This window comes from Sphaeramia orbicularis, chromosome 13 (genome assembly GCF_902148855.1).
Source record: "Sphaeramia orbicularis chromosome 13, fSphaOr1.1, whole genome shotgun sequence".
Taxonomy (NCBI): domain Eukaryota; kingdom Metazoa; phylum Chordata; class Actinopteri; order Kurtiformes; family Apogonidae; genus Sphaeramia; species Sphaeramia orbicularis.
Genome location: NC_043969.1, coordinates 21,490,429 through 21,634,607, shown reverse-complemented (window position 1 = coordinate 21,634,607; position 144,179 = coordinate 21,490,429). Strand labels below are relative to the sequence as shown.

Below are 144,179 nucleotides of genomic sequence, written 5' to 3'. Positions count from 1 at the left end.
TATGGTCGGGACCCACAATGGGTCACCAAGGTGATTTTATTGGGTTCAGTGAGTAAAATACATTGAACATATGTGAAATAATTTTTCCAATCAAGATAGAAATGTGTTTCCTGAAAACTTTATAAATGCTGACCTCATCAAAGTCATGGGAAATGTAAAGAAGAACCCTCATAAAAACACAACAAGAAAGAAACATAAAAAACTTTAGATGAAAATGATGCTTGACAAGACAAAAACATAAACAAGTAATAAATGAAAATGTAAATGATGCAAAAATTATTTATTTAAAAAAACAAACAAATATATATATATATATATATATATATATATATATATATATATATATATATATATATATAAAAAACTTGATTCAAATGTATTTTTGTAAATTTGAGTCCGAAGGAGATACAGTATTTATGCTTAAACGAGTATCCATGGTACTCTAGCTGATACTAGGCTAACAGGAGCCTGGTACCCTTTACCCTCCAGCTCTGTCCAGCCTGAACCAACAGGTGACTGGTATCACTGCTGGTGTTAGTTTCCCATCCTGCCCTGGAGGGGACACAGGAAGCAGACACTTCCGACTCGTCTGTGATATAATAGACACCCGAGCTGAACTGACCATCCATGAATCTGACCACCTGGCCCAGACGCTGGACCTCACTTGACCCCTCCTCACCCGGTGCACACCTGGGGTCAGCGACATGCCAGACTCAGGGTTTGACTTCACTGCACGGAGGGACTTTCTGTTTTTCAGTAACGCATGTCATTGTTTTAAAATGTTGTATAAATGATGTAAATACTGTCAACTTAGAATTGAAATATAAACTGAAACGTAAATGTTTTGTTAAGATTGAATACATCTATGGATAATGGTGTATGAACTGTTCACATGGTATATGACAGTATTATCAATTGGATTTCTTTGTCTTTAGATGAACATTTAAAATCCAACCAAAATTAACAGATATCAAAGAGCAACAGCTGCTCATATTCTGAAGACTCAGTCCACTTTGAGAAGTTGTTAAAGTGTTGGTTGTTACTGTACAAGCGCTGATGTAGAGCCAACAGTGCACCTGTACAGCTACACAACTTTAACATTCCCCATACCTGTATTAAGTCAAATATAGTGTAATATAGTAATAGGTGCCCTGTTTTATCTAATGTGGAGTCGCTCACTTCACTTCCACATTCACAAACGGCACTGAAAAAGAAAAATATATTTGACACATTTTCCCCAATTTCGCCAGTAAACTGAGGGAAATTTTGTTTGTTGCAGGTCAGGGATGTTATTAATTCAATGTCAAAACACATCCTTAGACATAATTCAAGTATTTTGACACTATCATGTCTTACTGTTGTCTTATAGGACTTCAGAACATGACTGCTGCAGCTCAATTGATTTGTGTTGTTTTCAATATGGGAGCATTGCAATAGATGCTGTTCCTCCATTTAAATATTTAACAATAAAAGTTTAATCACTGGAAATATAACTTTTTTGTAAACAAACTATCAGTATCTGCCCTAATAGTGGCTAAGGGCTAATATTTGGCTTCTCATCTGGAATTACTGTCTTTGAGGAAAAATAATAGTTCAGTTTAGTTCCAGATTTCTTGACTTTACTGTTTAGTAATCAACCAGATTTATGTATTTATTCAGGCATTTATAACTTATTTGTTCAGTTCAACAGTTTTTCTGCTTCTAATAAAAACATTGTCTGTTTCACATGTCAAACTACGATTTTTTCCAGTTTAATAATGATCAAAAAAAAAAAAAATAGAATACAGTGATTTCCACAAAAGTTAAATGATTTGGCTCAAGCCTGACGTTCCACAGTCATATGGGATTGTGAGCCTAATATTGTGATAATGTTCACTGAGAGCTCTCTGGAGATTTTCATCGCACCCCAGCTATTCATCGCAGCTTATCCCGGTTCCAAACCCATAATCCCACTCCACACCACTCTCTCTCCACTGCTGAACTCGTCTCTCCCTCTCCTTTTCCAATGAGCCCCTCATTTTCTCCGTCCTGCATCGTTCGCTTTCCCACTTTTCTTCTCCCCCTCCCATCGAGTTACTCGGCCGACAGGTCGGAACGGTCAACAGGCGTTTCAGTCGGCTGAGTGTTCATTGTGCACGTGAAAGCGGTGAGGGAGGGATGGAGGGAGAGAAAGAGAGATGGAGAAGGGTATTATGTGTTAAAGAGTGCAAACATTGGGCAAGGCCCTGCGCCTCCCTGATTTAGCCCCACATCAAAGCTAAGCAAACACACGCCCCCTGATGTCTCACCCTTAATTCTTCCACACACCCCTCGACTCCACCCCTGATTCTCTCCCACAGCCTCACCTCGACCCTGAACTGGACTGGTGGATGCTGCACCAACAAAATGTCTTTCAAAAGAGTGCTTCTGTGATTAGAATCACTTCTGGGCAAGAAAAAAAAATAATGCCACTGTGTGGAAGGTGTAAAATATCAGCAGCGGTGCCATTCTGACAGATGCTACAGGCTAGACCTAATTCAGGAGTGATGTTCTCCGTGTTTTCACTTAACGGCAGCAAATAAAGTTGTATGTGGCTGAGTAATAGGCAGTTGGCTTGTAAGATATTTGGTATAAAGTCCTGCTGTCTGTGTGTGTGTTCATTTGTACATGTGACTCCGGTGTAGATGTTTTGTGAGGGGATAAAAGTGTGTGTGTGTGTTTGTGTGTGTGAGTGATGCGAGTGAGCCGATGTTCTGTCTTCCCTGCAGCAGTGACGGCTCACTGGGGGGTTGGAAGACGGGATTAAACACAGAGGAGTGTCACTGCCTCACTGAGTTATAGCACTCATAACACACACACACACACACACACACAGGACAGTTCAGTGACACACATACTAACACAGTACGGACAGACACAAACAACCTCATTTGTAACCAAAAACACTTGACACCCAAAGCGACACATCCCATTATTAAACCTGACATGACAAACATCAGCATATGATGAACATCCACGCTAAAGTGCCACATAAGATGGACGGCACACGCAGAAGACATACTGCTGCTCAAGACGACAAATAGTCAAAGCGTGTGATCACGTCGTCACTCGCAGTGAGTCACACACCTGACAGTTTGTGAAAGGCTACACTGTTATAATGCTGTTTGTGTAAGACATAGAAGACTAAAAGACTTTGCTTATAAGGTACAAACAGCAAAAACTGCTGAAATGTTTTTTTATGTTTTATGTTAAATCACAAGGGAAAAAAATAGCTATTACTATTAAAACTGTGGCCTATTTGACAGCACTTGTCTAAATAACTACAGTTAAGGCTGTGAAATATATCAAATTATTTCAATTAATCAAGGTTTTGCTTTCTGAATATCATGAAAAAACACAATATTAAGATTTTTGCCTCTGGAGGCCTTTGCTGCTCAACAACAATTGAAAAAGCAACCTGTTGGCTATTTGTATGTTTATTATTAAGATGCTTATCCACTTATATCATATATGACGTATAATTTTAGTAAACAAAGTATTTTTGATGCAAGTTATGTCTTCAGTTCAGGTAGCCATAGAACAATTGATTACAACATCCATAACACTGCACAAAACAAGATTTAATATTTTTGGCCATATCGAACAGTTCTAATTACATGATTTTCTTCGTCAAAACAGTTATTTGATTAAACCGTTGGTTGATACATTGTCATTATATTATGAAACAAATGTCAAAGTATTACTAAAGTGACAAAATTAAATGTATTTCTATTTGTGTGCTCGTGGTATTCTGGACAGTTCATGTTAAAAAAAATGACAATAAATACTTGATATATTTTAGCTTTTTTTAATAAATGCATAAATTTCAACTACCTTCGAAACTCTATGAACGCACAATGGTTAAACCCCTGCATTCAAAGATTTTAAGCTAATTTCACAGTCAAATTCCACATTATGCTTCTCACATACTCATGAGCCCAAGTGACCACAGACTTCTGATGGAGAATCCAAAAAAAAGTCTCAGTAAATTGGATTTGGCCCAGCCTTAACCTCGGCCTCTGTCTGTGTTGCTGTGTGTTCTGGGGGCCAGGAGGCTAATTCAATTTGTTGGACAGAGAGATGGAGGGGGACGGGTAAAGACCGTCTGTCGGCCTGAAAGTCACACTTTGCACTTTTGAAGACCTAGTGTAATGACAAGAGCAAGAACATGTGCGACATATACCCACAAATTATCCCACACAAGCAGCTGCCGAATACTCAAGAGCTACATTAGTACTGTGGTAAATGCAATCAGCACTATAGGAGCCACAACCCCTACTAGCAGGTGAAAAGACATACAAACCTGTGCTGTCGGTTCATGGCCGCCACCATGAGAGCGGTCCAGCCAAGACGGTGTCGGTGATTTGGGTCCACCCCCTCCTTTACCAGCCTGGACAGAAAAACAACAGCGTTATTCTGATTTCAGCATTAACAGGAAGTGTCTGAAACTTTCCCTAGATTTAATGACAGTACTTTGACTTATTTGATATCTAATAACAATATATTCATACTTCAAGTATGAGGTTGAGCTGCACAATATTTGTTGAATTTTCTGTCAACTTGATTATGGATGACTCTTTGCATTCTTCCATACAAACAGGGAATTGTCATGAAAGCAACACAAGAAGAGTGAACATAATGTAGGCAGATGGTGTAACTGGGGCTGGGCCGTGACAGTATAAAAAAAAAAAATCAAAAAAACATTGCAAAATATGTCACAGACCAGTCCACATAACAGAGACAAACACTATGACCTCTGTTACCATCTATCAAAAATTATTTTTAGTTTTTTCATTGTTGTCTTTTAATCTAGCAATGGTACCCACATGCCAAGGAGACTACTGTTTCAACATATGGATAAACTTTGGGTTTTAGTTTAAATGATATAAACAACTTCACTGCGGTGTAGTTTTATGGTAGAAAACATATGGCCTCAACTTTTAACTTAAACAGTAATAGATATGTGAAAAAACTACAATTACTGCAAAAATACCACTGCTGTATCTAAGTGGAATCAGTTCTAGCTGGGCAATATAGAAAATTGTGAAAAAATTCTTGCAAAATTGAGATTATTTACTCTCATATATCTCTTATTTTCAGATTATCTATTCATTCAGTATATAGCATACATCATTTTAGTAGGAAACAAGAATTTTTCAATCATATTTTGTTGTTCAGCACATAATTGGTGTTCAACACATGTAGCCACAAAGCAATTGATTCAAATTGTAAATCATCCTTAACATAAAAAAACAAGATTTTTTTTCAGCCATATTGTCAAGTTCTAATCAAATTCAGAACATTATATTTTAAATAGTTGTTTAAAAATGTGCAATAGAGGGAATTTCAGCACATGTTCATTTTTTTCACATAATGCAAGTCAAAATGTAATGGGAGACAGGCTCACAGTGTGTTCATTTTATATTAAGTATTTATTCACTAAATAGGAAATGTGCTGTACTGTAATATGTGTCCTTACCTTGACATGAAATGATCTATTTCAGGACATGAGATTTTGGTCATATTGAACAGCCCCACTTTAACACAAAGAATGTAGATGGAAAACGATATGTCTGTCCAGCTGTTGATGTTATTGTATCAAAGAGGCCTTGTCTTGTTACAGACTCCAGTATAAAACCAGTCCATGATGTCTTTGTGTTTATGTGCAGCAGCTCAGTACCCAGTCGCTGCGTGCGTGTGTGTGTGTGTGTGTGTGTGTGTGTGTGTGTGTGTGCGTGCGTGAGCCAGGTGTGTGCCAGGCTCTCTGCCTGAGGGCATGACATCAGGCACCTGAGTGACAAAGCCCTTAAACGTGCATGTAAGTGATCTGTCGCTGCCTCTTGTGCTGAACAGGCAGACAGTGTGTGTGTTTACAGTCAACACAGTGGCCTCTGTCTGCTCTGCACTTTACTTTGAGGGTCTTCAGTATGTGGGCTGTGAGCAGCCTCAGCAGCACAGTTATGTTTGGGGGTACAGAACCTCATTTTTGTTGTGTTGAAAAGCTCTTTCTAATTTAATTTTGGTAGAAAACGATTAAAAATCAGAGGTCTCTTTCTTTGCAAGAAACCCTGAAAACACTCTTGGAAAATGTTAATCTTTCATGTTCCATCTTCATAGTAAGAGGAAACATTACATATATACAACAACGAAACAGCAAAACTATCAGCTATCAGCTATAAGATGAAAAACCAACAACCGCTAAATTATAAAAAGTATTTCATGACATTTACAGTAGGAACTGTTTTACACAGTTTGAGTGAAAATGAGACGTCTGTCCTCTTGACTGCCTCTCAGCAGACACACCCTGACACTCTACCACTTGGATAAACCAAACCAAAGCACTTAACACATCTGTGACCTGCTGTCTGACTACACTCTCACCTACACCATCTGCCACATGGGAGCAGGTAACTCAAGCCGACAAGTGGAGACACATACACACAAACTAGCACTTACATGAAAGAATGTACAGCGATATGAATGCCCAACCACATTTAATACAAATTAATCTGTTAAGAGTGCCTGTAAAGGTGATACGTTTGGTTTATCTGGACCCTTAAGTGTAGTGTACAGTATTTCATAGGAGACATTTCACTCAGGTCCATTAAAATCAAAATGTACATGTGACAATGAAGTGCCACAATTTTCAGAGTTATGCACAACATTACAGAGGGGTAAAACAAAGCTTGATAGAGTGTACAAGGATGTAGGTATTTACAGCAGTTGATGTCTGTGTTGAATATGGCCTCAATACACATGAAATTTGTAAAAATACAAGGCTAAAATTGGAGTAAGTAAAATAATCAAGTAAGTAAAATAATCAAGATATACTGAAAAGCCACCTCTGGTTGGTTCTTTCATCCTGTACAAGCCTGAGACAGTCACACATGCAGTCCTCATCTGCCATCTAGTGGCCTAAGATGGAACTACATGTACATCAAACATTGTAACTCTGGATTTTCCCACTGCTCAGGCACCTGCCTACTTCAAACCAAATTTCAATATCTAACACATACTACATATAATAGATTTAAGATCTATGGTTACAGTTGACAAAATTGTGTTCAGTGAATGTGAGAAAGAAATGTTCAATTATGAGCATTATTAAGAGTGTGTGGGTGGTGTACCTGGTCACATCCTGATCATTGTTTGTCCTTGCCGCCTCCAGAAGAGCATCACCTTATAATTGCAAAACAGAGAAACATTATATAAGAGGAAAAGGGAAAATGGAAAGTTCATAGTAGAAAATTAAGGGTGCTATTACTGATTTCTAACTGAAAAAATGCTCATAATGGTCATTGCTCACATTCTAAACATATCAACACTATGATGAAAAGTGGGTGAATACGTTCTTGTATAAAACTTGTCCAAACTGAACTTTATTTAGATACAACCTTCCATTTAAACATGCAACCAGCAGGATTCAGAGAACCAGATGAGTATTGTACAAGGCAAAGGTAAATATAAAAATATATAACGTTGTTGTATAAGGAATGCCATCAAACCTTTTATGGCATCAGCCAAACAACAACAATCAAGTATGCCAAATATTGATATATATGAAAACACTAGACTCTGTATCTAAAATTTTTTACTTTATATATATTATATTAATAGTAGTGTTTTGGTTAGTTGCGCAACTTCTGTTATTTTATTTACATGATTTTTAACATGTGTTTGCATAAACATTTTTAGCTTCTAACCTCCCGTGCACAATAATCTAACTTTTTTACATTTTTATAACCTTTTGTAAATATTCAAATAAATTGAATTCTGTCTCTTCAGCATGAATGCATGCAACTTACACAAATGACCTCTACATGCTTTTTATGTTAACAGATAACACAAACGTTTGTCACGTAAAACTTATTGAGTTTGTTTGTTTTTTACAAATGTAAATGTGAAAGATGAAAAATAAAACTAATGTGTATTGCATTTTATTGATAAATTGGAGACTATGTATAATATATATTAAAAAATAAATTAGGAAGTGGAAGTGAAATCAAGTTATTAGAAATTGGGAGCAATCCTATCAACCTCAAGATTACATAAATAAATAAATAAATAAATAAATAAATAAATAAATATTTTTTTCTTTTTCAAAAGTTCAATTTGATGATTAAAAAAAACAACCCTGTAATATCCACATAAAATTTGGGCAAATTGCAAATTATAAGCACCTTTTTGAAAGGTTATGGGGTAATCTTTTTCTAGACTTGTAAACACAGACATAAAACACTGGTACCTTTAGTGTCTGAGTCTTTCTTCAGGCAGAAGGCCACGGCTGCAGCAGACAGCACACCGGCAGAGGCCACTCCCGCCCGGCTGGCCCCTCCACCTGTTCCCCGGCCCTCCCCTCCCCCCTGCCCGCTCTCCTCCCAGTACTGGTTGTTGTTGCGCCCCCTGCTGGCCAGGGCCGCCCAGGAGCTGCGGCGGTTCTGCAGGTTGGACAGCCATCTAGGGGCGAGGTGGTGGTACTGCACCGAGGGGCTGACACTGCCTCCCGGTGTCTCCTCGGCCAAAATCCCCCTCCTGGACACGCGGGACGTGGACACGATGGGGTTACGGTTGGTCTCGGCCGGTGTCTCGCGGATACCCTGGTATGTGGCACCGCTCGCGCTGGTCTGAAGCACGCGGCTGCACGGTGACAGGCTCCGCGACCTTCGCGCAATCAACCTGGTGGGAACGGATGATAACATGGCGATAAACTCACCCAAATGGAGCGGGGGTGAACCCACGGGTTGACCGTAAAGTCCAGAGGACAACACGTGTCCTCTAAATGTTAAATAGCGCGGTAATCTCGTCGTAACAGCCGATTATAGGCAGCTAATTACAACCAACCGGACGAAAACAACCGTCTCCCCTCATAGTAGCGTGGATGTCACCAGAAGCACCAATGCACGCTGGGAAATGTAGTTTCAAAGGAAACCTCTTCATTCAGGCGCACACACATTGCTTATACTTACCTATATGGTGACCATGATGCTCACAGGGTAGAGACTAGCATGATATATTCAAACTCACTTAAAGGGCAAACACTGACATTGAGTATCCTGCATTTTTTATATACACATGTAGGCTTCTTTATTTCTTTGCAGTCATTATTTTGCACTTTTTTGTCACTCTTCACTTGGAATCAGTATTTTTCATCGTATCTTTAGCCTTTTTGGAGGTTAAATACAATAATATGCAATAATATCCACGAGTAGTCCTACATTTCTGAACTAAACTAGACGTTTTGTTCCTGAGTCATAATCACCTATTCAAACCATCCACTGTGGTTTGAGTAACAATATAGAGGTGTTTTGTTTTTTTGTTTGTTTCTTTGTTTTTTTTTCTAGGCTCTTCTTTTCCATGGGCTCAGGACTATTGTTTATCAGTTGGTCTACCATCTCAAAAGACTAACAATGGCATAAATTTGATGACATTAGCAGTTGCTTTGTCTTATGTATTAACAGTTTTTCTGTATTCTACCGGCAGGTGGCGACAAAGCACCATGCATTCACATTATTGTGGCGCCATAATGACAGGGTTAATGCTGTGCTGTTTCTGGATATTGTTTGGTACTCTGGGCCAAACATTGCCTACACTGATGCCCATAAAAGAACTATAAAGTGACCATAACAGTGCTGACTTTATGCAGTTCTGCTTTCTGCATGTTCACTTTTGCAGGGAGAACTGATGAAGTGAAAACAGCTTCAGTGAAGTGAGTAGTGTTTCTTAGCTTTTTTTGCAGAAGATTCTACATATGAAACAATGACCGGTTAAAAACAACAAAGTGACATATTTAATCCCTCTAAATGATGGATTTCTTTAATATCTGCAAGATATTGATATTTTTTGCTTGCTAAAGTCTTCATACCCCCCCCCCCCCACACACACACACACACACACACACACACACACAAAGACCTGTGCCAAGTTTATAGAGAAAACACTACATGGAGAACAGTGCATCTTTGGGAAATACACAAGAAGGCAAAGAAGAATAAAGAGTCATAAATCATAGAGGTAGAAAAAAGGGTACAGAGACAAAAAGTAAAATGAATGGAAGAAACAAGAACAAAACAAACACCATGCTGCATTAATTGGGAAGCTGGAAGAAAGTAAAAGTAAACAAGTAAAGATATTTTATGTTTACCACACATGTTGTAACAGAAAAATGAGGTTGATGATGCTGCATTTATTCTTCCACCGGTAGACCTGATACTTAGTCAAAATGCTGATGTGTTTGAGAGCTCATTCGTTCATGTATAATCACTTTCTGTCATCTATTTTCACATCAACTTTAACTGTTTCTTTTCCCAGTCATACTCAGTTTTTGTCACCTCAGTTTTTCAAATACCTAGTCTGACTCAGTCTCATTGTTAACATGTCACAGAGACCTGTGTCGTTTGTTCTGAAAAAAAAAAAAAAGAACAAAAGATGATCAGTACATGTCAGTTAAATATCTACAGTACTTTAGTATGATATTGTTGAATTAATTTTGAATTGTACTTATTTATTGTGGTTTGTTACTGTCTGGGTGAATGTTGTGCTGTCTATCTCAACCTTTGTTTATGTTTTGAGAGTTCGGGGGTGTGAAGTCATTTCTACACCTACATTTATTACATTCTCATTCAACCTGTCTATGTAAATCAATCTGTCTATTCAAATATTTGTGGGCAAAACACCTGTTGTACTATGTGTCCATCTATGTGTCTTTCTGAGATTTCTACTATTATTTAACATTAAAGTTTTTTGGGGGGGACTTTCTCACTCATTCAAACTGAGGGTCTAGGGCAGGGGTAGGCAACCTGTGGCTCTGGGGTCTTTAGACACTTTCCAGCGGATTCCTTTGGCTTTGTCCAGAGACTGAAACTACAGATTACAAATAGCCTCCCTACTTTGAGTTATTTTGGCTTTGAATTGACTTAAATCAGAAATCTGAAAATGTATATAGTTACTACATCTAGTGATGCAATGAAATTTATAAGCACTCCCTCTATATATGCAACAAAAACACACAAGCAAGGAGGCATACAATATATAATATACAAAAAAGGGTTAAAAAAAAAAAAATAAAAAATTCTAAAATGTGAAACTGCAACATGAGACATTTGTTATAGAGTTGAGGTCTGTAAAGGTGCTTGAAGGCATTAAAGTGCAGTATAAAAGTGATAAAAATAAGTAAGTAATCTTGAAAGGTCATCATGAAATAATGCCATCTCCTCTGCCAACACAGAGCAGTAAAAACTTACAAATTTCATTCACAAACAGGTTCCACTGAAGCTGAACATGAAGAAGATTGTTTATGGGACTAATTCAACAACAACTTGACTTAAGGTGACAACTTTGGTATGAAATATAAGTTTTATTTCCTCAAGAACATGGAGATATCCTGCAAAGCTCTACAATATTTGCATTTATGTAAAATGTTTTCCTATGCAGTAAAAATGAGTAGTAATTGCTTTTCAATATATTTTGCTTCATTAAGGCCTAAAGTTAATCTTCCACTGTCCAGTTATGAAAAAAGTATAGGCTATATACATTAAAAAAAAAAAAAAAAAAAAAAAAAAGGTGTTTCAACTTGTCAAACTAAAATATGCATCTTAATGTCATCAGTCCCCTACATTTAAAGGGAACATTTTTGTGGCTCCATATTTATTTGTCTTTATGGCCAAATATGGCGTTTTAGATTGTAAAGTTTGCTGACCCCTGATCACAGTGTTGTGTATGGTACTGATTGTAAATCATTGTGTTCGGAAACACTGATCTGTGATATTGGGTTATAAATAAAATGGAAATACTATTTATAATGGCAGTAAATTAGTCGTACCATTGTGCAGTCAGGTGCTGTACAAAAGTGGAGTTCAGCACAATCACTACTTATATTTTATCATTACCATTAATATAAAGATTATTTAGGAAAGTAAAAGTGATTCAAGGTTATTGAAAATGTCTTTGTTCCTGAGGACATACACAATATTGATAGAAATAAAAAGAAAAGAAAAACCTGATGGTGTCATCACTTCTTTACATTTCAAGTATGAAAAGGGTATGAATCATTTGCTATTTCCCTCACAATTGCCAGCTCTAACATCTATAGAATTATTCTTCTCCACCATCATCAAAACACCAAATGAGTGCATATCTTTAGAACGGTGTTCATGCCGCCAGTGGAATTCATAGACTTGTAGAATCAATGCCAAAGTGCACTGAAGCTCTTCTGTCGGCACATGATAGCGACGGCTTTGCTAAGATGCTTTATGTTGCTTTTTCCTTCCATTTGCCACCTGTCTATATTAGAACTGGCTTGTAACAGTGCAACAGAAGTGTAATTTATTTCTGTGCACTGGCAGTGGCTTTCTGTGCTGCACCAGACATGAATCACAGAGAACATCATGCGCTGCCATCATAAATTCACTGGCACCTTTATCAGCCACGTCATCTAAAAATGTACAAGGGTGGCTGTGTGGGACTACCATTGTAAATACCTGAAAAAAACATTTATTCTCACCGGCAAATATAGCTCAAACTAACCCACTGATATGTTATGGACCATTAGTGTTTCTGTATGAATTATATAAGTGTGGTTGATTTTAACAAAAATACAAATTGCATGAATATTACACCAATGAAAAGTATTTATAACCCAAAATGAAGATGTGCCTGTTGAGATCTGTCATGTCATATAATGCAGGTACTTTGACTGATGTCAAGTTATCACCTCCCACACATGGTTTTTATCTAAAGGGTATTTTATGTATTGATTATGGCAAGTTTGATCTAATCATCTTGATGAGGAAAATCTGCCTCAGGATCAGATGTCAGGAAAAATTATTCTCATGTCAGACAATTGATGTGTTGTAGCAGAAAAACCATAGATGAAACCATTTTTTAGTAGGTCAGATCATTTGTTCTAGTGAACCTGGATTATACAGGTGGCCCTAAACAGGAAACAACCATAATTAAGCCTGTGAATTTCCTTCTATGGCGTGTTGACCTTTTGGTCAGTAAAATGGTGTATTGCAGGGGTGTAGTTGTGGTATAAAGCAGCTCAGTAGCAATCGGAAAGAAAAATATTTATAACACAATGCATGTTCCTTTCATTTATTTCTGTTATCTAAATGAATTCACTTTTCCAAACAGAAAAAACACCTGGCTCCTATAGCTGTAATGAAACAGAAACTGAGATTTGTTTTTAACTTTTTAGTTTTAAGTGCTACTTTTGTGGCAGTTCGTAAATTAATTATTCCTCAATATTACCTCATTCTTAAGTGATTTATCGCTGTTTATTGCAATATTATCCTCTTTATTTTGCGTTTCTTCAGTGAAATCTGGTATTTTTCCTATATGTAATTTACTGATCATGTAGACCAGGGGTGTCAAACATGCGGCCTGGGGGCCAAATGTGGCCCCCCAAAGGGTCCAGTTCGGCCCCTGGGATGTTTTTGCCAAGTGCAAAAATTCCACAGTCTTGAATTGTATTAAGCAAAAAAAAAAAAAAAAAAAAAAATTAGCTTGAATTCAGGAAAACCTCTTGAATTAAGCCAAAAAAAAAACCCCAAACAAACCTTCAATTAAGTAAAAAAAAATCGTCAATTAAGCAAAAAAAAAACTTCAATTAAGTAAAAAAAAAAAAATTCTTTATTTCAGTAAAAAAAATCTTCAATTAAGCCAAAAAATGTTTTTAAATTTAGCCAAAAATCTTGAATTAAGCAGAAAAAAATCTTCACTTGAGCAAAAAAAAAAATCTTCTATTAAGTAAAAAAAAAAATCTTGAATTAAGCAAAAAAAAAAAAAAAAAAAAATCCTCAATTCAGTAAAAAAATTTTTGAAGTAAGCCAAAAAAATTAAAAAATCTTCAATTAAGTAAAAAGAATATTTAATTAAGTAAAAAAAAATGAAAAAAAAAAAAAACCCTAGAATTAACAACCTAAATTTTTTTCTTTGTTTTAGTGCAAAAAATAACATTAAATTATGAAAATATTTCCATTTCCAAACTATCCTGTAACACTAAAATGTGAATAACCTGAACAAATATGAACAACCTGAAATGTCTAAAGAAAATTAAGCACAGTTTTAACATTTTTTCTTCCTGTTCCTCAGTGTTTAGTGTCTTTGTAGATCTGATCCATAATGCACATGGAGAAATGATAAGTTTAGGAATAATACTGTTAAAATCGCACTAAATTTTCTTACGTTTTTTAATTTAAATTCCAGTTTTTTTTTTTTTTTTTTTTTTTTTATAGTTTATAAAAGTAAGTATTTTCATAATTTAATGGGGTTTTTTTTACACTAAAACAAAGACAAAAATTTGGAGTTGTCATTATTTATATGTTATTATGTTATTATTTTACTGGTCTGGCCCACTGCAGATCAAATTTAGCTGAATATGGCCCCTGAACTAAAATGAGTTTGACACCCCTGATGTAGATGTTCATTGAAGCTCAGAGTAAATTCTAAGGTTTTTATATCAGAAAGAGAGAAGACTAAAGAAAAAGTGACTTTTTCAGCAAAATATATCATTAATTGAACATAAATCAGGTGTCTCTATTCACTGTAATTTATCAGACTCCATGGGTTTTACTGGTGAATCAGTGTTCCAGAAGATGATGGTGTTTCCACGTTTACTATGGAGCCTCTGAACATCCAAATGGGTCATATGTGATGACCATGAAAAGATGACAAACTGTATTTTACACCAATTATTGACATGGGTTGATAGAATTAGTGGATCAGCAGGTATTAAACAGTTTATGTCAGGAGATGGTTTTGGATGATAGTGGATGTTTGGGTCTTTATGGGTTAATGTAGCTGCAGCAGGTGCATAATCCAGTGCGATGAACCCCCCAAAGCAAACCAGGTAAGTGAAACAGATACTTGGAGTAACAGGTAAGACCCAAATAACAAACTGATGACGGGTGAACAGTGACTTAAGTGCAGTGTGCCCTATATGTGTGGTCTATACACATACTGTATGTGCTTATGTAACCTGGGATACAGCCAACAGCACTCTGAGCCCCATGGTTAAATTATGATGGGCTTCCAGATCTGAAGATGAAAGCAGAGGCAGAAAAGTGACAGAGTGGAAAAACTGGTGGGGGCAATCTAACACACCAAAGGATGGACAATTATAGATTTCTTTTTTTTTTTTTTCTTTTTTGCTGTGACTTTAAAACTGATCTGGTCTAATGTTGATAACGTGCAGTCTGTGTACAACTGATGTGATTATTTAAGATAAGAAATAGTCGGAAGGAAGCATGGCAGTCAGATAAACAACTCAAATTTTCAACACGTCAGCAAAGTGTGAAGCGTGTTCGTGGTGCTAAAGACCTGACTACTTCACCAAAAGGTGCGTGGAAGGTTGCATTCAGGGACCGTCTGGAAAATAAAGATGTTGAAAAAAAATTGGGTCATGGAGTCAACAGAACACTCCACAGACCCCACCCACCATTGTTTCCCTTCACAGTTCTTTACTTTTTAACCAGGAACTTGACTGACATGAAAAATTTGAGAAGAGGTAGCAGCCTTACAAAGTCACAGTCAGTAAAAGGTCACCTAGACTGCAACTTTCACCAGATACCTGTACACACATCAGTATACGTATCAGATATAAATGTCTCTAATTCAGAAGGTTCCATTCCCATCTTTTGGAATATTTCCCCCAGATCAGTCAAAACCCAGGGTACATAAAAACCAATCATATGACAGTAGAAAAAGCTTTATTTTTCTGCTTTTTAATTATTTAACCTACATACATGTAACAATAGAGATGTAGGTTGTTAAATTACTTAAAAGCTGTGAATTATTCCAGTATTTATGTTAAATCTACTGCTTGTGGTGGGTGTAATTGTTCTCTTGTAAGAGCTGCATTGGGAACACTGTACAATAGACATGTGTAAAAAGGTGTAAAGCTCTAAAATGATAGATTCTACCCACCTTTATCTAAATTACACACAAGAAGCTGTGCATTTCACATTCAATAAATATGGACAAATATACTGTTGCACATGAAGTTGGAATAAAATATTTTTACCTCTTCTCATGCAATGATTGTGACATAGTGATTCATTCTTGATAAAATGTAACCGGGACTCCGTGTGTGTAGTCATTGCACTTGGTCTAAAGCAAATACTGATGTGTATAAAAAGACATAAAAAGTGGAATGTTTCTGAATATAATATGGGGAACAAAGTAGACTGTAGGCTATGCAATTGAGAAAGTCTGAGAAAGTCTGTACTATGGATTCATTGTATATATTAATAAAGTATTCTGAATCTGAATCAAGTGGAATGATCAGCATATAACTTTTTTTTTTTTTTTTTTTTGTAATTTGTCTTTATTTTTTCATTTTGCTCTTGTGTGCTTTCTTGCTTTGCTGCTGTAAATCTGGAATTTCCCCTTGTGGGACTAATAAAGGCATAGCTTATCTTATCTTATCTCATCTTAACAGAAGGCTTTGATTGGGTAGTTTGCCATTTCTTTCCGATTAACTTGCAAAAGCATTTTACTGCCTTTAAAACACATTTTAACCCTTTCCTGCATACTGATCACTACAGTGGGCATCTATTCTACAGCTATTCTCTTGTATATTCATGGATTTTGTTGTTTAACTTCCATATCAACCAACACAGTGGACACTTATGCATCATCCCATACACTGCAATCCATACCATTACTGTAACTTTACATTATTGTTCTTGATAAACCTGATCTGCAGTAACATATTTGAGTGTAAATCAATTGCTAATTGTTATTAAACTGTAAAGAACAGTTTCTTTTAAAACAAAAAGTTGTTGGGTTTTTTTGCATATTATCTGAGTAATAGCTAGTATAATAATATGTTAAAATGTGAGAAAACATCTGATTAGCAGCATTAAAAAAAAGTATTTCATAGTTTTCACACAATATGGCAATAAATGCATGTTTCTTTGCTTCAAAAATTAAATGAATGGTGTCCAGCTGAGTGGATGTTTTTGTAACTCCATGAAAAATAGGTTCACGAAAACATTTCAGTCACATTGTTTTTTTCATGCCTAAAGAGGAATAAAAACACTCAGGAAAAAAAAAAAATCTTGATCAAGGTTTTCATAATTCATGCATGAAAGGGTTAAAACACATTTTCACGGTAAAAAACATTTATATCAACTTCTGCCATGGCTGGAATGGTCAGGTGCACAAGTATGCAGGTCATAGTCAATATCAATACATGTAAATAATTTACTATTGAGCAATCACATAAGCACACAAGCCTGGAGTTGAAATATCATTTAGTTACGCCATTTCAGTATTACAAAGCAGCTTCTTACTTTTAGAAATAAACCAGCAGACGGTTGGAGGTGTGCTATGTCTGTTTAACCCTTTCATGCATGAATTATGAGAACCTTAGTCAAGTTTTTTTTTTTTTTAGTGTTTTTATTCCTCCTTAGGCATGAAAACAAACAAACAAAAAAAACAATGAGATTGAGTTTGTTTTTGTTTTTTTCATAGATTTACAAAACTGTCCACTCAGCTACACCATGAATTTCATTCTTGAAGCAAAGAAACATGTATTTAAAACTCAGTATCATAAAATGATATGAAAACAATGAAATAAAAACATGTTTAATGCTGCTAATCTGATGTTTTCTCACATTTTAACATATTCTAATACTACTTCTTACTCCCTTCATGGAGATTATATGCAAAAAAAAAAAAAAAGTTTAAAAAAAACAACAACTGTTATTTACAGTGTAACAATTAACAATTGATTTACACTCAAACATGTTAGTGCAGATCAGGTTTATCAAGAACAGCAAAGTTACAGTAATGATATGAATTGCAGTGTTTGGGATGATGCATAAGTCTCTACTGTGTTGGCTGATATGAAACTAAAACAACAAAATATAAAAATATAATATGCATATAAAATGTACAAGAGAACAGCTGTAGAACAGCTGTCCACTGGAGTAACCATTATGCATGAAAGGGTTCAAATAAGTTAAATGAACAAAATGTCCTAAGGTGATGACAGCTCGAACTTTTTACGAGTGTCACCTGAAGGCATCGCATGGAGGCGTTTCCATTGTAGCGTCTATGCGTCGCCTGCCTGTTCGCCTGTTCGGCCTGCTTTCCCCTCCTCTCCCGCTGCTTCTCCACCTCCTCTTCCTCCTATTTCTCCCCGCATCTCCTCCACCACCTGCCACAGCCGCGACGCAGCGATGGAGAGCCGCTGCGAATTATTCTAAGCCCACGAAAAAAACCCACAATTGAAAGGGACATTGAAGGACGCACGGGAAGAGAGAGAGAGGAGGCTTAGAGAAGGAGTCAGAGGAGAGAAGGAGAAGAAGAAACGGAGTGAAAGGAGCGGAAAATCAGAAACATATGGTTTGTCTGAGCAGAAGAGTGTCTGTTTGGGAGCTCTGCAGCACCAGCTTCAAACTTATCCAGCCGCTGTGATCTGCCGATTTGATTTCATTCATTAGTTTTCCGTGACTTCTTCTATTTCCGTGCTATTTTTTGCACAAACTCACCTGTGTGATCCTCCACCTACACATCTGTTTGAATAGTTTTTTTAATTTTTTTTTTTGCGGGTGGATTGCGGTTTTGCGCCTCCTTGAACGCGCACACACACAAGATCACAAGACGCCAGCCTAGAACAGCTTCTAAGGAGGAAATTGAATTAGATAAGTTATTCTTTCACAGCAGCAGGACTCCTCCTCTGGTCCCCCCCTTCTCACCGTGTCTCCTCCAGGGGCCCACCAGGAGTCTCCTCTTCCCCCCTTTCCTCCTCCCTTCATCCCTCCTCATCCTCTCTCCTTTTTCCGTGTCATGTCTGGGCAATCTGTGACCATCCCGGACGACCGGGCGTTTGCCAGCTTCAAGGCGGAGTGTCTGTGCGAAGAGGGCTGGCTCCTGACCCACAACAAGGGGGGCATCACGGTGTGGACCCAAGGTCTGGAGGAGGGCAAATCCGTGCACAAAATGAAGGTGAGAGTCAGTAAAAATTCAAAAAGTGTGCATTTAACCCTTTCATGCATGAATTATGGGAACCTTAGTCAAGATTTTTCCCCCCTAGTGTTTTTATTCCTATTTAGGCATGAAAAAAAAATGTGATTGAAATTTTCTTCCATTAACTTATTTTTCATGGAGATACAAAAATGTCCACTCAGCTGGACACCATGCGTTTAGTTTTTGAAGCAAAGAATGTAATATCAAAAAGTGATATTCTGTGAGAAAACTATGAAATAAAAACATTTTTAATGCTCCTAATCTGATGTTTTGTGTAGTTTTAACATACTCTAATACAAGTTATTACTCTTTTCATGGAGATAATATGCCCAAAAAAAACCCTCAAACATGTTACTGCAGATCAGGTTTATCAAGAACAGTAAAGTTACTGTAATGGTGTGAATTGCAGTGTGTGGGATGATGCTTAAGTGTCCACTGTATTGGCTGATATGGAACTAAAACAACAAAACTCATGAATATACAAGAAAACAGGTGTCGAACAACTGTCCACTGTAGTGACCACTATACATGAAAGGGTTAATACACTATTTAATGCAGTGGTTCCCAACCTTTTTTGGCTTGTGACCCCATTTTGACATCACAAATTTCTGGTGACCCCAGACATTCAAAACAAACACATTTCTTTTGCTAAAATTAATTTATTTTTGATCATGTAATAGTTTGCGATACTATGTTGCAAATAAATGTTAATGTTAGATGACATTTAATCTATATAATGTATATTATTATGGATGGAGGCAGAAAAGCCAGGTGTAGATTACTGCACAAAGTGAGAATTTTATTTTCCTTGGTCAGGATATGTACAGTCAGTCCAGCTTGGCTTTACAAGGCTGACAATTAATACTGAACAAACAAGAACTCAAACTATGAATTGTGAAAGAGCTGCAGCATCTGAAACTGACCACAATGAACATTTGAAAGATAAACAGTACCACAGTGCTTCAGTTTCAGCTTCACAGTTTGTCATGTCTTTTATGAATTGGGATTGTCTCTGTCAACTCAACATATATTTTTATTAGTAAGTTTTTATTTTTATGAATTACTAAAAATTTCAGGCGACCCCATTTGAATTCCAGGCGACCCTACGTAGGGTCTCGACCCCAAGGTTGAAAAACACCGATTTAATGCCTGCACATTGGCTTCCACAGACATTTATGCTGAAAATAGGAAGTTGTGAAGCTGTAGACATGTGCAGAAGAGGATAAACACAAAACATTAATGGGCATGTGAGGAAAAAAAAGCAACCCTGCACATAATCCATATGACAGGAAAAGATCCATAGTGCTGACTCGTTTTTACCGGTGCTCTTTGCTGCATGGCACCATATTAGTATAGCTGGTTTTTCCAACCTCTCTAAAACCACACAATGGATTAAATATTATAGTCTGTTACACTCACAATCTTACAGTCTGCATAATCTGTCTTTGTTAAGTGTAGACAAATGAGGTTAAAATGTCTAAATATGTAGAGAAAAACTTTTTACAATACTTAAGCCCAGTAAATATGATGGTGTCCATTACAAGAAAGCAGGATGAGTGTGGCCTTTTTTTGCTCTGAAGTACAGTTAAGCATAACAGTTCACAGTAGTTGCTTGCGCCAGAAGTGGTTTTGCGTAGTTTGTCATCAATTTAACACACAGGGAAGTGACAAAAGCTGAAACTGAATTGTGTACAATAGAGAAAAGAACTGTGTAAGAGTGAAAGAAAACAAAAAAGTACCTGTTAAGTGATAAAACAGGGTGTATTCATAGGTTACAGGTTGGTCTTTTTAGCTGTTTAATTATCATTTTCATATGTGAAAAACTGCTGCTTATCTCAGTTTAATGTCGCTTTAATTTGAATACCTTCCAGTCGCTTGTAGTTTTATTGTTCAGACAAAATGAAGAGTCTGGAGATGGTGTTTTGGAGTTGTTTCTACACCTTTTAGTTCTTGAATAATAAATCAGGTGCAAAAAAAAATAAAAAATAAAAAAAACATGGTAGTAAGAGGACCAGGAAGGGGAATATATAGTTGTTTCAGATCATTGTTTAGGTAAGATAACGTGCGAGCCTTGTGAAAACGCTTAATGAGTAAACTTTGTTATCTAGCCAAATAGCAGTCGTGGCACTTTGTCTAAAGTGTGAATGTTTGTCTTGGGAGTCACAGTGGAGGCGTCATCAGGAGAGCAGTGTCACTTTAAGCCACTGAGATACTGCTGTGTAACATCTAACACGTTTAATAAGAGAGATTTATTATGCTTTGCTGGGGCTCTGGGACTGAGAAAAAGCACACACGGTTCATTGTGAACAGGATTAAATGGTGTGAACATGTGTCACGATACAGAGTGAACACGTAATACTTCACTTCCCCTTTTGAATTATGTTAATAGTTTCATTTATGTGTAGTTTCAGCCTAGAAACCTGCCTGTATCAACACTTACAGTCACGGAAAAAATTATTAGACCATCAGAAGTCCTTAAAAACAATATGTATCCAGTCAAGTACTAACTCCTGTCTGTATCATGTGACTAAAACAGACAGAAAAGAAAACATGGAATGCCTAGAAGCACTGTTTTTGGCAGTACAATGTCATGTAAGAACTGAAGTGATTTTGGTTATTATCAAGAAAACCATGGAAAATGACTAGATATCAGCTCTGAAATTAAACTCTTATGAGCTATTTTTGTTGTTACCATTATATTTGTTCAAAGAAATGTACCTTTAGTTGTACCAGGTATTAAAATGAACAAGAAATTGAAGAAAACAAGGGGTAGTCTAATAATTTTTGCCATGACTGTATATACACATTTTTCTGTGCACATTAACCTGATGAATGACGGAATGATCGGTCTTGAACACCTCATATGCTGTAGAATCTGACTTAGGATTTTAAAAACACGGGAATAGCAAAACACATAAGCTGGAAACGCTGTCAGGAAACTTAACTGACCAGCAAATTAATCCTTAACAGACTCAAAACCTGTAATTCTGTTCCTCTCACTTTAAGGCAGCTTTGGCTTCACGGCTGACGGCTTTGAGATGATTAAAAAGACAAACCGTACAGGCCTTTATCATGGAAAACATTTTGACATGTTAGAGTAGAAAAAGCACTTATTATTTCTGCTTTACTTCTCTATATTACTCTCTCACTATATTTAGGTGAAATTAGATCAATAATTAGTAAAACCTGTGCTGTGCTTGATCTGTCAAAGCAAAGAAAAAGGAGCCTTGTGTGATTAAGTCCTCTCATATGAAGAGGGAAAAAGGTCCTGTTTGTGTGTCCGGGTCAGGCGAGTGTGGGCAGGCCTTCAGGTGTTTACTGTGTTAAATATAATGGGTGTGTGCGTATGTGCATACAGGTTTAATCTCCACAACACAAGACGGCTTCTCCCAGCTGTATGTTTGTTTGTTTCTGCGGTTTAGTCAACACACCAACCAGGATTGTGCAAATTGGCCACATTTATAGGTCTACATCCTGCGTATGTTCAAGGAGAGGTTACTCGTGTCTGCATCAGGTTTTGCTTATTCATCCTTTTCCACGTAGGACAGGTGTGTTTCCTCATGACAGCTCTGCAAACACAAGTAGAAAGTGCACACGGATACACGCACTTGGAGCATGGGTGGGGCCTATATCTACAGTAACGACAGCACTTTATATGTAAATATCGCAGGTGCACGGTTCACATCTGCATGTTATAACTTTCTTTTTATGTCAGTCTCACTCGCTTTCACAAAGGCTAGCACTTTTCATCCGAATACTGACACACCACATCTGTGCCTACTACTTCTTTCTATTTTCAGTCTTTATCTGCAATTGTGCACAAGGTTGTGAAATTAGATTTACTGTGGGTGAGTAGTAATCGGTTTGCATGCTTTATGTCTATAGGTGTACTCGTGCAAGGGTAAGGGCATGAAGCGTTGCCGCAGATACTGCTAGTCTATTTATAGATGAAATAAAAGCATGTGTCTTTGCTGATGTATGTCGAGTGATTAATGTTGTTGGGACACAACGCTTTATACCGTCTCTGTTCCCTTTAGAATTATTAGCATCTATGACCAAAATGTCATATCCTAATAGAGTTCACTTCATATCCAGAAATCCATACTAGGATATAACACATGTAACATATATGAAGCCTGTTTTTTTTTTTTTAATTTGTTTTTTTATTTTGATGGACATTTTGGATTCTTACTCATCAAATAGACATGGTAGTCATGTATAATTCTTTTTCTAATATATAATGTACAGTTCTGTTGTACAGTTCTCATCTGTGTTAAAGTTTTCAAACCCAAATTATGTCCATGCGATAAAAGTAGATGCTCTTTTTTGGTGAATGGCAAATCTTTTCCTTGTTTTACATTATTTGAGTTGAAACCAAGTGAAATGTCCCAATAAATTAACACTTATAATTATTGTGATAATTGTCAAGTCAATATTTTCTTCAACTTTCATTCAGGACCAAAAATGTACCTTTAAGCTTGAGGAAACTGAATTTGTGGTGTTAAATAATTTTTAAAAGACATGAAAAGGACATTATTGATGCATTTCCCCATTGTCGGATCAATAAAATCAAATCGAATCGAATCTCTGAAGTAGGAATAATGTAAAATGCAAAACAACATGTACCAAGACTAAAACGTTCTGTTGTTGAAGATGAAGATACTTTACAGACATATTTCATCATTCATGGGATTTTTTTGCTGCAATACTTAGTCTTGTCACTGTTATGCAGTCATCAAATGACAATCATGTAATTTATATAATCATGATACTTGCCTCCATTCCTCTGTATAAAAACTTGTGAGGAAACGAACAGAATTAACAGATTTTATCATTAGTTCAACATTGTTTACCACCATGTGATATGAATTCAATACAAAAATAGCAGTGGCTTATTTTCATTTTGTGCTTTTGTTCACTATTTCAGTAATGGGAATTGTGCGCTTTGATTGACAGGTCCATACGACAGTTTGCTCACGTGCTGAGTCAAACTTTCAGAGTTCCTGTTTATGTAATAACACACTTTTTTTGCTGACACCTCAAAAGTGTTAATAGGTTTGAGCAACAATACTGTAATTATATTTTGTTGCACAGTTTTCACTGAAGTTCATCATTTTACAGTCAGAAATTTAGCGTTTAACATTAGCTCATGTCTGACCCCTCAGGTTTCCATTGCTCCTCCCCCTTTGTCCAAATATGGTAATTTCCAGCTCTGAAAAGATGACATGGAGATTAAATCACAATTTACTGGTTTCAACACAGCAGTTCAGAAACTAATGGGTGCCATCATGATTCCTCCGTCCACTGTTTATATATATACAGTATATGGTTTAATGTACCAAACTTAAAAAAAAGGCAAACAGAAGAATAATTACATGTCTTCAACAATTATTAGACTTAGTGGTGGTGGCATAAAGTTAAGACTATAGATAATAATATAGATGATTGCAATTTTGTGTGACAATTTAGGGACAGGCCTTGTAGTACCATAGGTGGCCACTAGAGTGATATATCCACTTCTCCTCATGCAGTACATCTTTAGCCTACATCTGCTCTGCTGTGGAAAACTACAATACATCATCCATAAGACTGAAACTAATGTGGGGAAGGGTGAGATTTGCAACATGATGAACAAAACACTACAGATCTATAAACAGCAACGAATCACCGATGTCCCTACATCAGAAATCGTGTGAAAACAGACGAGTAATCATCATAATCATCATTATCATTAGGAGGCTAATTGTCATCAGTGTCATTATCACCACTACTGGTGCCATATTCACTGCTGTAATCACTCACACCAGCAGCACCAACTGCTTTGTATACTGTATGTGTTATTGTGTAGGTGGTTGGGTTTACTTTAAATCCTCTTGCATCACTGCTGCACACATACATAGATGTAAAGTGTGGGGACTCCTGGGTTTACCATCTCCCCCGCAAACACAGAGGGAAGCCCAGCGATGAATCACACGAACCCTCCAGTTTTTTGTTTTGTTTTTTTTTCTTTCCCTCATCGTGTCTCAGACCCCAGAGGAGCAAATGATTAAAGCTGACAGGTTAGAGGTGGTGGAAGGAAACATGGCAGGGAGAGAACAAGAGTGGGTGACAGGAGGAGGTGAATGGAGTAGGCGAGTGGTGGGATGTTGGGATCAGAGCCAGGTCATGGGTGTTATGAGTGGGCAGTGGGCACAGTGTGGACAAGAACTGAGGAAAGATGGCGTATAAGACCAAATACATGTAATTTATGCGCTTATTTGTCTGCCTGTTTATCTTCATCTTTTGTTCCATCTCTCTGAACTCTACCTCACCCGCCTTCCTCCATCTCCGTCTCCTTGTTTTATCTGTTTAGTTTACTAAATTACTGTGTAATAGAATTATGCACACGTGTACTTAGCTGGCTGTACGTCTTTATTCTGTACTGGATGGCTTTCGCTCCCCACCGTTCTCATCTTTCACCTTTTTATCTGGGTTTTCCTTCTTCCTGCTACTCCTGTATCAGTTCACCCAGGGATACAACAGATCCCTTTATTCTTTGTGATCTGTGATTAGCAAGTCTTCTGGCCACAATCACAGATATCAGATATGAGGCTTTAGTCAGTTTGTTTCAGTCAAATAAATGTAAAAAAAACAACAACCCATCAAATACTTTGGAATCAAAGGGGCGTGAAATGGAAGCACTTGAATAAAGCGCAAGCACAGAAATATCATTCAAGAGCAGCAATCAATTCCTGACTTAATCGACATCTTTTTAAATGGTGGTAAGCTGAACACCTTCTGTGTTGTAGGCTGAACAAAAAGTTTTGGAATGTCATGTTGGGTTGTGTCTATCTAATTACACACACACATCTGAGGTGGTGCAGTCTTAATTAATTACCTACACTGCGGTGGATTAGTTTATCTAAAATTTTATAATGAATCAGTGCAGATTAACATAAATCTAAAGGGTCCTTGTAAAGTCCAGGGGCCAGACCTGCAGCTGATAGATTCGACTATTAAAAAGTATGTCTTTTGCAACAGCAAAACATCACTTTACTCTAATACCACACGATAAACGAATTAAAACCAAACACTGAAGTGTCACCAGATAGTCAAGTTTTGCTGTATATGGACTGAAATAAACTTGCCTAGCTAGCTGTGACAACAACATTAATGCTCCATTAATTAGATCTGAGGTCTAATAGAAGCTTTTACTGCCTTGTCAGGCTTTGACAGGTCTGTGTGACTTGGCTGCTGAGTCTGACTTTCTGAGTTTTGGATTATTTAATAAAAAAAAATTTCGGGACAGACAGTTTCTTATTTGTGTCCAAATATGATCACTTCAGGCTCCAAAGATCTGGCCTAATGACAAATCACCACTGGCTTCAAAAGAGCAGTTCACCAGTGGGTGACTTCATGTTTCCTCTGTCCACTAATTATGTACACTGTGCTAATTACACTGATAAATGGCCATCATATGACAAATCAAGACCGATGACAATCCGAGCTTATGGCCTAGTACATTGTGAGTTACTGCCACCCCTACTGGCTCATGGGAACATACTGTACATGGATTGCTGTAGTTTGTCCTCAAATCTCTTCGACTCTGCTTACATTCTTGACTGCTGTCCAAGCTACCTGATCATCTGATACTCGAGCATGAATGAATGGAATTCTCTCCATACTATGGACTTTCCTTATCAGGGCCAAAATCAGTTCATACTCCAGCTTTTACAGTCGATCACGTTGAACCAGATGTCACTGATATTTCACTATTATGTTTCAGTAGTTATTGTGCCTGATGCACATTTTGGTTTCTGTTCACCTGCTCGCACCTTTCATTCTACATTTTCTTTTTTTCATCTTTGCTTTGTGCTTGTCGTTTTAATTTAGTTTTTCCATTTTCCTTCCTTTCACAGGTTAGATGTTGTGAAGCCCTGTGAGACTACAACTGTCAGGAGCCATATAAACAAAGCTGATTTACAAAGCAGTGGCTTGGCAACAAGTGAGCATAGCTGTCATGTACAGTGGTACACAGACCACTATTGTTGTTTAAATTTTATATGACAGCGGTAATAAAATAACACTTTTTCAAGAAATAGGGTGGAAACTAAAGGCGGTAATTGAGAGATATAATGATATGGTCCCAAGACAATTAACTTTGCTCAATTTAGGTCTTTGCCTCAAAAACATAACTGTCTTTACTTGTACTCTCCAGTGTTTTCATCACGGTTAAAAACAAGTATAGTTAACATTTCATAGGCTGTGTTTTTGAAGTGCTTCATTATTAATTCAGTGAAATTCTTTGTTTTAAGGCTTGTGTGTGTAAAGATACAATTTCTGCTATATTTTTATTATACTCTCATCTGTCAGTAACTCTGTAGTAATAGATCTATTGATCAGCTTCTGTAGAGGGACATCAGATAATAATATCCAGTACCGACTTGGTGCTCAAGGCAAGATTAAAGTAAAATGTTGTACAGCCAAATGGAGAGTGAAGTCAGTGATCATTTTCCTAAATGAGACCCTCAGGGAACAAGGAAAGGAAGACTGTGCTTTAAACCTACTGCACTGGTTCGTAGTGAGAGCAAAAAAGAATATCATCTGGGACAGACAACCGGCCTCGGTGCACTTTTTCTGTTTCGTTCTTGTTCTGTTGTCTCTGTCCTCTCTGTCACTCTCAGCCTCCTTGTCTCACTTGTTCGGTTTTGTCTTTACATGATTCTCCCTGTGCTCCTTGTTGTTGTTATTATTGTGAGTAATTCCCCCTGGCAGTTGTAACTGCAGTAACAGCTTCACCCAGGGGCTGCAGACCTTTTCATACGACTGTACATGGGTGTATTTTTACTGCAGTCATCTGATTCAAATCAGACATAGGCAGGAGTAGCAATGATGCATTTATTAGGCTGCAATGCAAGAATTTAGCAAATGGACATACGATACTATGCAAAAATCTTAGGCAGCCTTTAGTTTTGTTGTTTGACCATGACTATGACTACACATAAACAGTTTTTAGTCAGTAACAAATGTACAACTGTAATATACAGCAAATATGTAAACTGTATTAAAACATAAATTGGCATTTCAGAAAAAATATGAATATTGTGGAAGCTACATGAGATCATCTTGACAGAAAAAAATAAGAGACTGACACTTCTGGGACATTCTGAAGGTGTGTAATAAAACACAAGAAGAGCATTCATTCATACAATCGACCCTAGAGGGTTAAAGATTTACTGAATCCAAAAGGAGGTCACACTAAATACTGAGTTTACTTGCAGAAGCTGGTCGGTCAGATTTTTTTTTTTTTTTTTTTTTTGTGTAATGTTTTTACATAGATTTTGGCATCAAATAGTCCTGGTTTATTTCTCTTATAACCTCACATTTTCAGGATGCTTTATTGAATCCTGGTCATAGGGAAAGACAAGTCCGTTTCATTCCTAGATGTCATGACACGTGAGGGACATGTGGATGTGCCTGGCATCTAAAAATCTCAAAGACACTGTAACCTTTTGACCCCTATTGTTTCACTGTCTGTCTCTGTGCTGTATCAAACATATTGTTTTCCATTAAGACCTCAGGCCTTATAATGAGTCATCTGTGGTCAGTGGTGTGTCGCTTGATCACATAGATACTGCGTCTTTCTGCTTTCACACTCTCTGGCCATCTCATGTCTAATCATTTACACACTGGTCACCACATTTGTCTCTCTGGTTGTGTGTCAGAGCATGTGTAGGATCCATTAACACATAAATCCTTTTGATTTATCTGTTCTGTTTGTGTGGATGAATAGTACAGACAAGGATTTTTATACTTCAAAACATATATTTGAAATAAAGCTATGGAATATGACATTGCATGATTATTGCAATAGCACGAGTTACACAAGATGAATACAAATTTTCCCCATGGATCCATGCAAAAAATTTTTTAATCATAAAAGGTCTGAAGTTGGAGGAGAGACATTAATTTTGACATTAATGTGTCTAGTTTCATTCAGTTTTTATGTTTCATTTTACTGATGTTAAATAATGAGCATTTCCATTTGTTTGTCAGTAATATTATACATATACATTTACAGATCAACATTATTTGTCCTCAGGGGGAAATAATGCATGCTGAAGTGTAGTAGTTTGTCAATTTCTTGTGCTGCAGCAATGGTATGGAATGGTATTACTTTTCTGTTTTAAAGCTATTAAAACTGACTTAAAAGTCAGTCAGTTTATACTTATTTTAGTCCCCAATTCACTTATTGCTTTATTTTCTGTTCCTCCAAATTGATATCTGTCTTTCTTTCCTTGTGTATTCTGCTTTCAGTGTCGGATGGTGTGTAAGGATGCGTCAGCTGAGACCATGTACGATGTTCTCCATGACATCGATTACAGAAAAAAATGGGATACAAATGTCATCGAGACCTTTGATATCGGGAAACTTACAGTCAACGCGGATGTTGGTTACTACTCTTGTATGTTACACATCTATGTATCAATTAATTCTGTGCATATAAGTCTGATTTAATTCACCACTAACATGAAAGGAGGCAAAACACACATACTATACAGGGCACTAGAATCCACAGTGACGTTTTCACCTAACTTTTCCTGTTTGTCATCAGGGAGTTGTCCAAACCCTCTTCGGAACCGTGACGTGATCACCCTTCGCTCCTGGCTGCAGATAGGAAAAGACTATATCATCATGAACTACTCTGTCAAACACCCTGTGAGTATATAATGCACACACTTTTCCAGTTTTTTGCTCATTCATCCGACTTTAACCCTGTTCATGTGTACTCAAAATGTTCACTGGAATGCTAATGCAGCTCTGTGGAACTAAACAGCCTGCTTTGTAATGAGCAGTGATCCAGTTTAGTGAGCTTATAGCCTCAGCAGACAGAAATACTCCAGAAATAAAAGTATTCACTCTTCTCCATAAAGTAAAAGGATCAACAATGCAGTTCTTTTTTTTATTCTGCTACAGCACAGTGAAGCAAAACTGTCACAGTTAGGGGAGCTGCCATGTTGCTTCTGGGGATATTTATGGCTCAGTAGAGGTGGTATTTACTAAAGAGTAAATATGCATACAGGAAATTCAAACAAGTTTTTTTTGTATAAAGTCTGTTGTGGCAAACATTAAACTCACATGGTTGATCAGCTGACTCTAGCTGTTTACTGTAATCAGGTAGAACAGGTAGGGTGGACAGATAAAGACCAAATTATTCCTCTATATCTTCTGTGAAAAAGACCTCACAGCCAATTCAGATGCAAAACAACCAGATGAGGTGCTTTTTCTAATCTGTTAATTAGTCAAGTGTAACATACCCTGCTGGCAACACACTGCAGGCTAAATTATTGACTCCAAACCAGTTTAAGGAAACACATAATTGTGTTTTAGTCTTTGAGTCTTTTCAAAGTTTGCCTCTTGTTCACTTGACATTTTACAGAAACACAGTTGGTGACTGGTCTTTGCAGCTGTCAATCACCTCTGAAAAGGCCTGTAATTGGTTAGAGTCTTCTGGGGGGTGGGGGGGTGTCAAGAGGAGATGCAGAAGTCTAGTTTCTGCTCAGACCACTTGAGTTACAGCATGCAGTAAGTTATTATCTATTTTAGCTCAGCGACTGCACAACTAATCCTATGCAGTCCACCTTTTAAAGTGACAATATTTGTGCAGTGTGGTCAACTGAATACCCCACAGCTCAAAAAGCGGAATGCCCTCATTAGAGCTGCAGTTGGATTTGGTTATTTTGGGGCTTTTTAGTCTTGGGATATTCACTCTGTTTCACGCTGCTACCCAGCAGATGAGTAGCGTACCTAAACACTGGATACCACTGACTATAAAATGGAAAATAGGATAGGAAATGAAGAAGTCAATTCTGAGCTACTATAAAAACACAGCGCTCTTCTGTGGATCTGAACAGTTCATTCTGAGGTGACGAAAACACAATGACTCCAGTGATGTGATTATACACAAATGAAAATGTAGTCATGAATATGATAGTTAATTTCTATAGTTGGATCTTCCTGAATTCCCCAAACACTGAACCGAACCTTTAAACACACTGTATGGAAAGAAATGCGTAAATATATAGCTGTGGATGTATCTGTGTCTCAGTTAAAAGTCTACTCATCTCATGAACCTTCCAGGAAGTAATGAATGTTTGGCACTTTTCCAAAAACAAGCCACTCCCTGATGCCCTGTCCTTGATGCTTTTACCTGACAGACAATAAATGTACCTTGTGCTAGTGGTGCTTTTCTTTTATAGTAGTATAGTGGGTTTTTAGTTTGTTTTTAGCTTACCAGCCGACAGGCCGTAAGCTATTGTCATCATGCAGCGTCCGTTGTCGTCGTCTGTCGTCGTCTGTCATCATCTGTCGTCGTCTGTCATCGTCTGTCGTCGTCTGTCATCCGTTGTCCGTTACAAAAATTTCAATCGTCTTCTTCTCCGAAACTACAATTCCGATTGACTTCAAACTTGGTATACAGCTTCTTTATGATGATGTCAACAAAAGTTAGTGAAATTATTTGGATCCGGATCTGATTCTGGATTTGGTGCCACTTTGAAAAATTTCCCCATTATAAGAGATAGGAAGTGGATCGATGCAATAACTCAGTAAATATAAATGATATCCAGTGTAAATTTCTACAGTCCAGCCCTGATGGGGAGATGACCAAAACATAATGACCACATGCTGATCAGGATCTTCTTCTGGATCCGGGAACTTACGGAAAATTTAACATGGGCTCTTATGGGGAAAAAATTTCAATCGTCTTTTTCTCCCAAACTACAGTTCTGATTGACTTCAAACTTGGTATACAGCTTCTGTATGATAATGATGTCAACACAAGGTATTGAAATTATTTCGATCCAGATCTGATTCTGGATTTGGTGTGACTTTGACAAATTTTCCCATTATAAGAGATAGGAAGTGGATTGATACAATAAATCAGTATCAATGATATCAAGTTGGAATTTGAATTTTTTACAGATCTGATTGGAATATGACCAAAACATGGGCTATTTCTGTAATATAATAAATACACATAACTGGGTGATAATAAATGGCATCTGGATACATTTCCCAAAGTTTTTAATTTGGCCGGTAAGCTACAGGGTCATTGGTCCGATTTTTTTGATTGTGGTCTTGTTTTTGAGACTTGTGTAATTTGTGTGTCAAAGGCCAGTAAAACAAGCAGACTGATTAGAGAGTGGCGAGACCTTGTGATTGGCTGTCTGTTTGGAAATGAGCCTGAAATCTGTAGTTTGGCTGAATATCTGCATTTCTTGTCCAAGTGGAAGATGAACAAATGAATGATCTTGTGCTAATGCTTGTATTCATCATCTCTCTTGTGTTGTCATAAACAACTTTGTTGATTACCTATTATTTTTTCAATTATTTTCTACTTTTTTGGGGGGGGGGGCTTTGGAATCGTGAGAAAAATGCAAAAAGTGTGTTACAACTTTATTTGACCAAGCACATTGTAAAACAGAAAGGAGATCAGGCTGCAGTCACATAAAAGAATTTGATCCTTACAGTTTAGAGGCTGAAACCAGATAAGATTTGAGTGATAAACTGCATCGTTCTGTCACTTTGGTTAACTAGTCAGTTGTTGAGCTCTTTTTGTCTGTTCCTTCTTTCTCTTTTGGCTCAGTCTCATTTTTTTTCACCCTATCCTCCAGTCTCTTTTCCTGTCTGTTTTCCTTGGGTTCTTATTTTCTCTTTCACTCACTAATGTAATGTTTACAAAAGGATAAGGTCTCTCATGTGACTGGTAGCTGTTGACTTCCACCTCGCCTTCCGCATTCCTACATCAATAAGTGGTGGCCAACTTAATAGACAGAATGTGTGCATGGCTTTGTGTGTGATTCTCCAAGGTCACTGTTGTTAATCAGAAGAATTTGACAGTTTGACTGTCAGAGGTGAATTCACTTGTAATGTTTGATCTGCTTATTTTCCTCTCTTTCAGTCCTGTGCATAAAGAAAGGCCAAAGGTTGCTTGACATTTCATGTTATGTTGCTGAAGAGTATGTAATGACACATAACTGATTAGAAAATAAATGCAACAGACATCCTGTCATCTCCCACGCATTAAAACGATCCACAACTTTTACAGCTTAGAGCATCATAATGTTGTACTTGATTCCCCAGGAACCTGGAGATATGATTCACACTAACTGTCATTTTAATGTAATCAGAGTTTCCTACAATGGATCTTATTAATGACATGCACTCTCAAAATATATCCACCAAATCACAGGAGAAGATGAATGGTTTCTCTGGTGAAGGTTCTTAAGCTGACTGCTGCTCTGTATGCTTCTTAAACACTCTGCAGTGTGGTGCTCCAGTTATTGCAGGCTAACTGTAACTGTACATTAACATCATGAATAATAACCCGAGGTAGCCAAAGGAGTCCGCAGTCAAGTATGTTTCTCGATCTTGCAATTTCTTGCATCAGAAATACTGGATGACTAAGAAGCAGAAAATCAAATCACTGGTCACCAGAAAAAAACACAGCACAAACATTCTTACCAGCCAGGAATTAAGAAGTTCATATATACTTTATGTATGAGGAAAAACTATCTGCTTTGATTATGACATGTATCACCAGGGCACATGTCAAGACTTGCATCAATGTTTTTTTTTGTTTGTTTTTTGCCCAAGATATTGTGTTGATGGTGGGAGAGTTTGACCACTGCTGAAAGTCTTCTCCACACCCCACACACTCTCAGTAGAGTTCAACTCTGGCCAATTTATGTGTGAAAATGATTATCTCATGCTCCCTGAATCAGTCTCACTATTTAATCCTGATGAATCCTGTCATTGTCATTTTGGAATATCCCTGTGTCATCAGTGAAGAAAAGTCCACTGATGTTCAGACCTATTCATTTAGTAGATTCAGGTTCAGCTGGCCTAAATTTGGACACACAATGCTGCTGAACCTAGACCTGACCAACTGAAGTAACCCCAGACCATAACAGTGCCCCCAGAGGCTTGCACAGTAGGTGCTCAGCATGACGGGTAATCACTTCATCCACCTCTCTTCTCACCCTGATGCACCCATCACTCTGGAACAGGGTCAATGTGGACTCATCAGACCACATGACATTTTTCCATTGAAACACAGTCCAATTTTTATGCTCCCTACCAACTTTAAGCCTTTTTATTGATTATCTTCACTTATAAGTAGTTTTCGTAAGGCCACACATTGGGGCACATTGACACATTGTGTGGCCTTAATGTGAATGTGGAATGTGATATATAGATATACCAGACATTCCATGCATCCGAGATTTTTTTCCATCCCATTTCTCAGACACTATTCACCTGATGCTTTTCAAATTTCACTCACATGTTCTTGTTTTTTACATTTTTTAGAAAAGATTGAAAATTAAGACTCAAAATTAATGCCTGGGTAAGCAGGGTATCGGTGAGCAGGAGGGGCAAAGTGTAAGCTCTGCCTACTTTTTCACTTTTTCATTTTTTTAATGATGTGATTTCAAATGTTTAAATAATCATCAACCACAATTCTTCCTCAAAGATGATGGTTCGTCATTGTTCTTCCAGGTTTTAATAATGCACTGAGCAGTTTTTCATCCAGTTTTAGTAGTTTTAGCATCTCTTTACTCGTTTTCTTTGCTTGATGCAGGCCAATAATTTGACCCCTCTGGAAGAGAGCGTCTTTTCCATGACCATGGAATATGTCTTCTGACATGGCTGTTAAAGAAATGAGAACCTACTCATGTCATCAGTTAGGATTAAGTAACTTGTGTCAGTTGAAACTTATCCCTTAACTTTAACTTAATCCCTGCAGTAATGATCCAATGGGAGGCTCTTACCTATTTGCTCAGATAAATGCAACCTGGCAGTGTAGGTAGAAGAAAAACATTTGATGAATAGAGATGATTTCCGACAATCTTTGTGTGTGTGTTAATTTGTGTGCAATTTACATTTAGTGATAATCGCAAGTTATGTAGTTAAATTGAATTTTTTAGCTGACATTGTCATGTTTAACATCTTACAGTGAGTGAAAACATTGGGGAGTTCCCTGTCCTACTCAAGGACAGATTTGAAGCTGCTGCATGCTGAGAATACAAATCAAACAAAGTGTGTTAACTACGTATTTGTATGTGTTACTTTTACAGAAATACCCTCCTAAAAAGGACTTTGTGCGAGCTGTATCCATTCAGACTGGCTACATGGTTCAGAGCCAGGGACCCAGCCACTGTACCCTCACGTACATGGCACAGGTAGATCCACGAGGTAACCACTGCAAACTCACTCACAAACAGCAGAAACACACGTGGACAAAGTCATTCACAAATGAATGCATATACATATGCACACTCACCCAGGTGCTAAACACATGTTCATAGTTCTAATTGAATGATTCATTCCCCTGCCTTTATGTCAAAATGTGTTTCCATAGTAACCATATGAAGGACAGGGTCTGTTTTATTCTCCCACCTCTCACTGAGGAGCCCTTTTACTTCTGCTCAGTAATCGTTTTCTCACATTTCACTTAATTTCCCTTCTTTATGACTACTCTTATTCGCGAGGCCTGATTGAACAAATCTGTTTAATCCCCTGTTTGTAATGTGTGTTTGTGTGTGAGCGACCCATCTGGTTTCATTGAAGTGAAAAGCTTCACTTTGATCCTGGTTGACATGACATGTAATAAAGCTAACTCTAAATCCTTCTTTTCCAGTGTGTGCTCTCCATTGTCCTCCTCTTCTTCTCACCTTCTCGTTCCCTTTATTTTTCTCAGGCTCACATATTTTGCTCCCCTGTTTGTTTCTTGTGCTCACTCCCTTTTTCTTGTCTCTCTTTGTGCAGGTTCATTACCCAAGTGGGTTGTCAACAAGTCTTCCCACTTCCTTGCTCCTCGTGTAAGTAATTTGCAGATTCTGTGTCTGTGTTCAACACAAGTGGATATCTATAGACCTCTTGTAGTAAACTGTAGGCACTTCACAATGCTCTCCAACTCAAGTAATATAATATTTATTCAAATGTATATTCCAGACATACTGTGTCACTCCATGTGACAGTGAGTTGCATATCTGTTAAAATAGGGCAGAGATTCTCTAGAGAGCACCCTGGGAGAGAGGAATCCCTTGATAATGGAGTCAAAAAATAGCATCTTTGGAGAGATGCTCAAATGCTCAAATCCCACTGAAAAAAAACATGTTGAGGAAGAAAACATCTAGTATAAATACAGGATTTTTTTCTCTTTGAATATTTAAAGAATTTAAATTTTTAATTCATAATTCCGCAATAGTGCTATATATAAATCCAGTATCTTTTGGTATATCTTTTCAGAGCCATTTACATACCCTCTTGCAGGTCTGATACTTTGATTCATCCATGACTATCCATGGATACAGGTATTTTTCTAAACGGATAATTTGGTTAACTCTGGTTGTCCACACAACCATTGTTGTATAAAATGTCTCTGCACACACAAGAAGACAAACCTGACTACAAACTCTGAGACAAACACCTCTTTCTGGTGAGCTTTAAGTGCAGGGTTTTTCCAGGTTTAACTGGCTCAAGCTTCATAGAAGCAATGTATTGAAATGAATGCAATGAAAAAGGCTGTCTCATAGGTTAGACAGTGTTTTCCTTCACAACCTCTATTTGAGTGTTATCCAGATATGATGGTGGCATTGAATTTGATGGAGGTGGCCAGTGCTTAAATATCTACGCAGGGAAAGACCCTGAACCCACAAATGTGGAGGATCAAATTATATAAACAGGTGCAGAGGTTGCACTCTGTCATAGAGGTTGAGCAGTACTACTAAGTTATAGTTATAAAAGTTCAGTTTAACTAGTGGTTGAGGTGTTTTTAAGTATATTTTTTTGATATGATATAGTTTTCCCAACATAATGGTTCATGTTGTGCATCTCCAAAATGTGAGTTGCCTGCACTCTACTGTACTATATTGACTGAAAGGAAAAGAGTTCATCAGCTCAAAAAAAAAAAAAAAAAAAAGAGGTAATCTGTGAATTATTTATAGAATATTCAGTTAATCTTCAGTTGAATCACCAGTCTGTCTGGATACATCTGGATGTTTTCATTATTGTTCTTCATTCAACATTACAGTCATCAAATCCTTATTTGAAGTGTTCTAATGTGTGACATAATTAAATATACTTTAGTAGCTGCAAAGAACCAAGAGGAATTGTGTCCACTTGAACAAACATAATATATCTTTAGGACAGGCAATAAATGTTCCATAAAATTAAACTTTTAAGGAGTATAAAATCCAAATTGTTTCACGTCTTCTTGGATGCGTTTCTCCACCTAATTTTGTCTCTGAATGCAAACATACCTCTTCCTGTGTTGTGTTAATATAAAACAAATCGACATTCCTGTAAATACATCATAGAAGTGACGTGTATAAAACCATTAAAATAATGACATGAATGATATTCATTGCAGTTAAATAAATGATTATAATGTCCTTCTTGTGCGGTTTCCCCGTTCCACCCATTGTAGGCGATGAAGAAGATCTACAAAGCCTGTCTGAAGTACTCAGAGTGGAAGCAAAAAAACAAGCCTGGCTTAAAGCCCTGGCTCTACCCTGAACAGACTACATTACCCAGCATCCCACTCTCTGAGCTCAGCATCCAGCATGCTGACAGCCTGGAGAATATTGATGAGAGCTCCTTGGCTGAGGCTCAGGAGAGAGAAGACAGCGACTAGCGTGTCTACACACACACACACACACACACACACACACACACACACACACACACACACACACACACAGTCTTGTATTCATACACACTCATACAGTAAAGCAGGGATACATGGATGCCCGACACACACACACTAAATTTGGAGATATGTATATGTGGTTCTACATTAAAGTATGTGTGTAAGCATCCATGCACACAGACAAAAGCGCACTTGACCTACTCAGTCTTTTTCCTGCATACATAATGTATGAACGCATATACACATCTGCAACACTGATGCACTCACAGATACCTATCCTCCCTCTCACAACAGGCTGCAGGAATACTTATTTTTACAAGTCAAAAAAGTTATCAACATAAACATGATTTTTGTCATACCTGTTTGAGGAATATTAAAGTTTCTAATTGGAGCCTATGCAGATTAATATATCAAAGTATATTTTCATCAGCAGGATTCACTTTTCATGTAAATGTTTACAGATGTACCTGATATGCGAGTTGGAGAAGTACACAATCATGTTTGATAGTTGAGGGTAATATCTTAATAAGTCTAGTGTGACAGCCTCCTATTTTAACTCCTGATGCCAGTGTATATGGTGCACCAAGGTAAACATGTCTGCCTGTGTGTACACATAAAGACACACAACTAATATATAATAAATGATTATTTATTCATGTATACAGACGTGTATATGCTTTGACAGTTTGCATCCTTCTGCCTATGATGTCCCTTTATGTCTCCATCACATTTTGTAATCCCATTATAAATATGCAGATGTGCAGAAGGCAGCTGGAATTCCCCCCACGACACATTCACACAAACACACATACAGATTTTACACTCACATGCACTGTCTGCTTCTCTATTTGAGAGATGTATGAATGTATGTAGTTTAAAAATTAAATACAGATTCCTATAAAGGTTTTCAAGTTTCATCAGTGACTGGAGTCTTTTTTCTGTATGTACCTTGTGTGTGTTTATATATGTATATTTTAGTGTGCTTAGATGTATATCTGACTATGCCTGCGGGGCTGTGCTGATGTTAAAATAGGTATTAAGAATCATTGACCTGATTAACAGGATGATCTGCTCTCACTCACATTCTTTCAGTGCTAAATGAACACACACACCATTATTGATTATTAGATTGAACTGCCATGATTAGAAAAGGTAGACACCATGAAATACATCCTATTGATAAACAGTTTTTCACTCACTGGCATGTTTGCACGTGTGTTGAATTGCATCCATCCATGTATTTGCATGTGTGAAGCCTGTTTGTGCGTGCAGTGGCCTAGATCAGAATTAGGAATCCCCCAATCTGTCGGCATGGCAACTCTGAGATCGAGTCGGCACCAGAGACAGGCACAGAGAGATGTGAGCATGCATGTCACAGAGGAAGTGACTTATTGCAGGATGTCCACCCCTTATTCATTTGCCTGATTAGCCATGCACATAATCTGTACAGTGTAAGGGCAACAGCTCCTTCTTCTGTGGTGCTTTCAGTGACTGACTTGCCTTGTGTGACACAGGCCACATTATACATGTATGAGCCTCATAAGCTTAGAAAATTGCAATAAATCCCATTAATTATCTTTTTACGCCTTCATATGGCACAGTAGGAGGGAGATGATATTTTAAAAGTGCTTGTGTTTGTCATCTACTGTCCCTTTATTCAACATCTGCTTCTGCATATGCACTGCCTAATGAAGCATGAATGATGAAGACAAGGAAAGAGTATGCGGGCGATATAAAAAAAGACCTACTACAATCCTTGTGTCCTGCCCCTTTTCCCCACAGCTGTATTGACTACTACTCCCTCTACCCTTGTACATAACCGCCCATCCATCCTCAGAGCCTTAATGAGGCCTTTCGGTCAGCCATCATCATTATGTTTGCGGGGGAGGGCTGAACATGCATGAGTGTGTGAACTGTGTGTCCCAGTGGCATCTCTGTATTGTCTTCCACCCGCCTCTTCCCCAAAGCAGGAGGAGACATATAAGCAGCGTGACGGCCAGCATCCCACCGTGTGTGTGTTTCTGCATATGTGTCACACTGCCACCCCCACAGATACCCGGCCCACCAGCGCTGATAGACTGGTGATGACTCATCACCGCCCCACCTCCTCCTCTCTCCTGCTCCCTCTCCCTCCATCTTTTGTTTAGTTTTTTTTTTTTTTTTTTTTTTTAACCCTGCTCTATTTTGCTTGTATTTCACCTGCTGCGTGTCCTTTTCTCTGCACTATTTTGATCTTCTTCATACCATCTTTTCACCATTTTATCCATCCTCTTCTTTCACACTGGTCTTCACTAGTCTCATCCTTCATCACGTTTGTCTTTTTCTTTGCCCCTTATTTGTTCATCTCCATTTGTCCCTGATTTATTAGTTTCTCCTCTAGTCTCCTACTCTTCTGGATTCATTGTTGCTTCTTCTCTCTTCAAAAATTATGTTTTTTTTTCTCTCTACCACTCACTACCTTCTTCTTCCTTTTCCTTTTCATCTGATCCCTCAGTCTTTGCCCCAGGTTAGTGGTATAATGACTAACACAGTGCCAAGTCATTGGCTTGTCATAGAGCCTGTTGTTTACTCAGGCTCCTGGGTCTTTGAAACAAACCCCCGAATGCAGTGCAACACATCAACACACACAAGCACATATCACACCCCCACACATACACACAACATTAAATGGCTGACAGAGCACAATAATAAATGCGATCCTTTTATCTGTGTCAGCTCACAAGTGGGATGCTCTCCTGGTTTACCACAACCTATGGCATGATTGTGGTAGTTACAAATACACACACAATCACAATTTTAGTCTTTGCGATTATATTTAGCAAAAAATCTTCAGTTTTACCATCAGGTGTGCATGTTGATATTCAGTATGAGATCAGGTTTGTTTGGTTGAATTAAAATAAAAGGATATATCATCAATGACAAAAAAAATGACTCATGTCTATATTATCTCTAATAATCACAGTATCTTCTACTAAATAATGCAACTCCACAACTTTTAATGCATGACAGCCTCCACCACCTTACTCACCTTATTTTTCATGTAACTAACCTCCTTAAAATGCTGAAATGCCATCTATGTATTTATTCATAAAGATTAATTCAGACAGATTAAAGCATTCCTGACCTTATTTTGTCGTTACTGATATATATTTTTTTGGATTCTTCTCTCTGTCAGTCTGTTAGTCTTGGTGTCTTTACAGTGAGTGGTTGCCCTCTTCTGGCTCTTCTGTGATCTTACAAGTGTCAGATTTGTTGGTTTTAACTCTCATTTGAATGCCACATCAGCACCAACCTCCATAAATAAACAAATAAGAATATGTTTGATGATCATACTGCTGAATTATTTTAATACATGATGAGGTTATAAGGTAAACAAAGGAACAGAGTAAATATATTCCATATTGTAATACTTAAAGTCAGTGAATGGTGATTAGTAAATGCCATGGATTTTATTCATTTATTTATCTATTTTTTGCTAAGCATTATAAATATAGAGGATTAAAGAAAAAGCTAGAGGGATAATATTTGCTTAGGGACATTTGCATTAAAATAGCCTGGGCTGTCCAGTCTCTTTTTGGGGTCACATGACGGACTTACGGAAGTTTTTGCAATTACCGTAGCGTCAAGTTAGCAATAGTTAGCAAAGAGGGCACAAGCGTTGCGTTGTTTTTACCAAAAAGTAAAACGTAACAAGAACTTTGCGACAGTTTACTCCTTATTGTGAAAGGTGTGTATCCGGTAGCAAAGTGTGTGTTTTTCTATAGCTTGCCTCCGGGTTGTTGCTGCTGGTTTTCATACGTGAGAAAAATGTTATCCGCTATTTGCCGTCGCAGTCCTGGACTCTTCTATTAACTTCACATACACCTACATTACATTTCACCGAATTGGACCCTTGCACACAACGGAAAAGGTAAGGGGACTGTGAACATGTGAAACTTTTTAACAGAAACGTAGTAAATATGTGCCATGAAAAGACAAACTTTACATTGTTTTTAAGCCCATAAAGGGACATAGTGGTTCGGACGTAAAATGTAACTGTGTTGTCTTGGTAACGTTCATTCACTGTTAGCTCGTTAGCTAAAGAACACTAAGTCATGTAAATTCACCAAAGAACACAAAGTAAGACATCCATTTGAATGCAGCCAAGTCAAGTGATAACTTCAGTTCTGCTTTTACCAGCTTACTAATTAATGAAGAAAAGGAAATAGTCTTGCCTATCAAATGGTGATCTATTATTAGATGTTTTATTCGGGCTTTAAAACCTAAGAGGAAACGGACTGACTGAATTCCTGGCTGTTTATCCCCTGTGGAATTCATTACTCTTAAGCCGCCTGGGTGTTTTAGCCATCAATCAAGATTTTGTAATTAATTTAAAGATTTCGGAAGAGAATTGATCCTTGGCTGAATTTTTCCCATACTTTCTGGACTGTCTGTGTGCAGGTGGGTATGTGACAGGTGGTAACACTTTTCAGGAGGACATGTAGATGCTTTACCTAAGTTAAAGTACTGGTAACACACTGCGGAATTAGTCACTGCATTTTACTAGTTCTCCATTCCAAATCCTCTTTCAGTCTTTAAGTATTATGAGAAAAAATGTAGGTTCTCAATGTACTTTAGAATGTGCAGTGAAATGGTGCCATTCAGTGTTTTATTATTATATATCATGTTTTTGGATTTATTTGACTGCTGCTATTATGATGTACATGTCGCATTTTACTATTTTAGATATTTAAGTGTGAGTCATTACTTTCTATAGTTACTGTTTGGTAGTTTAATCTGCAGAAATGTGTCATATTCTGTAATATTCTAATCTGGACGGCTTTTAAAGAAGTTAACAAGCATAAGAAGGATGACAATACAGTATCCTCAACTCATAAAGTAACGCTCAATCCTTCAGTTTATCACAAATGTTTGAAGATACGTGGATTCAACTGGAAAAGAAGGGTAAGAAGATTGTGATCTGAAAAGCCTGTCAAGCAAATTAAGCAAGTAAAACATACTATATTTGCCCCTAAGATGAGGTGTAGAAGTATAAATTTAGAAAAATTAAAAATGAAAAATGTTAAAGTACCCAAGGCTTGTAACTGCAGTAAATATACTGCTGCTTAAATTTCACAGCCTGTAGCTGCTCACATCTTTCACAAATCTTAGAAAATAAATGTTTCTCCATTATTTTTGATTTTTTTTACACTGAGGGTGGGGTTCATTTACATGTTTATACCTAAAACGTCTGATCAAGAGTGAAACTCTTTAAATATGCTATCAGATCAGCTCTGTGGAAATTATGAAAGTCTTTATATTTCCTGTGTTTGCAATTATTTCCTTTTGAATACAAATGTACTCCGTATGTTGGCACTGAAAGACTTTTTTGCTTGTGGGTTAAATGTCTAAAAATAGGACGCTGTTTGGTATGATTATTAGATCCTTCACATTGGCTTATGCTGTATTTAGTCAATGGTAGTGTACCCCTAAACCATGAAAACTCAGTTGCTGACTAAACACAGTATTGTGCTGGATAGGACAAAGATTCTGCAGTGTTCTACAAGGCATCTAAAGGTACTCAGATCAATGAATAAATAACCTTATATAAATATATAACTTATAAATTCTTTATTTCCTATAAATCCTATATAATTATCCCATAATAATATATAAAAATCCTACAATTCCTATATAATCCTATAAATTCTTATTTATAAAGGTTCCAGTTTATCACTTCAGAGAGTAACACAAAGACAAATAATGCTGTCCTGTGAGAAACTGTGAAGTTCAGTTACACACTGCACATCATTATGCATTGTAGTTTATCAAGACACAGACTTAGTTGTACTCATCGACCTGTGTTTTTATCTCTGCATCCACAGTTGAGTTGAATTAGTTCAAACTTATGTTTTTTATGTATGGTTCAATTGTCCTTGTGTGTCTATCTGTTTTTTTGTCCACCAAATTTCAGTCTGTTTTTCTCACATTGTCGTCCTCCTTCTCAACCATCACATGATTTCTTGGTTTTGAGTCACTCCATAATGAGTTTAGAAGAGAAGCATCTCATTAGTTCAGAAGACACATCAAGCATTCTGACAGCAAATGATTTCTGCGTGCCAAACCAGACCATCAGAGATCATAGATCCACCAAGATCATATTCACCATACGGAATAATTCCAATTTGTTTTAAATACACAAATAGAAACATGTTATTAGTAATTTCTTGGAATCTTAAAATATACTCCCATTTGCATGCTTAATGTTTCTGGTGTAGTTGTGATTAATCAATTTGGCTACTTGTTGACTACTACAGTAAATTAATTGGCAACTGTTTTGATAACTGATAATCAGTTTGAGTAATTTAAAGATAAAAATGGTTAAAGTTCTGAGATTCCATCTTCTTAAATGTGAATATTTTGTGGTTACTTTCCCCATTTGTGACAGTCAAGTGATTATTTTTCGGTTGTGACAAAATAAGACGTTTGAGGACATTATGTTCCCCATTTTCTGACCTGTTATAAGTGAAATGATTGTGTGATTAATCAAGCATTTTTGAAACGGAAAAAAGTGTTAGGTGCATCCCTAGTGTAGTTATTTTGTGTTTGGTTAGATCTTCCATGTGTGACATGCAGGCTGCATCATTGGGCATAGTTAACTTTCACTTCATTATAATTTATCCAGTGCAAGACTTCAGCTGTTTTGCATGTTTTCAGGGAGGAAGGATAGTTAAATTTGTGATTAACAGCTTTATGCACTTATCACTGATTCTGTCAGACATGATGTTACTTCTCTGTTTTGGCAACATTGCAGCTCCCTTAAGTAATATGTCGGCATTACGCTTCCTAAGAGGCATCAAATGGCATCGTTTCATCTATCTTTATATTTAGTCTTTTCATGTGCACAAAGAAAAGAACTGCAGAGGTGTAGTGTGTCTTTTCACATTCTGTCTTTTTCCACCACTGATTTCCACCTCCTGCTGCTTTAAGAGGGGTTGTTACTATTTTATCAAACTCATTTGTGGCTATGAGGATCGACTAATTATTTGAAAACCTTTGTAACACAATTAAATGCAATTAAAACTAGAACAAGATTAGGAAGCAGATATAGACCAACCTGTAATAGCATGTATCGGTAATTTTTAATACTATACTATTAACAGATATCGGAAGGTCTTTATGGTTGAGGATTTAAATTGAATCTGCTAGAAGTCGTGTATAATGTGGTCAGTCACTGAGGTGAAATCTCCATTGACCCATTTATGCTATAGGCTACATATGAGTCAACAAGGTAGAGGGAGGCCAGAGCCTACTTCTTCATGAGTTTGTGGTATGCACAGTTTGTACAGATTATATCAACTGACATAAGTACAATGGGAACGCACACGAGAAAAATATGACACCCACGCCTCGATATTCACTCAAGTCAAACATTGCTTGTCACAGATTGATGAATTTATTGGATGAATAATGGACTTTGCTACATGTTGTGCTCTAGGTCACACATTGTTGATGGTTTAGTAGTGGGCTGCCATGGGAAACATAAAGAAATCCTCGTGTGAAATGCTAGAGGACATGGTTCAGATGTGTTTCTTTACTGGTAGGACTGAGTCACTATCCAGCTCTAATTGAAAGCGGGCTGAAAGCAGCAGTGTGTCTAGTGCTGGCCGCATGAGTCATGTTCCCTTTGTGTGTATGTGTATGTGTGATTTTCAGATATCTTTATAAGAACACACCCTGCTGGAAGGGTCTTGAGGGTCTGAAAATCTCTCTCTAGTGTCCACCCGAACTCTTGTTAGATAGCAGAGAGCATTTCTTATCTGATCTCTTTTGATATTTAATCACAATGTATAATTTCATCTTCAGTGTAAGAAAGGGGTCTTGCAGTGAGAAGCATACAGAAATTATCAGCGTGTTCTTTCTTTGAATCTTTATCATCTATTTCTAATTCAAAAATCTTGATTAGGGACCTCAAATTGTGGTTTTTCATAGATTTTTTTTTTTTTTATGACAAGTCTAGTTTCATTGCCTAGTACCAGGACCACTTGCCCAGTTTCAAAGTCCAAAGAAAAGTAAACAAAAGTAGTTTTCCCTTCGTGATTTCAATGCTTATCAAGTCTCTGATATAGGTTAATATTTTAATCAACAATATTAGTAATATGTGCTGTTGGTTACTAGTAGTGGAGGCAGAGGCTCATCAGTGTCCGAGTCCCACAGTGACTATGTAGTTCAGTTTAAAGCTTCACACTGCAGAGCTGCTGTTTTCTGTGTGCAAATGGTAAATTATGCTGTTCCCTCCACTTTTCCAAAACAGCTGAAGTGCAGCTTTAGTAATTTGGGTGAAGCCTTTGCACCCCAGCCTTCATGTTCACACTACATCGCATTTTATAATGCAGCACTTCCCTTTTGGATCTACACTCAAACCAACATTATGACTCATATGCTCTCTTTACCTCTATGATCAGTGAATGATCTACAACAAGGTTTTACAACCCATAAAAGTTGGGACATTATTTACAAATAATTTAATGAATTCTGAATGTGTATGGACTATGGAAGTCTCATAACTTTTATAATGTTTATGTATTTATTAAGGTAGAGGCTTTAAAACAAGCCATATTAGGCTTTCTGCCTCTCCCTGCACCTTTACTGTTTTATTATGTCTTTGATTAATATTATGTTGCAAAAAATAAATAAATAAATAAATAAATAGATAATAACTAAAATTTGTGAAATATTTATTCATATGAACCCTCATTTAACTGACAAAAATATGACAAAAAGATTGTCAGACTTTTCATTGACCCTGTACAAGTAAATATGCTAGTAACACTGTTCTGATAGAATGCACAATTAGCAGTAAATTGGTAACAGAAGAGAATGGGTATAAAAGGAACATCTTTGCAGTCTTTATAAGTTTGGGTTGTGTGGATCACCAATTTGTGCTAAACTTTTTGAAAGAATTGTCAGCCAGTTTAAAAATACAATTTCTCAATATAAAATTGTAAAGGATTTAGTTCATCTACTTTACATTGTATTGTAAGGAGATTCAGGGAATTTATATCGACATCATGAAGACAAGAATCAGATAATAGCCACCCTGGCCTATTGAGCAGCTCAAGTCTTGTAAACAACAAGAAGTCACTGGAATTCCAGCAGAAGAAATGCAACAAATATCCTCAGCTCCCCCTAAAATCACATACATTTACATGTATGTGCTTTTATTTATATGGAAATGGGTAAATGTGAAGCGCTTTGACTACTATCTTGGTTGAAATGCATTGTAAAGATGCAAGTCCATTTACCTTTTTAAAGGTTAGATAAGCGTTCAAATTAACAAATCACAGGAGAAGAGAGAAATGGGGGGATAGATACCCATACCTATACCTATTGGTAATCAAGACAGGTGATTGTTATTGTGAATCCATATAGATTTGCATTAAGATTAAAAAGTTGTGTGTGTCATTCTTCAGAGTGTAAAATGAAACAAAAAACATGCATTTGAATAATATTTCAACAATATTTTGTGTCTGTTTTCATGTGAAACTGGAGGGATTACTAGTAAAAGGCTGAATTAACTAAATATTATTTTCTTATTTCAGTATCAATAGCCAATTACTTGTAATGTGTACTTAATTATATCAGAATGTTGGCAGGATATTGCTTGTTGTGACTACATATAGAGGGAGGCGTCTGCATTAGAGTAAAAGTAACATCACATTTAAACGTGAACACTGGATGAGATTATCAGACATTGCTGTAAGTTCTGACTTATTCCTTTTCCAGCCTTGACTCGTAAAAAGTAGTTTGTTTGGGTTTTTTTGTTTGTTTGTTTTTTAGCTCAGTGCAATATATGGTAAAATTGTGTCAGGTGTAGGTTGTGGTTTAGTGTTATTTAATGGTCCTTTTTCTTAGAATTTACTTTGTTATAGTCAGACTATGGTAGAGACACACATGCAGAATAGAGGAGTTCAACCTGATGTCAGCCACCGCTGATCAACCACAGCGAGAAAATCCAACACCCTGAGTGTGTGTGTGTATGTGTTAAATATGAAGGCTGAAACACCAACATATGAGACATCCACAACAACTACACAAACAAAATAATTAGGTGAGCACTTGTTGGAGAGTGTGTGACTAGACTCGAGCAGTGGGCCCCCACCATGCGTTTCCTTCCTTCTTGTCTGTGTGTGTGTACTTGCTTAGGCAACAGAATGCTCCATTGTGAAGGCAGCACAGAGACCCTGTTATTGGCAGATTTCTGAGTGGGAGGGAGGGAGAGATGAACAGAGTTTGAGAGAGTAGAGACAGAAATGAATTGAAATGTCCAGGGAGCAAAATGCCGGCCAGAGGCTGCAGAAAATGAAGTAAAAGCCTTGAGGAAAACAAGAAGCTGACAAGTTCCACTGACTACACACAATTTGAAATGTAACTGCTATTTTTTTTTTTTGTTTGTTTGTTCCTTAATTTCAGTCCAGTTGAAAACTTTGTGGTGATTTAAGCAGCTGCAGAAATGCATTTTAGGAAATACACTTGCTTGCTGTTTTACTGGCAATCACATGAAAAGATCAATATCAATTTTATCTCTGTGCATCTAGAAAACCTTATATGTGTTGTGTTTAGCTCACCGTTGCAAAAAGACAAGAAGCACACAGACTCAAAAGAGATGAAGTGGGCCAAGTATTACGATAAGTACAAATATGTTGTGTTCACATTGACATTGTTGAGTAAATATCTAGTTGTGTGTAACAAAAGGCAGCTTTGTTTTACTCTGAGTGGTAGGGTGTACTCTTTCAGGAATGAGGAAAAAAAGACAGGGTTGTCCATTTAAGGTTCATTTTGTGTTATTTAGTGACATCTGGTGGTGAGGTTACACTGCCTTGATCTTGTGTCTGACCTCACAAGATCTAGGTGGCCACTAAAAATACACACCACCACTGTTTGTGTCAGTGTTCAGCTTGTCTATTCTAGCCTTTTTGGTTAAGAGGACATTATTCAAATAACATTCACCAACTAATGGAAAAATGAATGGAGGAAGGTCCTTCCCAGGAGCTTTAGAAACATGGCAGAGTCCATGGAGGTGACCCACTCCTTTTGTAGATATATACAGCTCAAGATAAGGTAATAAAGACACAACAGTTCTTATTTTATGGTGATAATGATGACAGTAATATGAAAATTATATTCCATGTCTGTAATTGCTTCCCTTAAATCCCCCTAAATTTTAAGGATGAAGGTCATAATGCCAAGCCAAACCTCTATTTGTTCTTTCAAATGCGACAGTGTGTAGCCTCACAGACTAAATTAAAGGTGCTGCCTGCTCATAAAGTGTGAAATATTTGACATAATGTTAATAGAACCTCAAGGGTCCTGGTTTCAGTCATATTTGTCATGTAGGAAGGTCTGTGTCTATATTCATAACTCTTCCTGACTCCTGTTAATGGTTCTACAGAGCACTACTTTGACTCTGTTAGATTAATCACACTAAACCTGCTCCTCATCCTTTGTGTCTATATTATAAAAGCCAAGTGACCTCTGTGTGCATGCGTGCGTGAATGTGTGTCTGGGGATTCACACAAAATCCAGAAAGAGCTGACTAATGCAGTTTGGCATTCTTATGTATTTTTGGTCAAGGAACAGACTAGCAAAAACGACAAGTTGATAGGACCAATATTTAGGGAGATATTAGTAATTTTGGAATACAATAGCCTTACATTCACATTGCTATACCCAGAATGCTTTGGCGGTGACTGGTGGACAAATGTGGTACAGCATGCACGAATACACAACAGCATAAACACTACCACATCTAGAACCTGTGAATCCCCACAGGTCAATGCACTTGTTATGATTTAATAGCTAATACTAGTGCTTCATTATTCATAGAAACTTTGCAAATGCGTACATATCTTTGTTTCCATCACCTACTTCATCAGCTCAAGTCTTTAGAACTTGTCCACACAGAGATGACTCTCCCACAAATACAGAAAAACACACATGCACATACACATACACACACACACACACACACACACACACACACATTAGCGCACACTCAGAGATTTAAATAGCAGGTTCAGCATCTTTGACTGGGCAATATTTATAAATTCAGCAGTTTGGTCCAGAAAAGCCCTTAATCAGCTTTATCCTTGTCTGTGTCTGCTTATGTGTGTGTATTAATGTGTGTATAGACACTCCGCAACACATGAACACAACTGAAGAGTAATCAGACTCTTATGTGAACTACGTTTAAGTTCCTCAATTTAAAAATAGGAACTCAGATTCACACTGTCCCTTGCACTAGCTATATGGTCTTTGCCCTGTTAGAGGAAATTTTTGACAGGAAATGAATTGCACTCATTTTAGCACACTGAGTCACTGGCCAATAGAATGTCTCAGTTTGAAAAGTGTGGCTTAGTGTGTGTTCACACACTCGGCCTCCACAGCCATCACTTCCAGTCACCCACTGAAGTCAGGGTCATGTGATATATTAATACTATTCAATCATTTGTCATCTGGCAGCTGATGGGTCTTTGATGGGCTACAAGTTTACATAAAAAAATTATATGTTACACCAATGAGAATACAGTCTGAATGCAATTTGGTTGGTATAGGTTGTTTATAGCAATCCCAGTACTATATAACTGTATAACTTGCTTTTGTTTGTAAACAAAACTAGTCAAACTTCACCTCTCCTCTGTGAGAATTCATGTGAATGGATAGAGCAAGGGGCTTTAGTGAGGATAAAAAAAAAACCCAAAAGTATTATCTCAGTGTTTCAAAGCAGTTATAAGCATACATAAATGAGCAAAAAAAGGAACATCATTGCAAAATGTTGGAATGTTTAAGAGGAAGATATATATCTATCTATATATATATATATATATATATATATAGAAGATATAACCACAGCACATTTCCTCCTGTCTCTCTCTCCTACTCTCTGCAATCTGTTTCCAAAACAAGAGAAAAATAGTAAATGTGGACAGAAGATGAGGCAGATACACCATCAGACTGAGGGTCAGAAGTGATCACTGATAAGGATGATTATTTTTACCTCCGCTAAGGAGGTTATGTTTTTGCCAGGGTTTGTTTGTTTGTTTGTTTGTCTGTCTGTTTGTCTGTCCGTTAGTGTGCAACATAACTCAAGAAGTTATGGACAGATTTTGATGAAATTTTCAGGGTTTGTTGGAAATGGGATAAGGAAGAAATCATTGAATTTTGGTGGTGATCGGGGGTGGGGGGGCCCACGGGGGGGCCCATTTCCAACAAACCCTGAAAATTTCATCAAAATCTGTCCATAACTTTTTGAGTTATGTTGCACACTAACGGACAGACAAACAAACAGACAGACAAACAAACAAACAAACCCTGGCAAAAACATAACCTCCTTGGCGTGGGGGGGGCCCACGGGGGGGGGCCACTGATCAGCCTTGACGGAGGTCTGCGCTCTCCGAGTGCTTCTAGTTTTTGTTCTTTTGTTTTATTGGATACATTTTCTAGGAACATGATCTGTATTTTGCTGTTAACATATGGGCCTGATTTACTAAAGGTTTGTGCATGTAAAAACGTGCGCAAACTTGACTGCACACGCAAAAACACATTGAAGCTTATCTACTAACAGGGTGCACTGAGGTTTGCGCCTCTCAAATGGGCAAAATAGCTCGTGCAACCCATTTAGTGTGTTTGCCCTGATGAATATGCAATATGGGCATTTCTGCCAGAATGCGCAAAATTATTGGGGGGAGTAAATGCAAATATTTATTTAGCGTGTGCATTGTGATTTACCAAACCTGAAACTGACTGTGGTGGCTGATTTTGCGTCTATATTTAGCACGTCTGAAAGGCAGGTTTTAACTGGCACAGCTTCGCGCAAAACTGGCAGCAGGCGCAGAGGCACAACCAAAGGCAATGCAGAGAACCAATCTGTTCTTTTCACATCAACATTTTTGGAATGACGAGAGAAAAAAATAATAATTTGAGACATTTGGCCCCCCACTTCATGGGCCTGCCCCCATGCCCACTTCCACCAGTGGCACATCACCATTAGACAGGACCCGACTCCTGAGAAATGTCTCTCCCTCTCTTTCTCTCTCTCTCTCTCTCTCTCTCTCTCCCTCCCTCATTTAATTAGGGTGATCTCCAAGACTTTGCGCCTGTTGTCATTTGCGCAGGCAATTTTAGTTGATCACCCGTGACACGCAAATAAATAGCACACTCATTTTTTAGTGCGAGGAAGCACATTTGCACCTGTTATTTACAATCTTAGTAAATCAGGCCCTGTGTGTGAAGATGGATTATACAGCAGCTTCCTAAAGTGAGTCCAACATTTTTCTTTAATTTTTTTCTTTCTTTAGATGTTTAGCCCTGCTTCTCCAATATGGCTTGAACCAAAAACAAAAACTCAAAGCTAGTTTTGTAATAAAGTCCAGTCTAAGATGTAAGTATATAACCAGACTGAGGGTGTATTCACACCAGGAAAGTCCGATAGTTCACTTGCTTTGGTCCAGACCAAATTTTTTTTTTTTTTTTTTTAATTTGGTGCGGTTCGTATTCACACTGTACATTTTTGTAAGTGGACCAAAATCTGTAAACAAAACCACGTGTGCTGAGGTCGTTCATCCATTGGACAGAAATGAGCAGTGTCCATTAAAGCGCTCAGTCCAAAGTGAAAGGACAGAATCACGGAAATTTTGCGTGCTGTTTTTGTTATCGTCATAGTGGTTTTTACAGATGCAGACGTCTGCACAAGTGTTTGAGCAGCAAGAGCGTTTGATGCAACGTCAGGTTTACAGTATTGTAGAATTCATTTCTCAACTAGAAGCACTCGGAGAGGGCAGACCTCCGCCAAGGCTGATCAGTGCCCCCCCCCACCCCCGATCACCACCAAAATTTAATAATTTCTTCCTTATCCCATTTCCAAGAAACCCTGAAAATTTCATCCAAATCTGTCCATAACTTTTTGAGTTATGTTGCACACTAACGGACAGACAAACAAACAAACAAACAGACAAACAAACCAACCCTGGCAAAAACATAACCTCCTTGGCGGAGGTAATGACGAAGACACAGGGCAAGACAGCTATGGAGGACAGCGCTCATGTGTGCACATCATGTTGTGACTGTTGGTCTGATTCACGCAAGACAGAACAGGTCTGAAGTGTGAATTCTACTAGTATATGAAAAGACTGTTCTCCAAAAGCATTAGTGCTCCGTACTGCTTACCTATGCGTATTTATCCTATATCACCGTTGAGTTTAGCCAGGGACAGAATTCCTTAACGCAGGTAAAGTTTGCTGGGGGTGATGAAGTCGTTTATTATTTTTTATTTCAAGCACAACAGACAAATCTAACCGTCATCCTAATCATTCTCTCGCTGAACAAGCTGAAAACGTCGGAGTTTTTCTGTGTCCTTTCTAGCAGCTGTGTTATATGCACATCTGCCCAGATGTCCAAAAGGCAGCGTGTCCCTTCCGAGCTCCAAGTTTGACCACGGCTCATTTTCAGCTCCGTAGTCTATCCTCACTCTGAGCGCTTCTCTGGTAAAACTCTGTTGTCCATAATGCTCGACGCACGACGGGAGCTCGTTAGGTACAAAAAACCCAACTGTGTCGGATCGGGTCCGGCCTGCTTTCACACCTCAAACGAACCGCACCAGGGTTCGTATGGAACCGCACCGAGACCACCTCTTCAACTGGGTCTCGGTTCGCTTGTTTGGTCCGGAACAGAGTTCGGTGGTTTTTATTCACACCAGCCCAAAAGGTCCGAACCAAGGGAGCAAATGAACTCTGGTCCGTTTTAAACGGACCAAACAAGGCAGGTGTGAATACACCCTGAGATGAGACCAAGATAAAGACCAGACCAGATATACTACAAGGATATTTTATCTGTGTAACTTTACTATGTGATATGGTTAAATGTTAACTTCAGTTGAATGCCTGTGCACGGCTTTATGGCAAACAACAGGCAAGCAGATGAAACTATATCATGTCTTTATCAGTATATATCTGTGGATAATACAGTATGTACAGTGAGGCTGGTGGTAGGCATGGGCAGGGGTGGGCTCAGCCCACCCAAATGTCCGTCTTGCCCACCCAATCAAAAGTTAAGGAAAACGTTTATCCAATAGAAAAATATAACAGACTACACTATTATTGGGTCTTATTTGTGATTGGATGGGCAGCCTGCAGCCCGCCCTATGCCTGCTTAAGCCCGCCCAGTGATTGGTTGTCATTATTGTTTTGCATCTCCTGAGAGCTTCATTCACTCATACAGCAGTTCACTGTCTGTCATCCGTTTCTGAGTTGCGGGGAAATAAACGGCCCTCCTTGGTCACTGCTGTACCTGTCGAGGTTTCTGTTTAATACCGTGATTCTCACAACTGGAGTTTCACTGTATCTGTGCTTTTTGACATGCTCAGTCTCTCGGCTCCTGCAGAGCAGCTGGCCTAGTGTGTATACACTGACTAAAGCAACGCCAGTAAAACACACACATTGGGCAACACAACACCAGGAAAACACATACACACAGTCTCTCAGTCGTCACCCAAGGAAGGTACAAAAAGTGAGGGGCAAACGATCTCTGTCACTAAATTATATTAATTATTATAATCATTTAGTCCTGTTGGTTTATATGCATGTAGTTCTACTGAGATTTGAGTCTAAAGTTCAGGGTTTTAGATGGAGAAAGAAAGATTTGTTTTTTTTTTGTCATTTGTCACTTTTCAGATTGAATTTAAATAAGACTTTTTTGTTTGTGAAATATAAAAAAATAGAATTTAGTTATTTTATTTTCACTTTTGGCCCAGTTTCAGTTGTTTGTGCGGTTGTTCTGTTGTGCCACGTTTTAGTCTGAGTTTGAACAAAAGTAGACTGCCTTCTTTTTGTGTTCATTTTTTTTTTTTTGTCAAGCTCATCCAATGAAAAGAAATATGCATTAAGGACTTTTAAAATCATTTTTATTTTATATTAAAGAGTAAATGAACACAGATGAGCTGCCTGACAATTGAATTTCTCATTGGGGATCAATGAAGTGATTCTTATTCTTAAATAAACCGCCAAACCACTTCTTTTCAGTGCTGTCAGGACTGCTGTTCAAATTGTCAGCCTTCAGGACACTATTCAGCTTCGCTATCATCAGTACATACAAACCAAGTTGCCCACCTGTTATTTCAACTAGCCCACCCTAATATGACCAGCTAGAACCGGCCCTGACGCACAGTATTAGATATTTATACCTGAATCTCAGGGTGACAGTTCACATGGAGATTTGTAAAAGTTACTGGTTAGCTTTGCTAGAATCACATGGATTATCTTGTTTTATGATTCTGAAGTAAGGATAAAAGTTTCATATGGCCCCACAGAAAAATTCAGACCCTGCTGTGTGTTTGTTGTTGTTGTTACAAATGTGGCACATGTTTAACACTGTCATCTCACAGCAAGAAGGTTGTGGGTTTGATTCTCTGTGTGGAGTTTGCATGTTCTCCCCTTGTACGTGAGTTGGTTCTAGCAGGGTACTCTGACATCCCACCAACAGCCCTCTGGGGTCATGTCCAGGGTGTACCCTGTCCTCCCCAACTGGGAGCTGGGATAGGCTCCAGCACCCCCACGACCCTCTTTAAGATTATGTGGTTCATAAAATGAATGAATAATTCAGAATCCTAAATGACTCAGTGTATTGGTTACACTGCAGTAAATTTCAGAGTAAAAATACCGATGATTCTGGCACAAGGCTGTTCTTGATCAATACTGAGTACCACACCACAACCACTGACAAAACTGTCAGATATGTGGGAGGAAACAAATCACGTGGTTGGCAGTAAATGTATTTTGTTGTTAAACTGAAATGTTCTCTGGGCTCTGGTTTTTAAAAAAAAAGGAAAAAAAAGAAAATGAAAAACAATGCCAACTTCCACCCCTTTTTATTGATCTCCTCCAAAATTGAAGAGGTTTGATCTTGACCCATGTGCTACAAAGAGTATTGAAAATTACTGCTGTAGTTTTTTCTATTGGATGCAATACTCAAAAAAGAATGTGCATTGAACTTACAGTTACCACTGGATTTAGATAAAATGTAGCAATAGATACCAAGACCTGAAACCTTTTTGTAAGGAAGACTATAAGGGAGGGAGAAAGGGATATTGAAGTATACTAGTGCACCTTCTTCTGAGATGAAAATTACTTCAGATATAATACATGCACTTTAACTTTTTCAATGAGACGTTGGTGCATCAGACACCCTGATCCAGATCAGGCGGTCTGTTGAGGAAAGACTGTTTTGGGCTCTGTGTGAGAAACCCACGGCTTCCTTTGTGGGTAACTGAATTTATTTCTTTTGTCAACATTAATTTTACAAATAGTTTTGTCAGTTGTAAAGAGCACACATCAGAGTGTTTGTACAGACTGTACAGCATGTTGGTATTGCCTGTTGTGTGATAATTAAGGCCTGAAATACTAACCCATATGTACAAGACTACCTTAAGAAATAAAGGTGGGTTTTGTTGCCATATTGTGCATTCTTCATAAAATGTATATTAAGAAAAACAAAAGAAAAAAAACTGTGCACAACATACATCAAGAGGAAAGTAAGAGATGAAATTATTTTAAAGCAACATCTAGTGGTGTATTTTCAAGGGATACAGAGATGCTAAAGTTAATGTTACTGAACAAACTGTGTGCCAATGGAGATTGTATCAATAACACTTCCTCACTCCTTGGTCAGTAGTGTGATAGTGCTACATTAGTGGCTGTTGTGCATGTATATTTCTACCCTGAGATAACAGTCAGATATGCTTGTAAAACTGAAGTCCTTACACATGTGGCACACATTAGAATGGGAATTAAAAAAGTTTTGATGACCAGATTTGACCTGAGTTGTTCTGAATACTAATAAATATCGATTAGAATTTATCATGTGAGTCAGTCTGAGTATAGATATAGGAGAACAAGCTAGAATTGTCAGCAGCGCTGGTCAAAATGGCTATAGTACATAGGGATCTTGTTATCAACTTCCTCTTTCACAGAGTGGCTGACCTCAAGGTGACACAATGGATCATGCATCGACCCAACCATAAATATGTCATCTTCTTGATTCACACAGTTTGGCCCACACAATTATCCGTTTTTCTTTCAGGAAGCTACATTTCCCAAGGCAGGCTTCTCCATAGTTGTATTGTAGGTAGGATGTGTTTCCGTAATCTGAACTAAAATTTAAAAAAAATTACACAGTGATAATTTTTTAGGAACTAGAAAACAGCATCCCAAAAAAGGGCTACACAATGATTCAAGTATGGTATTTTGAAAGTATGTTAGTTCTGCATGATGCAAGAGTGTAGGTTTGGTCTCAACACCACTAACTCCAAATAAGACTAAAACATATTAACAAATAGTTCATAAGACTCCATTTTTTTTTGAGGGAAGCTCTAAATAATCTTATTCTGATGAATATCTTGACCAAATTTTTTGAGGGTTTTTTTTTTTTTTTTTTTTTAGTTTATTGAACATCCTGACTACACGTCTCTGTAATCAATCAAGTAGGCTATAATTCATAATAATAACCTCAACTGAAACCAAGAAAATGTTTCCTCATCAGCCTGTTGTACTTCTCTAGTTCTGTGTTTCTTACATACCATACCCATTAATTCTTTTAGTCTTGACATTATCATGGGATTAACAGATTGAAATTCAGCTCATAACTTTATATATTCACCCCATAAGTCAGTAAGGCCATTCTGTAAATTTCCCAGCCTGGAATAAATAAAGTATCTCTAAATCTGAATAGATGTTTTCTCCTGCTGATAACCTTGCTGTTAGCCTTCAGGTGACATGATCTGTATTTTAATATGTATGTCTTGTATTTTAATTGTATTTTGCACTGTAAAGCACTTTGTGACTATGTCTATGAAAAGTGCTCTATAAATAAATTTACTTAATTACTTATGATCCAACGTTGTTGGCCTAGGGCTGGTGACATTAAGTAGGAAACACAATTTCATTTTAACACGTTGCTTTATAGTCCATAAAGAATTACTGCTGTAGGTGATGAAAAAGCTCCTGATATCCATACTCTTTTTCGCTGGTATGACAAAGTAAACACATGTTAACGTCAAGGATTTCACAATAATGAAGTTTAGTTGACAGTTATTTGTCATACAAATACCTTAGATTGGATTTCTCTGTTACTGATTCCTTGTATTCCAATCATTTAAGCATAGCAATAGTTTAGATATTACATACACATCCACCTAATGAAGAATATGACAGAAGGTAGATTTTCATCAATAACTTAAATATACAAAGTCTATTAGTAAATAGACAAGTACTGAGAAGTACCAAAAGAAGTGAAGTGCCTTGAAATGAATGGTGTACAATTACTCAAATCTTAAATGGTGGAAATTAGGTGACAACTGTGATAGAAACAGGCCTTTTAGGTTCATGTTGGTTCAGTTGCTGTTATATATGTGAATGGAGAGGATTATCACAATTGTTACAATGTATCTGTCACAATTATGGGTCATTATCTGTCTGTCAGATGATATGTTCGTCTGTCACCATTATGTTTATTGGTGACAGGCATAGTTGGCTTGGTCATCTATGTACTATGTAACTAATGTGTGCTATGCAGCACACACAAAGGAAGAAGATTCTGGTCACTGGCTGTAACTTCAGTTCTGTGAGCATAGCCCTGGAACAGACTTAAGATAATCCACATGACTTCTTTGAAATATTGTGTGGATAGTTCTGTCCATCCAAAATAGTGTTCTCTACCATTCTTGAATAAATCTACTCCACTAGCATGAATTTTCAGTTAATTTTACATTCTGTCTTAAAATGTTGCTCTTTATCATCTTGTGGCTGATATTTATTCTCCTCCACAGGTTGTGGAAGCCATGATCTGACCTGTTTGCATCGTCTGTGTGGACGTGGATTTGAATTCACACATATTCATCATGTCTCAGTCTGAGGCCTCTATGACTGTGTTGGACTGGTTAGGTGTGCTGCGTCTAGAGCAGTATACAGAAGCTTTTCAAACTGCGGGACTGACGACGTTAGGAGAATGTCGCAGTCTCACACAGGATCAGCTAGAACAGATGGGTATCAGCCTGCCAGGCCACCAGAGACGCATCCTAGCCAGTCTGAATAAACCCCATGTTCATACCACAGGACAATCTGATACACATTCTCACCCCGTCCAGTCAGATGGTCCGGAGGAAACAACTCTCCTGAAGGAACAGGAGAAAAGAGACGAGAAGACATTAAAACCTCCACCCAGGGAAGGGGAGAAACCAGTCCCCAGGGAGAGGCAAGTGTCCAAGACAAAGGAGGACAGTGGAGACAGAGGTGAGAGGAGGCCAGTTCCTGAACAAAGACAGACGGTACCGAGACGACAGAAACAAGAAGAGGGAGATAGGGAGAGGGAGAGGCCTGTTCCTAAAGAGAGGACTAAGTTTCGCTCTAGTGCTCCACTAGAGTCGTCCTCTAGTTCCCTAACCTCTTTAACTTCTGATGCCCCTTTACCCCCAGTCCCCCCTCGGAGCACACCTAATTGTCCTCCACAGCGCTTCACCGCAGCCCTGAGCCCCTCGCCTCCTCCTCGAACTCCTGTTTCACCTAAACTGGACAGAAATGCGATTCAAACCCCAACTGTACAGAACAGATCTGTGTCCCAGAGTTCCACCTCCACCTCCACCAGCAGCACCAGCACCTCCACACAGGCACCTCTCCACCCTCCAGACCCTTCGCCGTCTCAATGTCGGCCCCAGTCATTAGCTTTTTTGCCCCCTGCCCTACATTCAGGTAGTAATGGGGGACGAAAAAACTCACCCGTCTCCCCTATTCCTTCCCCCACTGAAAGCCAAAGTGCTCCACCTCTCCCTCCCAAAACAGGGGCAGCACCTAAAGGCCCTCCACCTGTCCCACAGCGACTTCCTGTACAGTCTCCTAGAACTCACAGGTAAGGCTTTTATGTGAATGTTGTTGCAGGCTGACAAACAGTCATATTTTACAAATGCTCTCTACTGTTGGTCAACCAAAATTACTTACCATTTATTTTTCTTTTTTTCATGTGTCATTTCACTACATTTAAGTTACAGACAGCAATGAAATGACTGACACGAGTGCTGTATGCATATTTCTATTTGGCGTGTGAGCCATACCAAGGCTTTCAAGGTGCTTATTTTCTCCGTTTTTACTTTCTGTATGATTTAGTTTCTGTTTTCAAATGTGAGGAAAATGGGTTTTAAATCGGAAATCCAATCACTATTCTGTTCAACATCACTTTTCTTCAGTTTTGTTTTCAAGTGGTTAGTATTGAGAAAGTCTTCTTTTGACATTGAGGTGAAGTGTGAGATACTGCGCTGCCGTGTTTCAATGGTGATGGTAAGAACTGCTTGCCCATCTTTATTAAAGTGAATTAATAATGAATCATACTCATGCATGAGTCATACATTAGTAATAACTTAATTTTGGACATTTTTCACACAGTTTTGCACATGATCTATGATGGTAAGGGAAAGAATAAAAGGTTCCTGGCAGAAATAGAATATTCTCAATATTTTAGAGACCGTTAAAAATTCCACAAGTCATATAGTCAGGGCAGCTCATTTCTAATTAAGAGGAAGCAAACTGTTTCCATCTCTGGGTACAGATCAGTTGATTGTAGGAGAAGTGATAAAGATTCTCTTATCACTACTGCCATCTGTTGGACAAAATGGTAAAATGCATCTTCAGTCAACTGACATTTAAGAAAGTTAAGACCAAAAAAAAAAGAGTTGTTGCTGACACTTCCTGAAAAGTAGACAGTTGACCATAGCAGTTGGTGAGCCAGACCATGGACTGTCCAATACAGGACACTTATGAGCCTTACGGGCTTCTCTGGGTCTGCTTTGTGGTTGTTGTACCTGACCACTAGTATGGCCGTGTGCATATTTACTCTTGTGTGATGATCTTTGTTCATCACAAGTTCCTTAAATTGTATATACTATCTGTTTTTGCTCTTTCAAAGACTTTTCACATTTAGTACTTTTTGGCATTTGTGGTTGTGCAAACATTTGCTAAGTGTAGATATATTTTCCATCTGAATAGTATAGTGTTGACTTTGACAGATGAGACACACTTGAGTTAAAATGTAGACATTCTTTATTATGTTTGTGTGCGCCAACTGATAAGGAGGTGTTAGTCTCTGTGGGTTTCCTCACAGTTAAAGGAAAAGAAACTGAAACCTTGCCTCAGGCATTATAGGAGGTATATGTGCATTGTAGTGTCTTCATTTTAAAGGGAAACTAACTGTAGCGACAGAGAGGAAGTTACATTGGAGAACAACTGAAAGGTAGAAGAAAAAAATTCATCCACAGTCTTGGTCAATGACAGGAAAAAAGAAAGTGACAAAGAAAATGGAGACAAAGACTAAACTAATTGGTTAAAAGGAGCTAGCTGGTCACGTTTATCCTCTGCTGACATAGGTTCACACGCTGTCTTCTTGCCTTTCTGTGTCCCTGTCAGTACTTTGTGTTACCTCACCCCAGCCTCTGGTTAACTCATTTCCTCCTCATGTTTTTTCCTCCCCTCTGACGCGTTGCCTTGTGTGTATGTAAAAGATTGTTGTATCACTATGGAAGAGGACTCCTGAGCATGCTGAGGCAGGTAACGCTGATACAAGTCATATTTCTACACACTGTCAGTCTCTACCAGACCTGTCTTTTATGTTCGCTCTTCCTCCTTGTCCTCCCTTCTTTTCATTTTGTTTGTTGTCACTGTGTTAAACAAGGAAGCCTGTTTTTCTTTCTTTGCTGCAGCGGTGTTGGAGCCATTTGTGCCTGTACTTATTTACACAAAATAAAAAACAAGCTCCACTCAGTATGAGTTGTTGCTTGTTTAAATGTGTGTTTTTGTGTAATACTACTTCAAAGGGGGTATGTTAATAATTCCATGATGCTTTGTAAGTTTAGATATCCTGCCTGGTCTTTAAGCTGTACAACTGAAGGGACTGTTTGTATTAATGTGTTTACCCGAATGACTGTGAACATTCAATACCAGTAAATTGGGAGTTTACAGATGAAGTAACAGAGATTTTAGCTTTTGTGTCAGTAGTTCCCTTTAGCACCGACAGATTTATGAATTATGGACATAGGCTGTGTGTTACAGTACTGAAAGGCTTGTGGCGGATTTCTTTTGTTGTGCCCAACTGTTTTATTTGTTGTGTCTAACATTAGAAAAGAATGTTAATGAAGGATGTTGTAGCTTAATTTTTTTTCAATTGGCTAAAGGGTTCCTCAGGTGTTTTAGGTCATTCTTGTGTTCAAGTGTACAAATTTAGGCAAATGTAAGTTAAAAAATGTGCTTTGTTTAAAAAATGAATGGGTATTGTTTCTTAAAACCTACTTTTGTGTAAAAGTTAGTTTAAGAGCATGTTAAATATAGCATCTAGCTAGAAGCCCTCCTTCCCAGCACTCTTCCTCTGAGAGAAAGGAGGAACACGTCAGTTTCCCGTCATTGTGGGACTTGTGTGTGTGTTATTTTTGGGTTTAATATCATATTGTAAGAATGAATGGTCATTATATTTAAACTCTTTTTATTTTATTTTATTTTGTAATTTTGTTTTACTTTTGAGCTTATCATGCATGTCTTTCTCATACTGAAATCGTAGTGGATGAAAAGGTCATTTGCTACTGTGCGTCTCTTGGCATACTGTATTATGCAATATAAACATTGGTATACTGTATGTTGTCATAATAACTAATGAAAACACCATGTTACCCCTATAAATGGCCTTTTTAAGTTGAAGCTGCACAATAATAGTAGCAGCCAATGTGTGAGGCCATTAATCAGACTATTTGGAGTATCTTGTACTTGTGCCCTGCAGTTAAATGCCAGTGCGTAGCTTACATTTTTGTACCATAATCATTGTAGGCTGTCTTAAATGCATTCAACTGAAATACCAGTATCTTGTTTTGTTTTTGCAAAGTGCTTATAATTAATCTGATATATATATATATATATATATATATATATATATATATATATATATATATATATATATATATATATATGTATATATGTACAGGGTGGGGAAGCAAAATTTACAATGAACATTTAGTTGTTTTTTCTCAGCAGGTACTACGTCAATTGTTTTGAAACCAAACATATATTGATGTCATAATCATACCTAACACTATTATCCATACCTTTTCAGAAACTTTTGCCCATATGAGTAATCAGGAAAGCAAACGTCAAAGAGTGTGTGATTTGCTGAATGCACTCGTCACACCAAAGGAGATTTCAAAAATAGTTGGAGTGTCCATAAAGACTGTTTATAATGGAAAGAAGAGAATGACTATGAGCAAAACTATTATGAGAAAGTCTGAAAGATACTATTAAAGAAGAATGGGAGAAGTTGTCACCTGAATATTTAAGGAACACTTGTGCAAGTTTCAGGAAGCGTGTGAAGGCAGTTATTGAGAAAGAAGGAGGACACATAGAATAAAAACATTTTCTATTATGTAAATTTTCTTGTGGCAAATAAATTCTCATGACTTTCAACAAACTAATTGGTCATACACTGTCTTTCAATCCCTGCCTCAAAATATTGTAAATTTTGGTTCCCCACCCTGTAAACAAAAAAAAAACAAAAAAAAACAAACAAACAAAAAAAAAAAAAAAAAAAAAAAAAATATATATATATATATATATATATATATAAATAGATATATATAGATATATATAGATATATAGATATGTACGAAAAAAAAAATTATAGTACTGATATTGCACAGGCACTGCATACACAATCATAGTGACTGTGAAAAAAAAAAGGAAATTCACAAATGAGGAGGAATAAAGCGGAACTTTCACAATACTGGATGGACAGAAAACAGGCCTGTGTACTCATTCTTGACTTTCCCAGCAGCTAGGTTATTCTTTTTGTAGATTCTTGAGCTCTGCATGAGTCAGTTGCACAGTTTTTAGTAATTAGGCCCGAGCCGAGTAAAGCCGGCGCAGGGCCTATTGAGTCTGGGCGCATGGGGACGAAATCACCAGTGACGCGGTTGCCTTTTGCCACTGTCGCCACTCTCACACGTTCACAGCACTGAGACCTTTCCGAAGATGTACATGACATGTGCACAAATCGCATATTTACACCTGCTCAGAATGGATGGGAGTCAATGGGCCACGCCCACTCGGGGTCAGTCATGTAGGTGTAAGTGCACGACACATGACATCTGACCCCACAGACATGTGGGGGAGCTCGAGAGCTTTCAAATAGGGCCAGTTATGTGGTTGCCATAGAAACGGCTATATTGTTCTTGCTCAGATTCTTATTCTTATTTTTTTTTTTTTTTTTTTTTTTTTTTAGGGACTGAGCCAAGAGGGCAGGTCCACTCACACAGTGAGTGGACTTGCCCGAAGGCAAGGCCCCTATTGTTTTTCATTCGTTTTTTATTATTTTCCCGACGCCACTTTGAACTGGATTTTGACCCCCTAAACATGCTCAAAAACTCACCAAATTTGGCACGTATGTCAGGTCCGGTGAAAAATTGGATAAAATGCAAAAATTTACCCCATAGGTGCCAAAATGGGCTCTCTAGCGCCACCTATGTCAAAAAACACAAAAACCGCCATAGCGGCCAGCAGGAATGTCCAAGAGACATGAAACCAATGTCAAAACGTTCGTTCAGCACTACAAAAATTATAGGAGGACGCTATGAGCTCTCTCCAAGAGGAAGACAGAAAATTGCCTTTCAAAGTAAAACCCTCAGTTATATACAGGGTGGGGAAGCAAAATTTACAATGAACATTTAGTTGTTTTTTCTCAGCAGGCACTACGTCAATTGTTTTGAAACCAAACATATATTGATGTCATAATCATACCCAACACTATTATCCATACCTTTTCAGAAACTTTTGCCCATATGAGTAATCAGGAAAACAAACGTCAAAGAGTGTGTGATTTGCTGAATGCACTCGTCACACCAAAGGAGATTTCAAAAATAGTTGGAGTGTCCATAAAGACTGTTTATAATGTAAAGAAGAGAATGACTATGAGCAAAACTATTACAAGGAAGTCTGGAAGATACTATTAAAGAAGAATGGGAGAAGTTGTCACCTGAATATTTGAGGAACACTTGCACAAGTTTCAGGAAGCGTGTGAAGGCAGTTATTAAGAAAGAAGGAGGACACATAGAATAAAAAACCTTTTCTGTTATGTAAAATCTTCCTGTGGCAAATAAATTCTCATGACTTTCAATAAACTAATTGGTCGTACACTGTCTTTCAATCCCTGCCGCAAAATATTGTAAATTTTGCTTCCCCACCCTGTGTATCTTAACTGTCCTCACACTAAAGACTTGTCACCCAGAAATCTTAACACTGTTTTTTGCTCATCCTGTGTTGTTTCTATCTAAACAGAATCTAACCTGATCAAACAAAGAATTAAAGACAAACTGACAGTGTTCCTCCCCAGTGCCAGATGAAACTGTCCTTTATTGTCATCTGCAGAACAACAACTAAACTAAATAATTAGTGCTGGGCAGCGATTAAAAATTTTAATCGCAATTAATCGTGTGGATTTCTGCGATTAATCACGATTAATCACATAGTTATATGGGAGGGGGGTGCTGGCATCAACAGTGTGTATTGCCTTTAAGTGATATTTCAGACTTGAAGTACTCCGGGGATAAAAATAATTCCACATTGCAGTGCTTCCAAACAACTTTGTCCTTCTCAACCCCACCATCTGAAAACATTTAAAATGAAAATGTCCATGGAAAACACCGGTACTTTTCTCCATGTTTATGTCCCCACCAGTTTATTTCCGCTTGTGAGTGATTGACAGGAGTCTTAAGCCCACTAATAAGTACTAATACTAATAAGCCCAATAATATGTGATGTTCAGTTGTTCAAAGCAAGCAAATGTATATATTTGAATAAAAATGAGGACATGATAAAAATGTGAATGGTACACAGACACACACACAATAAAGTTTTACAAAATCAAAGCATTATTAAAAATGGTAAAGTATAAGTTTTATGCTCACCTGTTTGTACAATTTCAAGTCACTCAAACAGATTCTGTCTGTCACACACACACTTGCATACACACACAGTAGGCTTTTCAAAATAAAAGCCTCATTAAAAGGTGATGGTGGTTTCAGCAGAGGGGCGCAAGTGTTCTGTAGGGATGAAAGGAGGATGGATGCAAAAGGGAGGAGGCTGGCGTCTGTACGGAGAGGTGTGAGTGGAGCTGAGGTGTCAATGGCCACGGAGGCGGAACTCACGGGAGGCGGAATGTAGGGAAGACGGAACGTATAGAAGGTGGAACACATGGGAGGCGGAATGTATGGGAGGCAGAACTAACGGGAGGTGGAATTCATGGGAGGTGGAACGCACGGGAGGCGGAACATATGGGAGGCGGAACACACGGGAGGCGGAATGTATGGGAGGCGGAATGTATGGGAGGCGGAACGCATGGGAAGCAGAACGCACGGGGGATGGAATGCACAAGAGCCGGAATTCATAGGAGGCGGAATGTACAGAAGACGGAATGTAGGGGAGGTGGAACGCATAGGAGGCGGAACGTATGGGAGGCAGAACGCATGGGAGGCGGAACGTATGGGAGGCGGATCGCCCAGTATGAGGTCCTGCCCAATGCTGCTTGCAGCTTTAATTTTTCTTTTTTTCTGTTTTTCTATGTGTTTGTGTGGTACTCCGACGAACAAATCAACTTTCATAGACTTTTATTAGCAAACAAATAACATTTATGCAAAAAGTCCGTTTTTGTCATCGCCAAAACTTGACCGTACATTCACTAAGTTCACAGTGATGTCTATAGAGTTCAGAAAAAAACAGAAGTGAAGAATATGAAGAATATTGATATTGTATAACAGGAGCGGTTTGCCTGTAAATGTAAATATTCTCAGTAAAGTCGAACAAAAAGCTGTGAGAATGAAGCTGTATGTATGATTACTAACAGGATTTGTTAATCCTGTGGGGGCAGAGTAGGACACAAAGATGTTGTTTGTCCTGGAAAATGTTTGGAGATAAAACCTCAGCAGTCCAGAACAGGTTTTGTTTCATTCTGTCACTAGAATATTTAGACAAAAAAACACTGATCGAGGAAATGAACCTGCACCAATCAGCTGCTGCTGAAGGTGGAGCTGCACCGCAGAAACGCACCTGAGCTTCAGGTTGGAAAAAGAAGTTAAAGCCACATCACACTGACGCAGTTACAGGCAGATGATCCAACCTTGTACTCTGAAATTCAACTACATTCATCACTTCTTTATCGTCCTGAAGCTCAAACAGCAGAGCTGCTTCTATTTACTGCTTCAGCTGAGGTGAGTGAAACTTTCTGCTCTTTTTTAGGGACCGAGCCAGAAGGCAAGGCCCCTATTGTTTTTCGTTCGTTTTTTATTATTTTCTGTCCGTCACTTTGAACTGGATTTTGACCCCCTAAACATGCTTGAAAACTCACCAAATTTGGCAGGTATGTCAGGTCCGGCGAAAAATTTGATAAAATGCAAAAATTAACCCCGTAGGTGCCAAAATGGGCTCTCTAGCACCACCTATGTCAAAAAACACGGAAACTGCCATAGCGGCCAGCAGGAATGTCCAAGAGACATGAAACCAATGCCAAAATGTTCCTTACATCAAGCACTACAAATGTTCCAGTGGGCGCCGAGCGCTAACTCCAACAGGAAGTCAGAAAATTGCCTTTCAAAGTAAAACCCTCAACTTAAAACTAGTATGAGCCAGTTTGTCATATTGGCTTCTAAATAGCACCAAAAGATAGAGTGAACCCTTCTCAAAAAACTGTCTTCGCAAATTTCTAATTAATGACTCAGTTATTTTTTTATAAGTTCGAAAAAATGCGATGTTTAGGACAAATTTTTCAATTCCGACTTTTCCCCACATGTTATATATCCATACATTCAGAAAAATCACCCCAACTCTCCCGTGCAAAAATTTTTGAGATAGGATGTACATTTGTGGATTTATAAAATATTGTTAGTTTTTATGCTTTTTTGGCTTTAACCTACCATTTGACCCCCTCAACATGCTCAGAAACTCACCAAACTTGTCACATATGTCATGTCTGGTGAATACTTTCATACAATATCAAAATTAACCCCTTAGGTGCCAAAATGGACTCTGTAGCGCCACCTAAGCATACAAAATTGCCCCTTGTGGCCAGTAGGAATGTCGTACAGACATGAAACCAGCGCCAAAATGTTGGTCTCATCGAGCCGGAAAAATCTTACACTCACACTCATTAGCTAAATCCAACAGGAAGTTGGCAATCTGCCTCGGCATGTATTCTATTTTCCAGGAATTACAAAGACCAGGTGTTTTCCACCCTCACTGCTTATTCAGTTCAGTCTCTTATGACTAATATTATTCATTAAATAAGCTCAGGAGTCTGTGTGCTTGCCTCTAGTCCAAGAATTTTTGAGATTGGATGTACCGTTATGGATAAATCGCAGTTTGTTTCTGCAAATTCTAGCAGACTCCTTCTGCCACAGACTCTGAGTTTTGTCTCTGTTTCGTAATTCGACACCGATGAGGAGACTGACAGGGAAACAAAAGGTGAAAGCTGATTGGCTGAATCTTTTCCTGTGGAATGCATACAGTGAAACCACCAGGTGGTGCTGTAAGACCATGAACAGACAGTCAGATTCCTAGTGTGACTAAAAACATGACAAGAAACTTCACTGACAAACTGTCTACACACAAGAACATTTGAACAATATAGAAAAAATATGAAAACTGCATAAGAAATATATGTATGTATGTAAAAAATTATATATGAACAAAAGTTGAATAAAAATGAAGACATGATAAAAATGTGAATGGTACACACACACACAAAAACACACACACAAACAGACACACACACACACACAAACAGACAGACACACACACACAATCAGACACACACACACACATAAAAACACCCACAAGCGCGCGCACGCACACACACACACACACACACACACACACACACACACACACACACACACACACACACAATAAAGTTTTAGTCAGAAGGCAAGGCCCCTATTGTTTTTTGTTCGTTTTTTATTATTTTCTGTCCGCCACTTTGAACTGGATTTTGACCCCCTAAACATGCTCGAAAACTCACCAATTTGGCAGATATGTCAGGTCCGGCGAAAATTTGATAAAATACAAAAATTAACCCCGTAGGTGCCAAAATGCGCTCTCTAGTGCCACCTATGTCAAAAAACACAGAAACCGCCATAGCGGCCAGCAGGAATGTCCGAGAGACATGAAACCAATGTCAAAACGTTCGTTACATCAGCACTACAAAAATTATAGGAGGACGCTATGAGGTCTCTCTAAGAGGAAGTCAGAAAATTGCCTTTCAAAGTAAAACCCTCAGTTATATATATATACATATATATATATATTTATAGTGATGGCCCTAGGGCCTCTGTGCTGCCTGTCTGTATCTCTGTGGATGTGCTACCTTTCCTTGCAGTAGCTGCATTGCGTCAGTGTTAGTGAGGCGGACCCTGGGAATCAGAAACACCCGCGGCCGTGGTTCCCAGTCTATAAAGGATGGCTGTCCAGACCGCGCTCTCTCTCTCTCTCTCTCTCTCTGCCACCAGCTGGATGCTCAGCCCGAGCCACCTTTTGTTTTATTGTATTTTGTGTTCTGGTTATGGTTTAGTTGGCACTTATTCATTTTTGTAAAATAAATCACGTTTAGCATTGGTCCTCCGTCCTCCGTTTGATATTTTTGTTGTGGTCCCTGAGCCAGACCATAACAATTGGGGGCTCGTCCAACTGTAGAACTTGACGGTTCTGTAATGTTGGTTTTGTGGAGACTGTTCTGTCTTTCTCTTTGTCCAGGAAGCTCTTTGTTTGATGTTCACGCCTAAATGGTTGTGACGTCATTCTAGGGATTCGCGGCGGGATTCCCCGTGGGAACGCTCGTAGGCAAGGATTGTAGGAGGAGAGGAATTGTTCCTGGGCTGGTTAAGTAGCCGTGATAGATGTGCGAATGTGGAATTTTTGTGTAGAAGGAAGCAGGAGAAGTTGCGTGTTGGCCTCAGCTCTGTAATCAGTGGGATGACTCCCCGGCAGGTTAAGAGCGCTTCCCCTTTGGGATTCACTGAATCACTGTAGTGTGGGGTGAAAGTGGTTGGAAGCAGTTGTCTTGGGAGCACGTCCATAGTGCTGACGGGTTGCCAGTTTTCTGGTCGCTTTGTCACACTAGTGGTAGAACAGTGCGTAAGTACCCACCATCAGTATCCCCTGAAGACTAGGGTTGAGTTTAGTCAGACATGGTCAGGCAGTTAGCGGGGGTGTCCATCCACTGAGATCTTGGTGACCATACTATCTGGTATGGTCTGAGGCCATAATCGTGTCTTCTTTTTGTTTTCCTGGTGTGTTATTTTTTGCGCATCTAATGGCAGGAGTAGAGGATTTTGTGAGGGCTCCCTCAGAGGAGTTTGTGGAGCAGTGCACAAAAGAGCAATTGCTGAAACTGGCAGAGCATTATAATATATATGTCTCTGATAAAAGGTTGAAAGAAAATGTGAAAGCAATTGTTGTGGCAAATTTGTGTGACATGGGAGTGTTGAAGGCCACGACTGTGTCACCTGTTGAGGGAAAGGCTGCAGCGAGTGTCGGTGTGCAGGACGCAGGCTCTGCTTTAACTTTCGAACAGCAGAAGGAGTTGCTGATGTTACAGTTTCGGTTAGAGAAAGAAAAAACAACTCGAATTGGAGCAGTTGAGGCAAAAAGCTGATTTGGAAAAAACTGTGGCACTGTAAAAAATTAAGGCAGCAGACTGAGTTGGCTAAACTGGATTTGGAGACCCAGAGACTGACTCTCATTAGTGAGGGCGGATTGCCTGGTGGTCGGACTGGTGACTCTGGTGATGTTTTAAGTAATCTAAGATTAGTCCCGAAGATCAATGAAAGAGATGTAGACACATTTTTTGTCCTGTTTGAGCGTGTAGCCGACACAAGAGCGTGGACTGACGCAGACAAGGTAGTGTTGTTGCAGTGTGTGCTGACAGGGCGTGCACAGGAAGCTTTTTCCTCACTTACTGCACCTGACAGTGGTAGCTACTTAAAGGTTAAAGCGGCAGTGTTGAAAAGTTATGAACTCATTCCTGAGGCATATAGACAGCGGTTCCGGAGCTGGAAAAAAGGAGATAAATCTTATCTGGAGTTTGCGCGTGAGTTGGGGACGCATTTTCACCACTGGTGTGCAGCTGCAGGGGTAACAGACTTTGAAGGGTTGTGTGATTTAATCATACTTGAGCAGTTTAAAAACTCAGTCCCGGAAAAATTGGCAATGTACATCAGTGAAAAGAAAGTACACACGGCGGCGGAAGCAGCCGCGCTTGCTGATGATTATTTGTTGACCCACAAGAGAGGCAGAGGGGATTTCCCTGCCTGCGCTGATGGTCTGGTTGGGGGCATGTCCCCCTGGGACAGGCCTGGAGCTGGGTTTGTACCCGCTCAGAAAGGTGATCGACTCCGTGAGTATGATGATTTTTGTCATTTCTGTCACAAAAAAGGACACTGGAAAAAAGACTGCCCCGTGCGTAAAGCACGCACTAAGTCTGGTGGGGGGCCTGTGAAGCCAGCTGCCATGACTGCGCCAGTTTCTGATGCTGTGAAGTAGAGTGGGGACGTTCCATCGTCCATCCTGTTAAATCCACATTTAAAATCGTTTCTGCCATTTATCTCAAAGGGTTATGTGTCGCTGGTGGGCAGCCAGGATAAAGTCACGGTAATAATGTTGCGGGATACGGCGGCATTTGATTCATTCATTTTGGGGTCTGTTCCGATGAGACGGATACGGGTTCTTTTGTTCCCATAAGGGGTATGAGAATGTCAGTTTTCCCTGTGCCATTACACAAACTGGTCCTGCATTCAAATTTGTTCAGTGGGGTTGTGAAAATGGGTGTGCGTCCTGCTCTGCCTGTAGAAGGTATCCAGGTTATTTTTGGGAATGATGTTGCTGGAGGCCGGGTCTGGCCTGATCAGCCAGCCCGCCCGCTGGTTGCCCTGATACCACTTGGCACTCGTGGGCCGGATGAAAATGAAAGACGTTTCCCTGATGTGTTTAAGGCATGTGCTGTGACACGGGCGATGACGAGAGCTGGTCCGGACGCCGGTGGCGCAGATCAGGCAGAACAGAAAGTCTTTATTGCTGATTCGTTGATTTCACATTTGTCTAACTGTCCATTTTCTGTGTCCCACAGTGAGTTGGTGAAAGAACAAAAGTCCGACTCCACATTGGCAGATCTGTTCCAGTCTGTGCGTCCTGTGGGTGAGGTGAAAGATTTGGGACAGGGATATTTCAGTGAGAAAGATGTGTTGTTGAAGAAATGGGTGCCACAAGGAGAGGGTTTCGTGGGGGAGCCCGTGTATCAGGTTGTGATACCTACAAAATTTCGTGATGTGGTTCTCCGTGTTGCTCATGATGAGTCTGGTCACATGGGTGTTGCTAAAACATATGACAGGATTCTGCGGCATTTCTTTTGGCCACGGGTTAAGAAAAGTGTCTCAGCATACATAAAAACATGTCACACCTGTCAAGTGACAGGAAAACCAAACCAAGTTATTAAAGTGGCTCCATTGTGTCCGATTCCTGCTGTAAGTGAACCATTTGATCATTTGATAATCGATTGTGTTGGTCCTCTTCCCCCCTCTAAATCTGGCTCAGTGTATTTGTTGACCGTCATGTGTCAGAGTACTAGGTACCCTGCTGCATATCCGTTGCGCACGCTGTCAGCCAAGGCAGTGGTACGTGCGCTTAGCCAATTTATTTCCATCTTCGGCACACCTAAGGTTATTCAAAGTGACCAAGGTTCTAACTTTTCCTCACATTTATTTGCACAAGTCTTAAAACAGCTACATGTTACGCACAACAAGTCCTCTGCATATCACGCACAGAGCCAAGGAGCGCTGGAGCGGTTTCATCAAACATTAAAATCTTTGTTGCGGGCTTATTGTGTGCAGATGAATGCTGACTGGGAGGAAGGTTTGCCATGGTTATTGCTGGCAGCGAGGGAGGTTACGCAGGAGAGTACAGGGTTCAGTCCTAATGAGTTGGTTTTTGGCCACACAGTGAGGGGTCCACTGACTGCTCTAAAGAGTGGTTGGGAGGAGGCAGAACCTCCTCAGAATATCATAGATTATGTTAATGGTTTCAGACATCGTCTTTATGCTGCAACTCAACTGGCAAAAGAAAAATTGGCCTCAGCTCAAAAGAAAATGAAGCGCATTTATGACCAGCGAGCTGAGCGTCACAGTTTTTCTGCAGGTGATCAGGTTTTGACACTGTTACCTTTAGTGACATCACCGTTTCAGGCCAGGTTCATGGGTCCGTATATAGTGGTTAAGCAGCTGTCAGAACAAAACTATTTAATTTCCACACCTGATCGACGAAGGAAAACTCAACTTTGTCATGTTAACTTATTAAAACCGTACCATGCTCGGGAGAGTCCGACACAGGATGAGTTAGGTGATGATGCGCCAGCTGTGGGTGCGCACGCTGTTTGTGTTGGTAACACGCTGACAGGTTCTGATGACACACTGTGTGAAGATGGTTTACCTCAGCCTGACTCTGCTGTGTTGACTGGTCGGCTAAAGAATTCCCAGATGCTGTCGAACTTAGATTGTGTTTTGGGCATCTGTCTGCGGTGCAGCACACAGAGTTGGTTGACCTCATTCATAAACTCCCCAGTCTGTTTGGTGACACGCCGACCTGTACACATGTGTTAGAACATGACATTGAGTTGGGTGAAGCCAAGCCAATTAAACAACGCTTTTACAGGGTTAATGCAGAGAAGCGTGTGGTGATGGATGCTGAGATTGATTATATGTTGGTGAATGATATTGCAGAACCATCGTCCTCCGCTTGGGCATCACCGTGTGTGCTTGTCCCAAAGACAGATAGTACACCACGGTTTTGTACAGATTATAGAAAAGTTAACAGCATCGCCAAAGCAGATTCCTATCCTTTGCCCCATATGGATGACTGTGTGGATCAGGTGGGTTCTGCCATGTTTATTAGTAAGTTCGATCTCCTGAAAGGATACTGGCAGGTCCCACTGTCCCAGAGAGCGCGTGAGATCTCTGCTTTTGTCACTCCGTCTGGGTTGTATTCCTACAGAGTAATGCCGTTCGGTTTGAGGAATGCACCTGCCACCTTCCAGCGTTTAATGAATAAAGTGGTTGGTGATCTGGAAGGTTGTGCGGTGTATTTGGATGACGTTGTTTTTTCAGATTCATGGTCTGTCCACATTGAACGCATCAAGGCACTGTTTGTCCGCTTGGCTGAGGCGCATCTTACTGTGAACCTGGCAAAGTGTGAGTTTGCTCAGGCCACAGTGACTTACCTTGGTAAACAGGTTGGGCGGGGCCAGGTGCGCCCTCTGCTGGCGAAGGTGCAGGCTGTTTCTGACTATCCTCCACCGCTGACAAAAAAGGAGTTGATGAGATTTTTGGGTTTGGTTGGTTATTACAGGTGTTTTTGTCGCAATTCTTCCACCGTTGCGCCATTGACTGACTTGCTGAAGGCAAAAGCAAAGTTCATCTGGTCTCCTTTGTGTCAGTAGGCATTTGAGAATGTCAAGGCGATTTTGTGCGACTCCTCTGTTCTGGCTGCACCTCATTTTGATAAACCATTTAAGTTGCAGGTTGATGCCAGTTTTGTTGGTGCTGGGGCAGTACTCTTACAAGAAGATGATGTTGCTGTCGACAGACCTGTGTGTTTCTTTTCCAGGAAGTTTAATAAACATCAGTTGAACTATTCTGTGGTGGAAAAAGAGACCCTGGCTCTCATATGGGCATTACAGCACTTTGAAGTGTATGTTGGTTCAGGACCAGTGGTGATCTACACAGATCATAACCCTCTCACATTCTTAAACTCATTGCGGTGTGCAAATCAGAGGCTTACTCGGATATAAGGCATATTAAAGGGAAGGACAACCTGGTGGCTGACGCCCTGTCTCGTGCTCCTGTTTGAATTTTTTTCTCCACTGCTGTCCTCTTTTCTCTCTCTTAATTTGCTTCCAGGTACCAGTTGCTGGGAGGGATGAGAGTCATGCAGGTGATGTAGAAAAATAAGAGATGATGGTGTTTTTCCTCACATTTGTTAAATAGTGGGTAGTGGGTAATGTAATCTCGACAGTTTTCATTCTTGGTAATTTACTGTGGCTGGTTGATCCACAGGGTTCCTAGTCGGACCCTGTTTTGATGTGGGGGGGGTGTGATGGCCCTAGAGCCTCTGTGCTGCCTGTCTGTATCTCTGTGGATGTGCTACCTTTCCTTGCAGTAGCTGCATTGCGTCAGTGTGCGTGAGGCGGAGCCTGGGAATCGGAAACACCTGTGGCCGTGGTTCCCAGTCTATAAAGGATGGCTGTCCAGACCGCGCTCTCTCTCGCTCTCTCTCTCTGCCACCAGCTGGATGCTCAGCCCGAGCCACCTTTTGTTTTATTGTATTTTGTGTTCTGGTTATAGTTTAGTTGGCACTTATTCATTACTTTGTAAAATAAATCACGTTTAGCATTGGTCCTCCGTCCTCCGTTTGATATTTTTGTTGTGATCCCCGAGCCAGACCATAACTCTCTCTCTCTCTCTCTCTCTCTCTCTCTCTCTCTCTCTCTCTCTCTCTATATATATATATATATATATATATATATATATATATATATATATATATATATATATATACACACCACGGTTTTGTACAGATTATAGAAAAGTTAACAGCATCACCAAAGCAGATTCCTATCCTTTGCGGAACGCATGGGAAGCAGAACGCATGGGGGGTGGAATGCACAAGAGGCGGAATTCACAGGAGGCGGAATGTATAGAAGACGGAACGTAGGGGAGGCAGAACGCAAAGGAGGCAGAACGTATGGGAGGCAGAACGCATGGGAGGTGGAACGTATGGGAGGCGGATCGCCCAGTGCGAGGTCCCACCCAATGCTGCTTGCAGCTTTAATTTTATTTATTTTTCTTCTCCTGCTCTTTGAGCTCAAATTTGACCCCCTGAACATTTATGAAAACTCGCCAAATTTTGCCCAAAATTCAGAAGTGCGAGAAATTGAATTTACATATAGGTTTCGTAGATGTCGGTAAAGAAATGTTTCAGCAGCGCCCCCTTGAAAAGTGGAAATGCATTACGCCAATGGGAGCGCGTCCAACATAAAGTTTGTCGTAGAGCCATGAAAATCGGTACACAGATTCATCATGAGGAGACAAACAAAAAATATTATTATGGCTACACCCCAAAACCAACCCTTAGTCGGCCATATTGGATTGAAATTTCCAAAATGCTGAGTCAGCGTTTTCGCTGACATCGTATTTTAACTCTCTCCTCCTTGGGCATTTGGCCGAATGAGCTCAAAATTGGTGTACAGTATCTAGAGAAGTGGGGCATCAAAATTTAGCCAAATTTTTTGAATTGGTGTCACCGTTTTTGTGCGACGAGGTTGCAAACTTTGTGAAGTTTTTTCGAAAATTTACCATCGCAAAAATTGCTTCAGCTCAGACATACAAACACCGATTTGGCTTAAATTTCAATCAGATGTCTATCTCCCAGGCCTACACCCATTTATTAAAAGAAATTGAAATTTCGCCCTATAGCGCCCCCTACAAATGTACATTTACAAAAATGACATCAGTTCGGACATACAAACGCCGATTTGGCTCAAATTTGACTCAGACATCTGTCTCCCCGGCCTACACCTATTTGTCAAAAGAAACTGAAATTTTGCAGCGCCCCCTACAAAATTTTTAAATTTTTTTAATTAAAATTGCTTCAGTTCGGACATACGAACACCGATTTGGCTCAAATTTGACTCAGACGTCTATCGCCCAGACCTACACCCATTTATCAGAAAAATTTTACATTTGGTGCTATAGCGCCCCCTACAACTTTACCTTTACGATAATTGCTTCAGTTTGGACATACGAACACCAATTTGACTCAAATTTGAATCAGTTGTCAATCTCCCAGGCCTACACCCATTCATCAAAAGAAAATGACATTTCACTCAATAGCGCCCCCTACAAATTTACCTTCACGAAAATTGCATTAATTCAGACATACGAACACCGATTTGGCTCAAATTTGACTCAGTGGTACATCTCGCAGGCCTACACCCATTCAAAGAAAGAAATTTAATTTTAGCTGCATAGTGCCCCTTACAGATTTACTTATACAAAAATGTGTTTAGTTTGGACATAAAAACAAAGATCTGCCTCAAATTTGAATCAGTTGTCAATCTCCCAGGCCTACACCCATTCATCAGAAGACATTGAAATTTGGTGCTAGAGTGCCACCTGCTGAACGATGGACATACTTCTACTGGACGTGCCCGTGGCGAGGGCCTTTAGATGCCGCTTGCGGCTTTAATTTGTCTTTGTTCTTTTTAACAAGAGAGAGATTAACCAACATAATCAGTGCAGTATATAGTCTTTGTAATGCACTTTCTGTATTATTTTTGTATCTCTATATACTAAGTTATTACATTTTTAGTGTATAAAGGTGAAATAGTGTTAGGATTGTAAAAATGCCCAAATATATTAAATAGAGATGCAGGTTTTATGCTTAGATTCATGTGGAGAATTGGAAAGTGCCATTGAAATGACAAAATATGTTGCTGTGAACAGTATGTTTTCCTTCAAAGCAAAGGAGCATAATATTGAAAATATAGATGCCCCCAACCCTCACCTGTCATGAGCTCTTAATAGAGACACTAAAGTTCTGGATACATTTTCGATAACTTAGCATTAGCACTGTGTCTGTTTTGGTCTTTTGGGGCAGAAAAAGAAGAGGTTTGGAGGGAATTAAAGGTGACTTGGTCATCATATTTTGACATGTCTTGTGCAGTATGTTGTAAAAGATATAAGGTGCTGTGCTGTGAAGGACACTAGAGGAATTTATATTATCTTATTATATTTTATCTGCCCTTGAAATGCTGGGTTAAGTGTCTACTCGGAAGAAGGGAATGCAGATCGGTCAATAGATGGGTATGAAATGAATGTGTCACTGTGTGAACATCAGGCACATAACTCTTGTTTATCTGCATGCAGAGGGGATTCAGAGGTATGCTGTATTTACTTGGAGACTGTATCTTGCAGTTTGAGACAGGTTCAGACTTGTTGGTGAAACCAGGCATAGGGAGAGTCAGTCAGGAGGAGAGCAGCGTTACAAACAGTTCGCCACACTCCCACATCCAATTCTCAAACCACCAAAGAAAGGCGAGTAGCTGTAGAGCAGGCAGGGATGTGAACTGAAGCAAAGAAAGTAGAGAGGGCATGAAGGGATGAAGGGGGGATAAAAAGGGGGGAGGATGTATAGAATTAGTCGTCTCTGTGGAATTTTCACCAGGCCTCATTTGAACATGCAGCCTGAGGACTTTTCTCCTGATCCAGAATCCCCTCCTGATCTGACCTGTACATCTTTGTCCCACAGCCCACCTTCAACCAAGACACCCACTGATGAGATGCAGAAGGACCAAACTCCACAGGTCCCAATTCGTATCAGGACATCTCAACCACAAGAGAATATACAACAGCCCTCTCAGTCTAACACCCAGCCGGCTCTTCCAGCCAGGAGGGTCCCCCCACCCCCCCGAGAAACTAGTAAGTATAATAGCCATACAGCTCTAATTTAGTATTTACATTTCCTTTTAATTTACGTTTGAATTAATTATATTAAATAAAGTACTCTATATGGAGTAGGGGAATTAATGCAACAGTGAATGGAAGAGAAATCATGTCATTATTCAAATAAAATGTTTTTTAAGTTGTACTCTAGCCATGGAATTCAAGTTGTCTGACATCTGGTACACCTCTGTTTTTTTTTGTTACAATTTACTTGACGCCATCATCAGAAATTACCAACCTCTGTATCTGACAGAAAGGAGTATCATCTCCAGGGAGTGATAGCAATAGAGCATTTTATTTTTGTCACAACTTTCATTGCAGAAATGCGTTACAAAAGAAATGACATGCTCCAAATACTTCACATGAAAAATGAACATAAAACAGGGATAATGAGTAATGACTGTAACAAAATACCGAAAGTTAAATGCACTTAAGACACAATCAACATGAAAGTAACAACATGAAAAGCTACACATACTGAATGAGACAAAGTAAGAGAAACAGATTACATAGACTGCATCAAGACTCAGAGGATTTAGCATTGTATACTCTTAAGTTTCTACCCAACACACATCTTGATTCTATCAAGACAAACATTTTCTCTGAACATTTTCCCATGGGGCAACCTTATGGTGGATGTTATCTGTGTCGAGCACAACTGAAGACTATCAGTGGTGCTTCTCTTCCTACATGAGACAAAATAATGACATATTCCTGTGTAGAAGTTATATATTATTAACCTTGGTAAAACAAAAACAAAATTATCCGATAATTCAATACGTTTACAGCCTTATAATCAATCATGGTTAAGTTTTGTCAGTCAGTAAGACAGTCTCCTCCTGTCTTCACATATTATGTTGACTGGAAGAACAGGCTTTTGCTACAGTGTTTTCAGTGTTACTTAGAGTCACCTCTTATTTGCCTGGAGCAAATGGATTTACTCTATCTTGGCTAAAGTTTAAAGTGACAGTTTGTTCATAGATTAAAGAAGTATTTCTTTCAGCACTGCCCTGGCAAACAAGTCAGAAGTTCATGACAGACCATTTGTTTCACATGCAGCTGATTTAAGACTAGCCCATTTTGATCTTTGGTTTTAATATGTTAGTCAGCAGAGCCTGAGTTAAGACAATAAGTGCGAAAAACCCAGTGATCTCTTCTTACAGTTTTTATGACGCTGACAAGTCAATAAATCGAAGTTTATTTATATAGCGCCAAATCATAACAAAAGTTATCTCATGACACTTTACATGTAGAGCTGGTTGAAACCAGACTCTCAAGCCAATTTACAGAACCCAGCAGAATCCTCCAGGAGCAAACAAAGTCTGGATTATTTCATCTATTTGCAAAACTTTGAGCTTTTGTACTTAACAGAAACTGCTCTTGTACAGGTAGTAGAGAAGCTGACTTGTTTGTATGTGTATGTGTACACTTTGACTGTTTCAACATAACATTGATTAACCTATTCTGTTTGATTGAAAGGAATATTTGTAATACAAATAAACCTGAGTAACTGGTTCCTGAAGAAGAAGCTCACAACACTAGTATCTAGAAAATGCCAAACAAAACTATGCTCAGGTTTTCTTGGCTCATGTAGATGAACAGTTGATTAGCAGTGCCCTCATTTGTTTTTTATCATACCCAATATCCTCCTTCTTGTTTTCCTGACTTGTTTTTCCCGCAAGTGATGATCTACATTCCTCTAAATGAATTCCAGTAACCCTTTGAAAGAAGGCAACAGGGTTGATTTTTATCTTATTGTTTCATTTAGCTAAAGAAATGTTATGCTCAAAAAGAACATGAAACATTGCACCTCATGTAGGTTAAATTCTCTATGTATGTGTCTGATCCAGTGCTATATGAGTCTTATCTAATCTGTTCTTTCAGGGTTAGGATCAGTTGACCATAATTCTGATGACTACGAGGATCCAGATTTATTTTACTCCTGTGTTCATCCTGTGAACACACCATACAGGGTAAGATTGTGCAAAGTGATCAACACCATTTCCTTTTCACTTATGGTACAGTATGAGTGACAGTTGTCTCCTCCAATAGGATATGTCCCTGCAAGTGCCTGTTCAGGTAAAGGTTCAGTACAGCTCTTTGTGCAGTGATGATGAGCTGCTGGATGACGACGAGTGAGTCACACTAAAACATGCAAACAACACAAACACACAAGAAACACATCCAATTGATCCTCAGTAGGTACAAACCAACAAGAGTTATGTAGACTGATTTGACCTTTTTGTTTAGTGCAGGGCTGACCTTGGAGTCAGCTTTTGGCAGGGTTTGTTAAGTACTCACCAGTGATTAGATGTCTTTGTTTGCTCAGTGGCTGTATTCCCAGGCTTGATTGTATGTTGAACTGTTTTAGCATCTTTGTGAAAGCTGATTTAAAACAGGCTTTTGCATTTACTTTGTGTTTTGCATTTCTGTAAGCTAAGTATTATGTACTTTGGCAATGTTGTACAAATGTCCAGTACAGGATGTGATTATAAAAGCATGAGAGGATTAAAAGGTGAACTGAGACAGCCTCACCTGATATACAGAGTGGTTAGTGAGCTGATTTTCTCACAAGTATACAGAGTTGTTTTATTATTATTATTATTTATTATTTTGAATTACCCACTCACGGTATATTTTGACTGTAAATTATTTCTAAATGTTTACATGTGAGTGAGAGCAAACTCTTTACAGTTGCAGATTGTAGATTTGGTGAGCAGCTACTCATGAAAGTCAACACAGGCCCCTCTTCAAGATGAATACTGCAACTAAAAACAAACACTAATAGTTATTGTTGTCCTGCTTGAAAGCTTGAGGCAAGAGCTATGGTTTCTGTAGTGACACCAAAAGTATGCTCATTGGTTTCCTGGCTGATGAAGACTAGTAAATGTAAAGTGACTGTTTGAAATGTGTCCTATAACTATTAATAATGCACATTTATCAACTTTATGTTGTTAGTTTATGTGTATTAGTGTATAAGTTTATTTATCAAGTATTTACTGTTGTTCTTTTTTTTTGTGTTTAAGTACAACTCTCTGGTCAGACAGTCCCATCAGCAGTCAGCAAGGCAGTCTGTGCCTGCCAAGTATTGGAAGACTGTCTCCAGCCACTAAAGATGACAGCCCCCAGCTGTCTGCTGTCATTAAAATGGGCTGGCTGGATAAGAATCCACCACAGGGGTAAGAAAGATAACACATTCTAACTGTGTGAATAAACATACATTATGCCAAAATACACTGTAGTATGATAACTGCAAAACATCTGTATGCTGTTGTAGTAAAAATATAATCTGTTTCCAGAGTTTTGAATGTGAGTACACAGTATTTTTGTTTGTGTGTGTCCTCATTGACAGGGCATTGTATTACCAGAGGCGATGGGTGAAGCTAGATGTTGACTATCTAAGATATTTTGACAACGACAAGGTAAAACTAAGTCTACAGGAAATACACAGTAAAGTTGTCACATCAACTATTGGAACATCAACTGATGCATTCAGACTCACCCACACACGTTTTAACCACAGGTACTGAACTGGGTGAAAGAGTGGTTGTGTGTATGTATGTTGTAGGAAGTTTATTCTAAGGGGATCATCTCGACTGCCTTCATCACTAATGTGTCCAGTGTGGGAGAACTCAAGTTTGAGGTCGTCACAAGTAACCGAACTTTTATCTTCAGGGCTGAGAGTGAAGGTCAGCCAATGTTTATACTTCTTTAAAACACTCTGACTATCATGTGTGTGTCTATACTATTATATAAATGCTCCTTGATTTACATTAATACAGTGCACTTTTATACATGCATATTTTACTTGGTGATTGTCATTTTTGTTATGTTGTATTCCAAATGGTTTCAGCCGAGAGGAACGATTGGGTGACTGTGCTGCAAGATTGCACTGGAGGGCGCTCACGTCACAGTACCATGAATCCTAATTCACCTTTGAGCTCAGACTTTCAGGGTTATTTGGAACTTAGAGGGTTACGCTCTAAACTTTATACTGTTGTTGCCTCAGATAAGGTCTTCCTCTACAAAAACATGGAGGTAAGGATGCCTCTGTTCTCTGTGCATGCATGTAGAAGTGGAAATGTTAACATATTTCAAATAGTTATGTTTTTGTTTATTTTTCACATTAAATTCTGTTTAAAAAATGTAGACTGAGAATATCTGCAATTATATTAACAAGTTGAGAATTACCTATTCAGCAATATTCATCACCTACTGTATATCATCATTTACAGTTTTTGTATTTTGTTGTTAATTAAGAACAATCAAGTGGTCATTATAAAGAAAAACTTGCACAGAGCCACCAATGACTCGATGTTCCTTTTTACTTTTTATAAACGATATAAATCCAGCATCATTGTCAGTAACTGTTTATACTCACAGAGGGTTTATTGGCAGCATCGATGAATATTAACATGTTTGTATACAGTCTAGTAAGTACTCTTAAGTAGAAGGAATGAATGAATGAATATATAAATATAAATAAAGAGACCAGGTGGGGTTTTCCTTAAATTTTAAGGTTTCAAGTTTTCAAGTGGGTAGAAAAAACACAATCACAGTTCAACTCACTCTATAACAGCCGAGGACCTGTTCATTTATTTTCAACATAATACTTAGGAAAGCCTTTCATTTGTAGGGGGGGAAACAAAAACAAAGCTATTAACTATATTATCTATCTATTACTAGGAACTATTGGTATTGGTATTACTATTACTATTATTAGGAACCATTTATATTTATTCTTGCCATATGCCATGCTGAATTAGCTTTTCCTGTCATGTAGAGCAGCTGACTTTACAACGAGGAAATGTTGATATTGTAATTAATGCACAAATGTAAATGTAATATAAATTAAATTCAACTGGTGCACAGTGGATAGCACTGCTCACATAACTACATCTATGATATCTCATTAATGTTTTTTTTTTCCTTTTCTCCAGGACTACCGTATAGGAGTGGGTATCACATCGATCGATATGAATGTAGGAAATGTAAAAGTCACAGATCGTCGTTCATTTGATCTTACCACACCTTATCGCATATTCAGGTATTGTTTTTACACACAGACACTAAAAGGAAACTCTTGACCTAAATGTTTGCTTTTTGTCAGTATTTAATATGGGCAAAATAAAGGAGTTGAAAGATTTTTGTCATCTCAGTGATGGGTCAGTATTTTCCCAGAGGGCTTTAAGAGCAAAGTTGTGTTTTATTTTAAGGCCATAGCTGAGTTGGTCTTTAGAGTGAGATACTCAAGGGAATTTAGATCATGTTGTTTTACGAAGAACTCTCATCATGCAGATATCCTCAGCCTGCTCTGCTGGACATCTTTTGAAAATTTTGAAAAGGCCTTTGTATGTGTGTGTACAAGTGTGAGGAAGAGTGAGGGAGATGAGTGTGCACAAATGTCGGCATTGGTGTGGTGTGTGTGGTCTTTTGGCTCAATGTGCACAGCCTGCAGTGCAAGGGCTCAGCATGACAGGATGGGAAAATTTCAAGTTTGTGTAAAGTTTGTCTATTTATATAAGGCCATGTACGTGTGTGTTTTTTGGTTTTGGCATTTTCTTTAAGTGCTGCTCCAGTACTTTACTTGAAGAAGAGAAAAAGCAGACAAAGAGTGTGTGTTTGGGCTCATGACAGTGTGTGCTTATATATAGAAAAGTCTGAGACATTGTAGTCATTTGAGAAGTGTGTGTGTGTGTGTGTATTTTTGGGAGAGAAGCGAGAGAACCAAAATGTTGCCAGTTGGATGAGAAGAGGAAGATTTGAGCCATGTGTCAAGCAACAAATCTGTCTGTGTGTGAACGGGCTTGAATGTGTGTGTGTTTGTTCTGTTCGTGTGGTTTCCAGACTCTGATTTGAGTATATTTTGCAGAACAAGAGCAGGCAGTCAGTTCTTAGTGTGCTTATGAGCAGAAGAATATACAAACAGATAGGAAGGACTAACACTGCTTTTCTCATCTTTGTCACTTTGGTGTTAACAACATGTCAGCATTAACTCTTGGACGTCTACTTGTCTCTGTCCGCAGTTTCATGGCAGAGTCAGAACAACTGAAAGAGCAGTGGGTGGATGCCATGCACAATGCCATAGGTGAGGCATTGTCTAACAGTGAGGTGGCAGATCAGATCTGGATGGAGCGCAGTAACAGCCTGTGTGCTGACTGTGGGGCTCCCAAGCCGGAATGGGCAGCCATCAACTTGTGTGTGGTGGTCTGCAAACGATGTGCAGGTTTGTGGGTTTTAGATTATATCTATTGTGTGTGTGTGTGTATTTGTGGTGTGTATATCTCTATCTCTCATAGCCTCTCATGAATGTACTGCAGTGCAATAAATTTAGCCTGTGACCTTAACGACTTGAAAGCACTTTTTATGTGGTGATGACAGTTCTACAAAGTTGTACAGTTGTTCAGTTAATAGATGTATCACATTGCAGACATCATAATCAAGCAGGCTTGTGAATGTTTACACCTGTAGTGTTGATATACAGTAGATGGAGTTATGTTTTGTCTAATATGTCACAAATACTGACGTTGGAATAATTCAGCTTTTATATTCTATGCTGCAGTTGTCTGATGTTGACTTAACAAATGAAGAGTTGTATTAATCAATGAAACCGTAGCCATGTGCAGTAATATGGTAAATTAAACGTGCAGTAGATTGGGAGACTCAAAAATAGCTGAAGTGAATCAAGCCTGAATTTAATTATGAGGCCAGTGAAGTTTCACACTTCTAGTGTTACGAAGAACAAAAAGTGGTGTAAAGCAAACATCAGTTGTCACTGTGGTTTTGGCCAGCTTGTTGTTGAATTTCACAGTGGAGTTAGATGTCAGGGTTTCATTTGACATCAAATTGTGTGTGTGTAAATTGACATTGCCTGTGTGTGCATGGTTTTCAGGACAGCACAGAGGACTGGGTCCTAGCATTTCAAAGGTTCGTAGTCTGAAGATGGACAGGAAAGTCTGGACAGAGGAACTCATACAGGTATACAGAAAACACTTGTAAAGAATTATTTTAAATAATCCAACTAAAAACATTAGTTTAAATCTTCACTACATTTGAAATATTTAACCAAATAAATAATTTTCACCACTTTAGTTTGCATCAGAGGACTGAAACCATTAAACATTAAACAATATATGTCATATGTTGTAACCAAATTTTACCCTCAAAGGAACTTGGACTAGTGTTAGCAACACAAAACATTTGTTGATTTACACACATGAAGAGAATGATGATAAATAGCTTGTCACAGGATTAGTGCAGAGTAAGAGTACTAATAATCCAGAGGCTTGCCCAATTAACTGCACTGTGTATTGTCACCCATGTTGACATCCTTATAACCACTATGCACATGGATCCTATGTTTCCTAATACTGAAATACTTCTAATCCTACCTACGTTGCAGGTGTTCCTGTCGCTAGGCAATGAGAGGGTCAACAGTTTCTGGGCAGCTAACGTTCCTCCAAGTGAGGCTCTGACACCATCCAGCTGCAGCGAAGAGAGACGGCGCTTCATCACCAACAAATACCGCCAGGGCAAATACAGGAAGTACCACCCCCTGTATGGAAACCAGAAAGAGCTTGACAACGTAAGTCTCTTCATTTGTGCTTTCTTCCATGTTACCCTCAACTTCGGATATTAAGCTACAGCTTGAAAAACATATTAAATGACTTCCATGTTAGAAATGGCCATGTTACAGATAAAATCTCTTGTGGAAAAAAAGGCTTTTGTACACAGGAGAGTTGGCAACTGAGATGGCCAGTTATGCAATACACTGTGGTTATATTATCCCCCCAGCCCATTACAGTGACTTAATTTATTTACCCATTGCTGCTGATGTTGATTTGACTCAGTGCACACAGGGGTTACAGGCTTAGTTGTGAGTGGAGGCAGCCATATTAAATATACACACAGTACACTGCACATTTGCTCATTTTATACACAGACCCTGACAGACATGGCATACCATACCGTACATATTTTCTTAATCCTTTCACTGGATTAATAACTTTATACTGCTCTTAAAGACAACATTTAAAGGTGTAGTATGTGATTCAAATCCATAACCCTTCAGTTTATATCTGTTCATGGTGCATTCACTCTGCTGTTTGTACGTAGCTTGGACTGCTACACACAATGGTTTTCCATTCAGTTGGTGCTTTATGTTATTACGCTTTGTGCCAAAGGTGAGAGCATGCACACTGGAGTATTTTTTCATGTCTTTGACACATTCAGATGTGGTCTTGACCATGAAACTGAAGTGAAAGTTGTCAGTGAAATATTGCTGGCATGTCAATTTCACATCAAAGGGGAATATTTTACATTTAACAGAGCTTTTTACTGTCTATTTTTGCCATGGTCATATCTTCTTTTTCTACATAAAATGCTGCAGTGACACTTGACATGCTCTTCAAACTCACCTCTCATGCATTCTATGTGGTTGCACAAACCTGTTAACATAGGCACAGACTGTTCCAGAATTTTTTTTCAGCATGTATGCTAGGCATGCTGTCAAATGCAGTTTTACTAGTTTTATGTTTGCAACAACATGCAACTTCAGTGTATATCCGTGAATGTGGGGCTCAACTTTGCTCACCTGTTAGGTTTAAATAGTAACAGTCCTTCTCTGGAGCTGCTTACTCCACCTTTAAGTGAGGATCTGTATTAAGTGTGCAAGAAAGATTACCATCAACACGTTACATAAAAGTTAGAAGTAGGACCTTTGGGAAAGCTTGGCCATCGTAAGAGTTTTATACTGTGCCCTTGCTGTGCTCCACTGTGTGTGGTGAATGTCTTAGTGTCTCAGACCCAGCTGGGTCACTCATTAGCTGCTTAACCCACTTACTGCAAACAATGTGGACTGGTCACAGACGCACTGGGTATGCGTGTGAGTCACATTTAGCACCTGACTGAGATCTATTTTTTTTCCTCTAGCATTTCAGCTTGTGTGTGTGTGTGAGTCACTGTGTTTGGGATGTGCAGAAAGGAGATAAAGGAAGTCTCTTTTTTCATGGCTACTCATACACTCCCACACACACAGATGGACATTAGCTACTGCTCATTTTGGTAATTTTTTTTTTTTTGGCTTAGTGACTCCTCTATGTCCCATCATTCTTTCTCAGAATGGAAGGTCATCTTTTAAACTTTTTAACTCTTTAATAATTTCCAATCCATAACCAATGTGCATGTCAATCATCGATAATTAAAACGTTCTTAAGCTCTGTTTTGTTACTGTCTCTTGGGTGTGTCTTAGTGTACTGTCTGAGCTATGCAGAATGTTTTCATTAACTTTGTAAAAAGTCATGGGATAAGTCATTGTGTTTATGTGAAAAGGAGAGAGAGAAGCTTTAATTTGTCCATGATTGGAGGACAAGATTGTGTTGGGCTACTTTCAGGTTTGTTGACCTACTCTTGGCTTTTTATCCCCACCCCTATCCCTCCTTGCTTCTTTGTTTTTCCATTTTTTTTCTGAATGTGACATCATTACTCACTGCTAGGAATGTGCTGTGACTCCGCCTCTCCCTCTCGTCTCCTCCTCTCCTGCTCCTCCTGTCCTTCTCATTGTTTGGCTGCCACTGTTAAAGAAAGTTGATCTCCTAACTCCAGACTCTTTCTGCTTCGTAAGTGCTTGGCATTTGTTTACTAAACTATCAGACTAAAGTGTCATAAAACTGTGTTCTTTCAGGCATTTATAACTTTTAGCTTGTGTTTCGACTGACATTCAAAGTGAGGTGTGATTGAAAGGAACTGAAAACTTACAGGTGAAGAGGTATATACTTCTGAGCTATTGGACAGGGTAATGAAAGTATATTGTGTAGCCACATCTTTATGTCGCACTGTAAGGAATACGTGTGTGATTGTGTATTTTAATGAGTACATTTTAGCAATTATAGAGGAATGTGTGTCGGTGGACTTTAGATCTTTAACTGTACGTGATCTCAGTGCAGAGGAAATCAGATTTATATGTATCATGTGAGGCAACTGTAAAGACTGCTTTGCTGTAGTTCTGTATTAATGTGTGCACATAGATATATTCTGTGTATGTGTGTATATTGTCCAGTGGAGTGGGCTGAGATATGTTAACATGCATATTAATGTGTGTGTAGGAATGCTAGTGCCCTTTTTGCATATCTGGACTGTGTTGTGCTCTTTCTTCTTGTGTTTACTTGCGTGTGTGTGTGTGTGTGTGTGTGTGTGTGTGTGTGTCCATGTGTTCTCTGTGCATTCAACAGGGATCACCTCTGTCAATGGACATTATTGTCTTACTCCCGCTCTGTTAGCCTTGTAGTCTCTTCTCTTCCTGAGTGTTAGATAGCCAACTCTTGACGCTTTCGACTACATTTTAAACTACAGTGACAATGTAGTTCTTTAGGAAATATGTTGAAATGTCTTCTGAAATGTCTGCTGTTTGAAGGGTAATGCTCTTGTTATTGGCTTGTTCAGAATAAAAATGACTACCACAAATCAGCTTCACTGCCTTCATCCAGGGTGACTGATATTTTAATCTACTTTTATAGCATCTTAATGGGCAAGTCATAATGCTTTGTTTATGAGTGGTTTTCTTTGTGTTTGTCAGATAGTGAAGATACCAAATATAGCTGGGTGGATCAAGTTAGATCAGATCTGTCAGTAAAATGCGTGGCTATGACTTATCAGCACTAAGAGAAGTGTTGAAGTGCCAGGTATTTAGTTATCACACCCAGCAGTACTCAGTTTATTCTGAAGTATATTACAGCTATCTTTTTTTGTTTGCTGTAGATTCAACTCGTATCTTTTTGCTCTAGAACACTACTTCCCCCGCCAGCACAAAGAACTGCCCCCAGTGTTTGTTGTCAGCTTGTGGCCTTCTGCATGGTATTTCAGTGATTATAACATGTTGACATAGCCGAGAAACTTTTTATGGGCTTGTTTTTGTGCTTTTATAGTTTTGTAGCATTACTTCTATAGCAGAATAGCTTGGTTTCAGTGTTTTGGACAATTTCCTCCTCTCTCTCTAAGTTACCTCTTCAGTTTCTCTCCATCTCCCTCATCCCTTCTTTCAATCCCTTCTCCACTGTTGCTTACCCTTTTGTCTCATATATGCTGTCAGATTTTGTGCCGTAAATCCTATTCATTTGTACATGGAGATGAAATGGTCTCTGTTGTTTCACTTTGCTTTTTGTTTTCAGTTTTTCCTTCATCTCATATTTGTTCTTCTTTTCCTTATCCTTCCATTCTGTCTGGAGTTTCACCTCCACCTCTTTCTCAGTGTAAACTGTCCATGGTGAGGTAATGACGGAACATATGTGGATAACTGCTTTTTTTTTTCCTCATCTGGATTTAATATATGGAAGTTGGTTCACATAAACGTGGGTGGGGATTTGGCTGGACGTCCAGTATATGGTAAAATGGACCAAAACAGAACAGTCTATTTGTGCTGTTGCCTCACATACAGTAGGAAGTCTGAGTGTTTAGTCCATGGCAGTAAATCTCTGCTTAATGTCTTTCTGAAACGCTTTCATCCTCTTCTCCAAGTATTTTCTTTCTTGTGTTTGTCTTTACTCCTTCTTTTCCTGTCATTCTGTCCCATATAACTGCAGAGGCCAGATGGAGGCCTCTGATTTTGGCCACACCCAGATAAAATCTTTCTCTCTCACTCTCTCAGGGGAAATTGGGTAAGATTCTTGAATTCCCTTCTCTTCTGCCTCTCTGTGTGTGTCTATGTTATTACATTACTCCCCATTTCACAGGCAGCAGATGTTAGAGGGCGTGAGGTCTTCGAACGCTCAAACAACCCATTTCCTTATTCCTTGTTTGTTCTGATTGGTCCAGTTCTCTTGATAAAAAGCCCCATGCTTGAACGCTGATATGCCAAACTCTATCATCCTTCTTTCTTCGTGTATCCTTCATATTTATTGTCATGAAATAGATTTCTGGTTTCTTTCAGTATCTACCACACCACATTAATTCACCTCAAATATCAGTATAGATTGCACAAATGTAGGCTTGTATTAGCTAAGAAAATATTAGCTGCCTGACATTAGACTTGTGGTATTTTAGTGGTTTTTCAGATTTGACTAGTGGAATTAAATGACAGCCCAGGCAGAATTATGCAAGAGACATTTCGGAGTAAAGGGAAAAAGTCAGAGAACTCTCTCAGAAAAGAAGATAAAAGAATAAAAAGCCTCAATCAAATTCACATTAGGATTCAGTAGTGTGTCAAACTCACGGCCTCTTAAGGATCCATTTTTAAGACAATACTGCACACACATTGATTCAAGTACTTTTCCTATTTTTATTCTAGGTTGTATGTATTAAGCCTTTGAAACAAATCCTTTTTAAACCTTCTTACCTCAGGGTTTTTTTTTTTTTTTTTTTTTTAATATTTCTACTTTAATGGTATTGGATTTCTCCCTTCATTACTTTAGCGGCTTTACTCTTGTTCCAAGTTTCATGTTTTACATCTATACTTATATGTGATCCATATGATCAGACTGATGTTCATGTACACATACATGCTCTCTACTTTTATTTGTTTTATTTGATGGTGTCTATATGTGTATTTATGAAAGAGATGCAGTTTGTCTGTGTGCCTTTTGGGTGTGTGTTGGGGGTGTCTTGTGCAATTGTAATCTTTCTAAATTGGCTTGTTTGTCAGTATGTGTGTGTAGAGGCTCAGTAGTGATTAAGTAGAGGAGGGGTTCTGTCTGTATGTGTGACAGAGTGCTGTGGAATTTCTCAATCAGATTCAAAAGAGCTTATTGGTTTTAATCAAAGACAGACTGCTGTGTGTGTATGTTTGTATGAGTCTAAGTGGAGTTCCTCAGCTGTAAAAACACTGCATCCTTCTTCCATATTTCCTGTTCTTCCTCCTCCTCTCTTCCTCTTTTTCTAAATACTACTTTATAGTATTTGAACGTCTCATCTAGCCCCTCACATCAATTATTCGGTGGTTCATTTATTCTTTAATGGGAACAGCGTTTGTAAATATGAAACAGAATCTGTGATACAAGCTCAGGTTCTGCATTCTGTGTTGCAGTCCACTGCATGTCAAATAATGAAGAATGACATTTTTTCCTTCTGTAAAAAGCATAAATCGACAATTTATCATTTCTGACCTAGAACATTCTTAACTCCACTATATAAAGCTTTTTACTGTTACTATTGTAGTTATGTGTTCATGTTCCTACTTGTAACTTTACTACTTTAAAATTCAGAGAAAATAGGCAACATATGAATTCTATCCTTGACTTTGTTGTCAGGTACACAAATCTATATTTGTTTGTCAGCATCTGGCTTACATCTAAATGATTTCCCAAATGGGTACTAATCCATTTCTGAGAATATAAATTGTGGTTTTATGTAGAGAATGTGGGAATATTTTCTGTTTTAATGTCCAGATGTTTGTATCCATCTGTTTTCAGCCACATGAAAATTATTATGTATCTGCTTTGTCAACAATGGTCTACATAAACATTTAGTGTTTCTTCCCATGTAAAATGATGTGCATCTCCATTGTGACTTGATGTTTTTGGTAACTTGGCTTCAAACTGCCACTCTGCTTTAAAAGAAACACTGGATGAGTTACCGTAGGGACACTAATACAACAGCAATCAGCTAATGATTGGATGTGAGCAAGTAGCAAACTGTCATAAATTTACCCATGTTTGATTTTTCTAAATGTGCAAGCAATGGATTTAGAAAGTGTTCAAAGTACGTAATGTAATTGAAACATTGCATTAGGTTCCACTATAAGTACAGTGGTACTGGCAAGTTCTGGCTCAAGTACATCTTCCTCTGACGTTTGCAGGTAGTGAGGTCTGAGAAAAACAGAAACGACCCTTCCTGCCTGTATTGTCTCATTTTAGTTTTCCCTCAGATATGAAAAGCTGACAGAGCATCATGTGACATGATTATGGTCCAGTCAGCAGCTGCAGGAACATAGTACAAAAGTCACCAGAATGTAATTCAGTAGCATTATATTTTTCTTTATCTCACTCTGTCTCACTGTCATTGCCTTCCTCCTGAGGTTACTCTCTTACTCTTTCCGTTTTCCTTTAATTCATTTTTATTTTCGCTCCTGTCTCCTTTCAGTATCTCACTTTCATTTCCACTCCCTCAGCTCCCTTTCCCCCACTCCATTTTTATTCTGTTAGGTTAGTTCAGATTTTGATCTCTTAATGTGTCAGTTATTGTTAATGTGTATGCTGATCTAAGTCGCAAAGACATTTTCTTTAATGTTTTTGCTCTTCATCTGTCAAAATATCTACATTTAAACTAAGATAACCAGAATAGTAAATTTATGCAAAATTCAAATGTTCTACTGTTGCTCTCTCCTTTTCTTTAGGCGTTGTGTATAAATGTGCAGAGCAGTGATGTGCTGGAGACGTTAAGCCTGATTTTCTGCGGTGCAGATGTCAATTGTTCAACTGGTATGCCCAGTTGCCCATCCCCTCTTTCCCTGGCCAAAGCACACTCACAACTTCTACAGGCTGAGTTAATCAAAAATAATCTCAACACAGGTACAGTCACTGCACAGCATTGAATAAACTCTTCTGTTTCTTCATCTTTTTCCTCTTCTTCTTAATAATAATACTAATAGTACTGTCAAATTATTAAAATTTTTTATCAGATTAATCACATGGTTGGTATGGATTAATTTAGTTTAATCCGGATAAGATATCATTCATCTGTAATCTATATTAATCATTAATCATTAATCATTTTGCGTGAGCAAACAGACTCAAGAAAGAAGGGAGTATATATGCACTTAACGTGTTTATTTAACACCTTCAGCAGTTTCAGCAAAAAAAAAAAACTTGAAACAGCTGTTCCATCCTTTTTTTTTTTTACTCAAATTTCCCATCGAGAGGGCCAACATGCTGTTTAGCGTCTTCCATCTTTATCGGTTGGTTCTGCTGCCTGTCACTACTGGATCAGCTGTCCATTTACGCATGTGTGACGGTAACTCTACTTGGACAAAGTGCCCGAACTGCGTTGCCAGAGTTGTTCACATTCATTCTGCACTGCAGATGGGTTAATTGCATTAAAATTTCCAATCAGATTAATTATGATGATGGATTAATTTGCGTTAACATGTTAATTTTGACAGCCCTAAATACTACTACTAATAATCTGAATTAATTCATCTTGATTTTATCTATTCTGTGTAAAAGCTCTGAAACCAGTCATTTTTAAAGTCTGACTTCTCTTCTGTTACACCTGACAACTTTCTTTCTATTTTAATGATGTTAGAAAACCTGAACAGACAGGTTTTAACAATATTTTTAATTCTGCAGAACTGCCACGGTTGGAAGTAGGCTTAGCCATGGATGTGAACCCATATTCTCCACCACTGTGTGTGTCTCATAATGGCTTCTTGTATAAGACAGCATCAATGGCTCGAGCTATCACAGAGCGGAAGGCCCGAGAGGGTAATGGGGGACACCATGTGGCACTAACACACACATACACATGAAAAGGAGTAATGATGGGAATTATGTATACTGTTTATTTGTGCATAAAATCAGGAAGGCAGAGCCAATTCACATTAGTATGATTACTAATATTTCATACATAATGTGATGTATGTCTGTTTGTTTTTCCATGCAGAGTTCAGTCGTCGCTGGTGCACACTGAATGATGGCACCTTCAGCTACTATGAAAGTGACAAGAACTCAAACCCAAATGGAGCTCTAAAGGCCTCAGAGATAGTCTGTTTGGCTGTGGATGCATCTGACAGACATGGGTACACACACACACACACACACACGCACACACACACACACACACACACACACACACACACACACACACACACACACAGAGCCTTGTTTCATTGCATAGTTGCACCCTAATTCTTATATTTTTAGATGCTTCCACACCTTTCTGTGAGCATTGCCAAGTGATCAGCCTGGCTGCTGTATCTACATTTTTATATCTAAATCTTAAGGGTACTGTGACTTCACAAACATGAGAGATCAACAGATTGTAATGTAACAATAGTGGAAATATTGAAGCTCAACTTTTTGAGCAGTTTCTATGATTCAGAAATGGCTGTCCTTCAGTAATGCATGTCTAGACTTATAAAGGGTTTCTGTGGAATATTATAAAGACTTAAAACATCTTAAATGTAGTTTTTGATATTCAAACCCTGCCTGCAGCTGTAGAATATGGTACATTAATTTGCTGTGAGGTAGAATGAAAGAACATGTCTATGTTTTATTTATATATATATATATATATATATATATATATATATATATATATATATATATATAGGGTGGGGAAGCAAAATTTACAACGAACATTTAGTTGTTTTTTCTCAGCAGGCACTACGTCAATTGTTTTGAAACCAAACATATATTGATGTCATAATCATACCTAACACTATTATCCATACCTTTTCAGAAACTTTTGCCCATATGAGTAATCAGGAAAGCAAACGTCAAAGAGTGTGTGATTTGCTGAATGCACTCGTCACACCAAAGGAGATTTCAAAAATAGTTGGAGTGTCCATAAAGACTGTTTATAATGGAAAGAAGAGAATGACTATGAGCAAAACTATTACGAAAAAAGTCTGGAAGATACTATTAAAGAAGAATGGGAGAAGTTGTCACCCAAATATTTGAGGAACACTTGCGCAAGTTTCAGGAAGCGTGTGAAGGCAGTTATTGAGAAAGAAGGAGGACACATAGAATAAAAACATTTTCTATTATGTAAATTTTCTTGTGGCAAATAAATTCTCATGATTTTCAATAAACTAATTGGTCATACACTGTCTTTCAATCCCTACCTCCAAATATTGTAAATTTTGCTTCCCCACCCTGTGTGTGTGTGTGTGTGTGTGTGTGTGTGTGTATATATATACATATATATATATATATATATATATATATATATATATATATATTTTTTTTTTTTTTTTTTTTTTTTTTTTTTTTTTAATTTATTTATTTATTTTTTTTTCAGTAGTATTTTATGTAGCACTATAATGAGAAATTCTGTTTACATATTAGAGATGATTAGTCTACTACACATAATGTATTTCTGAGCTGGTGGAGCCTTCAGGACCTGCTGTCGATCATCAGTCAGCATTCAGCAATTTTTCCTCAGTCAGGTCCATGGCAGAAGACCTGTGGGTTTTGTGGACAGGTTAATAATGGTTTGATGTTGTCTTTTTAGACATACGAAAAATCTCCTAAAAGTCATAGTGCACAAAAAATGTGCAGAGACCCTGGCTTCTTTCTGTTCCTTTGCCACCTGTTTGGTCTTTCTCTCCCTCAGTTTTTCTGATCACCTCTTTCCAACTCTCAGGTATGATCACACCTTTGAACTCTACTCTGAGTCTGAACGCCTCTATCTGTTTGGCACTGATGATGCTGACAGCCACAAGGAATGGGTCAAGTCCATTGCAAAGGTAATTTCTGCATTTAGAAGCATAATTACAACTCCTCCAGCATCAGAGAGCCCTCACAGGAAGTTAAGAATGATGTTTTTTTTGTGGTGAAATGGTAAAACTGTCAAACATTAAGCAGGCAGCATGTCCTTCTGTCACTATACAGGACAGAGCTGCCTGGTCATAGATCTGCTGGTGGTGAAGCTAGTTTTTGATGGTGTTGACTTGTTTCTTGTGGCACCATCACTGTAAAAATCAAAATCTTACCATGTATTTTCTCATTTCTAGTCAAAATATCTCATCACACTTTAAACTAGAAGCACTCGGAGAGCGCAGACCTCCGCCAAGGCTGATCAGTGGCCCCCCCTGTGGGCCCCCCCCACGCCAAGGAGGTTATGTTTTTGCCAGGGTTTGTTTGTTTGTTTGTCTGTCTGTCTGTTTGTCTGTCCGTTAGTGTGCAACATAACTCAAAAAGTTATGGACAGATTTTGATGAAATTTTCAGGGTTTGTTGGAAATGGGCCCCCCCGTGGGCCCCCCCACCCCCGATCACCACCAAAATTTAATCATTTCTTCCTTATCCCATTTCCAACAAACCCTGAAAATTTCATCAAAATCTGTCCATAACTTTTTGAGTTATGTTGCACACTAACGGACAGACAAACAGACAGACAAACAAACAAACAAACAAACAAACAAACCCTGGCAAAAACATAACCTCCTTGGCGGAGGTAATAAGACATAATTGCCTAAGGAGTAACTTTTCAGTGAGATGTAAGAGCTTATTTTTCGGCAGTAGATCTTGAAAATCTTAATTCAAGAAATCTTACGGAGGTAATTTTTACTTGTTCCATTGGCAGATTTTTTTTGCTTAATTCAAGATTTATTTTTTTTTTGCTTAATTCAAGCAAAAAATCTGCCAATGGAACAAGTAAAATTATCTTGGTAAGATTTCTTAAAATCAGATTTTCAGGATTTATTGTCTGAAAATAAGATCTTATATCTCACTGAAAAGTTACTCTTTAGGTGATTATGTCTTATTTAAAGTGTGATGAGATATTTCGACTAGAAATGAGAAAAATACACTTGGTAAGATTTAGATTTTTTCAGTGCATTTTCCTTCAGAGCAGTGCTCTTTTTGGCTGAGATAATTGGCAGCTGTATGGAATTTAGGAGCAGTGTTTTTGCCCTCCTCTATTCTGCTGAATGCCACATGTCAGACCAGACAAAACAAAGTGATGTAATTTCTGTCAGAACAATTAGACGTAGGAGAGACGAGCCAGCAAGGCCATATAGCCAAAGGTCAGTTTCTGGAGCAGACTGCTAGTGGTTTTACTGTAGTAACATCATCCAAATACAAGGGAGACTGTGAGTAATGTTCAATATGTTACAAAGCCACCGTGTCTGTGTTTTATTTATAGAGCTTTATTCCAGCCAGCGCGGAGCCTTTACTGCGGTTGGGTTTTGAGCGGATTGGACGGCTAAAATGTAAAGACGGCTTGAATCTACAAACTTCTAAGGTTGGTTGGTTTGCTTTGGTGGGTTCCACGCTTCACGCCTACCTAGAGGACAGCCGGGGAGAGGAAATTCATCTCCGAAAGCTGAATGAACTCTGTGAGTGAGAAACACAAATACCTGGAGACATATATACTGTATACATACTGAATCCTTTACACGTAGTTACAGGTTTCAATGATTGACAGAATAGTCGTGTAAGAATAAAGTGGATATATATGGACTTCAGTCAGTTTGAAACTATGGATATCTGGAGTAATATTATGTTTTTGTGTTTCACAGCAATCCAGCAAGACAATGAGGTGCTGGTTCTGGTGGAGAGAGGCAGGTAAGAGAATGAGAGATAGTGTTAGATTACTTGTAATATTTTCCTGTCTGTATGACCCAACAAAACTGTCCTGCAAAGTCACTTCACTCTCATAACTACCTTGCTTATCAGTCTCTCCATATTTTACTTGTTGAATTCTCTTTTTTTATATTCCCTCAAGTAATAACTAAGGCCTTAAGTTATCTTTGCTAGAGAAAAAAGCATGTGTTACAAGCCGGCCTTAATTTCTAATTCCCTTTGTTTTATACATTGGAGATACATTTGGTCATATTTTAGCGTGAAGTGTTGTTTTTATCTGCTTCTGTTTTGCTCTTAATACAAACACTTTCGAATTAAAACCCCTCTAGCATTTCAGTGAAAGAAATTCTTCAATTAATCACAGAGCTGCTATTATCAAACATTTGCAGTGACTTCCAAGGTTCCCATGAAACTCCTGAAACTGTGAATCTTTAGTATGCTGAAACATTAAAACATATATGCCTACAGTGAGTAAAGTTGAGCGCTTAAGATGACAAATCCAGAACAACATGCACTGACAATAGCACATTTATATTGTTGAATTTATTAGATGAAAGTGGTAGGAATGTACATTGTGCTTAATGTAATTTATACAGCCTCATTTTTTCCAGGCTTGTACTTGGAGTCCGGCCTTGGTTTGATTGTGTTGAGTGTACCCTGCTGGGCCTTTATTGGAAACCTTTTTCTCCTAGTTTTTATTGGAGGAAATATTATATTATATTATTTTACATTTTGTCAGATAGAGCAAAGACAGCAAACAAGGACAAAAATGCTTGGAATGAACGCAGTCAGTGTTTGTCAAGTTTTAACTGTCTCCCCTCCACCACACTCTCTTTTTTATTTCTCAGGACTCTGTACATTGAAGGAGAGAGGAAGTTGGATTTTTCAGGCTGGTGTGGAGCAATCCAGATAGCAGCAGGCAGTGGAGGAGACACACTGAGCCAACAGCAACTCACAGAGACAGACATACCGATCATAGTACACAGCTGCATTGGATACATCACACAATGCGGTGAGACACAGTGACACAGCTGCATCAGAAGAGTCATGGTGACAGAGCATGCACTGAAGTCTGCTTCCTTTCTGCCACCACATTTGTGTCTACATACACAAATAATGTAATGTACACACACATATTATATTATTATATATCATGCTCCTTTTCTGCTTCACATTTTGACTGCATTTACCTTTAAGAAATAGTTTTATGCTGCCTACATTGCAGTGTGTGATTTTCTTGTCGCTGCGTGTGCATATTTTTCACTTTTTTGTGTGTCCTCATGTGACTATAATTGCTGGAGTTCTGGCTCTGAAACAGACCAACGGACCGCAAGATAACAAAACAACTCTGTTCTACCTCCACTCCTGCCTTTCCTCTTTCTTTGGTGCTTTTCTCTCCCTCTTTCGTATTCCATACTCGTCATTCTTGATGGATTGTTCTTTTCTTCCTGCCACTTCTTTGCTGTTTTCCCCCTAGAACCTTCCCCATCTTTTTCCTCCTTGTACTTCTTCATCTTCATTCACTGACTGTTCACTGGTTTCATATATTCACTAGTGTGTGTCTGTGTGGGAGGCTTTATCATGCTGATATCGTCTACCTCCTCATGAATGTTACTCCCTCTTGACAGCTTTCTGGGAAAGTAGAGCAGCACTTCCCTCTATCACCCTGAAGACTGTGGAGGTCATTTTCTGTACTAAGACATCTGAAATCATCATCCTTTATGATCTTCGAAAGTCTTTTCAGACCTTCCGTGACCTGTTTCAGTAATGTGGTCTCATCCTCTTCTAAAGTTCCCACATACTCTTTCCTTAATGCTTGTTAAACCTGAAACTGAAACAGAACAAATCATGAGAATGTCACGCATCATCTAGAAAAATATTTTGCAAATATGCAAATGTAATCTTTTTTGTGGGGTCTTTTGTGTCTATAAAAGACCATGAATGTTTTCACTTCAGGTTACAAGGTAGAGAAACAACAGTATTGAAGTATTTTCTCTCCTGTCATATTTAAATCCTATTTGTTTCTCTTATATTGTGTGCTTGTACATCTGTGCTTGTATAGGTTTGACATCTGAAGGGATCTATCGTAAGAGTGGCGTGAACTCCCGTGTGGCAGCGCTGTGTGAGAGGTTCCGACGTGACGCTCGGAGTCTTTGTCTGAGAGAAGGAGAGCATCAGGTGGACGATGTGTCCACTACACTCAAGCGCTTCTTCAGGGAGTTAGAGGAAGGGCTGTTCACCTCAGAAGATGCCAAAACATGGCTGAGTACAGCATGTAAGGGCCAGATATTTCCTTGTATATTGTCATGCATATGAAATGTACTGCCCTTACTGGTTCAACCAACACCAAAAATGTTGTTGACATTTAAGTGGCTTGTAAAATCAGTTTCCTTGGTGACATAAACTAAACTACTGTGTTCTTTCACAGGCCCTATTTAGAAAAAAGGATTCTCATTCTGATACACACTGCAAAAATCCAAATCTTACCAAGTGTATTTTTCTCATTTCTAGACAAAATATCTCATCACACTTAAAATAAGACATAATCACCTAAAGAGTAACTTGTGAGATATAAAGAACTTATTTTTAGACAACAGATCTTCATATTTTAAGAAATCTTACCAAGATAATTTTCACTTGTTCCACTGGCAGATTTTTTTTTGCTTAATTCAAGGCTTTTTTTTGCATAAGTCAAGCAAAAAAAAAATCTGCCAGTGGAACAAGTGAAAATTATCTTGGTAAGATTTCTTGAAATAACATTTTCAAGATCTATTGTCTAAAAATAAGTTCTTATATCTCATTTACAAGTTACTCTTAGGTTTATGTCTTATTTTAAGTGTGATGAGATATTTTGTATAGAAATGAGAAAAATACACTCGGTAAGATTTGGATTTTTGCAGTGGCAACAAAGAGGAATAAGCGTAATAGATGCTGTGTAGTAGAATCAAGGGTTAACTATTGTCTTGCACCAATTTGACAAGGTAAAAAGTAGCAGTAGTGTCTATTCCAACTGGGAAGTTTACATCTGTTGTATTAGGTGTGCTGATGTATGGTGTTTGTATCTTTATTTGCACTTTAATCCATTGGAAGAGAATCACAGAGGCCTTTGCTTTATGGAAATACACTTGATTTTCAATGTTGATTAAAGGGATAAGAATTGTTTAGTGGTATTTTAAGTCAGTCAAACAACACTAAAATGGAGCTTTGCCAGACACGCTGCAGTGTGCGGTATCTGACAAACACCACATTTTCTTTTGTTGAGGGCTCTACAGTATTCAGGAGCTTGTCTGTGTAGACTCAGGTTTTAATCTCACTTTATATTGCTGTCTGTCTCTTCTGTTGTCGCCCACTCCTTTATCCTTTCTCTGAATCTTTTGATTCTCTTTTCCTTATCTTTTCCTCCCTGCCCCATGCTGTGATTCTAATCTCTTCATTTTTGCTCTGTGTTCATTATTTTCTCTCTTCCTTTCATTTTTCTCCCACTCTGTTTTGTATCCCAGCCATTCAGGATGAAAGCATGAAAATCTCCCAGTATCAGATGTTGTTAAACAGACTTCCTCATGTCAACAAGGCTACTCTACAAGCCCTTATCAACCACCTCTACTGGTACGAAACACACATATTTCACATTCAATTTTTTGTCAGTGTTTGTTGCTGTGTATGTTCATGTCTGTTTGTGATTTTTTTTCCAGTGTACAGCGAGTCTCTGATCTGAACCAGATGAACCTCCATAACTTGGCCATAGTTTTTGGTCCCACATTGTTCCAGACAGATGGGAAGGACTATACCGCTGGCCGAGCCATAGAAGACCTCATACAGCACTACATACACATCTTTGAGGTCAGAGTCAGAGCTCATGCAAGGGCATGTTCTTGAAGCTGAATTATTCATCTTACCTGATGACATCAACCCTGAATACTGAAATGTCAACAAATATTTCATCATATATTATTCGCAAGATCAAGCATCAAAACATGCTAGGATTGTGCCCTCACACCAGTCACATTTGATTTCCCCTGACATCCAAAAATGTACCAACTGATCTGAAGTTATTGTGTTTTTGTGCAAATTAATCAGATAATGTTCTCAAAGCATTTTTGTTGGTTTCCAGCGGAATTCCTTAGAAAGCGACAGGAATGAGAGGGGAATTTGACAAAGGAGATGGTAACATAATGATGGGCTTTGCTTGTTATGAGCTTGGAATCAAATCCCCCTAATAACTCTCAAAATGTAGTTCTTATGAAGGACCACCCAACAACAGAGAGCATCATTGTGTACCTCTCTTGCAGGTAGTAATACTCTGTGTTGGTGACATTAAAATTCAGAGTAATACTAGTGGCATTAACTCCCAACAGCAGATCGACTTTCATGCTGGTTTATGACAACAGCGAGTTAGTAAAATGTTTTGAAACGCGGATGGGAAATTCAGACACAGATGAGCTTTCCACTGACAGGAAAGTATAATTACAGTATTATGGTGACGATTGATTCATTGTTTGTGTGTGTTCATACTTGCAGGTGGATGAGCAGCAACTAAAGAAGCAGTTAGCAGAGATTGATGTCATCATTAAACTCAGAACTCAGAATAAAAATTTTCCTGTGAGTCACATACAACATACTGTTATAAAATCAAACAATAAAAGTGTGAATGGCACACACTGCTTTTCTTTTACATAACTGTAGTTTAACTTATGTCATAAGCATATATTATGCTTTGTATTGTTATTAATCATTTCTATAACCTGTGTGTCTGTTGATCACATCAGAGTACTACACCAGGGGGGCATATCATCTGTACAGTTTACCTGGAAGAAAAGAAGGAAACAGCAACAGCAGAGTACCATGTGCAGGTAACACGGAGTTCCACACAATGTAACACACAATAACTTAAAGGGGTCGTATTTTGCTAAACTCACTTTTATTAGTCTTTGGTACATTTACTTGTGTATTTGGACCCTAATAGTTCAAAAAGTTTGAATTTGAACCCTCCAGGTGCTGCAAAGATGTCTTTATATTCATTTTGGCAAAAATCAAGTGGATTTTTACAAGCCATTTTAATGTCTTCTTAATTTATTACATCTAGTTATGTCACGACATTTGCACATATAAGGTCAAGACTTCCAACAAACATTTCTCTGGAATTTCACGTAGCCGCATTATGGCCGCAGCGGTAACAAACATGGAAATGGCTTCGTTGCCTCTTGCTACTGCGGCTGCGTGGAATTTTGTACAAACCCTAGTGGTAGTTTCCTTTAGGTTTGGGTTTGGTATGTAAACAAATGGATTGATTGTGGTGGAATACACTTTGAAGTTGTTCACCGTGAGGGGAGTGATTCAGGTGCGTAATCATGGAAAGACTAACGGATTTGAGATACTTATGCTATCACATGCGTTTTGCAGATTTGTTGAAAAATTGGAGACGAAAGTCATATGACGCTATAAGCTACAGCTGAAAGTACAAAAATAATAGCAATGGATTCATCTGAAGCATACGTTGTATTTATTTTTAACTGCCAAAGTCAATGTCAGCATAGGTTGTGGTAAGAATGGACATTTTTAGTGTTTTCTGCCATTTAACAAAATAATGAGTGAGGACAATAATCACCATATTAGTCAAAGATGGGTGGAGAAATGCAAATAGGATACAAATGTTTTCATAGTGTATCCAAAAATGCATATCACACATGGCAAATACTGAGGGCTGAAAGTATCCTCAATAATCTAACAAGAAAAACAGGCAACACAGGGTGACAGAGATGCACAGATAAGGAAACAAGATGTTTTGAGCTGTTGTCAACAGAGAAACTAGATTTACACATTGAGACAAACTAAATTAATGTTCAGTATATATGGTTGTGAATGGTTTAACAGTCTTCACTTTATGTTAAGATAATGTAAGGTAATGCCTGTACTATTGTACAGAATTTTTTACTTTTAATCCTTGAGCACTTATCAGTTTCTGTACTGTATTACTTTTTCACTTTTGCAGGAATAAAGAATTTTTTTTTTAATTTACTTTTTATTTTGTTTTTGAGAAAAAACATAATACAAATACTTAAACTAACAAAACAATACAGAACAAACAACAGGAGAGGAGAGTCCAACTTTAGAGCAGCATCTAGTCCACATATACCTACATCACACACATGCATCAATATACTCATATAACCATATTATTTTTTTTTTTTTTTTCCCTTTACAGTAAAGTTTGAGGATCCTTTGAAATTATACAAAGTCTGGTCTCACAGTTACAGTATAAGTGAGCCACTTTGACCAATTTTCAGTAAAAATATCAGTTTTACATCTTAAATTAAATGTCATTCTCTCCATGACATATACATTGTACACTACATCAATCCAGTCATTTATAGTGGGTATGTCTCTTTTCAGCCATTTTCTAGTCAGTCTTCTTACCTGCCACGAAGAGTAATATCAATAACCATTTATCAGGAATAAAGAATTTTTAATCAGTTCTTCTTCTTCTTTTTTTTTTTTTTTTTTTTTTTTTTTTTACCAGAGATTACTTTTAAGTGTCTTCCCCTCTGTTTGAACAAGGGGTGTGTGTACTTTTGGCACCTGCCTGATTATTCAGTAATTAAAAAAATAACTATTTGTTGTCCCCTTACATTACATTTTTTTACATTTGAGGCTCACGCCTGCTCTCTTTTCTAATAAAAAAATAAATGCCTGAGAGGATAAGGTCAAACTAGTTGTGTATTGTACTTATAGGAGCTAAACTGTGCAGTAATTGTTATTACTTGTTTGCTGAATGATCAGATCCCCGGTTCTATGACGGCAGCAGAACTGACATGTGAGGTTCTTGACCGACGCAACATCCCTGTTAAAGATAAAGAGTACTGGAGCTGCTGGGAAGTCTGCAACAAGGAGGAAATGGGTGAGAAAGATGCGTTGTATCTGACAAACACTGGCGTACATTTTATTTTAAAGGGCCTACACAGATCACATTTGCTTTCTTTTTGTACATGAGGATTTTTACAAAGATGTCTTTATAAGATATATCCTCTTTAGTGTTCCAATCAAAAAAGAATATGGCTTCAAACTATTTTTTACAAACTGTTTAAAATCAACTAATAAAATAACCCAATATCCTTAAAAACACTCCCAGTGAAATAAACAACTAAGGCGTAAAGCTTGTTAAGTTCTCTCCACTCAACCTGCATTCTGATCTACACTGACTGAATTCAGAGGTGAAACGATCACTATTAGCCCTGAGGCCATGTGTCATTTTTTTCTGGGCATGGTATGTGGGGCATCTGGTTTCCTACCAGGAAGCCTGTAGGTAAGTTGGCAATTTCCGATATTAAACTGATTAGGCTGATTTCTCAGCAGGAGTCAGGAAATCTGGTGAAATGGGGAAATTACAACTAAGGGAGTGAGAGAAAGTGTCGCATGTCGGGAAAGAGCTGTCAGCCATTTGTTTACCACAGGCATTCAAACAATAATAAGAGTTATTTTTGGTTGTGTGTGTATGCACTTAAGCATAAAATATCTGAAGGGGATAAAGTATCATTGTTAACCAAGTCTGCATTCCAGGCTTAGCCAAAATAGACAAACAGGCGTTTTATACCTACTAAAAATATTTTGCACAGTCACAGTGTCAAGTCCTCATAGTCGTTCTATAAGAATGGCTGATGATGTTCTGTTTAACTCCTCCTCAGTAATGCTTGTGTGTTCTTTTGTCAGAACGCCCTCTGCACTATCAGGAGCGTGTTTTACCCATCCTTCACTCCTTTGGCACCGAGTCCCATCTGCTCATCAAGAAATACCACTCCATGGAGGCAATGATCTGCTACCTCGGTAAATGCAATAAAACAATTTCACACATTTTATTTTCTAGCTATAAGAATTACTCTGCCTCATCATATCTCTCTATCAATTGACCATTCTGCTCTCCAGGCAATAAAGTGGATGTCTCCAAACATGGGTTGATGAAATTCAGAGAGGAGAGAAGCATTCTGGGACTTGGACGGACCACTGGAAGCTTTAATGATAGATACTTCATCCTCACCTCCAACTCTCTCAGAATGTACAAAGAAGTCAGAGTAAGACTAACTGAAGCATGCACACAAAATCTTCCTCTTCCTCTGTCACTTACTACTGTCTGTCACAGACTTAATAGTTGAATTTCCATCTAGTTGTTTTTTAATTTGCATTTTCAGTTTAGATATGTAAAACTTGTGTGGAAATGCTAAGAATCCTCAAAATGTCAAAAGTCTGTGTCAAATAAATATGAATAAATGCAATGAAAACAGATTTAGTGATCTGTTTGAACCAATAAGGAGACTGCAGCATTGACTCTTAATGTATGAAATGTAGATAAACTCCATATTATATGGAAAATGGTAACGAAAACAATTATAAAAATCTACAAAAACAAATTTTACACAAAATTTTTGCCTTTTTTTTGTATGATTGTGTAATTCAGAACAGGCAGCAAAACTAAAGCCAGCTTCATGTTTTCTGACAAATAAAGTCTCCTTCTCAATTAGTAGCTCAGGCATCTAAACCATGATGAAGCGCCAACTCTTAATATTTGCAAAATACTAGTGGATGAATATGCGCATATATTCACATTTTACTTAGTTAACTTTTTAACAGTTTTTCAAAATACAAATTTGGTCTGTGTGTGCCTTTCAGAGTAACCGTCCAGAACGTGAGTGGCCAGTGAAAAACCTAAAGGTCTATTTGGGAATCAAGAAGAGACTCCGCCCTCCGACCTGGTGAGCACCTGCTGTTTAGACACAGAGGCTATCGCAGTATCTGACGGTTTATTGCTCTTGCTGAGAATGATGGCAATTATGCTGTACTGTTGTGTGTGTATATAGGCTGCACTCAAATCTTCACAATGACAGAGTATGCCCGCTTCCCTGAATGCAGTATAATTGTGTAGAGAGATTCACATAGTGGCCACAAGGGGGCAGGCTGCAACCAAAAGTCAACATTGTCATATCTGGAATAGTGCTGCTGTTCAACTCAGTGTTTCTTCTCTGTCTCTTTTTAGTTGGGGACTCACAGTAGTGTATGAGAGTAAGAAACAAGAGAAGCCAGAGAAACAACAGTGGTGAGTAACAGTCCAATGATTTCGTACAGCATGTAAACGGTTTTTCACAGGGAGAGAGCGAAGGGGAATGACTTTATACATAAAGCTGCTACAAACAAATTGTCCCTGTGGGATTACTCAAGATGTTTGTGCCTCATATTTCATGGCCGTTCATGGGGCCCATAGATGCCGGTACAAGCTAATGCACAATGTAAACGTTTTGTTTTGTTGCAGCAGGCATACGTGTTTCATTCTAGTGTCTTCTCTTCTCAAACAGTCATTTTTTTGTCATTCTGCTGATACACTGGCTATGTTTATGTGTCTAGTGTTGGAGCCACTGTAGAATTAAGTAATTTAATGAGTCTGTCATATAATAATGTAAGAAAGGGTTTATCATTTCAGCTGTCAAAGGGTGAAAAGTTTACAGACACTAAGTTCAGTGTGTCTTTAAACAGCCTGGAAGCTCTAGAAATTAATGTCATGGCTTTACAAAATTAAGAGTGATTAATTATTACTGCCAGGAGTCAGAGTCATTATTGGGTTTCCCTTCAGACCCGCTGTCTTTTTGCTTGTCCTCGTGGGAAAATGTAAGATATTCAGCCAAGACCTTCTTAAAAGTTCTGCAGTGGCACTAATTATTAACAAAGCATGCATATATTTTGGACCCTCAGAGTCAGAAAATAAACAAAAAAATTCTGTCTAATAATATTCAGAAATGTTGTATCATCAAATTGAAGAAGCTGAGTGAAACTGAATTGACAAGATTATAATAGAATATGATGACCTCAAATAAATCTTGTTTTTTCCCCAGATAAACTGTGTTTTCCTCCAAATAAATAAATTCTGGAATTTCAACACAGCCAAAGCATGATACTACACTACTGCAGCTTTTTATGTATGCAGCCTTCAGCGTAGACTCATTCAGTTTTTCAAAGAGAGCCGCTGTCCTTATGTTGTGCAACTACTCCCATTTCCCTTTAGTGGCAGTTTGGTCACGTTTTTGATGTGCATGTAAACACGATGAATGTTGGAGAAAGCTACTGATTTCTCTGTAGGCGGCAAAAACAGGTCAGATCCCTGCGTGAGAGTTTAGAAAAAGAAGCATATGAAAGGTCGGCTCCACCCAGGAGGGAAGCACACATGAGTACACCTGTAATGACGTCTCAATTCAGATCCAGTTCACATATACATCCCACTCACTGTTCGTGCTTCAGGTGTGTATGTGCATACATATAAGTGTCTATGTGTTCATGTTACAGCATATGAACACACTGGTTACACTGTCAACAGCACAGCACATCAGCACTGTTGTAACGAGAGCGCTGTTCTCGTCACGCTGCAGGCAGTATCATCTGTTGGTTACGCTCCATCACAACGTCCCTCACAGCAAAAAACACACCTGACAGGAAGAAACAGAGTGACGGACTGAGATAGTGTGTAAGAAGGATAAAGGAGGAAGAGGGACAAAGTGGAAAGAAGAGAGGCTAAGTGTCATGCTTAAGGGAAAGTACTAATGTACTAAGGATGAAGTTTTGCGTTTATTGCAGGTTAAAAAAAGTGAGGGAGGAGCAGAATGGTTAGAGAGAAGACAGACTGAAAAGATGAAAAAAATAAAGGACGAGAACATGCCAATGTGGCTGATGTTCCTATAATTGCCCACATTACCCACATGCACTTAATGGCGCTACACTTTATCCAATTATTGCTTTTATCACCTCAAAACTCTCTGAACACCTAATAACTTTTATTTCTTATCTGCATATTCTTGCATTCCCAGTGTTTTAACTCACAGAGACACCAATGAATTCTGAATGCTATGGAAGTTTTACTCTGTGGAAACTATTAATGATAAATGGGCAGCGTTTATTCTTCTGCTGGTGATAATGTTGTAGATTAGCAACCGAGGTAATTAAAAGTCAAATGTACTGTATTGCAGAATACTGTATAATATAGGTATATATATGCTAAAAATGATTGACAGCCCTCTTTGGATTGCGGCAAGCTCTAATGAGCTCTGTTGGCCGTAATGATGAAAACCTGTGAGAGAGGTGGTGTGTGTGTGTGTGTGTGTGTGTGCGTGTGTGTGTGTGTGTGTGTGTGTGTGTGTGCGCGCACGCGCGTGTGTGTGTGTCTGTATGTGTGTTATAATGTGGGCCAATTCTCTTGACTGTAGCTAGTTTTATATTTGTGTGTATATGCTGTATTGTATACAGTTTAGCTTTGTTGATTTGTTGTGTGTATGTATCAGTGTGTTGTGTCTAAGGAGAGTACTTGAGTAATTGTTTAGTCTAAATCTGTGTTCACACCAATAATAATTGTATAAATATAGCATATTTATTCAGCACCACAGCATTGCTGATGACTCAGAGGGCTGTGATGGCAACCTGAGTGGCATAAAATATGCATATACACACCCAGACAGCACAGAGACACAAACACAGCCTCCATGGACACAGGCATACGCAAAAGTGCTGAAGGTCCTAATCAGATTTTCTCTTTGTTTGGAGTTTAAATTAAGAATCACACTCAGTGTTTATGCTTGTGGCGCTACCACTGGTGTTATAATAAAGCACATGTCAATTTTATTCTGCGTCTGGCTTCTTCTGCAGAAAATCTGTAATTTTTTTTTTTATCTGTTTGCACACAGCCTTCAGTTTTTTTCACTTTTATCACCCACAATTTATTTGCAGGTATCTCTGCTGTGACACTCAGCCAGAAATGAGGGAGTGGTTTGCTACTTTTCTCAGTATCCAGGTGTGTTTTTTTTCTCTCTTTCTCACACATTTAAACACACAATGTAAATAATACTTCATTGTAGTAATTCAGTATGTATGAGTGTTAACCGTTGTGGTGTGTTTTTGCTTACCCCAATGCTAAGCGACCATCGGTTATTCAGTTGTTTTGGTTGAAGAGTGTATAAACAGTACCATGTAAATGACATTTTAATCCATGACAGATGAGTGCTGTGTGTGTGTAAACCTGCTAATACCATTCCTATCTGTCATAGTGCTGTATGACCAGTCTATGATTTCTCTACCTCTCTGTGTTCTCTCTCTATTAAAGTATGATGGCGACGTGTGGCCTCAGGATGGACTCCAGCAGACACGGGTGAGCCGTGCCTTGCCGGACACTCGTCATGGTAACGTGTCGCTGATTCCACTGCGTGGTTCTGAGAATGAAATGCGGAACAGCGTTGCAGCTTTCAGCCAAGACCCACTTGCTGTGAGTCAACCTACGAATCACTGGGACTAATCTAGGAAAAACCAGTCAGCTCAAAGCAAAGCTGCTGGCTCATCAGAGAAGCTGAACAGGAGGCCCACACCCCCAACACTGATCCTCACCAAAGAGCAGAACGCATTTGAGCTGATTTGTGACAGTTGCATAACATTGAACGTCCTTTATCATAAGCTGCACTATGCATGTTGGATTTATCTCCAGTCAGAATACTATTAAGACACACAGGTGCATTAAAACAGCATCAGTCTTGTAAAAACGCTCACATCCATTATTTATTTATCCTTCCATGAGGACAGGCATTGGGGGTTGCACCTGTGCAGGATCTCTGTTGTGTGATTCATCTTTAATTCAACATGATGACAGGATTTGGATTCTTAAACTCTGGCTGTAGACCAAAAGCAGACATCAGGGTGCAAAACACTAGTTCGTCTTTGTTTACAAGTTTAAGTCTAGGCCTAAAAATGTTTAAGAATCCAACCAAAACGTGGAAGAGGAGACAGCAGCGTCTTCATGTTGCAGTATCTTTGGAGCAGGAGTTATTCTAATAAGGCTCTACATCAGACCACCAAGGAAACAGTAGAAGAAAAATATAAGTGAACTCATACCAGGTGACAAACCAGCCCTTGCCACCGCCGCTTCCATATCGGCCCACAGAGTTGTATGCAATCATCAAAGATTTGTTAGACTACATTTCAAGTGGGCTGACACTGAATCAAACCTACGAAACAATATCACCATCTCCATCTATTTTCTTATTCTCATAGAAAAACATGTGCAGCCATCCAGAATGATTTGCTCTGAGCTCAGTCTTGGAGCTATGGGACCAAACACCTATAACATGATGATGCAGTTGTCTCCTCCTGCCGTTTGTAGCAATCACACACCTCTCACTACATTTCTGGTGAATGCAGCAGCGCTAAGAATTCCCCTCAGTCTACAGTTCCTTCCATTGGCAATAACATGAAATCAGGGCCGCTTTGTTGTTGCCTTCCAGATAGTTTCTATTGATTCATGCTGTATATAGACTTTATAGCATTTTTGAGTGGGAGAGGAGGTGTGATTGCTTTGGTGGTGGGGAAGCAGCAGGAGCAGGATTTGATGCCAAGGGGTTTGTGTCTGTGGGGGTGGGAGTGAGAGGTTCACTGTGTATTTGTCCAATTTTCAATGCGAAGTGAAAGAAGCAATATGGAAGAGCGGCTAAGTGTGTCAAGGTGTGTATGCTTGTTTGTTTGAGACTGGCTGACAGCTCATATACAGCCGAGACTTGTGTGAGTACGTGTGTGTGAGACACAGAGGCGATGGTTGACTGCCTCTGTTTATGACTCTCAAGGTGAATCCAATGATGTTTGGCATGTCTTCTGAATGTTAACAACACAGATCTGACTATATCTCTCTTTTTTTCCAAGCCCACTTCTTCCACACAGTGTTTTGTAGACGCACTCATTTCTTTCACCTTCTACTCTGGTGCCTCCTGTCCTCAGTCCATCACTATTCCCTCCCTAGTTTCTCCATCTGTTCTACCGCCGCTGTGTTCTAACCCCACTATTGTTTGTCTTTCAGCCCTTTAGAGATGTTCGATAATGATCTCTGAAATGAAGGTAAGACAACTTAAAGGAATGATATTTTGCTTTTTTTTAAAAAATGGAATTATGTATTTTAAAACATTTCCCTGTGGTCTACATAAACTGTAAATGCTATGCTTGGGTCTGAATTCTTCATTAATTCAACTCCACAGGCCCATCTTCAACCCTATTTCTGAGTAATGACACCAGAAAGGTCGTTTTGAGCGCTGGCCCTTTAAATGCATGAGCCACTTCACGCCCCTTGGAAGTCATGACCTTATATGTGCAAATGTCATGACCTAACTAGTTATAAAACGTAACAAATTAAGAACAAATTATTACGGGTTGTAGAAATCCACTTGATTTTTGCCAAAATGAATATAAAGATAGCTTTGCAGCACCTGGAGGGTTCAAATTCAAACTTTTTGAACTATTAGGGTCCAAATACACAAATAAATGAACCAAACACTAATAAAAGTGGGTCTAACAAAATATGACCCCTTTAACACTCAGATTAGTTTTACTTAAATATTTTAGATACTATGACCAGTTACTTAGATAACTTTAAAATAACATACTTGTTCATTTTCACCATTAACTAGTTCCTTACCATCACATATATTAGTAGCATATTGGCTTTTTGTCATTATATTATGTTTATAATCTGCAAATACCATGCCAGTTTTACCCCGATAACCTGTAATTACTCCTTATGGACTGTGAGGAAGAGGTTGTTGTTGCTAATGAATTAACCCATAAAGACCCAAACAACCACTGGCAACCAAAAGCATCTACTGATCTAAAATGTTTAATGACTTCTGAACCACTAATCTGATCAATACATGTAAATAACTGGGTAAAATACAGTTTGTCATCTTTTCATGGTCATCAGATATGACACATTTGGATGTTCAGAAGCTCTGTAGTGAACGTGGAAACACCGTCATATTCTACAACACAGGTGTCAAACATGCAGCCCGGGGGTCAAATCCGGCCCGCCAAAGGGTCCAGTCCGGCCCTTGGGATGAATTTGTGAAATGCAAAAATTACACTGAAGATATTAACAGTCCTTTTAGTTCAGGTTCCACATTCAGACTAATTCAATCTCAAGTGGGCAGGATTCAGTAAAATACTATCATAAGAACATATAAATAATGACAAATCCAATTTTTTCTGTTTGTAAATGTAAATATTTTCATGTATTTACACTAAAACAAAGTATAATTTCGCAAATGTGAATAACCTGAACAAATATGAACAACCTGAAATGTCTTAAGAGAAGTAAGTACAATTTTAACTATATTCTGCCTGTTTCTAAATATTTTGTGTATTTGTAGTTCCACTGTGATCTGTAAGTTATAATGCACATGTGTAAATGATAAACTGAGGCAGAATATTGTTAAAATTACACTTATTTTTTTCAGTTTGTTCATGTTTTTCACATCTTTTGAAAGGATAGTCTGTAGATGTAAACCTTTTCATAATGTAAATTTACTTTTTTCACTCTTAAACATAGAGAAAAGTTTGGAGTTGACATTATTTATATATTATTATGTTATTATTTTACTGGTCCGGCCCACTTCAGATCAAATTTAGCTGAATGTGGCCCCTGAACTAAAATGAGTTTGACACCCCTGATCTACAACATTGAGTCACCAGTAAAACATATGTAGTTTGACAAATGACAGTGGATAGAGAAACTTGTTTTTCTTTTCAGTTATTGATATCTTTGCTGAAAAAGTCACTTTTTCTTCAATTTTCTCTGTTTCACATATAATAACCTTCAACTTTAACCTGAGGTTTTATGAACATCTACACGATCAGTAAATGGAATATAGGAAAATACTTGATTTTAACTGATAAAATGCAAAATACAGAAGATAATATTATAATAAATGGTGATCATTCAAAAAATAAATAAAAAATCAAAACTGCAATAAAAGTAGCACTGGGTCTTTATGGGTTAAGATCATAAAAATAGTGATTCTTCCCTATAGTGAAGCAGAACAAGGTATTTTCTTATGTTACAAAACAAAACTGTAAATATTAATAGTGTCAAACTGACTCTAATTTAAGTCTGTCTTTTTAAATAATATTTCTTAGGCATTTTTGCTTCTATTACTGACAGAGATAGACAGGAAAGGTAGGAGAAAGAGACGGGGATGATGTCCTCAGGCTTGTGGTTTGCTATCTACCAGGTGAACAACCAGGGCACCCCAAGTCTGTCTAACTTTAGAAAAGGTTTGCTGTTCTATTCTTGGCACAAATGCACCATACTTAAAGACAAAGTATGTGGGGAAAGACTACTTGTGTGATACTAGAGACTGAAAAGAGAAGACTGAAAGGGGAAAAACACACACACATATCCTAGTATCCAATATACTGTGTCCTGCTGAATCAAAAGGCATCAAGTACCATAGAAGAAATACCCACGCACCAGTCTAGCTCCATTTTAAAGCAGCAGGAGCCAATATCAGGTGGTTGGAATAAAGCCAGACTATGGAGACACCTTCCTCCTGTAGCTCTCTTCTCCTGGTCCAAATCAAAAGGTAAAATATAAATATAGATGACCTGACACCGCCCAAATGAAAAGAGATACCATCACAGGGAATATTAGGGAATATATTTTTTGTGGATTTTATGCTCTAGTGGTATTACAACCTAGTAATGTCCCTACAGTGCAAAAAATTATGTTTACAATTCATGCACAACTACATTATTACTGAGTATCAATAAGCACAAATAAGATCATTGAGGGAAACTGTCAGTAGTTGTAGAATTTGGTAAAATAAGGCATGACTAAGTACTTTGTGATTCTAATGTGAATGGTAATAAGCAACTAGATAATGGTAAATATCTGTAGGTTTAATATAAAGTGTTACTTCTGTCAGAATCGTTTCAATACGTAGCGATAAAACCAGTCCTCATGCATAGATTAATGTTTCTGTGATGAAACAGCGTATTAATCATTTGGTCGATCGCAAGCTACTTTCATAAATGACTACATAATTAACAGGTAACGACTGGTCCCAAACAACATCCACAAATCGATCCGGGGTGAAAGTAATCACCAGATGCAGCCCCGGTAGTATTTCAGACTTATTTTAAGGTCACGTCTAAATTGACACCTCATAAAGTTTGAGTGAGAGATAAAGCCTTATTGCTCAGTTTAATCTCATCTCTTGATGCTGCCAGGCTACAAATCTGAGTTTATCTGTTCTCTTGACCACTGCTTATTGAGTCCACATCTTTTCAGCAGCCTCATATGGTTGCCATGGCTCCGAGACAGCCGTAGTCTGGATGAAAATTTAAAGCGTGACCTCTCAGGGGACTTTGAAAATGCTGTGAAACCAGCATTAGAGTTGGGGATAAAGGAGGCACAGCAGCTTCACTATCGCCAACCAGTGTCCTGTAAAACATCTAAAGGAATATATGGGATGTGAATTTACAAATGTGACAACTTTGTGTGTTCTTTAAAGGGCAGATGGTCGGCCTCACCGGGTGATCTCAGAACAATATTATCCCACAGATGTAAGGCCTGGTACGATGGACACTGAGAAAACATGGACAATTAATGTGGATACTGGCCTTACTCTGTCATCTGACCTTTTGAATATGAACTGGACCAAAAACTGAACCGCCAACAGGATCACTTAGAAAATCTCACCTGACTTTTACTTGACTGTATGTACAACGGGGACATCTGAAATCACCTATGGCATTGGAGAAAAAAAAAAAAAGTGTTTGATGGACTGTAATAAATCTAATGCCTTCAGCTCAGTCTCCATCGTTCCACTGAGGCATGTAGTTAAATCCATGCTGCATCATTCGACAGAAGCATGAAGGACACACTGAGAGGAACCTTTATTTCTTTTTTGTTTGCAGAAAAGACAGACAGGCTGCTCTAGTGCTCAGCGAGTCTATGTATAGAAAATAAAGTTTATTAACATGCAATTGTAGTGGTTTCACATGTTTTTTTTTTGTTTTTTTTTCTTTAAATGATGTGATGTTTCAGTCTGTTTGTGTATTATAGCTCATAAAACTGTGGGGAAACTCCTGCCGTTCACGCTTAGACAAAATGCTATTGTAAGCAGAGCTGATGTCAGAGGACACTGTGACCTGATTGTGTCCAACAGTTGTTCTACAGGGACCAAAACTGGGACTGAGTGAAATGACAAGTGAAGGATAGGTGTCTGTTACTCTTGCCAATAGAGTCGTAAAACTGGTCAAAGTTTATACTGTGTGTGTGTGTGTGTGTGTGTGTGTGTGTGTGTGTGTGTGTGGAGGAAGGAGTATGTGGTAACAAATAGAAGACATTCTATAATTTGTACAAAAATATGTGACATATTTGGACAAGCTTTTGATTTATTTCCGCCTGTAGACTCAGATAAACCCAGTATAACTAGTTTTCTGTGATTTGTGCCTTCTTCTGATCCGTCGTTTTCCTAGGCTGTAGAGTCCGTGCAGTCCTTCCCACAGGCTGTTTCTAAAGCCGCTAAACATAGGTGATAATATGACTCATTATACAGTATATGCAGTATTTACAGGTTTTAAATAACCCAATTTCTCTTTATAGTTCACAGTAACAACAGTATAAAACCCCAAACTGGGCATTTCCTCTGAAAACTTTCTGCATTTTGGCTGTATATATTTTGTCAATAGGAGGACCTTGAACTAATCTGTGGTTCGTGTATTATCCCATCAACAAGTGCCTTACCAGCACTGAATGTTGCCCATCCGCTCTGTCTTTTGTTGCCTCTGTGCTCATTTTAGGTTTTCACTCTTGTAAAAACTTGTTATTTATTTGGTCAGAAGAGGCTAGACGTGTGTTGCTGTACAATACAACATGTTTGCTTCACCTCTACTGGTGAGACGTCATGAAGTTTACGTTAATGTTACTTTAAAGCATGTTATATGTTAGAAATGTGTATATAATAAGCTCTAATCTCAGCAAGATTCCACTCTGTATAGTCATGTAATTAGCCTGTCTATAGAAAGTAATTATCCCCCTGTCTAGCTTTATATGACTTTATTTTTGATTTACAACTTTGAATCACCAGGGGTGTACGGTTGATTTGACACCCCCCCACCCCCCACCCTGCTTTTCAGTCTCTAATTTCTAATGTCTATAGATTCCTCACAGTTCCATGCATATATTAATCATAAGATGATGCTTGGAAGTACTCAACCACCTCCAGGAGGCCTTAATGTGATCACTGCAGTTTTCAGTTTTCATTTGACCATCTACATTTATAATACGTCAGTTGCATAATTTACCATCAGCTTCAAACTGGAGTGAAATGACATTACACTTATTCATGTTAAATCTCAACTCCAGTCACGTCAACTCCTCAGAACTTTTTTCCATGTGTCTGACTTGCATTTATGCCGTTTTCTGCCTTTTCATGTTTTTTTTCATCAATGGACCTTAATGCATTACTTGGGCACATGTAGTTTCCGTTTTTCACTGTTTATGCAACTTGACTAACAAGCGGTCAGACTTTGCAGATACAAGTGTATTTGACTTTGCACACTGTAACGTGGATTCCATCTAACTTATGCAGCTTTTCAAAACCATTGCTTATAGTTGTAATGAAGTGTATTATGCACACTTGTATTTGTTGTGATTCGGATTCATTGAGTTTTGTTGTTTTTTTTTGGATCATTGTAAAAGACTTCCTGATTATGTCCACTTTGATATAGTGATGAAAAATAAAGTAAAATAGGAGAGGTAAACATGTAATGTGAGCAGGATATGTTCTCTTCTGTCTTGTGTTTCTTAGCATTTTACAGTGTTTTGCATCTCTGAAACTCTAATAAACACATTCCTCTAATCTGTGATGTTGCATTTGTGCTTCTCTGTTCCTGTAGTTCTTTTTTTTCTTTTTTTTTAGTCCACAAAAGTGCTTTTCCAAAAGGTTGATGCCCTCCAGCTCTGTGTTGGCCTCTTGGTAATCCTTTTTTTTTTTTTCCATCGCTTTTATGAAATGAATGTACAAACACAAGTCAGTCTAATCTGCCCTAAAGGGAAACTGAAGAAATAAGCAGTGTCACACTTTACACATGTAAACACATATAGGAAGAGAAACTTTGGCGAGGCCTGCAGGTTTTATGGCAATGCCATGCCGTACTATAAAATGTAAGCCTATAGATGTGCTTTGAGGAAAAATGTCAGAAGTGTGTTCATGGGGTACAGTGATCATAGAGAGAGCCCTGAGGAGGTTGTCTCTATGTGTGTGTATGTGTGTGCGTACGTGAGTCATGGTGGTCCACCAGCTCTCAGTTCATTCTTCTAAACAGAGTTGACACATCAGGGTCACTCTATACCTCGAGACACACACCGGAGAGCCCTGCGAGGGATGCACACAGGAGACCTTCACTATACCATGTCCACTCACGCACAGGAGAGCCACCAGGGAAGAACACACACAGGAGGATACTTAAATACACACACACTAAAATGGCCTTTACTATATAGGCCGTAGTAACAGTTGCATAAAGCCAGGAGATGGAGACGAATGTGGTTCAGAGAAGGGACAGGAATGGAAGATGGTGATAAAGTCAAAAGGAGATGAGCTTCCAAAGCAGAGCTGCAGAATGGCAGTGTGAGCCAGCTGCATCAACCTGCCGACCCACCTGCCAACTCCCAAAAATAAAATGTAAATTTTCACTGAGCATGGTGTGACACATCTCCTGAAATAGGAAAACAATAGGAGGGACAACCACAGCTACCGGCATCCCACAGAAACCTGGATATCCACCTGTGTGAGCCAATTTTCTTCATTTCCACTCAGAGCACACAACAACAGCATGAGTGAGCGACACTTAAATTGGCTCTCGCTGCTTGCTGAGCTGTAGTTGCAGACATTTTTTTATTTATTTATTTTTATTTTATTTTTTTTTTTTTTTCCAAATCTGAAACTCTGAACCAGAGTCAGTTGGCAGTAAATTACCTGTGGGGATATGAGAGTTGATGGCAATGTTAGCTTCAAGTTGTACTCTTAAACTTTGTTTTGATGCAGAGCAAAGCTGAGTTTGGTGTTGTATTTATTCAGAAAATGTGTTGAACACAGTGAAACCTGTGAGGTATCAGTAAACTTGGAGCTTTAAAGCATGGCTCATTTACCTCAACAATAATTGCAAATCCATTCACTGTACTTTATAAAGTAGAGGCATTAGTTGCCCATATTTAAAAGACAATGAATTACAATAAATGGCTCTGATGGTTATTGTTTGAGCTAATGTATCGATGCAGTTCTACATAACAACAAACATCAATTATTCTTCTCCTGACTGTTTTCTGGAGCTGGTGCATTACTTTGGCTCCACTCATTTTGTGTAATGTAGTGTCGGTGGCAATTTTATTTTTGTGGAAGATGTTCTTTGAAGCTAAATACAGACATTTATAGATGCAAACCATTAAACGGACAGACTGTCAGACTGACAGGCCCCAGCTCATCAACACCACTCGATAGGAATGACATAGAGCTCCTTTAGGGAGGTTTCCCCGCAGAAATGTCGCTGTAAATCATCAGTTGTTTTGTTTAAGGGAGAATGGTCTGTGGTAACCACAGTTACAATTTAAGACATGGCTGTGGAGTACATTTTGTTAACCACTGGTGGTCATTTAATGACCTTGGACTCCAAACAATGCCTCTGCTTTGCCCTGTCACCATAGACTGCATATAATTAATAGGAGGGACCCAGTAGTTTTTGAAGAACTGCTTTGAAGCCAGGAATTTGTGTTTTTTTTTTTTTGTCACCAACGTGCTTTTTTGAGCTGACCGTATTTGGACAAAAAGGTGGAGCTGAGGGGGATCTGCAGTGGGTGAGCTAATGCTAAACACTAGCTAACAGACACAGTACAACTAAAGATCCACTATATGCAATGATGGTGTAACACAGGGTTCTTCAGTAACAAGAAATAGTTCATGATCATGTTCATGTCAGCTGAGGAGATACTAAAAGATTTTTTTTGGGCAAATTTTACCCATGACTCCCAACTGAGCAAAGTCTTCACCAGTTTTCATTAGTTGGGGATAGTAAATCGAGTTGGCACAAAAATCTGCAAGTGTTGACCGGAACACACCCAACCTGACCTCAGTCGTAGTCAAACAAACAACATGTACTGAGTCTAAACTGGACGCAGTTAAAGGTGTAATACCACTGATGACCACTGGGGTTGGCTCAAAAAGGCCTTGCTCCATTAGACTTATGTAAGGTGAACTTCAAAACCCATTTGTCTGAATAAAGTCATTTTATGGTGTTGTATGTGAACCATCTTAACCACAGCAGAACAGTGTGTCAGGCAAAGATATACATTTCTTTTAACCTCCCCAGAGTCCAGAGTTGCACTAAACATAAATACTGTTGAAATGGTATTAAATTATAGCTGTGTGTGTCGCTGACTTTGCACAGTGTAGATGTTGATAAAATGACAAATGTAACTTTTATATACACACACACACACACACACACAAAAAAAATAAAAATTAAAAAAAAAAAAAAAAAAAAAAAATATATATATATATATATATATATATATATATATATATATATATATATATATATATATATATATATATATATATATATATATATATATACCAGTTATCCAGTGGATGGCAGGTGATCAACTTCATGCTATCTAATTAAAAAGACTAAGGTCAGAATGTCAGAGTCTCTTGGAGGTTTATGGGAGCCAGGACATTTTTGGAGCCAACATCTAGTGGCTGTCAGTGGTATTACACTTTAAGACATATCTACATTAGTTTCATTGTAAAACTGCACTCCTTGCTTCATTTGTCAGATGTTATGCCTCTGTAGAGAATGCGTCAATGCTCTGATTGTCTCCATTGCTTATTAATCATGTTCTCCATCTATCTGTGACACATATTTGATCCTACAAATCAAGTTATCCATCAAACTTTATGCCCTTCACTGAACCTTCTTTATTCACCTGCAGAGTGTAGCAGCATGTGGCGTCAGTCCAAATGTGGGTAATTACACTGAGCCCTGTGCTCACTCACTATGACCAAACCTCCTGCCGGCATGAGAAAAACTTTATAAATCCACCACTAATGAGCTTTCGATGACGACTGCAGATAGAATCAAATGGACGCTTCGAGTTCATTACATTTTGTTTCTTTTGTCCCCAACAAAATCATTTCAGCCTCTGAAACTCTTTTCTGCTTCCGTTGTTATGGCAACCACCAAGCAAGCGCTGATCAGATCAGAGGTGTTGATCCTCGCAGTATTTTAACTATAAAAAGTAGGGCTGTCAGAGGTCATGGTGTATTTTACTATTATACCTCAGAACAAAAGGTAGTGCTGGTGGTGTCGAGATGCATTATGAAGTTTACATGTTTCCTGAGAAGACTGATCAACCTCTTTGCAGACTTTGTCATCTCAGAGGCGCACACTGATGTGAGCATCTGAGAGAATGAAGAGGTGTGGGGAGACAGGTACAGGTGACAGGCAGGTATGTCAACTTTCTGTCAAACTCATTCTTTTTTGTCATATCCAGAGTCTTTCAGTATGTCATGTAGCCTAAGATAATGAGACACCAGAAATTAAAATGTCTTATTTTTGTGACTCACATATGAAAAAGTACAAGACCTCACATTTCAGATGATTCTGTCATCAGTTATGATGTTCCTGCATGTGTTTTCTTCATTATGTTTCTCACTGACTACTGTATCTGTCTGGTGTGGATGCTCTTTTTGTGACCTGTCATGCATACTGTCTATCAGCAGGCTTGAAATTAAAATAGTCTCCACCTCAATTAAATGCTTTAGAGATTTTAAAGAACGCCAGACAGTCATCACTGTCATCCCTAAAGAGAATTTCTTAAGGCACTGATGAGAAGTAATAACTTCAGCTCGGGTGACGAGAGAGAAGGGAGTTCATCCCAGGAGCCTTGTAGCTACTCAGGAAATTACTGATGTAAAATTGTGCTAAATAATGTTTACATAAGAGCTTAATGAATGCAGTAGATCATTTATCAACTCCTACAAGTTAGTTGTCTAAAATAAAATATTGATTTGAACTTGACATGTTTACCCACAACACATTCAGGCCTGCAGTGTGTCTAGACAATACAGTTAATGCATGAATCTATAGTCATTATGAGGCAATTAAAGAGGCAAAATTGTGGATGATTTAATGGCTGTCGGTCTAAAGCTATCAATTACTCTGTGTTGAATTATATGATCGCAGCTAACACTTGTATACTTTGCCTAATTGGATAGTTTGCAATAGAAATTTGAGACAGGAAAACATGCAGTGTCCCTGTTTGTAATTTAACCAGCGACACTGCAGCTAAATGAAGTGTGTCTGAGACAACCTGTCATTAGTTTAAGAGGTTTCTTAAATCTGAACCCATGTATCTAGACCCAGTCAGAGGTTAAATGAAGAGTGTTCGGAATGCCTGAGGGATGCACAGCCTCACACAACAAGCTCAAATTTAAAAAGTGCGTGTATGGTAATTTCCCCAAAGCACCTGGACTTGACGTAAATGAAAGTGGAGTCTGAGTGAACTTATGTGATCCTAAGATGCATTTGGCAGTGCCTCATGGAGCTACTCTCCGCTGGATGCAGTTCAGTTTCATTAACACCTTGTCTTCAGTCACCTCCAGATGACTGCAAGACACAGACTATTATACAGTGCACACAAAAAGACACACACACATATACACACACACTTCTCGAGTCCTGCAGCACTTCTTGAGTTCTGCTCTAGCCGTTGTGCTTCACTGCATCTGATCTCCACCCTCCAGTCCCTCCCTTCAAGTTTATCATCAATTACTGGTCCTCAGAAATACAAAAGAGAAAAAGCCCTTTTCCCCATATCCCCATAGCAACCGTTTCCTCTTCTCCATACTACGCAATCCATCAAACAACCGCCGTCTCGCTGTCCTGCCCCACCCGAGCAACAGGGGAGAGGTACAGGATGGAACCAAATATCCCTTTCAGTGGTTTGGTTTAGGGGCTATTTTCGATCATTTTAACTCTCTGCACGTCTGCATGTCCTCTGTCTTTTCTGTCACTGCTTGTTCTGCAGACTCTTAAACAAGACAACACATTTGGGTGATGGTACAGAACAGACAAACAACTTAAGCTGAGAAAAAAAAAGGCTGCTTAGTACTACTGATACATGAATATTCAGTGATACTTTTGTCTGGCGGCTTTTCACTATTAACAATTTAAACTCTGCTGCTGTTGTAGTCATTTACAAGCATCTCCGAGACTAATGGCTTAAGGTATGAAATATAAATATCTCCCTATCTCATTCCTTCGTATGGTTGTTTCTTATCTGTCACTCCACCTGCCTATTTTTTCTCTGTTTTCCTACTTTCCTCCCTCTACTTCCTGTCTTAGACTTCTTACCGTCTGCCCTTTCTCTCCAGCAGGAGATGCAGAGAAATTGGAGAACATTTTACGTCTGACACCCAGCTTATCTCACAGATGTAATCACCACAGAGGGACTCGAAGAAGGACGGGGGAGGGCTGGATGGAGAAAGAGGAAGACGTGAGAAAACAACATGGAGCATAGGCATAAAAAAAGGATGGTATCCAGTAGAGGAAGGAGAGGAGAAGTGAAAAAGACATGCCAGGGCGGAAAATACGGGAATGTGGGAGGGGTCAGAGGAGGATGAGGAGGGTGTGAATGAATTAAATGAATAAAGAAATGATGAATGTGGATGAAGGAGATAAAGTGAAGGGAATCAGATTAAGAAATAAATGCTGCAACAATGCATGCAAATTTTGTCATTTTCAAAACACCCTTTTATGTTGTTTTCCAAAGATGACAAACACCCAAATATTCAGGAAACCCCTTGAGCCAAAATTGATGGAGAAGGAGCAGAGGAGGAAGGAAGGGAGTGGTAGGAAAGATGGAGAGGAGGAGGGGGAGGAGGAGGAAGGGAGGGCCTGGGAGACAAGTGCTAATAGTAGATTAGTCACTCTAAAGATGCTGTGGGCCAGTGCACCACTAGTCAGAGGATGCTGCATGTGTGTGTGCAAATTTACAACTAAGGATTCAAACTGGAAGTGCACAAGCTGACATACTGAGGAATCTGCCCCTTAATGACTGGATAGTTTATTAATCCTGATTGACGTTATGGCATGGACACTCACAGTGCTGCCGGGCAGATGATGTCACTGCATTATGCTGTAAGAGGATGCTATAGCAGTAGTGGCGTCATCTGTATATACAGCAAACACATCTCTCTCCTGACACAATAGCATAAATAAAATGTATCTCTTTAAACATTTTGACAGTGAAGTTTATTTGTTTTCTCATCTATTTTTATCTCCCTCTTATTTTTTCTTTTGTGACACCCTGTGGCTCACAGGCAGCACATTATGCTGTTACGTTTGCGTATTTCAGTGACGTCTTAATCCGGTCTTTAGCCCTCCATGCTCCACAAGTGTCATTATGAGCACATGTTGCGTTCACAAACCATATTTAATTAAATTTTCAACATTTACACTCCACTGATCAGAGGTTGCCCACCAGTGGTATTTTCAAGCTCTTAAATACATAATATAAACTGCTTTTAAGAGGAAATGTGTTCAGAGTGAACCTAAAAACATTTAGAATATGTTGAAAACATGCCACATCTGGTTCAACTATGAAACATATCATAGTGCATCTTGTAAATAAATGAAGTTCTTTCCTCATCTCTACAGAAAGAGAGAGCAGTAGTGGTCAAGTGAGCTAGAGGTTGAATGAAGAGAAGAGGCAGCACTGGAGAAAACAAAATGTTACTTTTTGATTGCTTCACAGTGTTCTAATAAATCACAAGTCAATATGCCTATGCCATTGCACAACCATGAGGGAAGATTCTGAGTGAATACAGAACACACGCTTCAGGGTAGATCTTCGTATATCTGTGTGCAGCTGGAGAAGGTCTTGTAACCAGTGACTATGATTTCATCGAGACAGTGTATGAAATTCCATTCTAATTTAGTTGGCTAAAATACTACAAGACTTTTTACAATGTCCAAAACCACAGTGTGTATTATGTCCTGGACAGTGGTGATTTCTCACAGACTGCAAGGGAAGCTTGGCTTCCCCTAAAATTACGAAAATTAAATGGTTAAATATGTTCGGCTGTGTTGACAATTCATTGACTACAAATGTGTTAGAACATGTTCATCTCACAGACGAGTTTGTTCAGAATCAGCTTTATCACAAACCAACGGGCTCGATGTTGTTCACTTCTCATACATTCCCGTTGCGCTGTTTTCTCATACGATGTCTTCTCAGTGCATTTGCCCGTAGAAGCCCGGCGTCCATGCACTTCAATGGGACTGAGTGGAACAGTTTTTTTCATTGCCTCAAAACTGGACGGTAATTAGATAAATGCCACGATGTTGTCCCGAGCCCCCAGATGCTCGGCGTCTCTGGGGGTGAATGAAGAGGGGGGTGGAGCTCGGCCAGGCTGGATGCCAGGCTTCCACGTGCTGATTGAAGGATCAGTCGAAAGGCTGAATCAAGTTTGATTGACAGCTATTTTGAGATCTACTCCTTCACTTGACAGAGTTCAGTTTAATACCGTTGTGCATTCTGCTGTGAAATCAAGAGAGAAACCACTACGAAATTGCTTGTTTATTTCTTGCACTGTAAATAAAACACACTCATTGTACTTCCTTGTTTCAATTTAACACAATTTCAACGTTTTCTTGTTTACTTGGTACGATAAGGTCACTGACCATTTTCTTACGAATGAATGGAGGGCCGAATTGATGTTTAAATAACTTGACATTTTTTTTATGTAAGCAGACAATGAGCTTCCCCTCTCTGAAAGATGAGCAGCCACCACTGGTCCTGGATTACAGTATGTAAACTCAGGACACCTCCCCAGCATCAGTATCCCACAATGCAGTGCAGTCATGTGTCAGCAGACAATGACAGATGGCAAACAGTACCCACTAGCTGATCACTTAGTAGTGTTACATATAAAGGTACAGTCTGTAGTATCATGCAGATGCCAGTATATGCCTGTGCAGTCCATAGTGTTAGGCACATAGTAGTAAAGGTGAGATTGGTTACCAAGGTTACACGCCCCAAACTGGTGAGGACACTTTCAGGAAGTGATATGTACACAAACCATAAGCAGTGCATCTGGAAAGACACGTTCTACTGTTTATTTACATAGTAGTATACTCAACATTAGTATAGATTTTGTGTTTGTTGTACATCCAATATTATGGGATTTTGGGCAGACCCATAGTCCTGCCCACACATCTTGCACAATGCTGCCCAAAGGTCCACACCTGGAGACATCCAGAACATAGCAACACGGGACACATAAGGATATATAGACTGAGGGAAAGGTCTATGTAGATAAATACATGGCAACAAAAGTAATGTTTGAGTTTTATTTTTTAAAGAATATATTTCATTTTATGCCCTTTGTGAATGGCTAAAGTGTCACCTTGTTTACTCTTTGGGTTTACATTAAAATGTGCATCTTTGGAACAGTCAGTTTTTTGGGTTTTTTTTTCAATTTTATCATTTTTCCATATCAACAACATTGACATCATTAAAGCCTTTCTTACAAATGTTATGAACTTGCCCCTCACCCCCATCCAGGTGGCATCCCCACAAACACATCCACATAAACACGTATCAAATGGGCAAACAGAACATCAAAAGAAGAAAACAAATATACACAAATACAAAAAAACAGACCAAAAAAACCAAAACAAAACACACAAATCAATCTATGTTGATCATTTTGGTCATAACACCAACATTCTGGACCTCTGGCATACGAAAAAATAGGACCAATGGCCCTGTAGTTTACCGGCCGAATTAAAATCCTCTTCTGATCATGTGAACAAGGTTATTTCTAAACAAATAACATGTGCGAAGGATCACACCGCGCATGCCTGAAGGAAGTACAGTCAGCAATTGGTTGTTGACAATAACGTGACTGGATTTCTTTACCTGAATGATGTTATTTGTAAACAATCAAACACGTGCTTCTGTAACACGCAGACATGTAAGAATTTGGATACCTCAAAACAACAAATTCGAATTCAGTTTAATGGTGCCAAGCGAATGAGCATATGGTTACCATGTTTTGGTCACATTCCAATCAGATCTGTAAAAAATTCAAATTCCAACTTCATATCGTTGATACTTACTGATTTATTGGATCAATCCACTTCCTATCTCTTATAATGGGAAAATTTTTCAAAGTCGCACCAAATCCAGAATCAGATCTGGACTGAAATAATTTCAATACCTTGTGTTGACATCATCATAAAGAAGCGGTATACCAAGTTTGAAGTCAATCAGAACTGGAGTTTCAGAGAAGAAGACGATTGAAATTTTTTCTCCATAAGAGCCCATGTTAAATTTTCCATAAGTTCCCGGATCCAGAAGAAGATCCTGATCAGCATGTGGCCATTATGTTTTGGTCATCTCCCCGTCAGGGCTGGACTGTAGAAATTTCAACTTGATATCATTTATATTTACTGAGTTATTGCATCGATCCACTTCCTATCTCTTATAATGGAGAAATTTATCAAAGTCATGCCAAATCCAGAATCAGATCTGGATCCAAATAATTTCACTAACTTTTGTTGACATTATCATAAAGAAGCTGTATACCAAGTTTGAAATCAATCAGAATTGTAGTTTCGGAGAAGAAGACGATTGAAAGTTTTGTAATGGACGACAGACGACGACAGATGACGGACACCGCATGACGACAACAGCTTACGGCCTATCGGCTGGTAAGTTAACAAGTCCCAGCAGTCAGAATATGGGTATTGAGAAGACTAGAACGGGAACAACCAGTTTTAACAGGAGATTGAGAGTATGGTGGAGATGAATAGGAAATAAGCTATGGAATACACTATAAAGACCTTGACACTTGTGTAGGAAAACTGGATTCATGTTAAACTGCATTTCAGAAAATCTTCAAATGACTGCACATCCTTGTGCATCACACATGAAAACCTTTGGGACACAAATTCTTCACAGTATCATGAATATTAAAATAAAGCTCTATTTGTATGTGTCTTTCTTTTTCCAAATGTCTGACTTGGGTTGCATGATGACTGTTAATAATAGGCAGATCTAAAAATGGCTGAACCACTGTGCTAAAAAAAGACAAAAAGACGGACACTGCAGAGACAGACAAGGCCTTCATGCATCATATGTCTGCAGTTAGGATCGCCCCTCTGAGCACAAAGCAGCATGGGAGCTGTTTAGGGAACGGAGAGAAAATAGTCTGTGCAGATGATGTAGCCATGGGGCCTTCTCCTGTGTGTGTGTTGTCCTGGGTTATGCTCTCTGAGTTATGTAAGCTGTTTGGGGAAAGGGCTAAAGTCAGCACATAGTAAGAGGGGGAAGAATGGAATCAAAATACAATTTACAGGGGCTGAAAATAACACCATTTGTATCCTAAATCACACAGAGTCACACATTCAGACAAGCTACAGTAATCCCATTTTTTGCCAAACTTCGCTGCCATTTTTTAAAAAATAAAATGTGCACAGAACTTTTGACGTTGTAACATAATCCTCTTTTCTCTCCTCATTTCCCCCTCGTCTCTAAATCACTGCACTCATTTCTCTCTCTTCCAACGTCATTATTCGTTTTACCGTGCGTGTTTCGGGCACGTCTGTGTGACGCATCAATCTGGTCCTAAGCCTTAAAAACATATCAGCCGTTTGCCACAGAATCCACCATCTGTGTGAGAGTCTGATGCAGGGGTGTCTGTGTTGAACGCTAGTCGCTTTGCACTTAAGCGATAATCCCTACTTTTATTATTTGCTACAGATGATACTCACGATCCAGATAAGTGTAAGAACTCGACGGGACTACATCAGAAAAGGTTTAGATATCTACTATATACATAAATATAAACAAACCAGTATAGGCAGCTAATGTACTGTGTACCAGATGCCAGTGTGGATGTGACCTTGTTTCTATGGATAGAGTTTGATCTCACTGCATCTGCAACTAAAGATGAAACCATAGACCCTGATTTGACTCTGGCCAGAAATCCTGGTTGTGTGTCACTCCCATTACTCACTACCCATATTGTGCCTAACATCTTTTTTCTGATGAGGACACAACATACAAAACATCTACAATAATAACAGAACAGCTTTTTTCTTGATGTGAATGAGTGCTGCAGGAAGGAAAATACAAACACAGCTATTACTAATCTTTTGTTTTCAGCCTGTGATTGCCTGTAAAAAAAAAATAAACAAAATGTAGTGCACACTTTTATACCCATCAGCCAAATATAGTGTAAGATTCTGTTGAAAGTTACTGCCCTATGATTACCTCCGCCAAGAGGTATTGTGATCACTTTGCTTTGTGTGTTTGTTTGCGTGTTTGTTTGTTTGTTAGCAACTTTACAGGAAAACTATTACAACCATCTTTACCAAATTGTACCCACAGATAGGCCTAGGCCCTGGGACCAACCCATTAAATTTTAGGTCAAGTAGGACAAAGTTCAAGGTCACATCAAGGTCACAAAATCTCAAATTTTCCTATCTCTCATCACTGAGCAATTTCAAAAATTCTGAAGAAATTCAAAACGACTCTGATTAGCCTCCAGTTTGATACATCCGTAGCTTATAACAATATCTTGTATCTGGCACAAAATTAACCACATCCACTGTGGAGTGTGGACTCTGTGGACATTTCAATTTAACATTGAAAATCCCATTTACAACACATTTTTTATTATAACTCAACAAATATTGATTGGAATTTAATATAATTTGACATACACATGACCGGTACCAAACTTCAGCTTTTTCTGCCATATGGAACAACCTTGAAACTGTTTAATTCAAAAAGAAACTGTCGATCCACACATACATACTGTTTGGGGTGCTTGGCGGAGGTTTGTGTTCTCTGAACACTTGTTCAGATTAGATTGTCTTTGCGTAAAATGTGTTACATACATATTTTTGTTTGAAAGTACTCAGATATTATAACTGCACAAGGCCAATGGAGCTTGAAAAAGTAGGTCAAGGTGATGTATTTTCAATAGGCTTCTGCTCCATGACAAGATGCATCTGCAGTATAAATTTGGTGCAGATGTCTCACTGCATTCTTCAGATAATGCAAATAAGTTGTTGAATGGACAGACAGATGGACGGACAGACGACAGGGGTAAAAACAAACTGACAAACCAGGTGGCACCAGAGGACAGTAAAGCAGCAGATCTTCATTGTTTTCTTGATTCAGCAACAGTTCCATCCTTTCTTTAGACTCTGAGGATAATTTACTCTGAGATGAGTGGCTTCTCCACAGTATCCAGTCATCTGCCTTCGTCTTTTGTCACAACCCGGCTCTGTGGTGGTGACCAATACTGGAGACGGAGGTGGTGAAAATGTAACAAAGGTTTATTAAGTAAACTAATAATAATAAACAAAACACAAAATGCTGAAAAACGCCAGCCAGGAGGAGCAGCGCAGAGCAGGACCAGGCCAGACAGCCAGCAGCACCGAGACCAGACCAGAGCAGACCGAGAGCGAGTAGACCGGACCAGACCAGAGAGAGTGAGAGCCGGACCAGACAGAGAGCCAATGATCATCACGGGCGTGCTGCTTAAATAGTCAGGCCTTGGCTGCTACAGGTGTCATCAATTATGCCATCGCCATCTGCAACAGAAAACTGACAGTGCCCCTAGTGCCCGAAAGGTGCGGGGCCGTCACACTTTGGTCTTTTGGTTTGGACTGAAAGGAGAAAGCTGCAGCAGGAAGGTGTGTATTTACACATTGGAGTGCAGATGAATTTAATGCTGGACTGGATTGAGGAGTTTGCCTACAGGCTCAGAAGTAATGTGGGCTTCCCATGAGCAGCTGGAGGACTGGTTCATCTCAAGGTAAAAGTAATAACATAGAGTCTATGGAAGCATCAGTCTGTAGTCTGGACGGTGGATGGTGACCTGTCAAGGTGGCGGCCAAAGAGCCAAAGTAGATGATGAATGAAGACTGAGACCCTCCAAGCCTCGTTGGCATGGGTTTAGTAGAGAGGAAAAGCCACAGCTGCGGTCGATCCATATCACAAACTGTGGATGCATGCAGCGAGATGACAGAATGTGGCGATTATAAGTACACTCCAAAAGTATGGATGGTAATTGCAGCAGCATGAATTAAATCCTTTATTTTTTGTTTCAGGGAATGAATTGTGGATTTTTTTCAGGATCACTTGGGCTAGGAGTGAGGTTCAGCAGGAAACATACATTGGCACTATGAATACAAAGGGGGGAAACTTTTAAAGCCCGTATTCAGTGTAACTTTTTAAGGGTTTCTCCGATAATATCTAGTATCACCAAGTACAGGGATCTGAAACCAATGACTCCTGAACCAAATGTGTGTTTTAAGCCTCTTTCCATGGCTATCAGTAACTTTGACAAAAACTGAATAAATCATTATTTATGGCCTAAAGCTATTCTTACATTGTCCATCTATAGAAATGTCCGACCTATAAAAGTAAAAATCTCAACTGCTTTCTTTATTGTAGTTGTATAATTTCATAAATACACTCAAAGTTGTGTTATTGTTCTAGAAATACAAAGATAAATAACACAATAATCATAGCTAGACTGTCACAGAGCAGCCACCTGATGGTAAAAATAAGATTTAAACAGCTCCAGGCAAAGTCAAAATAGTTCTTTAGATTGTAAAAGTTGCAAGCCCCTGACCTAGTACAACCAGAATAATCTGACTAATTGTTTGCTTGTTAAAAAACATGACATTTAAAGTGTAAATTGTAACATTTAGTACTGCCCACTGTTGTAGCTGTATAGGGATTTTTGCAGAAATCTATTCTGTGTCCTCTAAATAGAAATCAGAGTCTGAGTTGTTAACATGGATGTAGGCGAGTAATATGTATGCACCTTCCACAAAGTGCTCCTTTTCATACATTTTTGGGCATTTTCAGCCTTCATTACATTGCGAGTACAGGGAAAGGCAACAGAGAGTGAAGAGATGACATTCAGCGAGGGCCTGAGCTGCTGCAGTACAGCAAATCTGGTGCATGCTGTACCAGAGGAGACACCTGAATATTAAAAGTGCATATGTTACTTACTGCACTTTTAATATTCAGTAGAGTGAAACATCCCACATGGAGTACAGCTCAGGTGGAAAGGAAGTGTAAAACACCACTTCTCTGCTGCTTTTCAGTTTGGGGATCTCACAAGTTGAATGTCGTTGAGGAAATCTAAGGCACTCAGGAGACTGATGAATTTAAAAAACCTAAAATCATCTCTTGACATTCAGCCATTGCATAAAGCGTAGAGATTTTCACCCCTCAAAGTGCCTCAGATTTCCTCAACAACATTCATCAGATTTAATATGGTGATTACAGTAATAAGGAGAAGAATCAATCAGTTCATCCTTTCGCTTTACATCAGCGTTAAATTGGAAGCAGGTAAGTGGCTGGGACTGTAACCAATGGCAACAAGGGTTAATATAATTAGCACACTTACTTAATGCTGCATAGTAATGTTGGAAGTCAGTCATATGGTTTTTGGCTTAGTTACACTTTCTCAGCAATGAATGAAGAGGCATACAGTTGAAGGAAAGCTGCCAAACACTGACATGAAAACGAAACCCTCTAAGCCAACAATGAATTGCTGTAAATACAGTAAGTGTGAATGGAGGGGGTGGTGCGCATATCAGCAACTCTTTCTGAAGTGTATTAATGGAAAGATAAGCACAACTCTCTCATATGATTTCCATTAATTCATGCTGTTAATTCAGCCAGCAGCCATCTGGCTCCCCCTGACGCACACACAGCCCTTTACTGTTTGCCTCACACATTTACTCAAATTAAACACAACAAATACACACATAACAAATTGAATGGGAATGACAATCTGAGGGCATGCGACGGGAAATAGAACATTATAACAGGTCAGTGTAAGTGTAATTCCCAGCTGTTAGAGCAGCCAGACACTGTTACACAAAACACACACATACACACTGCTGACACCATGATGAGAAAAGCCTGGTGACTCTTTCTGTTGGCCTGAAGAAGAATTTTTCAATGCCCCAATTTTTGGTGCATCTTTTAGGCATTTGTCAAACCAACTGTGGTTTTTGATCAGTTCTGAGTTAGATCCAGCACAAAATATGTTCAGGCCATCGAGGACAATTTGAAAATGAAATTAAAGTCAGGAGTGGGACTGAGTGTTCCTGCTGATGTCTGGGCTGCTGTGCTTCCGCTCCTGCAGGGTTCAAAATTATTTCACTGGTAATGTGTTAAAACCCGGCGCAATATGCAGCACAGAGGATCTACAGTACTCGAGCCCAAAAAACAATGTTCAACTGCTCATATGATAGAAGTGGAGAAGAAAAGGACAATCCCTTGTGCTGTGAAAATGAATGTTGATGCCTGCGACTAGAAATTGTTGCAGCAATGTTCTCAGTGCGTGACTAACTCTGGTCAGCTGGCTTTGCGCTGACATATAACTCAAACACTGTAGGTTTTGTTGAATAATGTTGGCAATTCTCCCACGACGCAGCCTTAGAAAAGTTTCCATTTCAAACAAAGTAGTCTGTGACATGACAACATTTTACTTTTACACTCCAACAAAACTCCTCAGTTAACAGTTTACATTTTAGGGACTCTCTAATCCAGAGTGACTAATGGTCCAGGCCAGGTAGGAGCCTTCGGATATGACAGAGTATTACATTTATGGCTGAAAACAAAAAAATGAAGTCACATGTCATCCAACTATTCAGCAGCTAAAACATGTAGTCCCAGTGACCTCCTTTGAGCTTCATTTTATCACAGTTCTCAAGTTTTGTGGGTTTATTTGCAATGAAACTTTATAAGCCTTTTCTGGTACACTGATTAGTTATGCATCAAAAGCATCCTGGCTGGTAAAATTATTAAAATATGCACACAGAAAGCAGTTCACGCACAAAAAAGGGGTTGTATAATGTCTAGCCGAGCACCACTTCTCTTACTGGTTCGGAATCCTCATGTTACATAATTACAGTAATGTAATTAACTCTGTGTTCTCTGGCATAGTTAGAGGGGCCTGAGTAATGTCAGGGCAGTTGAAGATCACTTTGAAAATTGAGAAATAGGCTCACATATAGTATACACAGTAAACATGCTTACTATATACCCATAAATAGGTGCAGTTTTGTGTGACTGCAAACATAAACATGTGTAGAAAGGCAGGTCATACGTAACAATAGGACGGATTATCACTGCTCATTATGCAAGCTGATGTAATAAACTTTAACAATTCCAACCATAATGTAACATAGAACTAGTGCAACCAACTATCTGAAGTATTTTAGTCAGACATGTCCAAGTGTGAACTGTGAGTTTAGTCCTGCGGTAGTAGACCCTAAACCGGAGCGAGGTAATCCAAATGTGGAGGAGGGACACTGTGAGGAGAAGCTTAATTAGTTTTACGAAAAATTCAGCCCAAGGCCGAGGATAACGCTGGGTTACAACTCACTGTGATAAACCGCAAAAGATCAAGTGAAAATGGCAGTGCCCGTAGGGTTTGCAGTTAATGCTGTGTTTGGACTGCAGTGAAGAGAGGCTTACATGTGGTGGGAATGGCAGCATGGAGGAGAAGAGGAAGGAGAAAGAGGGCTGAAGGAAGTGAAGGAGGAAGAAGACTGGGATTGTGGGTTGCAGGGCTGTATTAAACCATGCACGGTGGGGATGGATGGAGAAGGGATTCAGGGAAGGAGGAGGAGGGAGCGCAAACAGAGAAAGGAAGGGATTAAGATAAGGACAGATAGATAGAAATGCCTGAAAAGCATGTGAGCTCAACAGGAGGGCTCAACAGTCAATTTATTTCCACCAAATTCTCATACATCAATGTCAAAACAGGCTGCCAAAATAACACTTGTGATTGTTCAGTGAAAGAGGGAAATTTTTTTAAAAAGCCTCGTGCGTTCACTGTGTGGGTAAAATATGACTAAGTTTATCAGAGTAAAACATAAAACTACACAGTAAAGTCAGCAGATTACCTTCACGGTTCACAAGAGCTACCGCTGTAGCAGAAAGGATCCAAATGCACAAATATCCACATACCCAGCGTCTTAGTCATACACTCCCTGCACATAATAATGGTGTCAGCCTGTTTCTTGATTATCTGCCAAAAAAATAACAGCTCTTACTCACCTTAGTCACCTCTCAAGAAAATGTAGATGGTTTGGTTGCTGAGCAAAAGTACACACATTCTTTACTCTATTAAAAGTATTTTTATATAGAGATATTTGCATAAAAAACAATTTAGAAATTCAGCTTCTTTACTTAAGTAAAAATGAAAAATTACAGTCTCAAGTTGACTATGATGACTTACCTGTTGACATTAGATCCATGTCATCGTCTGCTTTATTTGAACATACTTTGTCATCTTCCTTCTTGTTATTTATGAACTTGTTATTGTGGACATTTCTGATTCTTCTATGTAGTTGGTGATCAACTCAAACACTATGTATTTTTTTTATTGATGCCCAGTTTAACCACAGTTATGTACGGAAGAGGATTAGGGCCACTGGGGGAAAAAATAAAATAAAAAAATAAGGTCCAATATATATTTTTTGTATTATTATTATGAGAAAAAAGTCAGAATTCAGACTGTTTTTCTCAGAATTCTGACTTTTTTCTCAGAATAATAATAATAATGACAAAAATATATATATATTGGACCTTATTATTATTATTTTTCCCCAGTGGCTCTAGTCCTCTTCTGTATTTATAGTTGTGTATTTATGGTTGTAGTGTTTCAGTGTTATTATTGCAAATATACAAGTTTTTTGTTGGTTTGACTTTTTTTCTGTTTCTTCTTCTATCCCATTCGTTTTTTATTCATTTGTTCTTTAGCTTATCTCTTCAAGTTGTTCATAATCAAATCAATAAAAAGTAATAAAGCAGCTATTTCTGTGCAAATGAACTGAACCTCACATCATATATTAAAACAACCAAACCCCCCAAAACACAGAAAACAAAGGATATTAAGTTTGCTCCACTGTGCAAATGACTTTTATTTTTTAGAAAGCCTTTCCTCATCTGCAGTCTAATCACTCTTTCTTGTCTGCTTTGTATTCTGACTTCTTTTAAACCCATCTCATCTTGTTGTGTTTGTTATTTGTAACATAAATCAATTTCTATACCAAGGGAAATTGTTTTGTATGTGTAACTGTCCCACTGTGTTAGATCAGAACTGTTCTTGATGTAGGGAAAGGATAGAAGGATGTAAAATAATAAGTAACAAGCCTATTTTCTGAAAATGTATGGAGTAAAAAGTACAGATATTTGTGTTGATGTATAGTACAAATAATACAAGCCTTCCTGTAAAGTAAAGCTGCTGAAGTACAACATCAAACTATTTGTCTGTATTTACCTCCCACTACTGCAGAGGACATCATGTGTGCAGTATGAACTCCTCATCCTCTCTCCAGTCATGCTCACAGTCTGTTTCTGTCTCCTCACAAAGTGGACGACAGAAAGTGCTGTCGCTTGTTATCTTTTGCTTGTTAGCACCCTGACACTACATGGGCAGAGGAGGTGAAAGAAGGTGTGTAGAAGAAGGTGCTATTTGGACAAAGTAATACTCTGCCTTTTTTTTTTTTTTTTTTTAACAAAAATCAAGTGCTAACATTGTCAGGAAATTGGTACGGAGGTGTCTATTTGTATTTGTTAGGAAGGAGATCAGAGCCAGAGTAAAGCAAGCAAAAACCAAGGTAAGGTGATACAAGAAATAAATACGCACAGAAAAACATCCACAGCTTTGCTAACCTTACCCACTGTGGACCCAGTGTGTGATTTGTACCAGCTCCAACTGAGCAGGCAGATACATCTGTGTATCTGAAGGACAGGTAAGGACAGACCATTTCTGCTTTTCATGCTGGAAGAGCTTATGGACTTCTACTAAAGTGTCACTTTTAAAGGTACAGTGTGTAATATTTATACGGATTTACGGGTAAGTAATTCCAGAAATGACATATAATACTAGCAATGATGTTTTCATGAGTGTATAATGATGTGAAAATATGAATCACCGCATTTTCACGTACGATTTACTGTATAAGGGGGCAGGTTGTTGTTCATCTATACCCCATCCATGTTGCACTGTGTTTCTATATTAGCTCAAAAGGTAATTCCTCTTCTTTCTTTTTTCTGTTTTATAGTGGATCCAGCATTAAACTGCATTACTGCTAGCTGCTGTTCTCAAGTTAATATCCTCTTTATTAAAAAGCTGTAACTGATGCGTTTCCACCACTGGTATCAGCTGAAATTGCTTGAACTAGACACAAATGTTTTGACATTTCCACTGAACCACAAATGACTAACAGATACTACTGCTAGTATTACCTTTACTTGAGGTTCCAAGGGAGCCAAAGTGATGCTATAAATTTGATGTAAGTCATGGAGTGCACAGATCGGTTGATTCAAAGTTGTCGCTGCATCGGTAAGTATATGGGTTTATCATGTCACAACGTGAAACATTTAAAAACATGTCGAATTTTCATGTCCTTAGCTGTATTTATCCTTTAGCCTTCAATATGGCATGTATTGTATTTATTGTGCTATAGTTTCTTTAAGCTTATGCACTATCACAACATTTATTTCTGTCATTGTATGGACACATAACATTGTTGAATCTAGACGTCACCACCTGAATCAACCCCAGATCATAACACTGCAAATCAAATCCCAGTCATAGTTCGGTGTTATACCAGTCATCCCTGTGGCGACACTGGTACAGTTGTCTTTTATAATACTGATGATGTTTTGTCTGTATTTTTAACCTGTGTTTTTAAATGTATTCTGTTTGTTGATTGCCTGTTTGTTTGTTTTTAAATGGACTCCAAGGTCTGCAAATAAAGATGATGTTGATGATGATGATGATGATGATGATGATGATGATGATGATGATGATGATGATGATGACTGCCCCCACATTCTTGTACTGTAGGTGCTAGGCATGATGGGTAATCACTTAATTCACCTCTCTCCTCACCCTGATGCACCCATCAATCTGGAACAGGGTCAGTCTGGACTCATCAGACCACATGACTTTTTTCCATTGTAACACAGTCCAATGTTTGTGCTCCCTATCAAACTGTTTAATAAATGAGAAGATACTGCATCATTTAAAGAACTTTAAAGAAAAAAACATTTTAATCACCTGAGTAAATGCCCAGTGGAAGGATCTGAAATATTTGCTGAGTCCAAGTGATGACTTTTTGGGGGGTGGGCAGTGTATGTTCTCACTTGAAACATTTTTTAATGTAATATTTCATTTTGGAAATTATAATTTCCCTCGTAGCTGCAGTCACACTGAAGCTGATGTCACATTAGTTTACAGGTAGGGGATAGTAAACCTGCAGTGGAGATACAAGGTACTGGCATTCAAAAAGTTAACCTGTGCTTAGTCAAAGTGAGCTGAGCTGATACCAGTAGAATAAAAGCAGCACAACATCTGTTCTTGTGGCCACTTGTGGGAAGAGAGATGGGGTATTCATTTGGTTGTAATATTCAATTTCACCACTAGATGTCAGTGAACATTACACACTGAACCTTCAGTGCAGGAAAACCATAACAGTGACAGTCAAACCTATAAATAATACAAAAATATAAATTATGCAACTGGAATAGAAAGCATCCACACAGTCAAATTTATGCAAAAATCTTTCCATTTTACAAGTTTCAACAAGAGTCTTTTACCAAAAGCATAGAATTAGAATATTTCCACCACCGTTACTGCGTTATCAGTGGTATATTGTAGCTCAACACAAGGCTATTTCCAAACAGGCTATGGGCACAAAATCATAAATAATTAAGCATGTGTTCAGTTTCCATTTTCATATTCCAGTAAGTATTAACGATCAGTAGATGTATCGGCCTATAAATGCAGGTAAACACTCCAGGTCGAGAGCAGACGGTCTAATCCCTCTGATGTAATCACAAACTGGAGGAGCTGATACAACACTAGAGGAACTCAATCAACCAATGCATGGCATGGCCGCTGTTGGCTGTTGTTTAGTTTTTTATTTTGTCCTCACTAAACTTTTATATTGATGTCAGGGGATGTCTCTCTCTTGCTGTTGTCTTGACCTTATTTGATTGACAGACCTTGCTGTGGGACACCAAGGAGCATTGAGTTTGGCACTGATATTGATCCCACTGAGCCATAAACCGAAGCATATCACGCTCTCTGTCGGCCCGTTTATTGCCAGATTAAAACTTAATATATTTCACTGCTTTGCACTTTCAGCACATTTGACTCGGGCTTTGGGGGCTGAACGTCTCTAATTTCAATGTTATGTAACAAACAAATCAGTTTTTAATGAGGATGAGCCTGCACAGGGTCACATTAATGGGTCGCTTTAGTTTCAATCACATATTAAAAGAGTTTTAAAGTGAAAGGCGTTGCGGCTGACTGCCTCACGCATCAAGATCAGTCTCTCAGCTTATTTACAGCAGCAGTGGCAGCTCAGCTCAGAGTACAAACATGAACAACAGGAATTTCCTCTCTCATAAACATAAGCTTCACTGCACTTTATTGCGAAGAACTGGTCGACGCTGCTGTCACACTACAGCTGCTTCCCCTTACGAATACCCCACTGTTCTTAAAAGCCTTTAATCTTTACATTTTCTGGTTGGCCTGATGTCTATATTTCCACAACATGGTATTGAAAACATTAAATTTTTTTCAGCTCAGTTCTTGTAAAGATTTTGACACTTTTGGCGACTATAAATGGCTTGATTACCACTTTCTTGATGGTAAATGGTTTGATACAGTTACTGTTCATGCAAGAAAAAGGTAACGTTTGCAGTCTTATCAACCTCAGGAGCAGAAGGCATGAGATTTAAAAGTGCTTATCTTCTCACTCAGTAAATCTTAAAGTTGTGGAGTAAAGTCGTTACCCGAAAAAAAGAGCTGAATTCTAAATAAATGTGGAGATTCAATAAATACCTAAACTCTGTAATGCAATAATGATTAAAGCTATGAAAGTAAGACTCTTTTGCATGAAACTCATCGAAAGAAAAATCTCAGTTTCAGTTTTTCGGCTAAAATTTGCTTAGAGGTCTTATTTATGTCTTTGTGCATAAGAAATCAATATAAGTGAATCCCCAAAGGAACTTTGTGTTGGTAAATGCAAGTTATGCAAATTTACAGGATTTCAGTTCTGTTGCAACATGTTGATGGTCATATGAACTATGTTTTCAGGTCAAAAATGTCCAATTTCATCACAATTAATGCTATATTTTCATGTCACAAATGGCCAAGTTATATTTGAACTGAATTTACCTGAAAAACAAATATTCTATTCTTTTAGATTCCCCAATTTTTCTTACAAGATTATATACGATATATCATGTTTTATTTTTACAGGTTGCAGTATGGAGTATGGTGCTGATCCATCCTGCTTATGTTACGCCAATACATACATGAAGAATGTTACACGTCACTTTTTAAATCAACAGTTTTCTAACAATAAGCATTTTTATAAAGAAGTAACAATTCTATATTGTTATTTACTCTTTAGTATAATGATATATATACAATAAATAATTATGATACTAGTTTTTGCACAGGGATCATTTGTGGAAACAGTGACATGGCTGCTGAGCATCAGTATGATGGGATCTGTAACAACCATGTCACATCCGTCCACTGCCACATTTTGTGTTTTTGTGTCAGCTGTTATTGTTTTAGATCCACACTACTAACATTTATGAATAAGAGGATAAATAGCAATAGTAACTATATAAGTTTATTACTAATAAAGTACTGGTACTGACCAGATCATCATGGGTAATGTCACGTCCGTCCACCAGCAAAAGTTTTCACATACACGTGCTATTCAAAATCCAATATTTCCGAAAATATAGCTTCCATTGTCAAATAATATCAATAGTCTGTGCACAAATGTATTAGCATTATTTCAACACAGTTCTATGCATTTCTTACAACTTTTTTTTTTGACAAAAATGGCCACTCATTTGACCCCCGAAGTAAATTTTAGCCGTTTTACATCTGACGATTATAAGAAATAAGAACTGGAATAGCTGTGTTATGATGATGCTTTTTGTAGTTGGCAAATCTAGTGTAATTTCCCTTTACCTCCAGTGAATTTTACAATTTAAGCAACTGTTTCCTTTAAATAATTGACACAAGAGCACTGCATACTCCCTCCTACTGGTTCTGAGTGTTCATGTTTTGACCCTGGTCCCAGTGGGCAATGTGCTAATACCCAAACTGACTGATCTAAATCTGGGGCTTTGGGCACAGAAGTCCAGCTCAGACACTCTAGACAAATGCATGTTGAGACACAGCTGAGCACTATGGATCTGTACGCCAAGACACCAGATGTGACATGTCCGCACACATCCATGCACAGCTAGGCAACCCTGACACGGTAATAATGAGGTTCACTGTCTTCCTTATTCTGCAGCACCTCTCCTCTCCAGACTCATCTCCTTCATCTTCACTTCATCATCATCATCATCACCCCTCCTTCTCCACCTCTTGTCTTTTCTTTCTCTCTCCTGCTCAGTCTCAGACCGACTTCTGTCTTCTGTCACATTCAATGTTCGTCGTCGTCTCCCACTCCATGCCTCTCACATTCTCTTTATCTCTCTCTGTCTTGTCCTCCTATAATTGACAGCTCCTACTGAGTGACCGAAGATGCATTTATTAAAATTGCAAAGCCCCTCAGACACACTGCACCCGCCCCCCCATACTTTCTAAATTACTGTTTCATAAAAGTAGGACCACAACTCTCTTCTGGCTGGCAGTTACTTACATGACGGCACAACAAACAATGCTGAACTGCTTAACATTTTTATCCATTACATTAAATGTGTCTAAGCAGAAAACATATTTATATATATACTCTTGTGTTGTTGTTGTTGTTGTTGTGTCTGAGCTGTGTAGATGGACAGGACATACAGGAATATGCTCACACAGGCACAGTAGATCTCATTTTTGTACCCCCTTCTGGTCTTCCTCTATTAGACTCCGATAGTCTGGCTTAAATCAGGTTGAATCTCTTTGGACAGTGATATGGAGATTACCCACATGCCACAAAGTGGACAGGCTTTCTTTTGAGATCAAAATGCAGCCCAGGCCTGTAATTATGTATGGAGGACACTGAGGTCATGTCCTCATTTTATTGATTTATTTAGGTTTTGTAGAGTGACACAGCTGATGACGCTGATAATGTTCCCCTTCTATACTGGGAAATCCCATATATGCCCAAACATGTACTCTCAATTTAATCATCAATAACAAGAAATAAAACTTAACATGTACTCTAAATGGGATTTTGCATTAGACATTCAGTACCATTCATTAACTTCATGAAACCCTACAACATTACTCTTTTGATTTTCTGCACCTTATACCTTAGCTTTCTCAACTTCAAGCTCTTGCCCACATTTGATAACAGTTTTTGTGACTTCCAGAGGCAGGAAAAGTACAAAATACCAATCAAACCAGAGGTGGGAGTAAATTACACATGTGCAAGCAAGAAGTCTTACTATTTCAGTCTCAAACAAGTCTGATGTACCTGCTAAAAGCCAAACAGGACAAGGCAAGTCATTTCAGGTCAAGCAAGCAATGAGTCAAGTCATATGACCCTCTGATGATTTATCCGATATGAAAACCTGAGCCATCAATTACAGGATTCATAAATGAGCAACAACAGTGGGTGGTGATCTAATGGTCTACTGCATTCTTTATTCCATCTGTCTCTTATTTTGATCGGAGGCTGTTTTACAATGACTGACACTCACTGTATTAGTCAAGAAAGTCTCAAGTCATAAAAATTGTGACTTCAATCAAGTCTCACGTCTATGATCTCTGGTAAAACCAAGATTAAGTCGCATTCTGATACTCTACACTATTCAATCAACTCTGATGTAAAAACAATTAACATGGTATAAATCCTTGTCATATTGTAAGGTGTTTGTTTATGTTTAACCCAAAAAGACCCAGTACTACCTTTGTGCCAGTTCCCAAATTAATTTTACTCTCTATATTCTTTCTTAAGGGATTTATCACCATTTATTGGAATATTATCCTCTGTATTTTGCATTTTTCAGTGTAAATCATGTAATTTCCCCGGTATTTAATTAGCGGATCATGTAAATTCATAAGTTATTAAATCAGAGAAAACTGAAGAAAAGTGACTTTTTCAGCAACTCTATCAATAACTGAGCATAAGACAAGTGTCTCCATCCACTGTCATTGATCCAACTCCATGGATTTTACTGGTGAATCAATGTTGTAGAAGATGACAGTGTTTCCACGGTAACTACGGAGCCTCTGAACGTCCAAATGGGTCATATCTGATGACCATGAAAAGATGACAAACTGCATTTTCCACCAATTATTTACATGCATTGATAGGATCAGTGGATCAACAGTTATTAAATATCTTAGATTAGTAGATGCTTTTGGTTGCCAATAGATGTTTGGGTCTTCATGGCTTAAAAACATTTGCATGTTTCATATGTCATGAAAACTTAAGAACAGTTAAAACCCTCCAGAGATACATTAGAAATGAGTATTATTGAAATGGTATTGCTTGATTTGAGTCATTGACTTCACACAGGTCAGATGTTGATAATGACAATGCAACTTCAACACATATAAAATTAATTAACATCTAACTAAATTATAATGCAAGTTAAACATAATGACTCTGCAGACCTGTACATGAGGAAATAACTTCTATTCAGATCAACTTAAATCATAATTGACAACCCCTGAAGTAAAGGATCATAAATAATCCTTGATTCATGACTTAACTTTATCATGAATTGTTCTTGAATGTTCATGATTTCAATAAAAATACCCAAAGAACAAAAACATGGCGAATCTAAGCCCTAAGTTTGTAGTTTGTGTGTGTATGTGTGCGTGTGTGGTATTCTATGATTGTGCTTTGAGTGGTTGCGATTGATCCAGTGGACATTCAGGGGCTATGCTAACATATTGCTAATCACAAAGTGATGATGCTAAATCTTAAACCATAGTGAAAGTGCATTCATACTGAACACTCCAGAGAACAAGGCTCTTGTGGGAAATACCAGATCTGTGTCTAACATATGAAGTATCCAGTGCATGCAAACTTTACACAGCAGTTTGTGCATCACTTCAAAAAGACCAATGGATGACATTCTGACTGTGGAGTATAGAGCCAGGAGCATCCACGGAAGAACAAACTGAGAAATAAATCAAGGTTTTGAGCTTTGTTGCATTGTTTGTAATTCATCTTTTTACGCAGCCATATTCAGTCATTGAAATACTTTGTTTCATTCTTTGCTATGGACTAGACTGGCCTTTACACTATTTGGATAGATATGTGAAAAAATACCTTCTTTTAATTTTTTTTTTTTTCTTTTTACACATTTTGATTTTAGTTTATATATATATTTATTTATTCTATAGTATATGAAAGTTAAGGAGTCAAATTCTTTGTATGTGTGCAGAAACTTGATCAATGAAGCTGATACTGATTCTGAACATATGAGGTCATTTTATTCTTCTTTTTCAATACATTGTTTAGTAATACCCCCTAATGACAATGGCAAAATAATGAAGCAACCAAATTTTAAGCTCATTTATAGAGTCAACATGAAATTTTTCATTTATGACACTTTAACCCCTAAAGACCCAGTGCTACTTTTGTGTTAGTTCCCAAATGAATTTTTCTCTCTATTTAACCTTTCTTAAGTGATTTATCACCATTTATTGTAATATAATCATCTGTAT

General features: G+C 38.5%; 3 protein-coding genes across 8 annotated transcripts in view; 2 read left to right on the top strand and 1 right to left on the bottom strand.

Annotated features, from left to right (window-relative positions):
• Positions 1 to 8,904, bottom strand: part of clpb (ClpB family mitochondrial disaggregase) — a 36,841-nt gene extending 27,937 nt beyond the window's left edge. Inside the window, 3 exon segments of the mRNA XM_030152054.1 lie at positions 4,322 to 4,408; positions 7,146 to 7,197; positions 8,264 to 8,904. Of these exon segments, the coding sequence (XP_030007914.1) occupies positions 4,322 to 4,408; positions 7,146 to 7,197; positions 8,264 to 8,717 (593 nt within the window). The 5' untranslated portion in view covers positions 8,718 to 8,904.
• A 9,211-nt stretch (positions 8,905 to 18,115) lies between these two features.
• On the top strand, positions 18,116 to 38,604 carry stard10 (StAR related lipid transfer domain containing 10). The gene is made up of 6 exons (XM_030153021.1): positions 18,116 to 18,972; positions 29,290 to 29,437; positions 29,588 to 29,691; positions 35,112 to 35,229; positions 35,803 to 35,855; positions 37,466 to 38,604. The coding sequence occupies exons 1-6, from the start codon at positions 18,814 to 18,816 to the stop codon at positions 37,670 to 37,672; spliced, it is 789 nt and encodes a 262-aa protein (XP_030008881.1). The 5' UTR covers positions 18,116 to 18,813; the 3' UTR covers positions 37,673 to 38,604.
• Positions 38,605 to 41,473: 2,869 nt separating this feature from the next.
• On the top strand, positions 41,474 to 117,258 carry arap1 (ArfGAP with RhoGAP domain, ankyrin repeat and PH domain 1). Of its 6 annotated transcripts, XR_003937117.1 has the most exons (35): positions 41,474 to 41,597; positions 58,542 to 59,617; positions 78,133 to 78,302; positions 80,211 to 80,299; positions 80,379 to 80,461; positions 81,353 to 81,505; positions 81,679 to 81,748; positions 81,895 to 82,015; positions 82,180 to 82,364; positions 83,267 to 83,373; positions 84,353 to 84,552; positions 85,219 to 85,304; positions 85,729 to 85,911; positions 92,650 to 92,824; positions 93,602 to 93,736; positions 93,915 to 94,050; positions 95,619 to 95,721; positions 97,121 to 97,313; positions 97,497 to 97,542; positions 98,409 to 98,572; positions 99,623 to 99,835; positions 101,061 to 101,166; positions 101,253 to 101,400; positions 102,079 to 102,159; positions 102,327 to 102,410; positions 104,338 to 104,455; positions 105,265 to 105,378; positions 105,478 to 105,623; positions 106,219 to 106,301; positions 106,583 to 106,642; positions 109,312 to 109,375; positions 109,685 to 109,843; positions 111,419 to 111,456; positions 114,900 to 115,660; positions 115,711 to 117,258. XR_003937117.1 is itself a non-coding variant. In XM_030152093.1 (34 exons), the coding sequence occupies exons 2-33, from the start codon at positions 58,614 to 58,616 to the stop codon at positions 111,424 to 111,426; spliced, it is 4,704 nt and encodes a 1,567-aa protein (XP_030007953.1). In that variant the 5' UTR covers positions 41,474 to 41,597; positions 58,542 to 58,613; the 3' UTR covers positions 111,427 to 111,456; positions 114,905 to 117,258. The 6 variants fall into 6 exon arrangements, 5 of the variants coding, with proteins under 5 accessions (XP_030007953.1, XP_030007952.1, XP_030007951.1 ...); XM_030152093.1 differs by having other exon boundaries at positions 109,685 to 109,760; positions 114,905 to 117,258; XM_030152092.1 differs by having other exon boundaries at positions 109,685 to 109,760; positions 114,900 to 117,258.
• The last annotated feature ends 26,921 nt before the right edge of the window (positions 117,259 to 144,179 follow it).

Bases quoted from the DNA above. Each gene is read 5' to 3' on its own strand.
- stard10 (XM_030153021.1), top strand. From the start codon at position 18,814: ATGTCTGGGCAATCTGTGACCATCCCGGACGACCGGGCGTTTGCCAGC. The intron at 35,230-35,802 runs GTAACCACTGCA...CTCTTTGTGCAG, and splicing joins GGCACAGGTAGATCCACGAG to GTTCATTACCCAAGTGGGTT. The intron at 35,856-37,465 runs GTAAGTAATTTG...CACCCATTGTAG, and splicing joins CCCACTTCCTTGCTCCTCGT to GCGATGAAGAAGATCTACAA.
- arap1 (XM_030152091.1), top strand. From the start codon at position 58,614: ATGTCTCAGTCTGAGGCCTCTATGACTGTGTTGGACTGGTTAGGTGTG. The intron at 83,374-84,352 runs GTATTGTTTTTA...CTCTGTCCGCAG, and splicing joins ACACCTTATCGCATATTCAG to TTTCATGGCAGAGTCAGAAC. The intron at 104,456-105,264 runs GTGAGAAAGATG...TTCTTTTGTCAG, and splicing joins CTGCAACAAGGAGGAAATGG to AACGCCCTCTGCACTATCAG.